The 110,145-nt window shown below is 38.0% G+C and overlaps 4 protein-coding genes and 1 long non-coding RNA gene across 5 annotated transcripts; 3 read left to right on the top strand and 2 right to left on the bottom strand.

Annotated features, from left to right (window-relative positions):
- The first annotated feature begins 26,607 nt into the window (after positions 1-26,607).
- On the top strand, positions 26,608-41,911 carry aif1l (allograft inflammatory factor 1-like). Its single transcript, XM_042394570.1, has 6 exons — positions 26,608-26,774; positions 26,948-27,009; positions 29,519-29,585; positions 33,035-33,076; positions 33,952-34,117; positions 40,025-41,911. The coding sequence occupies exons 1-6, from the start codon at positions 26,750-26,752 to the stop codon at positions 40,110-40,112; spliced, it is 450 nt and encodes a 149-aa protein (XP_042250504.1). The 5' UTR covers positions 26,608-26,749; the 3' UTR covers positions 40,113-41,911.
- Positions 41,912-43,269: 1,358 nt separating this feature from the next.
- Positions 43,270-45,129, bottom strand: LOC121885274. Its single transcript, XR_006092520.1, has 3 exons — positions 45,031-45,129; positions 43,985-44,040; positions 43,270-43,845 (listed from the first exon to the last, which is right to left on the bottom strand). It is a non-coding gene; the product is annotated as an uncharacterized LOC121885274 (long non-coding RNA).
- Positions 45,130-46,815: 1,686 nt separating this feature from the next.
- On the top strand, positions 46,816-58,376 carry prkaa1 (protein kinase, AMP-activated, alpha 1 catalytic subunit). Its single transcript, XM_042394569.1, has 9 exons — positions 46,816-47,023; positions 49,180-49,321; positions 52,200-52,293; positions 52,611-52,755; positions 53,328-53,415; positions 53,600-53,824; positions 53,955-54,471; positions 54,679-54,805; positions 55,451-58,376. Exons 1-9 carry the CDS (start codon positions 46,927-46,929, stop codon positions 55,732-55,734), a joined length of 1,719 nt encoding a protein of 572 aa, XP_042250503.1. The 5' UTR covers positions 46,816-46,926; the 3' UTR covers positions 55,735-58,376.
- Positions 58,377-59,099: 723 nt separating this feature from the next.
- On the top strand, positions 59,100-75,392 carry ttc33 (tetratricopeptide repeat domain 33). The gene is made up of 5 exons (XM_042396003.1): positions 59,100-59,216; positions 59,623-59,850; positions 65,587-65,668; positions 69,231-69,362; positions 72,746-75,392. The coding sequence occupies exons 2-5, from the start codon at positions 59,624-59,626 to the stop codon at positions 73,118-73,120; spliced, it is 816 nt and encodes a 271-aa protein (XP_042251937.1). The 5' UTR covers positions 59,100-59,216; position 59,623; the 3' UTR covers positions 73,121-75,392.
- A 5,529-nt stretch (positions 75,393-80,921) lies between these two features.
- On the bottom strand, positions 80,922-84,921 carry ptger4b (prostaglandin E receptor 4 (subtype EP4) b). The gene is made up of 2 exons (XM_042396027.1): positions 83,589-84,921; positions 80,922-82,624 (listed from the first exon to the last, which is right to left on the bottom strand). The coding sequence occupies exons 1-2, from the start codon at positions 84,375-84,377 to the stop codon at positions 82,049-82,051; spliced, it is 1,365 nt and encodes a 454-aa protein (XP_042251961.1). The 5' UTR covers positions 84,378-84,921; the 3' UTR covers positions 80,922-82,048.
- Positions 84,922-110,145: the final 25,224 nt, after the last annotated feature.

Here is a 110,145-nt window from a genome sequence, read left to right as displayed (position 1 = left end):
TTCAATATTTTATAACATTTGTAGTCAGCCATTTACCTTTTTTGACATATCAAATGCAGAAGTACCGTATGTTGTGCAAGGTCAAAGAAGCAGAGCAGTGTCTCTCTATTGAGCTCTCTATCAAGATAGTGAATTTTGTCATTTTGAGATTGGTAAAATACCCCATTAAAAATTACATAGAAGCACAGAAAAGAGCAGAGCATTCATGAAAATCCATGATGTTAACAAATGCAGCTCTAAGTTTAAGTAATTATCATGTCATTTTCAGTCAGTTTAGCAGCTAGGTAGAGGTGAGTGTCATTACAATATGAAAATGAACTCAAAATTTGAGGATAACCATCAAGTGGCGACATATTCAGAATATCTTACTTAATTACAATATTCATTGCAGTATTCTTCCTGGTTGGATGTAATTGCTATGCTCAGGTTTGTTTGATATCAGACGATCTCATTGTCTTTTTTTTTTTTTGGTAATTTCATGACCACAGGCTCTGGTGCAACAGCGGCAAAGAAGTGGCCTCAAAAGCAGTGCATCTACAAGCAATGAGTCATCATCTGCTCTCATCCACATTAAAAGCAGCTGGAGACACTGAAAACCTCATTACAATGTTTTCCACATGTGGTAAATGTCCAACAATGGTATTTACTCAGGATAGGTGTCGTTTCACAGTGCTCTCCTTCACTCATACATCAACATCACTTTATACAACTGAGTGGACGCACCGCCTGCTGGACTGTCATTGATCTTTGCTTTCAAATCTAAGAGTGAGTCAGTAGTCAGCAGCAGTATCACCAAAAGTGATTGTGGTTGTAGATATTTTGGATTTACAGAAATAACAAAGACATTCAGGAGAGTACAGTAGCATAGCCATTACAGCTGTACTGTGGTACAGTGTTTAAATAAATGTCTCAAGCAAAATGTAGTCACATTTTTTTACACCAGAACTGTTACTCTAGTTCTCACGAAAAGAGTTAAAAAGAAAGAAAAAAACATTAAACCAACCAAAGAACTCTCTGAAGCAAATATGTTCTTCACAGAGAATCACACAGATTTGACAAGTTTGCTGCTGTTAACTGAAAGTTCAAGAAGAGAGATGAGAGCATCAGAGAACCCCTTGCCGTATGATCTGACTTTTTTTTACACAGTTATAAAAGTACTTGACTCCCCGAAACCATCTTCCACCAGTAATATGTCTTTTAGAGTTGATCCCTGCTAACCTCAAATCCTACCCTTTTTTCTTTGATTAGCTCAGCTCTATCATACAATTGTAAACACCATATTGTAGTGCCTTTGCAGAACTTGAAAAAATATTTTTTGCATGACACTAATAGCAAATATAAGGCAAAATCTCCTGTCTGAACACAGAACAAAATGTATGTTGAAATAAGAGAAGCTGGAGAGGAAGAAGAATTTAAGGTTTAAAATGTGCAGGTCCTTGTAAAATTGATGTACCTTGTCTAATTTTTATTGAGAATACCTCTGTCACTGTCAATATAAAGGCGACACATGGTTGACTTGGTTTGTTTAAGAATGAAAGGTTGACAGCGTCCATATAAATATTTTATTATACGTCTAAGGCATATGCTCTCTGTCTTGATTTTTCAATGAGAGAGGTTTTGATAGGTTGTTTGCCTAAATGAATCAAACAGATACAGTATAAGCTACTCTCATTTAATACCATGACTAAAAGGCTTCCATCAACCTTCTTTTTGTTTGACAGAGAGGAAAAGGAAAGGAAACCATTCCTTCATAATTTAGCTATAGATTATCTGGTAATTGTATTGGGATGTTTATAGTGCCAATATGATTTAGTTATCTTGTCCCAGTTGACCGTTTGCCAGCTGACTCGTTTAAAACTAGAAGCCTATAAAAGGGGCCTTGAATACACACTTGATGACTAAACACATAATATTGTGCTAAGAGAATGAGGTTTGAAGCATCTCCCACACAGTTGTGAAATACTACACAGTGGATGCACTGCAGATTTATTTTTATTTTTTGACTACTACTTGACTACTGGAGTGTGGGACTTTTGTCTCCCCCTTCTGGCAGTGAGAGTAATTACAAAAACACTGTCAACACGTTCTTATCTCATAGGCTATGCTGTAGCCTACTATGTCACTACTGTTGTGGCTGTAAAATGGTGGATGAATCGGTCCAATAACATTTGGAAAGTCTAGAAGAGCTACACAATTCAACTGTTTTATCCCCACTTAAGTTAGCAGAGGGCTAACGGGAAGTCAGCCAGCTCGGTCAATGGAAGTCTCTGAGTGTGTATTCAAACAGCCAGCACGGGAATATCCCTCTGGACATGGGATTTAAAAACTCCATATACTGTGAAATACAAAGAGATTTATCTGGCCATTATAGGCTTAATCAGCATTGTGTGAACTTGCTGAATGTAACAGACATTCATTTATATGTAAAAGTTCTGCACTGCAAGTTTAACTTGTGACCCCATAAAAGGTAGTTAGCTAATGAATTGCTCCTTGGCCTTGGAAGTCAGGTACTGTAGGTAGTCAGCTAGTTAGATGGATATGATGCCGTTTGCAGCTTACATTAGAACAGATAAACACACAATTTTACTTACACTTACCAAGCCTAACTATTTAAGGTTGCCAAGTTATGATTGAACATTTGTTGTTTGGGGAGGGGTTTAGCAAATGGTCAAATAAGATATTTTAGTAAAATCAAGCAGCAACTTCCATGGCTTGAGGCTGATGCCAATGCAGAAGTACCTTAAAGTGCAATGCTACCGACAGTTGATAGATGCTGACTCCAATTGACTCCCATTCAAAAAGTGTCAAATTCTCTCTAGAAATACTAAGTCAATCATTTTTTTCAATGAGTCATTATGGTCTCAGTCACTAAATTCAAGCACTCTAATGTGTGCTGGTGGTCATTTTGGAAATTATTGCTTCATTAATAAGATTTAAAGACTTATAGTAGCTGTGATGTCTGCAGTGTAGGTGTTGATTGACAGCTGTGATTGACAGTTGGCTCCCCTGCTGCTCTCCCCCTGGCTCCGGGACTAAAAACTGTTAGCACAATTTAGCTAAAGTAGCTAACTTTAGCTCAAGTGTGCACTGCTTGGTGTTCCTTGTCAGCTAGGTCCTGGTTCCAAACGGAAAAGATGGTGCCAACCATAAGCAGCAACTCTGGGCTTCAAACTGGCTCCATTGTACACCAGTGGGAGACATCACACCTTTCTACGTCCATCTTTATACTCAGTCTATAGGTAAAATGCATCGATAAAAATGCTTCTCTTGAATCAATGTTTTTAGAACAATACTCCATTCCCTTCATTTTTATAGTCAAAGTTTTTCCATCATGTAGTTTGGTTCTTCCAAATAAGTTGTCAATGTGGGATCCGCTATGAGCAGATTAGTAACATGCTGTGGGCAGATTATGTTAAATTGGCTTGGGAGGACATAATTCATTTTGTTAAGAAGTTGTGTTGATCTAAGAAGAACTGTTGCTCAATGAGGAAAATGATTCAGTGAAAATAAGCCAAGAGCCAAACAGAATCTGGCAGTGAACCATAGATGCTGTTTGGCTGCTGGTGGGGGTTTAATTACCATCCGGTCCTTGACAACTATAGGATGCATCCACCTTCACATTTCCCCTCTTTGTGTGTCAAGGTGCATGCTGGCAGTCATATGTTGGATGTCATTCAGACGGCAACCATGTGCTGAAGATAGATTACAAAAATGAAAAACACTGATTGCACCATATTATTTTCCTCTATAGAAAAACATACGGTATCAATGTCAAATTAGCTGTTTTAAAATCAACAGAAAGCTAGTAAATCAACAAAAATAGCACAGAATGCAGAGGCCTGACATGGTCTGAGCAAGCAACACAAGTGCAAACATCAAAGATAGTTACTGACACACTCCCCACTGTGCCTCTCGTCCCACTTCACAGCTAGTCCTCAAATGAGTTAAGGAAAGGAGACTGAATACGTTAGTGCCCCCCCAAAAATATCTTCACTTTTCAACCCCAAACCCTGCCACCTTGCCACATGTGCTGTCATAAAAATAGAATTCAAGAGCTGCTGTCTTCCTCATCTCTTTTATTTGCTTTGGTATGAAGTATTCACGCCGTGGCTTTGAATGTGAGCATGCTGTAAGTACGCTGTATAGATTAAACAGGCTCATAACAAGGGGGGAAATAAATGTCAGATGACTCATAAATATGTCAAAGACCACAAGATCAAACAACCATGCACAAATAACTGCAGAGGGATTTGTACTGTATCTGTGACTCACCTTTTGAAATCATGTAAACATATGCAAATATGTGTTTTTCGCTTGTCACCAATACATTGTGATTTGTATATAAATACAAAAATACATTTTAAACATGGTGTCAGGTAAATTTCCGATTCTTGCAGTTCCTTTTCTACTCATGAGACTGTTTTACTGTCATAAAAATATTACAATATGCTATATGTTCTACTATAATTACTGTACAACATCTGTACCGTGCTAGAAAACCACCCACCTTAATTTTCGTCTGCTGCACACAATCTGTGTCAAACTATGTCTATACATGTGCTCTTTGAACCAAAGCAAAGTGATTCAGAAAAAGGTCACATCAAACACGTGACCGTTGTTGAGATAAATAATAGTTAATTCAGTGTATTCAAGTTGTCCCATTAATGATTGTTTTAATGAAGGAGAAGCCTAGCTGCGGCGTGACAGGCCTGCAAACAGATCTGCAAGTGGAATCACTCAAGTTAAAACTATAAAGAAAAAGGTTTTGCATGATGAAATAATTTTAACCTCATTTACAATCACACTCTGTCGCCTCAAGTCCTGTTGCATTTACCCATTGAAGAAGAACATACTGTGGGTCCTGTTGGGAATTGTCAAGCCTTAAGAGAACCCAAATGCACTATGAAAGCTGATGTGCGTCTTCAATGGAGAGAGAACAAGTTAAAAAGAAGTGGCATATGAAAGAGGATTTATATTAGCATATTAAAGGCAAATACAAATATTTAGTGGTAAATAAGTAACATATGGTGCCAAAATGATTACAAGGGGTTGTCCTAAAAACAGATCTTACAGGTGGATGATTGATGGGAAAGCTGTTTTTGGCTCAACTTATACATTAATTGATTTTTTTTGCCACTTGAGGGCAGCACAGCAAGCTATAAACACAACAATGACATATGTTTGCCTTATAAAATGTATATGGCAATTGTGCTATCAGACATTTGCCTATTTACACATCCAGTAGAGACATTAACATTCATTCGGCGCCATGTTTCTCAACATGCGGCAAATTAGGTCAATAGTCTGTCTCCTTTTAGCTCTGTTTTGGTCCCCACCAACTCATGAGAGAAATATTTGGTTCTTAAATTGCTAAATTCTCCACTATGTCCACCAGGTAGTCACTAACATTGTCTGTCTGGTGCAGGGTAGTTTACGGTGGGTTTATGAAAAGAGCTGCTTGCTTTGTCTGGAAACGATGCCGGTGGTAGCGGAGAGTCAACCGAAGCAGTAGTTGCAGGCTGTAAAACCAAAATAATGAGCTGAAAGATGTTAAAATGCTCTGTAAAGCTGAGGGAACTGTAGATTACACATAGTAATTTGATCCATTGTTAATATGAAAATATTGATTAATGCAGCTTTAAGATTAGCTATTCAAAACAAATAAATAATAAGTACATAACGGACATGAAACATTTCAAAAAGCTAATGGCACAGGGATAACAGTTATTAGGGAGAAGGAAATTTAAGAAAAGTAGAAAAGTATTCTTCCTCTTACCTTCCTCCAACTATTATAAAGTGGTGTTTTGAAAAGATAAGTATTCTTCAAAAATGAACCAGAATATGAAACATTGTGAGAAAATCTTCAAAATGCAAGTGGGTGGAGATGAGATACACAGATTGGATGCACTTGAAGCAATTACATGAAATTTTATTTCAGGGTTTTGCTACCTATTCTGGCCTGAGAACATTTCTGGAGCTGTCAAGTTGTCATGTGTATCAGATACTGGCAGCCTTTTTGTGCTATTCCTGGCTAGGCTCAGGCTGAACAATATGTGATAATTATCCCCTGATACAGGTCTAGTGGAATTATGATCATAGAGCGGATAATGAGGCAAAGGTATAGACACATCTGGCCTTGATGTTTACTTCTGTATTACATATTTATAACTGCTCTTTGTGTCTTAACTTATATTTTGTCATTTAACTTTAATCAATCTAAATGGAATTTATTTTTAGCCCTGTAGGGTTACTTCACAAAGTGTAAGGGATATTATAGATGTCACTAGGAGAAAAGGATTTCTTCTCTTTTGTAAAAGCAGTCATGCAAATATAATTGCACTTGGGAGAGACTCACTTGCGTGATAGTGACTTGAAGTCTGGGAAATCTCAGAGGTGGCACAGCTTTTTTTAGTCAAGGTTCAGCCCACTCTGTTGGAGTTTCTGTGACCTGAAATGAATTTATCTGCTTAGGAATGCTGACACACAGTTGTAAGCTAATTACAATATTCATCATTTGTCATGTTTATGGGTCATTCGTTAAATAAGACACTATTTAGGTTGCAAACTGTATATGTTGTCTACAGATATTACTACCTGAATATTAAATTTGTGTTCCACCGTGTTAAGATCTGCAAAAAGTCACTTTGATAATTATTAATGATTGAAAACATGTGTGCATCACTATATCCTTTAAGCAGTGAATGCCTGGGCACTGTCACATTGTGGAAAGAAAGGTGAAACTACATTAAATGACATTTTATTAAAGTTTGTGTGTGCTCATAGCTAAATTTAGTTATCAGCAGTAGCTCGGCACCTTAAATTGCTGTTTTGTTTGGTTTTGGATATTCTCATATTCTGGTTTTTCTGGTTCATCCCATGCTTACTTGAGCAGATAGTAGGTTCCATTTTAGGTGAGGCTGTGAGGGTAAAATGTCAGTCACTAGTCTGTAGTGAAGGAGGAAGAGGCAGCTTGCCTGGAGAAGCCTCTTGCCTCATTTGTTTTCATTTCACTTTCAAGTTGTTTTTATTGAACTTCCTTGGGTTTGTTTTCTGCCTCTATTCCCTTATGATTTTTCTTAATAAAATCACACTTTTTGGCAAGCAATCCTAGCTACAGTTGATGCATTGCTCATCATTCCTAAGTTTTTTGGTGCCAAGTAACATCTACCAAGCTTAATTTGAAATGTCAGTGCTACTATTGTGTAACAAACAATTTCCTCAAAATGAAGAAGAAGCTCTATAGTCTCGCCCTAAATTTGAGTGTGCTTTTGAATTATATTATTTCATACTACATTGACAACATCCAGTAAAAAGGTATCTTTATGAATAATAATGTAAACATGGCGAGACATGGGAACTTTTTTTTTCTTTTTTATTTGACTGGTTTCCAGTGAATGCAGGCCAGGATCAGAGATATGCTCCCTCACAGTGCCGATCAGGAGCCTGGTGGTTATTAAATTGAACTGCACAGGGCTGACTAATTGACTCCTGTGTAAAACGAGCTGCAAAATCCGAGAAGGGGAAGAAATGAAAGCTTTCAGGAGATTTCTGACCAAGAGAAATGACTTTAATTTTGCCATTGCTACTTACAACAGTGTTCATTGGCAAATGTTAAGATTAAATCAACGATGACACATGGATTTGTTGTAATGTGTTTGTGCATTTGTGCACAGAGGCCCAACAGTTAGGTGCAGTCTTAAGGGTCTTAAGGGGGATGTATCATGCACATATCCTGGTCTATACTTATATTCTAAGACTCTACTGAAGTATCTTTGCATGATTTACATTTTCAAAAATACAAGACATCTGACATTATAACAGTATAAAAATAACTGAAAATCACAAAAACCATGAAATGTCCCATTTTAGGAGTACTTACATTACGAGGACCTTCGTCATATCTGGCTGGAGGAACATTTTTGCCTTTTAGAATTGAATTTTCTGAAAGTATCATTCTGTTTCAAATAAGAGTATGGCCAATTATTAGCAGTGATGAGGAAAGTTAGGTTTTTGGAGAGTAGAACTCAATGGGAGCATATACGAAATAACCCCTTTCCTAAAAATGAGCCTTGTAGTGCTCTACCGGACAAAGAGTAACGGAGAAAAGTTTCCAGTTCTAACAGAAAATTATCTGTCTTATAATGGAAGGCCAACCATGACACATGCTTGTGGCACTGCAGGAGAGAAGTATCTTGCTAAGTCAAAAGTGGAAGAAAATGGTACAGTTACCAAAAATCCACAGACATCAGCAGGTCATTAGACACCCTGAGGAGAGCTCACTCATTTCTTTATTTCTGGCTGGGCCATGACTGAAATTTGTCTACAATATTATCTTTTGTTTAAGGGTTAAATCTTTTCTCACTTATGCGTATTGATATATAGCAATGCAGATAGTTTTGTTTCTGGGTCATAAAAAATTCCTACCATCTTTAAGTAGGCTTAGCAAAACATCCCAAGCACAGGTGTGGTAATGCAAAATATGATGGAGTAGCATTCAGTTCAGGGAGTCCCCAAATATCTCCAGTATGCCTTGTAAATTGGCAATGGTGGAGTCAAACAAAAATAGACTTTGGAATGTCTGTTGAAAGAGGAAAGAACCTGAGAGAGACAGAAGAAATGAAAACTGAGGCAGAGTTCTTTTTCTCCTAGACAGGTAAGAGCAGTTTACGTTATCTAGCGTTTATTAGCTGGACTATTGCTGTCAGAGGAACTTGTATAGTCTCTAACTCCAATTCATACTTCTCGGCCCATGTAGAGATGTCAAGGTGTGAGCCTTAAAAAGACAAAAGCCCAACTGGTTCATTATGTGTTTTACACAGCTAACAGGTATATTTATAGCCATGCTTCTGTGCAATTGAGGACTTTTTGTATGTTTCCTTCTTTATTTCATTTTGTAAATACCATACACTGCATGAAGAAAAATAGACATAATCTTCCATCAGCTCTGTTTATGTTAATCATCAATCAACAATCTGCAATCAACTTTTATCATTCAAATTTAGCAATGCCTTCATCATTGTTATTACAATATTATACAAATATGTTATTTTGTGAAATGGATTGCATGTGCATTCAAAACCTAACATTCTTACATGCTGTAGACCTCTGTTTTGTCCAAAAACTATTAAAAATATGCAATGAGCCACACTGCTGCAATGGGAGACTTGTTCTTTCGCCATGAAGAGTTTTGTGCATGGTAGTTTGTTTAGAGATGGCTTCAGAGAAAAATAACAACAATCACATTTTCAGTGTCAGGAGAGTAGTTCTGTGTAAGGCAGACACCACTGCGCATGCTGTTTACAAAGCTTCACTAGCTTGTTCTTTCTAAACACAGTCGGTAGCTGTTTTCAATGACTTTGTTCTAATTGCCCAACACCAAATGACTAACAGACAAAGTTAGCAAACAGCTGGTGAGCATAGTGGAGCATTTAGCAGCTAAAGAGCCAGATGTCTTTCTCAGAAGTTGGTGGAGAGCAAAACAGAGCTATAAGTAGAGTTAAAATTTGACTTACATTCACCAGAAACATGATTCAAACTAGAAAAGTGCACTCAGTAGAGTGCAGAGCTCCGCCAGGTGTGTATGTTTTCGTATACAGATGTATGCAAAGTTTTCAATAAAGTGTTTTGTATAGTATAATCTCAGTTGTCTTTAAGATGCATAGAATAGTGTAATGGTATTGTAAATGAGTGTCCTGGGTTCGCTTAAACTCCTAAACTTAAACTTCTCAATTTAAACATTGTTATTTAGTTAGAACATTTTGTTATTTATTTAGAATATTTTTTGTAGCACACCACACAAAACCAAGAGTTAAATGTCATTCAGTTGTCTCTTCTGGCTCCCTTACAGTCAAGATGGCAGTGAAGCTTACAAAAACGGGGATTTATTCATCTCGTATTGTGCCTAACTTTGGTAGATCATAATACATCAGGTATGGAATTAATCTGCAGATCCTCCAATTCAAGATGAGACCAAATTTTTCTATGGATGTCATTTTTTGAGCCACGACAAAGGCCAAAATGTTTCCTGCAACAGACTAGGTAAGCCTTATTTTTAGCTCAGCCAATTGCTGGAAATACCTTTTGCTATGTCGTAACGCATAGGGTTAGGGTTGGCAAGGACTGCTGAAATGATGAAAGCTTTACACTTAACATACAGTCACATATGTGAGCATATAGTCATAAAGATTTATATTGTAATGTCACAGTTTTAAAGTCCTCCACAAGGTCTACAACCCTCTTGTACTGTACAAAACACAACAAATGCACAATATGGATATCGGTTGGTATATTTCATTATGCAGTTGGAATAATGTAAGCTTCGACTTTGCCTTCCTCTCTCCCACTCTGCTGTGCCCTGACACAACACTCTCTCCAGCTGCTTGGGCACGCCAGGAAAATAAAGAAAAGATACGCATGAGGTGAATAAAAAGCGTAATACCCACTTCAAACACCACTTCCCACTAATCCCTACGTGCTCTCAACCTTCACACAGTCAAAGTATACTGCTGACACCTGGACACTGACACTACCCACTCAGCCAGGCTTTCTGCAACAGACTTCACCACTGAGGAGTAGCAACAGAGTGGAAAAGGAGGAGATTATTCACCAAGGAAAAAAGAGACAAGACACTGCATCTCTCTGCACTTTTGCCAACCTTCTCCACAGATAGAGTACAAGTTGCTTTATGAAACAAGTCTCCCGTCCAATCAGGTAGCATTGATGCCTACGATCATCACCTGCTGATATGGTCAACAAAGGATCCACTGCTACTGTATGTGGTCTATATAGATGCACAATCACATGGGCGATGACACGTGACTGTAAGTGTCCCTGTCATCTCTCCATATCTCTGCTTTCAGGTGAAAACCTTGAAACATCAAAATCATTTCAAATAATTCAATCAAATCATAAAAGCTGCCTTTGTTTTTAGCTTGATAAAAATTCTTTTTGATGTTACTTAATTAGTTCTGAAAATGTTTCATGAGACCAAGATGTTCACATTTACAAACATGCGGAGGAATAGTGTTGAAACATGCACATTAAGTGTCTGCAGATTGGACTAATAACTATAGTTTGTTCTTTTAGAGAACAATGTGTACAGAAAATTACAAACCAACACGGACAGCTCACCACAGAACTGTTTCATATAACACGCTTTACAACAAATACGATTGCACCTTGTTCCTAATTTTATATTACCAGTACTATTATTACTATGGGAATGGTAGAAGAAGTATCAAACACTGTTTTATTTTACATTGCATTATGTTATTTATATCACTGTATAAGAATGCTTTATCACTATATTACTACAATACTGTTTAAATTGTATATTATATTATATGCTTTATCCATTTCATTGTCTTCTCTATCTTTTTATTATACACATATATATGTATTTCATAGCATCACATTATTACTGGGTAGGGTATGTATATTACATATACTGCACATATACATACATTACACATTATCATACATTATACATTATTATTACAATTCACAAGTCTTTTTAGTGTAATCTCTCTAAATATTTAATTCCTTATTTATTTTTTTATTTATTTCATTAACATAACTCTTAAAGGAGTCATAATATGCGTTTTATGATTTTCTGTTATTTTTAATAACAATTTCGGATGTCTATGTTAAATTCTAAAACTTGAGGTGAATGTATGTAAAAAAGTGAAGTTACCTCTACTTCCCCATCGAACTGATGTCAGATTGTTTGTGCACGTTTGTGCGGCCGTCTGTAGCCTTTGTTACTAAGGTTGTTCTAGTGGTTGTTTGCGTTGTTAGCTGGTATATTTTGGCTCGCATTTGGGCTCGAACATGTACAGATGTATTTGAGAAGTTGATATTTCAAGTAAAGAACAGGATAAAGAATCGAAATCTGAAAACTATTGTTCGTTTATATAGCCTCTGGAGCCAAGGGGCAGCTTCCAAAAGCTGGCCAATCAGAGTGGGCTCATCGGGAGGATGGACAGACAGGAGTTAAAACTGCCTGTTTTAGACAGAGGCTGAACTGAGGGGCTGCATAAAGGGCCAGTATAAGATAAATAATGAGTTTTTTAAACTATAAATCATGGAAAGACATTCCAGTAGAGCCCCAGAATAAAAAATATAGACATGGAAATGTGCATGTTATGTCCTCTTTAATGCTTTCTTACCTCCCAGCGTGCCTCTGTGCTGCTCCTATAACATGTGAATTTGCCCACCGGGAAACAATAAAGTCTTATCTTATCTTAAAGAAATGAATACCACAATGGATGATAATAAGCCGCAACTGAAGCGGAATTAAGATGTGCATGTAGTGCTGACACCATGCTATACTGAATACTGCCTTGGTCAATTAAGCAGTGTTTGCTTGATGCACAGGACCACAGACTTTCCTGAAGTGCACTTGCTTGTGCAGAGAAGTGTGTGTGCAATGGCCTCTCGAAGCTATCACATACCCTTTTATGAATAGCTTGAAAAGATATTAACTTGTAAATGAAGAGAAGACTATGTCTCTTCAACCCCGCTGGACCCACCAGTGAACCATTAGGACAACCTCATGGATCACCTGAGACCTGAGGATTCTAGCTGCAAGCTTTGAGCAGTCTGCAGTGTCCTGATTTATCTTCACTCCATTGATTTGTTACTTTTGACTGACTTATCATGAATGAGGTGGTTGAATAGATAGAGGCATTTCTGTGGAATAGTGATGTTTGACATTGTGGTCCAGTGTTTCTCTAGTTTTAAAGACCCTCTTGGGTAAGGTTTTGCAGACAGCAAACAGGTGGCAGCAGCTTATGGGACCTTGTCTCAGTCAAGGTCCTCCCCCCTCAAGAGCACATTCACTATCCATTTTCTTTCTTTTATGGGAACTTTAATTGTTTGCTGATTATTTTATTATTTCTATATTTGTATGATGACAGGGTCAAAAAGTTCTGAACAAAATTCATTGAGAACCAAATTTTCCACTGAGAATAAATTGATACTGAGACAAGAAACCAACAGTGACTCTAGTTGGAGCTCTTATTCAGACTTCTTAGCACTATGCTTGTTGATATTGTACAATGACATCTCAAAGTGCAATACTCTTACAAAGCAACCACATACACACAGACATTTACACATACGCAGTCTTACAAAGAATAAGAACAAGCCGTAGGGCTTTGCTGTCATCCTTGACTTTTTCTGTTTCTAATGCATTGGACAGTCATTGTATTCTGTGCCTTACATACTGTACTTTTAAAGAGAATTGTCGAATAAATTCACACAAACACATACAAGGTCAACTTTTGCAAAGATGTAGATTATTCCAGCCCACTCCTGGACAGCACATTACAATGGTTACATTAACAAAGAGAGTATAGTCAAGGTCACAAATTGGACAAATGCTTTAATCATGACTCACAATTAAGGACAAAATGTAATACAGAAAATGTTTTAAATTTTTGTGTGTGCGTGTCTACAATGATGCAGATTTAGCGCTCGTGTCCTGTTTAGCTAGCAGGGGTCAGCAAGGTACAAGCCCAGGTAAGCCCATCATTCCCTAGCCAGGCTCCAAGAAATGTGCTTATTCTGGGCACGATTCTCTCAGATTTTACTGGCTCCTCATCTGATATCAGTTTGCCTCGGGTGTCCCTAACAGGAGCTCATGTTCCTGAAAACATCACTTGCCTGGTCACTGAGGCACACACACACATGCTCCACCATTATGATAAGGTTGCAGTTCAAGGAGCAGCTGAACAAAAAGGTGGTTTATTTACAAGTGACGGTAAGAAGGATCATGACTGACCTCAATTAAGGGCATCGGCTGCAGTAAAATAGACTTTGTATGGGACCATGGAGGTACAGAGAAAGCTGAAACTCTCAATTTACAGGTCAAACTTAAGTCTGACACTCACCTAGTGTCACGAGCTTTGGGAAGTGACCAAAAGATTGCGTACGCAAGCAGATAAAATTAGATTCTTCCAGAGGGTGGCTGATTTCCCTATGTGTCTAAAGGATTAAGGATTCAGTCATACAAGAGGGCCTTGGGGTCCAGCTGCTGCTTCTTCATGGTGGTCCTCATTTATCAATATGTTCATAATTGTGTGTGTAAGTGTAATCTTATCAACTAACAATTGCCTTGTATTTATCAAATATTTGGTCTTGTTTCCATCATACCCGTGTGCATAGAACACAAAGACATTTCCCATATGGGAAATCCTGTCAAAGAGACAGAAAAATGAGTTCTCTGAGGCAGAGATGGAGACATAATAAATGATGTTGAACCAGAATAAACAATTATTATTTAGTAGCTGACATAATGGGGTTTTCAGGGCTTCCCTGCTGTTGCCGTTGTTATCTGGACATAAATTTAAAAAATAATAATAATATTAATGGATGGATTGATCCAGAATTGAGAGGTTACATATGAATGTGATGGCGCATTTGCCAGCTAATAAAAACAAGGAGAAAAGAATCATTAAGATAATCATTATTTCACGCTGTTATATAATTACATGATCCAATTAAGGATAAAGTTAATGAATATTGATAACACCGTTTAATAACCAATTATACGACAGTGTTTATCAGTTAATTGTAATCTAATTTTTAAAAAACAGCAATGCCTATTTGTTGATTTCAGTAATGTTAACTCATAGTGAATGATTTAATGAACATTATGAAGATAATTATCAATAATGTGCTATTAAGTCAATTAAGTCTTAATAAGTCAATTAAGTCAAAGTTTTCTCTGTTCAGTCTTTTTTACATTTTGATAGATTTGAGTTGTGATTTCAGCTAACGTTTTAGCTGTATTTTTTGACTTTTATCTTTGTAAGCTCATCAGCACAGCATGAAACTGACTGAACTATGTCATACTGACTGTATATGCTTATGAGACTGTTAACTGACTACTGCAGCATTAGCTGGACTTTATACTCCTTATGATTAACTCTAGTTTTGTGATGCCAGTAGTATTTAGCCCAGCAGCAACCTCAGGGGCTGAAAAATGAAGCCAATACAGAAGTTCCAAAAACTGCAGTTCCTCGAATGGCCACTTGAGGCTGGCTCTGTTGGTTAGGTAATATAACCATGGCATAACCCCACATTCACATAGTATAGGTGTAGCCATAGCTGTTGCTATTTCAGTGTGTTTTCAGTTCATAAAAGTTCATCGTAACATTTTGGTCGCCAAAAAAGTCTTGTTCAAGGTTTGGCTGTACTAAAAGACCCTCTAAGGACTCAGATGTTCAGTTTTTTCCTGTAAGTATATTTTGTTTTTATGCTTTTAAGCCTGTTTATTGCTAGCGAAAATTAGCATTAGTATTAGCATTATCACAGTTAACCATACAATGTAAATGCACCGCGCTAACCAAGCTGGTAGCTAGCATAAGGGTCAGCTCCACCCTCTCGTCCAAATATGGTCACTTCTGGCTCCAAAAGTCCAACCAATAAGTGACTTAATGGTGGCTGTGTCCATTATTTTTTACTGTCTATGTATTCAGCATGCAACATTCAGCATACATAATATAAATTAATCTACCAGGGTACCAAATATGATAGATATAAGAGGATGAAGCTTGGGTGAGTACTGTATGTACTGTACTGTAATCATGAGAGCAGTTGTAATCTAATAACAGCCAAACAAGAGATTCAGAGTTATGGCATCCCAGTATCAAACCTATTCACATATATCTCAATGACAATATCAGTATTAATATTATTTTCACATAAAGTTGATTTATATTGCATGCCCTTTAATGACCAAAAGGCTCCTAACTATTGTCGGAAACCTTTAATATTTGCTATTTTTTTGCAACTGCTTTTCTCACCTCCTGCTTTTGAAATAAAATACTGTATGCAGTATAAACATGTCCCCACTGTCAGAGAGGCAACAGCCGTGTGAATCAATACTGCCCTCGTGTGGCCTGTTTGACTGTCAATACCAAAGAAGAAACACACAAATCAAGGGTCACTGAGACTTGATTTGCTTGGTTGGGGTGTTTTATGTATGCTCTGGTGATGGTATAATTGAGATATTAGCAAAGTGTTCACAGTTTAATCTTTCAAGATCCCCTCCAGTCATGTTTTAATATAAAAGTCTTCTCCTTAAAATAACAATTTGTGTCTGATATGACTTTTCCACAAAAAAGTTACGTTGTTAAAAATCCTTAAAACAGCATCTCCTCCTTCTCTCTTATTAAAAATCCAGAATCTATGAATATGCAAATATTTTTCATCTCAAAAGTTTAATTGCTGGATGCAAGTCGTCTTGTGCACTGGAGGCTTCGCTTCAGGTTTTCACATCACACTTGTGCAAGCTGCATACTGACTCCAAACCAGTTGTGATGTCACAAATCATGCTTGTAGGAATACAGTTTAAACTCAGATTTTCGGTGAGCACAGAGAAACTTTTCACTTTCAGTAGATAAATGTGAAAACAGCCTTTCAGCATAAAACTTTAATGAAACTATTGTCTTACCTAAATTGTTTAATGGCCTTGTTTTGGTTTCAATGGTGTCAATTCACCCGTCTTGGTCTAAAGGATATAATGTATAGCATCTACTGTCCTGTCCCCATCCCCCTCTCTGCTACCCAGCTATTGTGTCACCTCATCATAACTTTTTGAAATCCATACTGCCCTTCCTTTCCATTCACAACTAATTTTCTCCACCAGATTCCTTCCACTCACTTTCTAGCTTCCGATGAAACCTTTTCTCGCTTCATTTCCCTGCAGCCATTCATCCCTCGTCTCTGTCCACAAAGGACTACGTCTCCTACTTTGAGAAGAAGTTTGACACCCTCACAGGATGCAATTACCCTTTAACCCTTGACCTAATTCACTTACAACCTCTTTTTTATCCAGTGTTTCTGAATTACATTTTTTTTCTCATTTGCTTTGGCACATTTCTCCAAGCTCATATGTGCAGCGAAACACAAAAGTTAACCTGCAGAAGGCTGTAACTCACCCAAAACCTTTAATTCATGTTTCAAAATTAAGTTATTATGTCAATGAATAAGTCATTGCCACCAAAATGACATGTTCTTTTAACATTATGTAAAACCAGGGTGGTCAGAATGTTTAGATGTTTGTGTTCCTCATCTCCTAATTTCCAAACAGTCTTGTCCTACATGTTTTCACTGACACTGAATGCCTGCTGCTACCAAACTGTAGTTATTTTTCTGAAGCTAACTGACTGCTATTGTGTATCAAAGTGAATACTGTTCAGATGCTGATTTCAAGAGTACAAGGTTTCACATTCAACTTTGTAAAGCAAAAGAACACTTAGATTTGCATGTAATGAGAGGAAAAACAGTTTTATTTTCCTTCAGTGGTCACACACACAGTAAAATACACACAGTAAAATATGGTAAACAGAAAAAAATACTGAAAACTGAAGCGAAACATAGGCTTACTATATGCAGTGGTCCTGCAACCATCCTCTGCAAACCTCTGCTGTTATGTCATCACCAGCAGTATCCATTGTAGCAAGCAAAGACATTTGACTTTGTGGTCGATGATCATATACTTTACACCTCCACTTAACACCTCCGTTGCTCCCGTCCAATGTTCATCTGAGCAGGCTCTTCCATGTTCAAAAATTGTAGTAACTCTGTTGCCCTCAAGCTCTATCAATGTGTTTTACACTCATGACACCTTACACCTGTAATCTAACTGGACGGCACATGCCATTGGTTGATCCAAGATGTGAGAAACTCCCCATTCATAAGTGAAGTTCAAGTTTCACCTGACAACAAATTTATCAATTTAGCAGACTTTATGATCACTCCATATCAATGCAATTTATGAAACATGGGCTCGGCTGATTTTGATAATTAGGCTACACGGACTATTCTGCATGTGATGACTTACACAATGAAAGAATTCTAACATATTATTAAGAGTAAAACTATTCAACTGGGAAGAAACATAATCTATTTTAAATACAAAGACATCCAATAATATAATAACCAATAATTCAAATTGTAGACATGTCATTTGCCTAAATGTGCTAAAATATTTGCAAATGGTAACAAAGAATGAGAAATACTCTTTCTTTTGTTTACAAGACACAAAATATTGTGAAAAATTTGATTGAATTGAGCCAAAGTTAACTGAGAAAAACTAACATCTTCTGTGCAGGTGCCTAAAACTCATTTCTACCAACATACCTGCTGCTTGCCCTCCTAACCTCATCCCGCCCACCCTCTGTCAGATCATCAAGTCTGATTGTCTCAAACCTGCAGGATATCAAACTGCAGACAAGTATTTCACCCTCTATTTTGTGTGCATGTGAAGGTACCAACACAAAACAAATTTCTCATTATTTCTTGCACAAATACCTGTCAGATCCAATATGTCTGTTTACAAAACTGAAGCACCAGTCTGGTCTCTGATGTCACTTCACACTGCTGGAGTTCTTTCATTCTCCACGGCCCTCATGCTCAGTTACCTTTGACACTTTGAACCACCAGATGTTCACTGCTGACCCGGGGATCTCAGGGCACTGACAGAACAACAACACGGGGCATGTAAAGTGCATTAGTTGTGGAACTTGTCTCATACTGTGAACCGTGAACTGGATTAGTGAAAAAACTACAGTGATAATGTTGGCGTTGGCTGATAGAACATCTGATGTGGGGTGCATATTTAAACACAGGATCCAAAAGGACAGTTTATTAATTGCAATCAAAGTTGAATGAATGGTTGCATGGATGATGAATGGCAGATTATTTTTTTTCTATACAAAGCAAATATCACAAAGAAAATATTACAAATCAGATCAATAGTAGTAAACAAAGAACTGAATAAATAAAGTAAATTAGTTTCTCATTCTAACATACAGTACATCATTATTACTTCCACAATCTTTCAGTTCTCCTCTGGCTTCACTGAGCATAAGAATCTAATATAATACAATACAAGACAATTAGTTAAACATTCAAACGAATCCATGGAATATTAACCGAATAGAATTAAATTATAAAAGTGAAAAGCCTGTATTTAAACTTGCATTTTGTCTTTCTTTGTTCGACACACAACAATGGTTTGGTGGGAAAGAGACTCACTGGCTTACAGGGTTGAGTTTTATCATTTCTGTCTAATCAGGAGTGAGATGAGGTGGTTTGAGGTAAAACTAGACCTGGAGACTTATGATTTAACAAATCAAACATTATTCTGTAGTTTTTTTTAGTGTTGGCGAATCTCATGAAAAGACCAATAATGTTATAGTCCATCTTTCAGCACTTTCCAACTTCCCCACCCTGTCTGTGGCACTCACCCAAGCCCATATATTCCAGATGCTGATGTAAGATTTTTTTTATTTAAAATCAGGTCACAACACCGTTTCTTTCTTCTTTTTTAAGGCTCATAAATTTCAGTCGGGCACAGAAGTTTTCAGTAAACACTATTTAAACAGGATAAAACAGTGTATTCATCAGGGACTATTTTCAGCTGCAGATTAATACTCTTTTGTGGCACTATTACAGCAGGGAGGTGTATGTGAGATTGACCCAAAATCATCTACAGCATCCATATTCATTGTAATATACTGTAGAAACAAGGTGTTGCTCATTGATGTGTTTCTAATAGTTTTTGGACAACAATGGTATTACATATCAGACTTTGAGTACAGAGAAAATACTTAAAAGAATCAATTATTTCTTGTATTTGGTCTTTTCATGGGCTTTGTTGCCATAAAAAAATATAGAGTTTGACAGCTTTATCTTTTAATATACATACCTTCTGACCGCTGACTGAGATGGCACTTTGTGAATCTCTTTGCATGGATGTCACCTTTTAGAACCTTTTTCCAAATGATACATGATGTTAATAAAGGCTATTTTTGGTTTATTGTAATGATAAATAAATTGCTTTGTATGTGCACCACTTGCTTTATACATTGTATTAAGATATTAAGTATGATACCGGATTTAGTATTTGGACCAGCAGGGGTGTACAAGCCTAATCATTTATTTTTGTTGTTTAAATCCATCTCTACCAATCATATCTTCCCCAGGATATACAGCACAGCAAAGCAACCTATTGACAAATCTTTTCAGCTGTCTTGACTCTATTGATCAAAAGCCTGTGTCAAGATTATTCATCTTTGAATTGTTTGAATTGTATCATATCTGTCTTATTTTCATGACACATGACGCGACATGTGGTCTATTAGTGAGTTTTTTACCAACACAATTATGCTTTTGACGCTCTTGTAGCACATTTTAGCTTCCTTTGTTGTGATATGTCCCTTGTCACACAGTTTTGACAAAGCAGTTTAATTATGCAGAAGATGAATCACATATTTGCTCATCACAGGGCTAATTCATTTATTTAATGGCCACAGTGGTTGATGAGTGGTTAGTACTGTTGTCTCACAGCAAGAAATGTCCTGAGTTTCTCTCCAGATGCTCCCTTTTCCACACATTAATCAGAAAATCTCTAGCTGTGAAAAAACTTTTTTTATTACTTTGAATACTCCTTGAATTAATATCACTTTGAATTTCATCCAGCTGATGTTATGAAGCCTTTTTGGTCTGCTGAGCTGGAAAGTCTCTAAGGCTTCTAAAATTAAATGGTGAAAAATGAGAACATTTAATGCAACCTCAAAGTTTCAGCTACAGAGTGAATGCTCTTATTTTGTGACTCTAGAAAAAGTTCAGTCTTTACTTAAATACACTCTGACTTGTTATTTAAACCATGACTTGATTACGATTATTTGTTCTTGACCCAAATTTGTCAGCAACGAGCTAGCAAATATCTTTCTCATGATCCAGTAGTCTCATTTAGATCAATCTGTCTTGCTCAGAGAGTTTATAATAGCATGGAGTCACTAGTCAAACTATCAGCAACATGTACTAAAAACATTCAGATAGAAAACCTGCAGAGTAGGCCACCCATATATGGCCTGAAAATCACCGGGAGGGAAACATATTATAATCTGAAAGTGCTTTGCAGTCTGTTCAGTTTAGTACCAGACTGTGGTCTTGCCAAGGTCATAATTTATTCAAAACCAAGCAGCCCTATGATCTAGCACTGGATTAATGAATGTAAAAAAAAAACAGTAGATGTAAGCTCCCGGAGTAGCTTCAGATGCTGAGTCTCGTAGATTAATATGGTGCAGTCTAATCTCTTTAGTTGTTATAAAAGAAGACCATTTCATGTAAATCAGAAAATTGTCTCCTGTAATAAAACTCAAGGCACTGTGGTAAACTGAATAAACTAGCTTTAAAATATATGTCCATAAAACACTCAAAACACTTTTTGTCATTGATCTAAATGTGGTGTTTGGTTGTGCAGCCCCATTGACAAGAGATACAACTTGTTTTCTGACAGATGATGTGAATAAAAAATATCTCCATAATCACATACAGTACAGACATGACTTCTGACTGTGCAGTACTTTTTTCTGTTTTCTAAAGGCAGGTCTGTTCCTGCAAAGTCATATTTCAAATAAATGAAATTCTGTACTGATTCATGATAAAGACCTTGCCCTTGGCTCTTATTTTTATTCTGTATGTGCATTCACAGAAGCAAATGATTTACAAAAAAAAAAAAACTTTTTCGCTGCATTTGAATCCAACTGATGCTGTTAAATTTTGTTAGTGATGTTGGTATGTGTAATACTTCTCTTGATTGGACATATGTAAATTAATACCATCTAATAAATCAGGTGAGGCCGTGTCTCTCCAAAATGTTTCACCTTAAAAAATAAACACGTATGCCTTCAAACTGTGAATTAGCAGCGACAAGTCAAGCTAATCAGAAAAAAAGGACTAATAGTGCAGAATAGCCCACAGTTACACTCTGAAAGGCCTTCACAATGCCTACATTATTAAACAATTAATGAACATGACAGCCCAAAAGACATTGGAAGTGAAAGAACCATTAGGAAAAAATGAATCCAATGAACCTTGGAGGGGCCCACACAGAGAGGAGTCCCCTTACTAGACTTGTCAAGTGTGCAGTGGTTGTTAAATGGCTCTGGAAATAGCTTAAAGATCCCCTCCAGACATGTATAAAGATGTACAAAAATACTCTGCTTGGAATAAAAATGTGTGTCTGATGTGGTTTTTCCAGAACAAAAAAGTATTATCACCACGTTAAAAATCCTTAAAATAGCATCTACTCCTTCTCCCTCATTAAAAAATTAAAAAATCTATGAATATATAAATATTTCTCATTTCAAAAGTTTAACTGCTGGACCCAAGATGTCTCCTACTTCACTGTAAAGTCCATTTTCAGTGTATGTACACTGGAGGCTTCAAGTTCCCACATCACACTTGTGTAAGTTGCATACTGGGCCAGGATTGGCTCCCGTAACTAGTTGTGATGTCACAAATCCTGCTTGTAGGCCCAGCCCTTCAAACTGGATTGTCAATGAGTGCAGAGAAACTTTCCATCTTTAGCAAATGAATGTGAAAACAGCCTCCTAGTGTCAAACTCTGCGCATATATCATTCCGCACAGTGAAGCTCAAACATCCAGCTGTAGGAACAAAAAGAAAAACACATTCGAGAGGGACTTTAAGTAGTGAACAAAGACTACTTTGCTACATTTCCATAAATATCCGAAACAGGACCATCTGTAAGTTAACTGAACAATCACAGCCAATAACACTCATGTGGTTCCGTGTATCTGTGAAACTGTCTATTGTGATAATGTGTAATATATTGTAGATAGTTATTTTCCTTTTGTTGCCTTTGTTGTACAGTGTGTGTGCTGTTTTGTGTGTGTGTTGTATGTGCTACTTTTTCCACAGTGTTAAAGTTTCTATGAACTGTCCTACGAGTTCTTTACATCAACATTTCATTTACACAACAGATGTCTTTTGTAAACACATATCTGTGTTTCAACAAGACTTTTAAAATGTGCACATTGTTCCTGTAGAACTATTACAAATGCTAGTTAGTGATTTTTCTGACTACAGTGTCATTTGGTCCATATACCTCCTCGAAATGTTAACCTATAAGTCTGTTTGCAAATCTGAGGCTGTGCTGTAGGAATTTGCTGGATATTAATTCAATCATAACCAAGTGCAATAATTAATTTTCTGTGCTTGTTTGATGCCCCAGGATCAGTCAAAGTGCAGTAAAGAATTGAGGCTGGAATAGTTTTTAATTAAATTATATGAATACAACAAACTGTATAACTGAAACAGAGTAACCAAGCATGGAAAGTTGGCTACATATACCATATTATTCTAATTATGTGTTTAAATGGTTATTATTATATGTTTTACAGTGTACACACATATACAAATCAGTGGCTCAAAAGGAAATGGACACCATATCATCTCAGTGAGTATCTAAAAATGTATTATTATCAGCACCTAAACAAATAAAATGATTAGTTCTTACATCTTTAATCAGCTTTGTTGAATTAAAGAGAAAATAATTCAACAGCCCTCCAAAAAAAAAAAACTAAAACAATATGAGCATAATCTTTATAACTCTTTGCTAACTACATCTTATTGCTCAGCAGTACTTATACAGGTCGATGTTGCACACATTTCACCAAAGAAAGAAATATGATGAACTACATGATTAATTCCAGTCACTATGTAAATAAATTTGGAGGCTTTTACAATAAGTGACCACAAGAGGTTGTCAAACTACCCTAAATGATACCAACACATATGTGATTACATTTTCAAGGGTAAATGCTCCAATAACAACTTGGTGAGTAGTTAGAAAGTTGATATGGTGTTTATATTACTGAGGATGGAGCAGGAGGAGAAAAGAACCTTATAAGCCTCATACTTTATTAGATTATAGATTAATATATTATGTTTTCCCAATCTGAATCAGATACAGTGTGTTAATTTACATGAATTGGTGCAAAACTATGGATTTTGTTTTGTTTGAGTTTGTTTATATTTGTATATTATGTTTATATTTTTTTATTTAGATTAGGCTATGTGTGTGTATCTATTTAAATTCCATTGATAAATATTTCCTGGGACACCACATGTAGGCTGCTGAAATTTTGCATGAGGTCAGATCCTGGTGTGTATATCAGAATTTTTGATTTGTTGATGAATGTGTCTAAATAATCCAATGAGGAATGACTCATGTAAATGACAGACACGAAAATAAAGTTATTCATTCAATCATTCATATCCTTATCATTATTATATGTTGATATGATGTGATAATGCATTTAATATATCTGGGCATAAATGTAGGTACATAAATACATCTGTATCATACTAGAAATAAGTAAGACATATGATACATCTGCAATTTAGTAAAAAAAAATATTCTAAATACAAAATGATGTATAACTTGAAAAAATGTTTTAGTTGACTCTGTAACTATATATCATGTGCTATAATTTCATAGGATAATTTAACCATGTTGTTTCCAGTTTATTGCATTTCATCACAATCACCATTATAGCCAAAAAAATATATAGAGATCTTTGAAAACAAAGAATGAAATTGAACAACTTTCCACACTGTTAGAACTCATCTAAACTTACCTTAAAAAATATATTTTTGCTGTGATAAATACGGTTTAATTGTATTGTGGCACACTGCTAATCATCATGAAAACACACTGTAATGGAGAATACAAGTTTCTATTTTGTGATATTAAAAGACTCTGTTGTTATTGCTGTATTGTAGCTGGATCTTTTTTGGATGTATTTATACTTCAGTGCACTCTATAGCAGAGATTTCTTTATCATGTTTTGTCTGTGAACAGGCAGGTGGATTTTTATTGGTCATGAAATAATGTTAAATTGCTTTGGAAATTCGCTCCATTCAGAAAACAAAATACATCCCCAAACTGTTTTTTTTCTTCTGTACAAGCCAAAATGGGTCTTTATGAGGCTGACATGAAGTGACCACAACACATTTAGAGACACAAAGCCTCCACTGCAGCAGGGAGGTAATGATTCAGACCAAAGCCGACAAAGAAATAATTATTTTCCAATACTACTCGATTCAAAAAACAGCTTCTTTCCTGTAGCAGTCAGAACTCTTAACACCCCTTGCCATACGATCCCATACACTGATCTGTATGCTCTGTAAGCACTTAACTGATCAATTACCTCTGACACTGTTGCGTGGCATAATAAATTATCTAAACTGTCTTTGAACAAAAGGAAAATGAATGAGCCACATGCAACGTGATGATTTCAGTTTTGTTGTCAATCACAATGCTTACCAGATGTTTGCTGCTTGGACTGATACGTTGAAAATGTCTTTAATGTTTTGAAATGTATTTCTTTACACTGAAATGCCTTTACTTCATTGAAATTAGCTGCTGTTGGAGGGTCATTTCACATCTCTGACAGTGTTACACTGTATTTGGTGACCTATCAGATTCTGTGACCTGCAGTGTTGGAGGAAGTACTCTAGTCCTTCACTTAAGTAAAAGTATCAAGACCACAATGTAAAAAATACTTCTTTAGAAGGAAGAAAAACTGCATTTAAAATCCTACTTAAGTAAAAGTATAGAAGTTTTACCAGCTAAATTTACTTAAAGTACTACATTTTTTTGCAAAATTAGTATTTTTACTTTAGTACTTTAAGTAGGTAGTAGTAGTTTTAAATGCAGGATTTTTACTTGTAACGGCGTATTTTTACATTGTGGTATTGTTACTTTTGGATCTGAGCACTTCCAACACCGCAGGTCACAGAATCTGATGGGTCACCAAATACGGTGTAACACCGGTATTGTCTGGGTCACACCCTCATTATGTGCAGTTTCCTCACACGCCACATGATGGTAAGCGCGAGTCAAGCGTCCCACTTTACTCCAAGAGCATCTTTGACTGATGGATGAGATGCGTCTCCACAATGAAACCGGAAATTGAATGATCTAGACTTCAAAATAAGATCTTTTGACGTTCTTTATGCTTCTACTTTGTTATGGTTACATTTGTCTGCCTTTGTCTTTGATTGAGCCGTGTTAAAGAGTGATTTCTGTTTCTATGTGACAGACAATAAAGTTTCTTGAATATTGAATCTCCTTAAATAGAGATGTACTGATATAACCGATACTGATATTGGTCTAATATTAACAAATAAATACATAGATATAAATTTACTGAATTGTTATTTATCAAAATAATGGTATCCAATACCAGATCAGCCCATTGTCACCGATACCCGATCCAGCTTTTTGAGTTGGTATCAGACTGAAATCTGATCAGTATTGGTATCAGTGCATCTTTAGTTGTTTCAACTTTAAATTGTGTCGTTTTAACTTTGAATTGTGTTGCTTTCTGTACAGCACCTTAAATCTACCTCTGTGTGTGAAACGTGCTTTATAAATAAAACTGCTTTGACTTGCCAAAAACACACAAAAGTGTAAAAAACACTATCTAGTCATACATCATAAAAACATATTAGTATAGTATATAGTTCAAGTCAAATATCATTACTCCATACAGTAGCGCTGGTCTGACCTCTGAAAATCCTTCTTATTTGTGTCAACTTCAATGACCAGCATTAAAAAGAGCTTCTGGCTATTATTATTATTTACATTTACTTACATAAACACACACTATATAGTCAAAGCATAGAAGCATTTTATTTGTGTAAAGAGGGTCAATACCTCGTTTATTTTGAAAGACCTGACCGGATTTGCTACCCCTAATCACGTCTGGCTTGACACCGGTGCCGACACCGCCGAGTGGCCCACTGAGCCCAACCTCTGAAACGGACAGAAGAGCAGTATTACCCGGACGGTCGCGGTAGCCTTCTGGCGCGGATATTTTTCTTTTTTCTGGATCCTAAACATCACAAATAAATCGCGGGATGCCTTCAAATAAAAACGTCCAAGGTAAAAAATGTATAGATAAATAAATACGTTAGCGGACTGCCTTGTTTATTTCCCGGGCGCTAGCTAAAGCCTCTTTACAATAGAGCATCAGCAGGCCGACCGGGTAACCGTTAAAGATAAGCCTATATTAACCAGCTGGTTTGTGAAATTTTCTTTCTTTTTTTTTTAAACAGGAGGGAAAGCCTTTGGACTGTTAAAGGAGCAGCAGCGGCAGAAATTGGAAGAAATAAACAAGGTACACATGTTCCCTTTATTTGCTGTCTCTAACGGCACCTCACGGGATTTGAATGTAAGGAGCACGCACACACTTGACTTGGCATTGGCCTTGTTCTTGAACGTGAGGCCACATTGATAATTCAGATTTAACTGCTCCACTAGCGCTGTGAATAATGAATTCCCCCCCCAAATGCCACACTCGGTTCAGTGTAGTTGACCATAGCGACGCTGTTAATGCATTTTATTGATTTTTGTTCTCCCCCCTGTGGTCTCGTGGGCACTTGTTGAATGGTTTGCATGCTGTCACATACATCTTTCTGTGTGTGTATGAGTATTTCACCCTGACCTGATCATATTCACCACGAGTAAAAATGCATTTGAAGCCTTTGCCATCCCATATTTTCTGTGCACGCCGAGCTGCATGTGTTTAGACAGGGGGGGAACAGGTGTCTGAATGAGCTCTTTGTCTGACATTAGGCCTTGTTCAGTCAGATAACTCTGCAGTAGTTCCCACAGATTAACTAGATGTCTGTATAATCTCTGTTTCCCTCCTTTATTACTCTGCTGGCTGCCTGCCTGCTTGTCATCGGCTCCCCGCTGATGCCACATGAAAACCAGGTCGCGGCAAGAGGGCAGCCGGGAGCGCCTGTGACATTTCTGTGCACAGTTGCAAACACTCCCTTCTCCCCCCACAGTGATTCATGCAGTGTTTTGATATCCTTCATTTGTTCATTAGAGAAATGGGAAGAGATCAGACCCCAGATTCCTAAGCGGCTAGTTCTAATAATAACCGTACTGTGATTAAATCCAGTCCAGACATTTATTCTATTGTTGCATTATATTAATATGGGTGCATTTGCGTGAGTGGATCCTGTGGGAATAAAACCTCAAATACCATCACTGTTATGTACTGTATAAAGGGTAGCTCCTTCTGTGAAAATCTCATCTGATAAAAACTTGGGAGCTGGTATGATTAGTTGAATAATTTATTAGTCAGTTGGCAGAAAGTTAATCTGTGAATAATGTGATAATAAGTGAATTGTTTCATTGGTTTAGAGCTGCAACAATTAGATGATTGGTCAACAGAACAATTCAATCAATCGTTTAAGTCCTTTTTTAAAGCAAAAAATGCCATACATTTGCTGGTTTTAGCTTCTAAAATGTGATGACTTAATGGTTTTCTTTGTCATACATGATTCTCTCTGGATTTTTACTGACAAAACCAGATGTTTTAAAATGTCACATTTGACTCTGGGGAAATTATTACGGCTATTATTCACTATCTTCAGAAATTCTATAGACAAAACGGTTCATCAATTAACCAGATTGTCTGCTTTAAGAACAGCGAGGTGCAGACCGGTTTGAGCTTCAATGTAAGGCCGTCAAAATTATTATTTTTGGCTATAGCTGAATAAAGCAGGGTGTGCTGCTGGAAAGGAGTTGCGCTATGTGTTTTAATTTTGATGATGGATTAACCCAAAAAATCTGCAGATTAATCGATAACATAAATATTCTTGAGTTGCAGCCTACATTGATGTTGTAATGTTTTCAAGCAAAAATACCCCCCAAAAAATCATTGGTTGCTGCTTCTCAAATGTGAATATTTTACTGGTTTTCTTTATCTTCTGTATATGAAATTGAATACCTTTTGGTTTTGGTCTGCTGGTTTGGACAAAGCAAGAGTTTTTGAGATGCCTGCATGTTCTCAGAGTAATTATGGTGGACATTTTTCAGTTTTTTTCTGATATTTCATGGACCAAACAGTTAAATTATTACTATTGCTAATTCTGTTGCAGCCCTAAAATATTTAGGAAATCTAAGTATCTTGCTGGAGGAGATTTGCTCTGTCTTTGACCTTTCTGTGGCAAAACATTCTTTGCAGATACTGACAGAGCTTTCATACCTCATAATACTAGCACCATATTTGTTCAAAGGTACTTGCATTCTTGCGTGATACTGTGTGTTTGAGAACAGACATTCCTGTGTACGGAGGCTGTAGTGGTGATTCAGCACAGCTGAGTCAAGCCTCTCTGATAAACATCCAGTAGTGGTGTTTACCCTGTTCACCCTTAATTATAAACCTGACGGACACATAGAGGTCAAGGCAGATAACAACGGTACTTTCTGTCTCTCTCTTGGTCTCTCTTCTTTCCGTGAAGCTGACTCCCACATGGCAGATTGCGTCATTATAATTTCATTAAAGTGGCTCCCCTTTGGGCATTTTCCTACTCCTTTCCTTTTACACCCTTGTGAGGTGTCCCACTTAATGATTACAATGATAAGTAATGACAATCCCGGAGGAAGTACATCTTAAGATTGTGAGTCATCACGCTCAACTTGAAGACAGATTTGACAGGATACGATTAGATGAATGTACTTTGATTTGTGTGTGGGCTTCCTCCTTCTTATGTAGTGTATTGTGTTCAACTAAATGTAGATTGGCTGAAGAGTTTCAGTAAACCCTGTAAAACTTGTTTTTTTTTCTGATCACCTTTTGTTCACACCCCTCCTCTCTCCATCATTCCCAGGAATACTTGGAAGACCAGAAATACAGGGATGAAGAAGACCTGGCTGAAAAATTGGAAGGTTTCAAAAGTAAGCAAGTCCAGTCCTCCCTTTAATTCCTTAAGGATCTGCAAGCATGTGGCTGTCTTTTTGTGGGTGTGTTCCTGTTTTTTCTAGCTTTTGTCTTCGCCTCGATATTTGTTTATTTGTTGGCAGTCCGCACGCACACAAAACTCTGAAGTATTTTGTTTTTCTCTGTGGGAAAAGACAGACCGCTGTGATTTCTAAGAGGTTTGCAAGGCCGAGTCCTCAACGGCCTCAGAGGAATGTAGCGGGGCGTTTCTCTGCTTGTTGTTACAATATTCCAAACTTTCCTGGGTAAACTCATAGCTCATGGGAATAGAGAAAACACTGCCGCTAAGAGAATGAAATTGCTTGATTTAGCAAAGGACTCCTCCTCATTCCTTAGATATTACACATGTAGGCTATGCATTTGGTGCTTGTAGAGTTTTTTTTTTTCCTTTCTTTTAGCGTCTGTGAGTTTTCTATCTGCGCTTTTCCAGACAGAATAACATAAAGCTGTTTATTCTAACAGGCATACATATGTCTTGAAAAGAGAAACATGCTCCAGTGTCCTACTTACAATCTGTGCCTGCTGGAGGAAATGGAGCAGAAGTATATAAACAGAAAGGGGGCCCAACACCTAGGTCCTGAGAAGATAGCTATTTTTTTTTTCTCACTTTCTTTTTCCATCTGCTTCCATACTGTCCTAGTTTCCCAGAGGTCAGTGTCTAAACATGGTGCCTTTTAACCACCAACCAAATAGCATCAATTCAGCTGAAGACCAAACAATTCTTACACAAACTCTTCTTTAACACTGACGTAAAGGCTGCAGCAGGTGTATTAATCTAATGATATGTTTCTTATATGAGTTATTATAACACAGACGCTTGTCACCGTGTTTGTTACTAAAACAGTTTAAACTTTCACAGTTGTCATTAACGGAGGCACCTCATGACTACATTACGCTGTGTTAGAAACCATTTATTAAGTGTTTATATAGCTTATAAATCCAAAGTAAAGTGTTACCTCAGGTGCTAAGGTGCCAGTCAGACACCAGACTGAGGCTAGTTTCACCAGTTGGACACACCATCACCCAGTAGAGTTTGAATTGAGTTGTTAGTTTACAGACTGTAATGTCTGGCTGCACTTTTATCACCTGTTACCACCATCGATGGTACTATCACTAATTTCATGAGCGAAACCCTGAAGATATATCATAAAAATTAGTGTGATTTTATGCTTGTATATCGTGAATTTTATAGCACACACATTTACCACTCTAAAGCCCTTATATGTTGAATATTTACTGTTTTATGTCAGTGCCAAATCAGTGCTGACTGCAAAGTATAATAGCTGAAGAATGATTAGACCGTTGTTGTATGTATTCCTTTTTTTTGGTGTAATTAGTCCTGGTATTGTTGCCAGAAATGTGCAGCACAAAGGAGCAGCCTGAAACAGGAAGAGGATTATTTCACTCTTTCTGTGTCATATTTCATATAGTATGAACATTTGGGGGTTTTTTTTAATTAGCAGCTTGAGTTTGCATCCGGTTTAGGTGTTTTTAACTGAACAGGACTACAAAGCTTATTATGTATTAGTCAGTCTCAGGACAGATTGGGAGGAGAACGGAAATCAAGTTGTTTTTCAAACGAACAGAAGCCTGCATCGACCCTCCCATCTGCCCTTAGGGTCGGGTTTTTTTTTTAAAGATATGGGAAAATTCTTTCTTTATCTATTGGCCAAAGTGGCAGGGGAAGTCATTGTCCATTTCAGCTATTTTATCAGCATGGTTTGTTTTCCTTTTTGATAAGTCGAAAAGCCCCTTCAAATTAAAGCGGTTGGCGGCAACAAATTAAATCAAAATAATGTCAACAAACATCAAAAAGAAGCAAGAAAAAATAAAAGTTGAAGTGAAAATGACTCGCAGCTCGTAAGCTGATGGCAGCGTCAGTTCGTCACGTTAGTTTCTGAAGGAATGTAGGTTAGGAGGACAGACTAAATACTGCATGGTTGTTCAGTTCAAGCCACTTTCTGTGGCTGCAGATGATCAACAGACTGCTACAAGACAAGTGTCCCACTCAAGACCTGCTCTGTATGTGTGTGTGTGTGTGTGTGTGTGTGTGTGTGGAGGCCCACTCCTCAGAGTTTATGAACAGGGTTAGCATTGTCCTGTCCTACTCCCCATGGGTTCACACAGTTAACAAAGTTCCCTCTCTCTCTCCCTCCCGATGCACACACAGAGCGTCCATTGTGGGACAGAAATAGCAAGTGTAATCTGAATAAAGTGGTCTTCCACAGTCGAAAGAATGGCGAAATTTAGGGAGAAGCGGGAAAATGTCTTATCTGCTATCAGTTTTCATAGCAGCAGCAGCAACTTCAGTAGTATGTTAATAATGCACTTTTATCAGAGAAGGAGAGTAGAAAGTAGTAAAGATTTACTATTTAAATGCAAAGCTGTCTGTGGTTATAACACTGCCTACCACCATGACCAGATAAGATACTGCAGGAAAATTGTACCAGGGGGAATTTTCCAAAAATTCCCCCTGGTACAAATTGTCTCTAAAAGGAAAATCACATTATAATTGGCTTTGAATAATATGTATTTTCATATGTTTTGTATATGTTTGTTGTTTTGCATAAATAAAATTTAAAAAAAAAAAACTTCACACAGGGCCAGCTGTTTCCTCTTGCGTCTAGTCTTTATACTAAGCTAACAGTTTCCTGGCTCCGGTTTCATATTTCATGGACATCTAACTCTTCAAAGTACAGGAAAGAAATCCTGTAGGCATATTGCCCAAAATGTCAAAGAATTTCTAAAAGCTAAATGACTACCTGCACGTTCTTTACATTGCTCTTTGCCACTAAAAAAACCCTATTTGCGATATTATTGAGTTTCACGTACAAGATAATAGCAAATACTGCTGAAAGTTAATACCACAGAAAGTTAAGGAAGGTAAAAATAATGCAAAGTATGTTTTTAATTGTGATTTTTTTGGCACTCATCAGTGTTTTATCTGCATGTTACCAGACTAGAAGTGAGTGACAGTAGCGTAGTATGTAATATCTCAGCAACAGAAGTTTAACTCAGGTATCTTTGTTTTTCTTCCTTCCTTCTCGCTGTGTTTGACCTTAAAATCCTATTTCAATTTCTTGACCTTTTCCCTCTAATCTGTCTTGCATGGCAGCCCCGCTCAGCTGCCCTTTGCCTGTTTTCCGCTGACAGACATGCAAAAAAAACACACACACACACAAAGACACACCTGTCATTATCAGCTATTTGTGTCTGTCCTCATGCCAGGTCAGCTGTCTGCAGTGTGTAAGACAGTGAAATCACCATAAAGCTCGTGCTAACAGTTTTGCTGACATGTAAGATGCCAGCTGCAGGAAGATGTTGCATTACAGGATGTGTAGTGTGAGTCGAGAATGAAATAGCATTGCGAGTAACAATCTCTTGTGTGTGTGTGTTTGTTTCACAGATAAATATGCTGAGTTTGACCTGACTGACGAAGGAGAGATTGGTGAGTAGAAGTCACCACCAAAACACCAGCTGCACCCCCGAAAACAACTGTCAGTTGACCCAAGTGCAGTGGCGACACGAGGGAACAGTAATTAATACTGTGTGTGTGTATTGTCTGACCGGTGTGAGCATGAACAGGCTCATGTGTCGTGTTTGTGTCCTGTATGTAAAGTGAAACCATACTGTACACCGGTGTGAAAGGCCTTTGGTTCACGAGCAGCGAGGTGAGCTGTAGTGTAGGAGTCAGACGGCAGATATGGTTTCTGTCTGCAGGTCCTGAAAGAAGTTGTGAACAAGAAGTGTCCTATAATTTCAGTTTTTTTTTAGCCACATGAGCAGCATCGCTCTAGGAATGGCGATGTCAGTTTGACGTTTTAGTCCAGAGTGAGATATCTCAACAATTATTTGAGGGATTTCAATGATATTTGGCACATATATTCATGGTTCTAAGGACTTTGGTAATCCCCTGCCTTGAGCCACCAGCAGGTCAAAGTTTAAAGTTATCCAGTTAAATTCACACGAGACAGATTTTAAAAAGAAATCAAAGTCAAAACTGAAGCAGCAAAGGCAGAGACACCATGACTTTTAGTCTTTAGTACAAGTAAAGCTCCAATAACACTGGATTCTACATTTCCCATAATGCAACTCAATAGCTTCACTGATTAAACTCTCCCTGCCTCCTAAATGCTCACTTATATCAAAACCAACACATCCTGGTTTCACAGGCTTTACGTTTAAAGCTTTAAGTCTCAAGCCCAATCCAAGATGACCCTGATGACCTCATGAGAAATACAGACTTACACTCTGAATAGATAGAAAAAAAACATTCATATTTCCCCACGTAAGCAGTCATCTCATTGTCTTTCCTTGTCCCAGATCTGATGGGTCTGAAGAGGATGATGGAGAAGCTAGGGGTACCCAAGACCCACTTGGAGTTGAAAAAAATGATCGTGGAGGTGACTGGCGGCAGCAGCAGCAACACTATTGACTACAGGGACTTTGTCAAGATGATGTTGGGCAAGCGCTCAGCTGTGCTCAAACTGTAAGTAAACCTCTGTGAATGTGTTTATAAGACAATATAAACTGTTTTTTGGGTTTTTTTTTTAATCTCAGTTTTTTTGCTTGGGGTCAATTCACAATCTTAATTGATTTTTGTTTGCCTGCAAAATGCAGGCTTCAAACATAATATTTTTTAAGACAGTTGAGTAAGAAATATAAAAGACCTGCGCCCCTGCAAGGCTGTCATCATTATGCATAAAATACAAGTTATCCCACATAGCTATTGACTATCAGCACCAGATTCTTCAACTAAGTGCAGGAAATCCAGTTTCAGCACAGATAGAGCAGAATGGTCCGCTCACTAATTGATGTGCTGTTGTTTGTGTTTCTTGATTAGACATCAGCCCGATATCTGCGGGCTGCTGCTAGCTAGTGTAGAGACAAACTATACAATTTAGAATCTGGAAACTGTTCGGTCGACTCCCAGCGCTTCAACTCTTATAACCACAGAGGATACCTCGTCAACAAACATAAACCGAGAGCGCAGATCGGTGTGCAAAGTCATTTTTAGTCTGTCCTTCTCATAGATTCGGCTGTTAAATTCACTGTAAGATAGCCAGAGGCAGCTAGCCGCCTGAAGTTACAAGAGTCCTGTAAATTACATGTAGTGTAACTAATCACAGTTTGTAGCAGCTACCATCTATGTTACTTTTTGACTAAAAATAACATTTTTTGTGAATATTGTAATAACTCAATTTTACAATTTAGACATTTTACACATTGAGCTAAAACAAAAAATTAAATTAACTGAATTAATTTGAGATATCACTCAGCCCTTCTTTAAACCCTCTGCTGGTTCATTGTGTGTGTGTGTGTGTTCACATAATGGAGAGGGAGTATATGAATCGTGTGCTGTGTCAGCCAATTGTTTTATCCATCAGCAGGGGTTCTGGGATGACAAGCGCTGATGTCACTACCCACATGATGCATTAGTCGTTAATCTCCATGGCAACAAAACCCATCTATATAGCCTATCCATAGTCAACCCATCCTTATCCTTAGCTGGGATCATGTGCTTAGGTAACTGATTATAGGCTGATTAACCACTGACAGTCACGTAGGACTGACAAATACGCCGAAACTCATCATATTCTATGCCAAGAACTCATACAGGACAACTTGTTTCTTTCAAAATTACCTGGATATATTTTTAAAACAGGTTAGTGTAACCGATATAAGCCTTTTAAAGCAGCCTTGCACTGGGTCAGACTGCAAAAGCCAGAGTGTAGTGGCTGCTGCATGTCAGCTCTGCTGGAATAAGCTGGCTGGACCCTTTAGTAGACAAATCTCATAATCCCAAATACACCAAGCACAGGAAATGCATAACTTTTCCTCCTTTGCCCTCAACCATTTTTCGAAAGTGTATCCCATAATCCCACAGCCACTATTTATAAATGTCTCATTGCCTCCCCGCTTCACTCGTCCACTCGGTAGCACTCTAGTAAGAGAGCGGCCATATTCCTAAAAAGCGGATGTGTGTAATTGTTTTCAACTTTGCTGCATCAGGAGAATCGTACATCATTGCTCAATAACTGCAAAGGTCTACAACGCCTATTGTTTTTGTCTCTAGAGAGAGGAGAGGGGAGGGAGAGGTTGAGTGTACAAAACAGCTTTACAATAGCGTTATTCAAAGCATTTGGCAAAACAATTGATTTAGTTGCAAGTAGAGGACTATTTTGGAGGTCAGGGTCCACAATTGGGCTCAGACTGTGAAAGGCCTTCCACTGAAATGCAATAAACAGTGTGAAATGATATACAGTCAGTCGCTCTAGTTTGTTTATCCAAGGTTTGACTCTAATAGATGCAGATTTTTTATTTTATTCTTGACTAAAAGCCTTCCACACAGTGTGGATCTACTAACTATTATCTATGTGTGTGGGTGGGTATGTGTGTATTTTTGTCAATATAAATACAGATGTGATAAGTATTTGGTAAGAAAATTAAGGCAACCAATCACTTGATCTCTTAAACTCTTCTGTACATAGAGCAGATTAACCAAACATGGCAGTATCATAAATTGATTGATTTTAATGTATTCCAAATCACAAAAATGTAATTCACGTATTCACTATGAATCATTTCTTTAAAGAAAAACAGCGTATTTTACTTATTATTGGATTCGTCATTGAATCAGTAGCTGAAGGGTGACTCAGCGGTGACCTGACCGACTTCACCCAGCGTTTGAGTGCAGAGGAAGTTTGCAGAAAAAGGAAATGAGAGTGTTTGCCAGAGAGATATGCCAGAGTTTGAGATGCTGAGGGCTGGTTTCATCGCTGGGATCATTGCTCCTTATGGGCTTAGCGGGGCTTTGCGTAGATTTTCCAAAAAAGGAAATTAAAGACAGACATTCGCTGCGAATAGCTCCCGTCAGATCCCTCACTCTACTGTGTACAGTCTAAACCACTATTCCCCTCAGTCGCTTGGTTTCCTTTCATTCCTTTGCTTTCACTTAATGCTCGGCCAGTTCATACCCTGAATATGACCGCGGCTTCTTCAGCAGCTGAGTTTCCCTCCTCACTGACACATCATGATTGTAGTGTTTGTACTTCTTTTACAGTGTTTTAACCTTATGTCTTCCTGATTAGTGTGTTTATTATTTTATTACTTTATTACTTTATTATTCTTCTGCCATATGTCTTTTGCTTGACTACTACTTCTGCATACTTTCAGCTACAGAAACCATTCAAATATCAAAATGTTCAGCTCTTTAAGGACATTTATGCTAAGACTTTTTTAAATATTAAGCTTTTTTCAACATTTTTTTTATAAGTAAATAGATGTAATGTTCAAAATTTTCAAATGTTCACTCCAAAAAAACAGCTTCAGCTTATTTTTCATGCATTTTCAACTCTTTATCTATTAATTCATGCTCCATTCAAACCTTAAAATGTTCCACATCTTTCATACATGAGGAGTTTTATTCAACTTTTAAATCCAATTCATACTTTTTGAAAATATTCAACACTGCATGCACACACACGGTGTCATTTCCCATTTTCAAAATGAAAGCCCAAGATGGTAACTTTATCATAACAGGAAAGTCAGGATGAGCCAGACTTTTCAAAATAAAAGCTGCATACTTTCAGCTAGAGATTCCATTTAAGCTTTTAAACGGGTCACAAGACTTTCAGCTATTAAACTTTTATTCAGCTTTTCATAACTTGTACAGTTTTTTAAGTATCACATTTTAAGTTTTATGCTTTTTTTCAGTCCTCTTCTGAGTTTATAATGAATTGCTTCTGAGCTGGAGTTTGACATCTAACTTTCATGTTAATCTCTATTAAATGACCAGTCTGACCCTGGACTGAGACAACAGTTAACAGCAGTTGGTTGATTCTTAGCTGATGTGACATTCACTTGCAGTCACCATTTTATCCCTAAATGTAATTGGTTGAGCGGGTCCACCTTCTTGGACAGCTAGGTATGGTAACATCACTTAGACAAACCACATAGACCAATTTTATATGAAAAGTGCCCTGAGATAACTTCTGTTCTGATTTGGCACTATACAAATAAAACTGACTTGACTTGACTTGAATGTGTGCAAAATCTTACACAGAGCATTGTACTTGAATGCGTCTGAGCTCTGTCTTTTGTCTTCTTCCATCTTTGACATTAATTTGATAAAACACTGGTAATTTGTTATTTAACTGAGATCCTGCGGGTATTTTTATATTGTTTATTTTGATAAAATGTCAGTGTAGGCAAAGATATTGAATCCATTGAGATTAAATATTATTTCAACAAGCACAGTCTTACCTCATGGAACTTCTCATTTGTTTTCACCATTCTAATTGTATTAGATTACATTTTCACAGCATATGAGTTATTACATAAAAATGTTTGGTTCATGATTAAATGATGCTGACAGTGCCTTTATACCTAACGGCCTTTGCTCAACGACATTGTGTTATCTCTCTCCCTGTGTGTGGCCTGTGAACCTATTGATATGGACAAGTTCATGTATGTGTGTGTACTGATTAGTGTGAATGCTGTTCTTTTAAGCTTTATTATTCTTCTTCTGTATATTTTTTGCTTGACTACTACTTCTGCATACTTTCAGCTACAGAAACCATTCAAATAACAAAATGTTCAGCTCTTTAAGCACATTTATTAAGCACACACACACACACACACACAGATACCAATTATATTTTCAGATCTTTGTGTTTGTTTGTGTGTATGTGTGTGACAGAGTACACACATGTACATAAACTTGCGCCTATCAATACGTTCATAGGCCACACACAGGGATAGATAACACAATGGTTGAGCAAAGGCCATTACATTACATATAGAGGCATTGACAGTATCATTTGTAACACTGGTACAAAATAACAAAACTTCAAACAGCTAGGAAAATGACTTTCAATCCCTTACCCTCTACCACACTGATTGGCAGCATATTGGTCTCAACCATTCGGCACACCAACTGGGTGACAGCCTAATAAGAAAGTAACACCTGTATTGTTATTACAGATAGACCCTAGGATTAGAGACACACTGAGAGCAGGCTGAGCAGGCAGAGAGCGGGAGAGTTCCTGCCGAAAACAAGCACCAAGCACCCTGGGAGACATAAGAGCAGCTGCTCACTAACACCTACGTGTGTTTACAACAGAGAGCAGGAGGGAGGACAGATGTCTCACTCCGTTACTCTGCGTTGCGACACTGCTGCTGCTGCTCCTGTGAACGGTCACAGAGCAGACACTTCCAGTTTATAATTGTAGCGTTCATTGTCCAACTTAGTATTGATAACACGCTTAGTATTTTACAAATTTAGAATTTTTTTATTTGATGTACATGAGGGCTGATATGCGAAAATGAACTTAAATGGGCAAGTAATGTAATCGGTGTATGCCCAAACACCATGGAAGACCGACTATCACAGCAAGCATAATATTAACAGGAAACAAGGGATGGACCTAGTTTTTCAAAATGAAAGTGTTAATAGTTCAACTCTTTTCAGGGCTCAGATCTCAGCTGATGTTTTATCCTTATTCCAACAAAGACAATTAAAGGAAACCTCAATTCCCTCTCAGTCCACTTAAGCTCATTTAAGTCTTTGCTCTAAAACTCCCATTTGAACTTCTTTCATTGTTTAGTCTATATTTTTCATCCTCCATCCCAAAATATTCAACACAGCTGATTGAGATTTCCTAATTTAACCCACCCATTTCCCACTTTTCCAACTCATTTATACTCAATCAGCTGCCTCTTCATCCAAATTAAAGCCAGCAATCATCTTTACTACAGTACAGTAAGAGTAATTTGCTCTTACTGTAGTGTAGACATCAATATGACATAACTAAGACCAAATCTGAATATTGATATAATAATGTACGTCGTCAGTGAGTTTGCTGGGTCACACAGGGTGATATCAGCCTGTGTCACTACTACAGACATACAGTGCACCAAAGCAACCATGAAGTTTTCCTTAGTATTCAACCACAAACCATAAAAACCAACACATACATCCCATTCCGCCCCAGCAACCGCCCAGAGCACTATACCTGCCACATAACCTTCTGAAAGTGCCCTAGATGCCTGACCCTGAAGCAACACCTTAGCAACCACCTCGCAATGCTGCACCACTTATTTATTAGCAAAAACCTGGTTCAGCCAAGGTTAGCTCTGGCAGCAGGCATACTGTACTCAAATGTTTACGTAATTGAACTGTTCTTCTGTCTAATTCTCAAGAATTGTTTTAATTTTTTAATTTTTCAGTGCAATGACATAGATTCTGACCCCCTTCACCCATCATTTTGCACAGGCTGGACTCAGGCATTACACTATAATTATTTGTGTACTTTGTTTAGCTATTGCTTTCTATTTTTAAACATTGCCGATATATTTGACTTGCGTTTTTTCACGATTCCTCTCCTCTCCACAGAGTGTTAATCTTTGAGGACAAAGCCAACGGGTCTCCCTGCAAGCCAGATGGACCCCCTCCAAAGCGGGACATTGCTAGCCTGCCTTAAGTCAAAATGTCAGCCTCCAGACTGCTAGTGGAGTAGAGGGACCATCGGCGGCTGCTTGGAATTGAGCTGTTCTCTTAACATGTGGAGTGATGTATTAGTGTGGGACCAGTGATCGAGGATATTATTTTGTGATTTACAGTGCGTGCAAGGTATCTGTTATTTGGAAGACTGAGCCCACGACTGGCTAAATGATGTTTGACTGTGAATATTATTATTCATCTTTTTTCCTTAATTAAAATGTAGCATTGATAGTTGTACATGTAATCTGCTTGATAAATTAAATTCTGTAGTAAGTGTTTCATGGTTATACTTTAAGGGAAGATGCGTTCATTTTAACGGCGTGAAAGTAGGACGCTTTAGGAGAAGCACAAGGAAAAGAAGCAGTTTTTCCAACACATTTTTGCACTGTCCTCAGTGGTCTCGGCATGGATTCTTGCCAGGCTAATCTTGGTCAGCGTCTCACTTTTAGATCAGGTGCCAGAGATTACAGGCCCAGCCCATTTCCTCTGGGTCAAAGGCATCAGCCCTCAGAGCTCGAATACTGATCTGGAATCAGTAACTAGGCTATCATGACCACCTCATGATCTGAAAAACATTTTTTTCTGCATTTTGGATATTCATTCACATCAGCTGAGAGAAGAATAAGTGATCATGTTGACCGTGGGACTTTCAGTATCATTCATTGTGTGGCTTGATGACCATAAGCAAATTTGACTCAGTTTTAGATCTGTAAGGTTAAGCATATGTTCATTTTGGAAGGAGTGTGATTTACAGGCACACAAAAACTCTACAAGCATAACAAATGTACATAATATACTACATACAGTACAATCATATTCTTTCCAAGTGCCTCAACATGCAGATACTGTAGAGCTCAAACACACAGATTGAAAAAAAAAAAGGAGGGAGTGCACACAGGTGTTCAGTTCAAGCAGTCCTTTTAGCTTACTAATTCCAGAAATCCACAAAATCATGTTCTTTGGCATTTGGTAAGGTAGTTTTAATGATGTTTGTTGAATTTTATTGATATGGTGTGTATTATTGCTTTCCACAACATTCTGAGTGAGTGAGGTTCACAAGTGGTGGGTTTTTTAAAAAATGTAGTTTCTATGTATTTTCCCTTTTCTTACCATTATTTTTTATGTCACAGCACACAGAGTTTAACATGTTTATTGGGTGATTTGACTGTTGAGGTTACCGTGTATTTGTCATGTTATTAATTTCTTTTCTTGTCTTGGATTCATTTTTCTCCCCCCACATTTTTTTTTCATCAGCCAGCAATGTGTGTCTGTTAAACTGTCCTGTGAATTCTGTTATTTGTGCCTCAGAGTTTGTCTCCAGTTGAAATGTTCCTGTAACTCACACTATTTACTGTGAAATTCGTACTTGTCGTATTTTTAACTCACTTAACACATTTTAAACTATTCTGTTCTTCTGTTTCCAGTCTGATATTTTAGTGTTGTTTAACTATCAGTAAGATGCACATTTTTTGCAGACACCAAAGGAATTAAAATTCTTCTTACACTGGCCTGTTAAGTTTTGAAATGTTCATTGTGGTGATAGAGACCTCTTTTAAACTCTTGACACATTTTGAGTTTGGATGAAAAATGACAAACAAGCACACAAATAGATTTAACTATTTGAGTTTCATTGAAATAATGTTTTCATTCCATTTTGTTTTCCTCATTAACTTTTCATGTTGCATAATGTACGTGCGGCTGTATGCATTACATACTGTTGAGCAATAAAAATGTTTTCATGAAAAAGTAAATAGCTACTAGTGCAAACAATCCCTTAAATGGGTTTGGTTGTGTCTTATTTAAATATTCCGTTTCAGTGGGAGAGCTGTTGTTTGCGTGTGGCACAGTGTCAAGGATAATAAGCAACACTTTAACGAGCATGCTAACAGGCAGGTCCAGTAGGATTATAATAAGCACCTCTGTAATTAAAATGATAATCACTGTTCCATGCAATAAACTGCCAGGAGCTTACTGTATGTAGGCACAGTGGAAGAGGAGATGGAAGGTGCAGGGATCCTCATATAAGGGGTAAAACATCCAGACAGTAATGATGACACTGAGCTCGTGGCCCATGTCCAATTTTATCTACTCTGTTTTGCTTCTCTCCACTCTAGTATATTGGAAAACAGCAACATAAAATTTATTCTGCACATTTTGTATTTAATTTACTTCAGATCTCAATTGTAAGTTGTGTGTCATGCTGTGAAAGGAGGTCTCACTACATGATCAGTTACAGTGTGCTAGTTTAGGTTTCTCAGTATTATTCTTTACTGTACCGTCTCGCTCCATTCCCCCTCACTCATAAATTATTTTTATTTCTCTGTATGTCATCAGTCTGTCTGCTTCAGCTACATGTTCGGGAGATAAAGCATATACTCAGCTGTTTCCACTCATTGACCCACGTGTGATTTATTTTGATTAGTTATTGCTGAGTCCAAACCAGCAGGTCTGTGGCTGCAACTCTGCAGTGCATCCTAGGTCAGTACATCATCCTCCTGCTCTTTTGTTTAGACACTACCATCTACTGGTAGCTCAGAGTCAAGACATGAGACAGATATTTGGTAATAAGAGCGTGGTAGACTACTCAACCACCTACATTAGTAACCCAAACATCCTGAATTTAACAATAAAGATGACTTTTCAACAGAAAGAAAGATGTTTTGAGCTCAGTTTGCTCTAAATTTGCAGTGATGTAGCATTAAAGCAGAGCCTTGTTACTGAACCGTTGATGTAATAGACCAGCAGCAGGGATGTGAAGATAATTAAAGCTACATTTAAAATAATAAAGTTTTGAAAAAATGAGTATAATTGTTATAAAATATTCAAATGAAAAGATTGGCTCCCTCAGGGGCACCAGTGGATGTCTCACCAAGGGCACCAAAGTGTCCAAAGATAGCCCCGATCATCAGACAGTGATTAGTGTAATATGCACATAACCCGGGCAAATTGTTTAATGTTTAAATACAGTACTACATAGATAATACTATTATATAGTACACCTTGAGTCATTCCCAAAAACTGGTTTGTACTGCTGTAGTTCAAATGAAAATAACACATTCATCCTTTTTACAGAAGGCATGCAAATTAGTATTATTTAATTTAAAAGAAATGTTCAAAAACTGTTTTTGTTGCACAGTTATTTATCTCATCTTGAGGGTATTTCAGTGTATATATTTATCACACCTCCCCTCACTCTATATGATTTGAACTAGCTCTCATTTAGAATTAATATTTCCTCTAAACTGTGTGTGATTGTTTCATTGTTGCATTTAATCCTAACATGGACAAATAGTTAATTCCCAATTAGTCAAATGCTAAACCACAGAACTAATTTTGTACATTATGAACATCTATTAAAGTGGAGGCGTCATCCCTCATATCAATTTGCTACAGTGACTACAGCGATTGATATTTCAGCCCACTGGGGTCACCCCATTTAACCTTTGACCTACTTCCTATTGTAAATGCAAATAACATTGTCACCAGATATGTAGCTGTAAACATATAGTCCCTTTATCCCCACAAACCTTGTAAACACTGTCAATGAGCAGCTCTTCTCATCCTGACCAGCGCATTCTGCCATTCACAGCAAACAAGATGAACCGACTAGAATTACGCTTGAAAAGGGACAATTTTAACCTGCAACAGGCACAAACAACCACAAGGTGCCGCCACTGAGAAGACTTTAGTTGATCACGTTCGTAGGGATCTGACTGGAGAAGGTACAAGAAGAAGGAAAGAAAAAGAAACAAATTATTGAACAGACAGAATTACAGAACAAAACAGACTTAATAACCATCAGTCCTAAAATATTGACGTGATAAATAAGGGCAGAAACACAACTAAATATACCTGAGTATATGTGCTGCACTGTACTGATGTCAAACTTCAAGAGGACTTCTTGTAGCCTAAAATGGGTCAATCAGGTATAAAACTTTTAATTTAATCACTACTGTTGTATCCACTGTTCATTCCTACCAGACCACTCAAGGGAGTCATGGTAACTGTTCACCAGGCCTTTCTTTCTTTCTTCATTGACTGAGTGAAACGTGTTTGTTCAGCCTGTACTTTGGGTTTGACAAAAATGAAAATCTTTAAAGTTATTTAGGATATCCTTGGAGTTACATAAGGTTGTGCTTTGTTGTGCTTTGGGGTAATGAGTATCATTCGTCACAATGTATTCACATATTTGCTCATCCATTACTGTCAGCGAGCAGCTGTTCAGATCCTGACGGGCTAATTGTTATTCACAATGTGTCTCTCAGGTCATGAGATACAGTCAGAGTGGCCCTGATCAAAATTCACTGAGTAAGTCTTGGAAGTCTCAAGAAACAGCAAGGTCCAGCTGTCTTTGACTTCCTACTTTTGGAGATGCTCACAACTCACAAGGAGAACAACCCAGATCAGCACTGAATAATTACATGTCACATCTGCAGGCAAACACTTTAGGGTGTTCACATCTCTCTCACATGTCACAGAAGATTTGGGTTGTCAAATTGTGACTCAGCAAGACGGCACTAAACTGATGAAATTTTTTAACTATTTTCTGTATATCACATGGGGGGGTTACAGATATGTAGATCACACAAAATATGAAATGCCATCATGCAAACCTATTCTATTTGATCATAAAAGGTTATGCTGGATTCTGTCTTTGTTTCCTATTTATTCACCTTAACCAGAATTTCCTTTCTCACTTTCTGTTCACTCCCTTTTGCTTTTGCAAAAGAATAGTTTCTTACTACTGACTACAACAGAATAAAAGCTAAGCAGGGTAACATGACAAAATGGATGTACAACTGGGACTGCATTTCAAATTTTATCCACCAGTTTGCAGAATGGAGCAGTATATGGAAAAGTATTTACATAGTAACATAACACAGTATGATGAGACTTACCGACCAAGAAGCTAAGATTCACTAAGATTCATTTTTGAAATGTTTTGCCATTTCATTTGTAATTATCGTGGAGTTTGTAAAGCATAAATAATGTTTCACTTGTCATGTATCAACAGAGTTTGTCTCCTGCTCTTAAATGTAAACAAACACTTGTTGTAATTTGATAATTACAGTGAGTCATTCCACTGAACTCGCCTGACACATTCACATAGTTTTGTGACCAAAGCTGAAAGCAAATCCAACGATTAACCAAATCAAATAAAAGACAAGAAATTAGATTAATGAAATCAAATAAGAGAGAGAATAATGTTTCTGGTTTTGGCTGAATATCAGGTATTAATGTTGCATCAGCAATTAGTCCTGTAACATAATACATTACTCATTATCTAGGATATGAGTAATGAATCTAGGATAAAGGTCACCTGCTGAGGTTGCCTGGCTGTGTATCAGCTAACCGTATATTTAGCTATGCAAATAAACATTTTGCTTCTCATTCGGGCCTTGTTGAGACACATGCCTGGATCAGGTACCTACAATATTAGATAGACTTATACCAACAAGTTCTTCTCTGGTTTGGTTTGGTCTGGTTTGTTATCCTTTGCTATCCCATTAGTTCTGAAAAACAGATATGAGCCCCTTTGTTTGGGAAGAACTGCACACTTTACAGTAAATAGGAGGTTTGGTTATAAGTGGTGATTTTATAGGAGTAACATTCCAGTAAAGTTCAACATGATTTATAATAGTTTTGTCATTAGGCAGATGTGATGCAATACACTGCGGAAGATTATGATTTCTTCAACAGGGTGATTGTTTTATTTCATTTACTGAAAAACAAAAGCTTTTAGACGATGTTTGCATCTTCAGAAGTTTGCTTTAAATAGTGCACTGCCCATAACAGCAGATTTCTATCATATGGATCCTGGTAAACAGAAAGACACACATACAGTAAGCCTGTCAAATGTATGCTCATGTCAGTGGCATTCCAGTAACATAATGGGTTACAAGAAGAAATTTTCCTTTGATAATTATTGCACTGGAGATATATTTGAGACCACTTAAGCTTGGGAACAACCTATTCCTAATTAGTTTTGGGAAAGAGTGAAAACAATATTTTTGGCACTTGCTTATGATCTTTGGGTGTGGCACATATTTAAAAATAAGCCACATTGTGTGACCACAGAATCAGATTCTCATGAAACTCAGTTCACATTATGAATGGGTTAAACGTTGGGTGAGTCATATACATAAGTCTAACTCCCTGTTTGTCATTCAAACAGGATTTGACCAGTTACAGTCACATTTTGCAGGCTGTATATTAGACAAAGGTTGTACCTAAATGTACAAGGTCAGATTGACTGATAAGAATATGGCTCATACATGGCACTGCAGTACTGACTCAATCCACAGCTCTCATAGTGCTTGAACCTTGAATGCCTGAAAGCATTTGTCTCTTGTTATATATTTAGGACAATGTTTAGCTGTCTTTGTAAATAATTAATGTTACATTTGTGTTACATCTGTTCATGTTTGCTTCTGTCCTTTTTTCAGCATGCAAGTTTTGTTTTACTTACTTTTTTCTCATTAATAATCACGTGGATGTCTTATGCATATTTACCCTCCTTATTCACTATGCGACCTTGATTTTAAAAAAAATAACCATACCACACGTTTTTTAGACACAATAAACAAGTTGATAATGACTGATAGTTGGAATTTCCTGAGAGCATTTGAAAGCAACACAATACGTAGCCTACGTTTTTGACGAATCACGCAGGAGCCGGGGCGCCTCCCACACTCTGTGCGGGGCAGAGCCGCTAGAGTGGAGGCGCACACCGCGGAGCTCGGTCCATCTCTGCCCGCAGCTAGCTAACCCCGCAGCAAGGCCACTGCGGGAAGATGGCGACGGAAAAAACCAAACATGAAGGAAGAGTTAAAATAGGACATTACATTCTCGGAGACACACTCGGAGTGGGGACGTTTGGAAAGGTTAAAGGTACGTCTGGCTGTCTTGACGTTTGTGCATCCTGGCAACTGAAAGATGGTGGCAATGGAAGCTTTTAGCTTCGCTGCTAATTTAGCTTGCTATGAAAGCTAAACTTGTCGCAACCCAGGAAGGTATCACACTTGTTGTCTCGCTAGTTAGCTCAACTTGTTTGCGGCTAATGTGACATTTTGGGGATGTAGCTGCAGTTGCTAACGACAGCCATATAATGCAGTTTTAACACATTGGTTTCTCTTTAAGCTACATTTATCTGAGCTAGCGTCGGTTGCGTTGCGCGCTAGCCAGAGAGCCACAAGTCGCTTGTCAAGACAGACACCGGGAAGTAAACCCTGTTAGATGATGTTAGCTCTTGCTTGGGACATATTCATTTGAAGCGTGTAGTCATTCCTGATTCCTGTCATTTCTGTGTCTGTCTGTTTGAGTTTTGCAATAGGGCACTTATTTTTGGTTTCAACTCTTTTGAGTTGAATTTTCCATCCTGTTGAGAAACACTCATTCCTGTAGATGTGTGTGAGGGGAGGTGGTCAGTTGGGTAAACCCAGCCGAACCGACGCCCAGTGCTGTCAGTTCAGGGGGCGGTACGATCAGTAAGTGTGTCAGTATACAGCCATGTATTTATCGAGTCATTTTCTTAATAGCTATTGTATTCCAGAAAACGTCTATATCTACATGCTCACATTTCTTTTTTAGAACACATTATCAACTGATGTGATCTTTAAAAGGCTAAAACATCTTCTATATGCCGCTTTCTGTTTCATCCTGTAGAGCTTTTATTCTCCTAGGAACACATGATAAAGCCCGAACATACCCAAATGAGGAGAACCAGCCAGGCCCTCTCCAAAAACAGTCAGAACAACCACTAGCTTTGTTTACAGTCAGTTAATTCTCAGTGAGTCATCTCTCTAGTCTGCACTCAGTTTTTTTTGTTGTTGCTGAAAGGAAAGGGGACTACACTGCACTGGTGTTTCTGCTCTGTTAATATGGTCTTGATTACAGAAGACTTGGTTAATAGTTTACTACCTGCACAACTGGTAAATCAATAGGAGCTGTTTACTCCTGCTCCCACATGCAAGTGTGCTGTCTTCCCACCACATAATCAGATGTTAACGTTTATTCTCTCTGTGATAGATTAGTCCTGATATGTCTCAGCTATGTGTGTGTACTTCTCTCCTGGCTGCTGCTGTTGCGTATTGCTATTGTCGAATGAAATCCTCCATGCGATATCGTTTTTGTTATTTTTACTTCAACTGAACGATTACATCTTTGGGTTGAGATATATCTCAAACCTTCTCGGCTGGGAAACCGCTCCCAGAGTCTCTGGTTAAACCACATCCTTAAGATAAAAACAGGGTAGTTTAGGTTGTTTTTTATGATGTTAATAGTTCTGGGTCTTGAGTGTGAGGATGAAGCCACATCAAGGTTTTCGTGCTCTGCAGAAAACAGCCTGTTGTTACAGTTAAAGCTGTTGTAATCAATATAGTTATATTATCAATAGATCAAATGACTATGTGTATGTGAGACAGGTTGCTCATAGTTTTGAACACACACAGAGTTAGCACCTGACTCTGCTGTTCCCTTCAGCTCTATGGAAAGTTTGAGGGACTTTCAACAAATTGTTTTCAGGCCTGCAACTTTTTTGTTTTGGTGCATTCTCACCACTCTCACCAGCGTTGTTTCGAGATGCTGCAAGCAGCTGTTTCAAGCTCTGAGAGACCCTCTGTATGCTACCTGCCCAGCACCAAATGACTAACAGTAAAACTTAGCGACTAGCTGGTGAACATACTAGAGCTCTGGAGAGAAAAACAGCATTAAAAGTAGAGTGACTTCTTTTCATCAGATCTATATGAAAATGACTCCAAATGCATGCAAATGTTGCCCTGAATCTGATGTATATGCCAATAAGCAACTGTTTGCTAACATGTTCGCCCTATCAACTTTATATGGTAATAATATGTAAATGTTTTGTTCCATGGCCCCCAGAGTGGCCAAAACAATCTGTTAATGCTTATATTAATAATGATTTAACTAAGTCTTCACCTCATAGTGACAATTATCTTGTTTTCCCTTTTAATGGTGCTATTTATAATCTTTCTTATACCCTGGGTTCTAATCGATATTATTCCTGTGCTCTTCTGTTTATCCTTCAGTGGGCCAACATGAGCTGACCAAGCACCAAGTTGCGGTGAAGATCTTGAACAGGCAGAAGATCCGCAGTTTGGACGTGGTGGGAAAGATCCGCAGGGAGATCCAGAACCTCAAGCTTTTCAGGCACCCTCACATAATTAAACTGTAAGTCCTAGATTACACCCTACTCGCTGCTCCATAATCCCCCTGCCGCCACATTAATGCCACCCACGGAGCTATTTCTGGGCTTTAATGGTGTGTTTTAGAGTACATCCATCTAGGACGATGTCTGTCTGACCCAGACAGACTCTCCTCTCAGTCCTCTGCTCATTCTGCGTTATGGCCCGTTTATGTTTATCCTCTCTGCTGACGTTACCTTTTGATGTACAAAAGTGCTTTATCATCGTGATTGCTTATGCCTTGCCTTTTGACCTGTCCTTAAGTGATTGTAACCACTGCTAGCTTGAGGTAAACACTGTTGCTGAAAGTGTCACTGATTTAAAAATATAGTTAGAGAATTACAGAGGTACTTCCTCCTAAATGTCCACAGGCTGCAGCGAGGGCTCAAGGCCGCAGTTAAGGGGTCATTAAACTTACCAGGAGGTGTGGCTAATTGCCCAAAATACCAGCTCCATGTCATGCATGCACAAGAATGTAAACTCTTTTGTGTGTGTGTGAGGGAGAGACAGAGAGAGATCTGATCTTCGATAGGGTTCATAGATACTGAGTGCATAGCGTTGCCTGTCGGAGGATAATTTCAAGTGAAGCCAAATGGAATAAACAAGTAATATAACACAATACTGCTTCATGTGATATACAGGATGTTTGTAGCAATTGTGACACATGAAATGTTTTGTAATGGATAGACTAATGATGGTGGACTTGAGGATAAGACAGACAGAAAGTTTTCCTGCAATATCTTAACACTGTCACATTACCATTTTGTTCCTGTTTTTAAGTATATTCAAACTTGTGGATTTAGAGCTGCAGAGTTTACAATGTGGTTTCTGTGCAGCTGACATGAATTTCACTTGACCAGGTAGTTTGTTCTGCTGTTTGATGTGCAGTCTGACGGTCACAGGGAGAAATGTGGCTTATGAGCAAGTGTAGCTACAGTACTGGTGTAATAAAAATAGATATAATAGTGTGATGAATGCCAGTGTGGATTCTGGGATAGGGTTGGGTATCAACACTGGTGCCTGGGATTTGGTACCAGCACCCAATGGTACCTTTTTTCAGTACTTTATTCTCTCTGTAATAACAAAAATGTCATTTCAGTTGTAAAAAATAAGTCCTCCTTAACTTCTCAATTTCATCATTTTTATTTATTTAGAACATTCTGTTGTGTAAGATAAAATAAACAATGATATATAATAGATTAGTAATAAAAAATTAAAATAAGTTGTTAAGGCTACCTGTTGTAGATGTGCTGTTTGCTGAAAATGCACTAACAGCCTGTCGTCAGCAGCTCTTCATCAAGCACCTCACTGGGGCTGTTTCTGCTTGTACTGTTTCTTTCTGCAGTATTCTTAACTGATTGGCTGAACACATAGCTCCAGATATCTCAGGATCTGGTTGTGTCGACTTGTTTTTATTGAAGAGTAGCACCGCTAACGAAACTCCGCCGACCCAGCGATAAACACATTTCATTTCCTATAAGTTCTTAACAATAGTAGCCTTTTGTGAGTTTGTCAGTGGAAAGCTTATCATATGAAACAACAGGAAATGTTTTCATTAGCAGTAACCTAACATTGCTCCGATATGGCTGAAAGCGATCAGGAAACAGTAAAATAAGGCTGATATTTGAAACAGGAACACAGAAGAGAAATTTCAAGTGTGTCGGTAAACTAGGAGGGATTTTTCAAAAGGCTCATAGAAATCTTATCAAGATTAACTATATTATTGAATTCACAACACAGCCCGCTCTCAAGGTACTTAAATTTGGCACAGATTGATCTAACCTGAATAGGTACTCTGTAGTACCAATGTAATTCAGTCGGTACCCTTAGAAGTACTGAGTTTGGTACCCAACCCTATTCTGAGGTGTTAGAATTTCCCACAAAGCCTTTGGGCTGACAGGATAGGAGGTAACCAAGAACACATTTTCAGGCATTTGAAACGCTCAATCAAGTTGAAGTTAATGGCATTTTGGTATTGGCTATTTATAAAACTGTTGAGTCGATGTGGGAGACTCTTGACGGACCAACAGACACAGCTGATGGAGTCAGTAGGCTAGTTTCTGGAAGCCTTGTTAGCTTGTGAAGAAGTATGTAACACAACTGTCATTAAAAATGAGTCTAAGCTCTCTATAGCAAAGAGAACGATGCAGTAAAGCTGTCAATCAACCTGCCACATTTCTTAATTGTTTTATGTCTATTAAGTTTTAACAAATTGTGATTTTAACAACTCAAAAAATAATTAAATCAATGAAAAACATATTAAAGAATCCCTTCAAACATTTTCAATGTTATCACATGATTTTACTCATCCAGTTTCTGACATTTATTGTTTTAAAATCCCCCAAGAGGTATGTTTGTCTTTGCTGCTTTGCGAGTGAATTAGTTTATACTATTGTGGTTAGACAAAGTATACCCTTTTTCAGACTGACACAGTGATACATGTTTATCTGAATGGGTCAGTGCACATAAGTTGACTTTGCCTTCATGACCCTCCTCCTGGCCAGTGATGAAAGCGGGCTGGACATTGCCCAGCTTCCATGAACAGGCTTTGCTTGCAGGGATGGAATATTTTTTTAATGTTAATGACGTTTTAACAACATTTATGGCTACCGGACAACAATTGAAGGCAAGATATAAGGAGAGCATGCAAAAGATACAAGTATAAAGATGAGTATTTCCTCTAGTCTCTTCTGATGTTTCTACAATAGTTGATACCAAACCCCAGAGATTTAATAACAAACATTCCTATTTTCGTCCAAGCACAAATGATGAAATAATAAATTTTAATGTCTATATTTGAGCAGTTTAATGTCAGCTAAGTGTTGATGACCTACATGATTTTAATGTTTTGTTCATATCTGTAGGTATCAGGTTATTAGCACCCCTACAGATATCTTCATGGTGATGGAATATGTCTCAGGAGGAGAGCTCTTCGACTACATCTGCAAAAATGGAAAGGTAATACACTATGATATTGGAAAACGTCTTATAGTCTGGTCTAATGATGTCCCACATTTTCTCTCACATTTTCCTTGTATGTATATATGTAGCAGATGTTGTACATTTTATCATTAGTTAGGGGACAGAAGACAGAAGTGCATGATGTGCTTGGTGTTATCGCCAGCCTATGCTGCAGATATTCTTTGAACTGTGCGAATCAAAATCAACTGGAAAAGATATCAAAACACAACACGGAGCGCTGCTTAGTCAGCTGTGATGTGCTCACTGAGTCACAAGAAAAGATCACACCTCATGGATAATTTGTGCTTTGACAGTTGGATGAAAAGGAAAGTCGTCGGCTGTTCCAGCAGATCATTTCAGCGGTAGACTACTGCCACAGACACATGGTGGTGCACCGAGACCTCAAACCAGAAAATGTGCTGCTTGATGCTCACATGAATGCCAAGATTGCAGACTTTGGTAAGTACGCTTAAATCCTAAACCTGACATGACAAGAAGTGACAAGAACAACAAATAATTCACTTCAGAGGAACCCTGTGGAGTTTTTGACCAATAGTTGTGGTATGGTGTATGTTTTTATAAGTGGATCCTTGTTTTGATTGTATCGCATACGCAAGGAGGCACAAGCGTGAGGGCAACATGATATTCCACAGAGCAACAGTTGCTGACAGTGGTGCACCATAAAATGTAGTAACATGCCAGTGAAGGCAAGGAAGAAGAAGACTAATGGATTTAAACAATCCAGGATTCAAAATATTTACAAAAATAACTTTGCAACATGTTTGATAAGCCTCAAGGGATACACAGAATGTAAACATAGCTGTGTTTTTTGAAAAACCCATAAGCCTAAATCTTGTTAAACACATATACAGAATAGAATATTCAAACTCAGAATTGTACCTTAGGCTATTTAGATTCAGTGCAACATGTTGCTGTCTCTTTCATTTTGAATCCTCAGTGAATTATTTTATTTCCTTATTAAATCTCTTTATTCACATGTGTATGTTATATAACTGTAAAATTCTGTGCAGGTTTATCAAACATGATGTCTGATGGAGAGTTCCTACGAACGAGCTGTGGTTCTCCAAACTATGCTGCACCTGAGGTTATCTCAGGAAGGTAATGTTTTGTTTTATTTTTTTTACTATCATTAGAAGTTAACATCGACATAGAAGTGCTCTCCAACTGTGATGCTCCAAGGTGTTGCAGAATAAAGAAAACCTAGTAAAACGTTGCTTTTTGTGATCACAGGTTTTTTTCTGTTTACTTATTGTGTCTGTACCCACTTAACAACGGTCCTCAGGTTATATGCTGGTCCAGAGGTGGATATCTGGAGCAGCGGGGTCATTCTCTATGCCTTGTTGTGTGGGACACTTCCTTTCGATGACGACCATGTGCCAACACTCTTTAAGAAGATCTGTGATGGGATCTTTTTCACCCCGCAGTATCTGAACCCTTCAGTAATAAGCCTCCTGAAACACATGCTGCAGGTGGACCCCATGAAAAGAGCCACCATCAAAGAAATCAGGTAAACTGAACAGGCTAATTTACAAAGTCAAACTGTTACCTTCCAGTATTTTTTGTCTAAATTTTAGATTGTCTTTTTGAAGTCTTTTTTAAATTGTTGCACTCATGGTCTGTGGTTTGTTTTACTACAGAGAGGACGAATGGTTCAAACAGGACCTACCCAAGTACTTGTTCCCTGAGGACCCCTCCTACAGCAACAACATGATTGACGACGAGGCCCTGAAGGAGGTGTGTGAGAAGTTCGAGTGCACAGAGGAGGAGGTTCTGGCCTGCATATACAGTCGCAACCACCAGGATCCATTGGCTGTTGCCTACCATCTCATCATCGACAATCGTCGCATCATGAATGAAGCCAAGGACTTCTACCTGGCGTCCAGCCCTCCCGACTCTTTTCTAGACGACCAGCACCTAACCTCATCCGGTGCAGCTGTGGGCATTATGAAGCCCCACCCTGAGCGCGTACCCTTCCTCGTGGCGGAGACTCCTCCCAGGCCTCGCCACACTCTGGACGAGTTAAACCCCCAGAAGTCCAAGCACCAGGGCGTTAGAAGGGCCAAGTGGCACCTGGGTATCCGCAGCCAGAGCAGACCCAATGACATCATGTCGGAAGTGTGCCGTGCCATGAAACAGCTGGATTATGAGTGGAAGGTAAGGAAGAAAGTACATGAGAGCGATATATTGGAGAAAAAAGTACTTAAATGTACTTAAAGTACAGTATTTAAAGTGCAAGTATTTAAATAGTAATTTAAGTTAAGAGCCTGTTATTTAATGATAAATAACATTTTGTTATATCAGAGTACCTCCACAGAGGTGGTTTTATATACTTAGTTTCTTCACCTTTCATATTTTTTCCAGGTTGTGAATCCATATTATTTACGTGTAAGAAGGAAGAACCCGATCACCGGGATGCAAACCAAGATGAGCCTTCAACTCTACCAGGTGGACAGTAGGACCTACCTCCTTGACTTTCGTAGCATAGACGGTAAGTTTAAACTAAACAGTTCTGTGTCAAGTACATAATAACACACCCCATTAACAGTGTGTAAATATATGTAACATTTTGCATGGTATTTGTATTGTGCTCCTGCGCAGCTAATAATGTTTGCTGTATATTTCTTTTCTCAAAAGACCAGAGTAAAAAAAAACAACTATTGGTCAGAAAAGAAACTGTAGTTGTGGTGTTCTTGAATGTTTTATCAGCTAAACTGGTCACATACTTATTCCACACAATTTATTAAGTTTATAACCTTTACAGGAGTGCATTCTGTCCTTTAGTGAACTGCCTCAGCGTAGACTTGATAAATTCTTTGACCAGAGTTGAGGGTGTGGGCTCTTGCACTGTGTAGATGTACAGCAGCGCCTCAAAGGAAAATATGAGATAAGAGTGTTGTTGTGGGTTATTTACGTAGCACAGGCATGCTGTGTAAAGGCTCCGAGGCTCAATTTTGACCTCAGGCCGCTTCAAAGTCAGTCAGTGTTTGTGTTCAGTTGCAGTTGTAACTGAAGGCTCTAAGGAACGGTAAAGCTGATTGCTCAAAAGTTCAAAGCCAAGTGTTGAAATTATGGATATTAATCTGGAATTAAATAATTTTTGTTTGTATGTGAATATGTCTTTTGTGTTATTCAGATGATATGTTGGAGACAAAATCTGGAACTGCTACCCCTCTCCGCTCTGGATCTGTGGGCAACTACCGCACCACAATTAAGAACGATGTAGATGGTGCAGACGCTCCAGCTACGTCTAGCACTGTGCAACCCCCCAAGGCCGCAGAAGGCTCATTAGCTTCATCGTTGACCTCATCCATCGACTCAACGGGAGGGGCGGACAACGCGTCCGTCCCTCGACCAGGAAGCCACACCATCGAGTTCTTTGAGATGTGCGCAAATCTTATTAAACTACTTGCACGATAGCTTGCAAAACAATCGCTAGCCTTTTTTCCTCTCCGAGTGTCTTTATAGCAATAAGCATGCAACCGATTCATGGCTCAATTCATCCCGGTTGAGGATGAAGTGATTGTTCCATGGCACTGATGCAGGTTGGTCGTTCCCCAAGCTGAAGGGATGTATACTGAGCTGGCAGGAGATGTAAGGGGTTATTGAGAAAGATGAATGGCAAGCTACTTAATAGCAAGGACAGAACAACATTTAGGAGAGGGTTTTACAATTTCCTGATCAATTTCATAGCAAATGTCCACATCCCACCTATACGTATATGCGCAAGTGATTACACTGAATTTTCTGTACTGTAGCCAGTGAGCACTGCTTTCCAGTACAGAGAACAAGATCAAGTTTTTGCCTGCAGAGAAGGACGCCACAAGTTGAGTGTTTGGTATTTTGGGGTGGCAGTCGTATAGGATGCAGGAAGCACTTTTGCACAAGTTTCTTTTATTTCCTGCTGCTCTTGTTTTTCTCTCAGTGGGGATCAGAAAAGCGGTGCAGATGTATCGGGACACTGCACTGGCTATAACCGGGGTTGTCATGCCCATTCCGCTCATTGGACTCTGAAGAAGTGCAATGACCCCTGTATTTCTGTCTTGTCAGGGACAAAAGAATGCTTCATCAGATTTATGTTTGGTTTTCTTTTTTTTTTTTTTTTGTGAATTTGAGTTGTCAGAGACTAAATTTTCATGGTTTTGTCCTTGTTGTAAAAATCTGGTTGAATTTGTCTGTCCCCTACATTTTTATATAAAGACATGAATATATTTATCAGTGCGTTAAGTGGACAGAGTGTTGGTTCTATTGGAAATAGAATTGTTTTTCTTTTCTTTCTTGCATTAAGATGTATTGCTGGATGGTATATATTTTCCTTTTTTACTGTCTCGTTTTTAAATCAATATCACAGTTTTGTTTCCTTCAATCACAGTTATTCTGATACTTGATTGTCTTTCAAGATTAATATAGTCATGGAAAATACCTCTTACCATTGAAGAGGTATTTGCCACGACAGTCGGAATCTAGAAATATATCATTTTCAGTGTCACATATTAAAATGACAACTTGATTTTGACTTTTTTTTGTTGTATTTTCTCTATTTCTTGTTTTATTAGCAGATTAATGATTAGGATATGAATATGATTACTGAGTGAAATGCCTTTTTCCTACATTCAATTCTTAAATGCCAATCCATCAGAAGTGTATAGGCCTCAGGGCTCAATTTGAAAATGAGTAATAGCGATTACATGCAGTGCATGGACAATGTATTGGCAGGAGAATACATCCAAAATATTGCCGTTTTTGGGTATGTTTTTTTTTTTTGACTGCCCACACATTCCCTTGAAGGTTGACCTTGAAAAAAAGGTTTACATACTGTTTGTTTAAACCTGAAACAGACTTGTGAGCTCGGAATTATAAAGTCCTGCTGGGTAGATTACAATTCTGATAAAAGGAAAAACATCAGACAAACATCATAAGATCATCAATGTGTGGCTGGTTTTATATTTGATTAAAAACAGTCAGGCAGAACCTTATACTTGTGAGCTCGCAAAGTGTTAAAGATAAGTCTTTAATCATAAGTATGATGCGTCTTCCTCCATTTCTGGTCCAGAGTCTTAATGTTTTACAGTAAGTGGTGTCTGTTGTTTGGCTGCCTTATCATTATCAGTACTGTTAATCAGTTTTTATGTCAGTAAAAGTCAGAAATCAGTGCTGGTTGAAATTATTGGCACCTTTTGCAATTTTAAGGGTTCAAGTCCACAAATTATTGTTAGTGTTGCTAATTCACAATTAATGCTTGTTTAAAAAAAATTACATTGGCATTACAAAATTCTCAACTGCAAAACTTAAAATAAACATCTGATTATGTTCTTGCCAAACTATTGTAAACCTCAGTAACTGCTACCATCTTTCAAATATGGTAATAGGAAAAACAACTGAGCCAGGATTGAAATACCTTTGGATGTTTTCATTGTAATATCATTTTTTTTTTTTTTTTTTACTTTCATTGAGAGGTGTCAGCAGTTGCTGAAGTCTGGGTTTCCAGGGTTTAGCTCTCCACAGCTTTAAACATCTAAAATATCTTGTTTGTATAAATGATTTTACATTTCAGAGGAATAATACAACAGAAATCTTACAGAGTGACAATAATTGTGATCATCTTGTTTCTCTTGCTGTCCTGCTAGGCAGGTTTGGACCGAACTCTTTAGTTGATATTTGACCTTTATGTCTCAGTTTTAAACTAGAGTTTATAAAATATAGTGATCATAGTTAATGAATATACTATGGTCTTTAAAGATATTGTAAAACTAAACATTTTTAGTTCTGAAGGGAAGTTGCAAGTTCTGATTACAAAACTTCTCATGGATTACATGGTGGGTTTTGTGGGTAAGATGAATGTGTGAAAACATGACCTTTTGACAGCTTATGGAGTAGTGTCCTAGTGGACTGTTAACAGTTAAATTCTGTCAATCTGTTTGAACTGCTTCAAATAAATATTGTTCTATTTTTGTTTGGTGTGTAAAGGGACCCTACCAGATTGATCAGTGTAAATCTGAATGGACAGTGTTGAAAATCATTTGTATACACAACTGCCTAATAAACTGCTAAATTGCACACAATTCTGCTGAAGCTTCTCTGTATGTTTCTAGTTTTTTGACAGCTTTGAGGAAAAATTTAGGTTTGTTATCTTGAAATGTATTACCAGTGGAGCAAAAAACAATGCTAAGAAAACTGAATGTTACTTATTACTTTGCTTTTGTGCATTTGTTTACTTGTAAACAAATGAACAAATGTCCACCTGCAAGAAGAAAGGTTTGTACACCTCTATCATAAGTCTGAAACAGATCACAATAGGATAGACTTTATTTATCATACATTCACATATACATTTACATTGAAATCACAATCAAGTCTTGTGACAGGAAAATTTAGGAAAGGGACTGAAAATTAAATTAAAAGTAATATATATGTATATATAGTATACAAATAAATACGTTAAAATAAAGGCAATTCGATGCTTCCAAAAATGCAATTATAATAATTAATTGTACATATATTCTTTGTTTAGAAAAGAATTGAAAAAATGTGAATTTATGAAGGAAAAGAGAATATTTGTAATTTTTTGGGGGGAAAAAAACACTTAATCATAAAAAACTCTCCCATTATAGTCATCACATTAGCATTGGTGTAAGCATCAAGGTGATGACGTACATTTTAGTTACGACATTTCCAAAAATAACCCCCAAAAAACTTCTTTTTTTTAATTATATATATATAATACTCTGGGGTGATTTTAGAGGCCATGTTCTCAACTTTTAAAATGCGGTTCGTGTTTCTTTAAGAGATAATGTAAACATCTCTACTGCTTCCGGTTTACACACCGAAGGGTCACCAAAAATGGCTAACCGTTAGCTTCTGTTAGCTTGCCTAGTTTCGCATACGGAAAGCTACTGAAGTCTGTGCGTATATCTTGTCATCTGAGCGTGTTTCGCTGCCTTAAAATAACAGTGCAAAACATTATTGCCAAAATCAGATTAAATGCAGTTTTATTTTGGATTTGATCGAAAGTGTTAGCTACCCTAGCTAACGTTAGCTAGCGTTGTTGTGACAAGGTTGTTTTGTTTACTAACTAGCTAGTTATAGTTTCTGTACTTAAAGGAAAGATACACCTAACTATAGCAGCTGTGTTCAAACTTAGCCGTCTATACCGATGGGTATTTGAATATGTGATAGTAACATTCTGCTTGAACCAGTTTTCTGACATTTAATATATTGTTATATATCACGTTTCTAGTGAGATGGGGCTCATACAGCATACAGTCTGTAACCGTCCACATCATCCACCTCCCTCCTTTTTCTCTACAGGATGGCCTCATTTGGTTGGAAGAGGAAAGTTGGCGAGAAAGTGTCAAAGTCAGCGGTGCAGCAGTTTGAGGCTGAGGCGGAGAAAGCTCCAGATGATGGAGGAAGTCAGGACGAGGAAGTGGACTGGCTGCACGCCATCAAACGCCGGCGGGAGGTCCTGCTGGAGGACTGTGCAGCCAAGAGCACGAGGCTGAAGGATGAGGGTGCACTGTTGGCTGAGCAAGGCAGGTGAGGGAAGGTGTGAAAGGCAGTCCTTTGTGTGTGCATATCATGGTAGTGACAGCTTGGAAAATAACACACAGAGACATGTCAACACATTACATTGTTAAACAGCTTGTACACAGTAATTCTACATTACACCCTTGGTTCTGTGTGTGTGTGTGTGTGTGTGTGTGTGTGTGTGTGTGTGTTAGGCTGCAACTAATGATGATTTTGATCATTTATTAATTTGCAGATTATTTTCTTAATTGATTTGTACATAAAATGTTTTAAAAAAAACCTTCCACATGTCTTCACTTTGCTTGTTTTGTCTTTGTAACATGCTTGCTGTACTGATATATCCTGGACCAATACTGGCTCAGCTATTGGTTGACTCTGACTGCCATTACTGAACAAACAGGCTTTATACTTGTGCTCTTTGAAAGATGTTCTTCCAGCAAGTAGGCTCACAACTTGAATCTTACTTTATGATACTGAGGGTGTCCTGTCTGTTTGTGTGCTGCTGGGTTTTTCATGTGGACTACTGACACATTGTCCAGTATGGATGCAAGTAACAATTACTTTCATTGTTGAGTAATTTTCTGTATTAATCATTTGGTCTATAAAATGTCAGAAAAAAAGTGAAAAATATGGCCGTCACAATTCCCCAAAGTTATATGACATATTCAAGAGTGTTGTTTTATTAGACCAAAAATCCAAAATCCCAAAATATTCCCTTTATTACCATATATGACATACAAAAGCATCAGTTGGTCGTATTGGAGAAGCTGGAACCAATGAAATTTTGGCATCTTTGCTGTAGAAATGACACGGTTAATTGATTATCAAAATAGTTGCCTTTATTAATCAAGTAAATGTTTCGACTCTACTGTCCAGAGAAAGATTCAATGTCTAAATACAAGCAATGATGAAATTTGCTGTGAGAAAGAAAGGAAAGAATGAGGTTAACAACACTTGTCTCTCCTCTCCTATTTAATTCCAGATTTAGATTTATATTATCTACAGAATAGATTAAAGGAACACAACTTTGCCAATACTCAGAGACATGTGCTATTAGACATTCACCAGAAGAGGGCACCATTGTACAGAGCACACAGACCCATTCAACACAGCTTATAGCTCACTACTGACTTACTGATCAAGATGAACAATCAAGAAATAATGCATTTCAAATGCACAATCAACTTAGATCAATCAGAGCTTGTGGTTTTCTATTTATTGATTTAGTGGCTTTTCTATGGAAGTGTAAGATTTGGCACACGTACTAACATGCTCTTGTACAGATTTGCATTTTAAAAGGCAAAGAGTGTTCTTCCTGTCAGGATGAGACCTGTCAAGCAAAAGTCATTTTTGTGGGTAAAGCTGGTTTTATTGCAAAAATCATTGCATGGCGAATGTATGACATTATTGTTTTTTTATTTTTTTTAAATAGACACAGATGTCAGGAAACCATAAAGGCCTCATTCAGTATCTGTTACCTGATATTTCTTCCATTGCACTTGACCTTTTTAGCCAAATCACAATCACTTTGTGAAAACCCCCTCGTCCAGGGGATGTAATATTGTTGCCCTTATTGACTGTTCATAATTGTATTTGTGAGGAGGAAGTGGATTTTGCCGGGGAAATGATGTCTTGCTGCTACATAATGGCTGTTCAGAGGTTTGGTGTCTGGTCAGGCATGTCAGCCAGGAGCTTTTTTTTTTCTCCCCTAACAACATCTACCTCTGATGTCAGTCTGTCATTACCGAGGCTTGGATGCTCCTGATGTAATTGAAGAGCTCCTCTAGTATCCGTTTATGACTTGAATCTCCTCTTGAGCCACATAGTGCTCTGATAGGTTTTGTTTTTCTACTTCTTTTTTTATTGTCAGCAAATAATGTCTTATGTAAATTTACAAGTGTCACAATTCACAGTTAGGTACAATTTCCTGTACTGCCACAATTACCTAAATCTTACGAACCACATTTAGTATTTAGCAGAAGTTGGCAGTGTAATTTTTTTTTTTTACCTCACTTGAGATTTTACCTCTTTAACAGTGCAGAAGAGTTCTATAAACTCTTTACAGACACATGCATCTTCACACACTAGCACACCAAAATATTTTCTGTAATTAAGTAAGACAGCTATTACTGCCATACAGAGTAGAATCTTAAGGATGACAGACTGCCCTGTTGTTGTATATGCATGAATGGACTGGGTGACACTTTTATTCATTGTATATGGAATAGAAAATACCCATTGACAGACTGATAAATGAATGGTTGAATATACAAATAGAACAAACATATAAGATGCTTAATTTATAGGTTGCATATTCATTTGTAAATGTAGGTTTATTCTGGGCTCCTACTTATTGCCCCCCCAATATTTTGGCACAACAGGCATTTGTTTGATACAGTTAGCATTTTGAGTAGGTTGAACCAAAGGTTATCAACAATTCTTTTCCTCTCTATCAGCTTGGCAACCTTCCAAAGTGATAGAACAATGGCATTTTCTTTGGAAATTTCTCCAAAATATCCATTTAATTCAGTTCCTTAGAAACACTAAGGTGACACATACACTTGGCCACACAGCTGTAGAATTATGTCTTATTTTACATCTTTAATTGCAAGTTGTTCTTGGGAAGAGGTAGTTTTGGGAAGAAGTGACATGTTTCATCATCTAAATACTCATAGTTTGCCAATTTGTCAGGCTTTCAGCGTCTGTGCTGAGTCAGTTTTTTCAGACTAAAACCGAGCTGTTTCAACACTCTTTTTCATTACAAGATCGCGTGTTTTCTAACGTTTTTTCCAACAGTCTCTCTGTACGTCTCTGTCCTTTCTTTGACTGATGTATAGAATTGTAAGGAGTCATTTTTAGCTCTCAGACTTCATGTGATGTGGTACATATTGCTTAATATTCCTCACATGATATTGCAGTGTCCTTTGCCTCACTTGTTGGTAAAATGTCCACACTGCCTTAGTTCCATTTCCTCACTCCCCTAACTGTTGAATAGCAGCGGCATACTGTATGTTTGCTCAGGCTCGATCCTGCTTCTGGCTGTAATCCAAAACGATTTTAATAACTGATCCATTTTAATGGTTTTAATTGCTGTGGGATTTTTCAGGATATCCGTCTCCATAAAACTATAAAAAAAAAAAAAAAAAAAAAGATGTGGACATGACAGATATGTTTGCTAAACCTGGGATTTCACCTCATAATCTTTCCAAGCCTTTGTCTGATCGGGCAATTGAAATGATTCTTGAGTCAACATTGACTTAACAAGGAGACGGTTTTTAGAGTGAGCAGGAACATATTCATGTGTCCATTCAGTTTGTTGAAAAAATAAATATCTTCTTGTCAAAAATCTAAACAATTGTCAACTCTCATAGACAAATATATGCAAAACAAATCAGTAGACTACAGGGGTGACAGCTGCTTAGAGTGAAGCTGCAGTGACGATTAGTTTGGCTTCTGCTCGAATGTATGCAAATTCTGTTTATTTTCTCTGTGTATGCCTGAAAAGGAGCCAGTAGCTAATCTCTGTGCCTCATTTGTTCAGATAAGAGGTTACAGGCTTTGCCGGGAAGATTTTGTAACTGATCTATTCACCTTGCTGGACCTGTCTTTGTTTGTTCAACCTGCTGTTGCCCTTGTGCAACTAGACAGGTATTGAGGTGTACGTTTGCAGCTATATAGCTTTGAGAAGCTCATGGAGCACATTAGGCCTCAAGCAAGAAACACTCCTACGAACAGACTCATTCTTAGGAAGCATGTACTTCTTTTTAAGAAAATTTGTTGCATTCATTAATATTCTTGAACTTAGATTTTTCTCTCAGGTATGAACTAAATTTACGAGTGGTCCAGACTTGTCGTACAAGTCATGAATAGATAGTCTCCGCCTTTCTTCACATAAGGAGAAACACTTGTTTGATTTAGAATTATATAGTCTTAATCTGATTGAATTAGGAGTTTAAATTTGATACCAAAGTCAACTTATAAATTATGTAACTAAAACAAACAATGTAATATCCTGTTCACCATATGATATAATGATATTATCACCATCATCATCATCATGGTTTGCTAATTTATGGAGAGGTTTTTTAGATTTTAGGATTTTTCATTGGCATATATTGGCGCAGCAACAATGCTAACTGAAAATTAGCATTAGCATTATCTCAGCTAACCATAGACCGTAAATGGACAGTGCTAACCAAGCTAGAAGCCAGCTGCTAGTGTTAGGGTCAGTTCCACCCTCTCATCCAAATATGGTCACTTCTGGCTCCAAAAATCCAAGATTGTGACTGTCAAAATGCAAACTCAAGGCTTCAGAACAGGAAGCCACAAACCATCGGGTGACATCAATGCGGCTACATCCATTATTTTTTTTACAGTTTATGGTTTTTACTCTCTGGGAACATTTTTGTGAATGAAACTGCAGAACAGGTTGCCTTACATAACAATTTTAGGGCGTGGATTATACTAATGATCAAATCTCACGAACACATACCTCCCAATGAACAGGTAGCATTCATCAGGCTGAAACGAGCAATTTATGACAAGTTTGGGCAGTTAAGAGAGTTTCTTGAATCCAACTTGGAACATGTACACTCGTACGAGCAAACCTCTGAAAAACACAGTTTTAAGATAAGAATACGAAACTGTTCTTTGTGCTTGGAGCCATTTTTCCTTTTTCTATTAGCAGAACAAAGATCAATCATGTTTAGCTTTGTATTTGAGTGAAAATAAGCAGTAACTAAAATTAACAAAGTTAAGAAACTAATTTTAATAAAATTCTATTTGTCTCCACTTTTCAGAAAATCTATGTAAGAACACAAGTGACTTCTCTAACAAGCAACAAGTGAAATGAAAATGGCTTCATGATCTCCACTGAACAAACATGTGGCCCTATGTTAGGTTACATAACATTTATCAAATCTCGGAACGGAGACAATGAAACTGAGTGTCTAGTTTCACAGTTTTATGTGACTCTTTCTGTATCAGTCGGAATTGAACCTCAGCTAGCGTCAATACAAAGCCATTTTTAACCAGATGTTGTGTAACATATCTGTGTTGGGTGTCAATAGTTGAGCTTTGGGTAACTTTGATATCGTAATCGACAAACATTGATGCATATTTAATTCAGATGTTGCTGCGTTAAAGGTGCAATATACAACATTCAGCCTCAGTAGATGTTGCAGTAGAGCACCAGCATCTCAGAACAAAACAAATGCACACATTGTTTACTTATTAAAGCACTAACATGCCGCGTGGCCAGACCGGCTTCCAAAACAACGAACAGAGAAGCTCGGATAACAACACACACAGAGGGAGTGTGACTTCATTCTCTGCTCAGGTCGCCATTACTCCACTATCCACTATATCTTTACATAGTAAATAGTTGTTTGCTGACATTTAGTGGGGCTGAATGTCATATGTACCTTTAACAGCAACTACTCTTCCTGGGGTTCATTTTATAATAAAATACATATGGTCAATGTTTGTACTTACACTACATACTGTACAGTAAACAATATAGTTACAACATTGCCATTTGCTTCCAGCAATAAAATTATGTGAAAACTATACAAAGGCCTGTATAAAACGTCAAAAATAGAACAATTTAAATTGGTTTGATGAGTAAAAACAGAACCACAATGATAATGTCAGTGCATTTAAACACAATGCATCAGGCCTGTCTTTTAAGAATAACATTTACCTTAACTTCTGAAGACCTTATTTTTGGATGTGTGTTTTTTTTAGGCACTGGGAGGCCATCAAGAAGTGGGACGAGGCCATTCAGCTGACACCAGACAACCCGTTACTGTATGAGATGAAGTCTCAGGTATATTATAAGCCTATATTTTACTATTTATTCATTTTCTCAACACATTTATAATATAATCTGCTCTTGCTCTTTAAGCAGCCAGACTTGTGGTGATGTGGTCAAAATTGCTTCTAACCGCTATGTTTCTGCTATTTCATGGTACAGTACAAAGTGTGTCTAAAATGTGATGTAATCCAACGGCTACTTTCAGAGTTTGGGGTTGTTGTTTTGCATTTGAGTTGGACGATATATCTAACGGGGGGGGGGGGGGGGATTTCGAGATATACCGAGGAAATTATAGCCAACATACAATAATCAGTCACGTGCAGCGACTTGTTTTGCAGCTTCAAAATAACAGTGCAGGCATTCCATTCCTGTCTTTAGGTTTGGAAATGCGACTGACCGCCAGCATGCTATCTATTCATTCCTGCTTGTGTCCAGTGTGTGTATGTGATTATTTATCAGCCATCACGGGCCCTCTTTCAGCTGTCACTTTGGTATGCTTTTAAGTCAGATAAGTGATATCAGCATGGCAGTGACACAGCTGAAACTCGTCAGCTTGTTTTCTCTGTTTTCCTGTTCCTCTCTCTTGTTCCTTTCACTTCCTCTTCCTCTAGGTTTGTGTTTTTGTGTCTTTTTTAATGTTTTTAACTCTGCCCTCATTTCAACTCTCCTGATCTTCTTAAATACTGTAAGCATCTTTGATAAAATTGTTCCCATATTCTGAATTTGGGAAAAGTGGAGAAGCCACAGGAGGTGGACACAGCCCTTCAACATTATCTCTTATTACTTGAACTAACACAATAAAATCTCTTCTTATAGCCCTAACCATTCACATCACATGCCGTATTGTATGCCTAATATAATAGTATCCATTATAGGATATTTGAGAAGGAAATCATTAGAGGACCAGGCCTGGAAAACACCACCACAGAAAGCTTTACAATGCCATGTTGAGTTGAAGCATGAGATAAGCACAGACTTCTGTTTTTACTTAGAGTCAGTTTCAATGTGTGTGACTACGCATGTATAGCACATCTAACCTATTAGTGTCCGTTATCAATGTCGATATTTACATTTATGAGTCTGGAAATAGAACGAGCCTCATCAGAATCCCATTACTGGGCCAGATGACGAAGGTGGTTACACTGATGCTCGCCGTTTACTTCCCCTCATCACTTTTGTGGAAAAAAAAGGTGATGGATAAGGATTTTTCCGTAGCAGCTCCTTGGCTCTGGATTAGCCTGCCGGAGGCCATTAGACTGACTGAGTCTGTTGATGCTTTTAAGAGGGACCATAAGATCCACTTTTATTCTCTAGCTTTTAATTGTCTTTAACCTGTTTTTATTTCTATCTGATTCCTTGGGTTTCCTTGCTTTATTTCCACAACATCTGTTACGCACATATGTCTTTATGCTTGTATGCGTACACATATGTCTGTGTTTGTGAAGCAGTTAAACCTGTTTGCTTTTTAAAGTGCCATATAAATGAAATAAACTTGAAACTTGAAACTTCCTTCCTCGTATTTAACTCAATCAGCTTGTGCCCGATACATCCAGCCCCCCGTCTGTCTGTCACAGCAGACTATAGTGAGCTCTGGAGGAAACTAGCTCTATTTGTAACACTGTCACCACGTCTTCCTGGCTTTATGAGTTATTTCAACCTAACGGGAATCTCACTGATTGTGAGAAATGACCCTTTGTGGTCGTTAAAACTGCTGTAGATTTTCCCAAAGTGACAAAGTCGTGAGGTCAGTTGTGCTCTTGCAAATGTTAATTGGGGCTTTGAGGTTAATTGGGCTCTTCCATTAAACTTTTCTCGCCATTTTTCATTGTGATGTCTCCCTTCAGTATGAACCAAAGTGCTCTGTGCATGTTAATAGTTTTACAGACATTTATGGGTGTTAGTGGGTTATCATTGGACATGCCTGTGTATCAAACACAGGTATTAAGGCAATAATAAAGCGTCTACCATGATGCTGGACAGGGTTTGGTTGCAGTGTGCCCATGTGAATTCAATTTATTAAGCATTGGTGCTATTTTTGTATCCTTTTTTCATGTTTAAGTGTTATTGATGAAGACACTGAACGTTTAAAGGAGACATATGCTTTTTGTGATTTTCTGTCATTTATACACTGTTATGATGTTGGATGTCTATGTTAAACACGGCCAAAGTTCCAAAACTCAAGGTGAATGTATGTAAAAATGTTGCGTCAAGTCAAAGAATGTCAAGTCTAAAGCCTTTCAGCATGCTCTGGACACTTCGTTTGTAAGATTACTTCTACTTCCACATCAAACTGACTTCAGATTGTTCTGTAGCCTTTGTTGCTAAAGTTGTTCCATGGGTTATTCGCATTGTCCACTCACATTTTTCAGATTGGATTTTGGCTCGAACGTGTACGGATGTATTTTAGTAGTTTACATTTCTAGTGAAAAATGAGAAAAAGAAGTGAAATCCGGCTATTACTGTTTGTTTACTTAGCCTCCGGAGCCGCTGGAAGTTGGCCGAGACGCAGCTTCCAGAAGCTGTGTCTTACAAGAATATGTGATTAACTAGATTCCTAACCTCTGATGTCACACTTCAATCCCAGCAGAGAGCAAAGTAGACTTGATTTACACAAACCTGCATTTGTATAAACGTGAGATTTTTCTAACAAACATTGGAGCGATACAAGACATTTTAGGGACGTCTGTCACAGCTGCAACGTCAAGCTGAAAATAACACCGTACTGGACGATAAAAAACTTCTAAACGATAAAAGTCATGAATAACTCTTGAATAACTTTTTTGATGCAAATTATTTCACTGATATGAAAATTCATATACAATGATATCAGCTCCTCGACAGCTGGTTTCTTACATGACAGCAAATTTCAACCATATCCCTATAAAACTGCAGCATTTATCTGCTTAGTGTCTGAATAAAAGATGATTCATCAGACTCTGCCGGATCTGGCAGGGTTGAAGAGGTTAATGAGCGCAATGCTGTTAAATGTGTGCGTACATAAATGAACAATGAAGTAATTTACAGAAAATAATCTTCCGAATATGACTGTGTTGTTGTGCTGTCCTACAATATGCACTTAGCATGAATGAGTCAAATCACTGTGGCAGAGTTATTTTCATTTTCAGGATGAATCTGTAGATTCCTGTTTAAACAGTGAAAAATTCCCTCAAAATTCCCCAAAGTACAAGGTGTAATGGCTTCTTTAACAGTGCAGAACCCAAAGATATTCCTTTTTTTTCTGTTGATTGACTTATTGATTTATCAACTAATTGTTCAGCGCTACATATCACATAGAATTGATAAGAACTGAAAAATACTGACAAATATTGTTTGTTTTTCTTATATATGTTACATCTGAAATGAGTAGATATCTCACCTCTGTCAGTTGTTTTGCCTTGGCAGATAAAATATAAAGGATTAAATGCTATTCTTCCATTATAGGTACATTACATCACCCTTATGTAATAATGTTCTTTATTTTGCAAATACTTTGTTCATATTAGGAATCACTGAAGATGACTCCATGCTCGCTATAAACACATTTAGTTTTTAACCGTGTCTTGTGTCTCCACAGGTGTTGACCATTCTGCAGGAAGTGTTCCCAGCTGTGAAAGCGGCAGAGATGGCAGTGAAGTTCCGTCCTCTTTGGTGGGAGGGCTGGCAGACTCTGGGCCGCGCCCAGCTCAACCTGGGAGAGGTGGACCTGGTGAGTATGAATGGCAAATAGACTCCAAATTCAAAGTAATTAGAATACGGTCTGCTCGTAAACGCTCTTGAATGCAGCACTGTAAACAAACTCGAGTGCTAGATGGAGGAATTTGTGAGTCACAGTGGGAAGAGACATGATCAGAGGGGGAAAAAAAAACATCATAGAACATTGTTTATTAATTACAGATGACGGTGAATTGCAGTGGCTGCGGCGGTGCTCGCTGTGGTGATTAAAATCAAATGCGTTGCTTGGTTGTAGTCAAAAAGGCGCCATTTTGCCTGTGCTAACAAACTCGAACTTCAAGCTGGCTCATGGGTGATACTAAATGTAAAGACTGTTACCAACATTCACTCAGTTGCATAACGACTCATAGCTTCTTACTCACTGAGTGACTAATGATCTGGAATGTTCATATTTTCACTTGAATGTTTGATTTTGCAATTGGATACACTTGTTTTCGTAGGTGTCCATAAATCAGTTCGGGTTTTGACGAGCCGTTGAGATCTGTCAGTTTTTTTTCTGTTCGCTACTTTTTGCAAACTCCCTCTGTGCCTCTTTCAAAGCACGCCCAGGTGCCTCGGGCCTGGACGATTGCTTAAATTGCCCCAGAACATGCCGGGACCTGTGGGGTGTACGAAACCCGCAGATCACAGTTACACCGTTGACCCATTTAGAGCCAAGCAAACAGGGCTGAACTCAGAAACCCCTCAGCTAATGGCACTGTGTGCAGCTTCTACATGTCCTAGAGCGAGAGACCTGTCCTACGGCACCAAAAAACAACAATGGGAAGTGTTGACAGTTACCTCAACTAAAACTATGTCAAATATAGACACACCTCCTTGTATAATGAAGCTATTGGGAAGGAAGAGAAAAAAAGATCTATTTATAGCGAGGCATGTACAGTCGAGTTTTAGGGCTTTGTATGCATCAACATGTTCGAGTAGTGCCTGATTTTGCAAATGTGAGCAATTCCCCATTTTCTCCTCTCTTCAGTTATTTTCCTTCTCTTCTTTAATCTCCACTCCTGTCTTGTCTCACTCCAGTAAAATGTGGAAAGTACCCAAATAAAATAGATAGCTTCTGAATTCGATTTTTGTTTTTCTTTTCTTGTAATGTTTTGAAAATGTTAGAAACTGCCATTGACAGCGTCACAGCAGGGCAGCGCTATCACCATTAATCTTCTCATTATTATTATTATTATTATTATTATTATTATAAAGTTCTTTAGGCCACAGTTTTCCAAGAGAAGTCGTTAATCTGCCATTAGCCTGTTGAAGGATACTTTTGTTCGGACTCAAGTCTGTTCAAGATGAAACTTGATATGTTGTTTTGGGCGCAGACAGTTCCATTTGTCAAAAATCTATTACGGTACATCTTTTCAGCTGACTTTTTCAGTTGAAGCTCACAGTGCAGGTTTTTACAGGTCGGAAACATTTACTGCTGAGTTCTAAACTGTTTGCTTGATTCCCATTAAGAGGTTAATGGATGGAAAAGAAGACTAGAAACAGATCTACAACTATTTTTTTTAACTACCAACTATATTTATTTTTACTTTCATAAAGAAATTCCCTTAAACAGTATATATGTCAAATTACTTACTTAAAATTATCCTTTTTTTGCCGTGTATTAACATTTTGTTAAAGCTATTCTTGTTTAGAACCAAGAGGAGACGAAAGCGTTCAACACCGGAGTGTGTTTTTGTTTTGATGCATCAGTGACACCTTAACCACATGTTGGCCACAGGTTTCACAACAGGCATGCATTTCTGTATTACTTACAACAGGTGCACTTTCTGGAAAGCTGCCGTTTTCTCATGAGAATGTGAACTCAGCAGAGATGAGTCGTCTCATCTATACGTAGCATGTGTAGCAGTGCTCCAGCAATGTAGTGTTGCACTTCATAAAGTTGCAAGGCTTGTGAGAGGTAGATTAAAAAAAGAACGGTCAAAATGAAGCTGATTCTTTATACCTAGTATATTTTATGCTCCAAAAACACAGAATCTTACACTTCTAACAACTAACAATGCTCCTTAACAGCCTCATAAGACATACGGCTGTTTTTACAAGCTTGAATTGTACTCATCTTGACTAGTAAACTAACTTATCCCTTATCTGTAAAACTGGTGGAGTGCTCCTTTAAATTAACTTAAAGCTCCCCTGTAGACATGTTTTAAGAAATATAAAAAAATGCTCTGCTTTGAATAATAATTTATGTCTGATATGTTTTTTCCACAAAAAAAGTTCAGTTACCTCGTTAAAATCCTTAAAATGACATCTACTCTGTCTACCTCATTAAAAATTCAGATCTATGATCTATGAATACGCAAATATGTTTCATTTCAAACATTTAACTGCTGTATGCAAGATGCCTCCTACTTCTCCTACCTCCTACAGTTCATTCTCAGTGTATGTGCACTGGAGGTTTCAAATTTCCACATTGCACTTGTGTAAGTTGAATACTGGACGAATCGAATGCTTCACATACTTTAAACTCAGATTTAAGGTGAGTCCAGAGAAAGTTTCCTCTTCAGCAGATGATTGTGAAAACACACTCTGCACCATACTGTGCGCTGTGCATTCTGCCCAGTGAAGCTCAAGCATTCAACTCAAGTAACAATAAGCAAAACACATTTTTGAGTGGAAGAGGACTTTCAAATCCAGTGTTCATTGAGTTACATTTGCCTATTTTGTCTTCACTAACAAGACAATTGTGAACTCGTTTTCACTTTTACTTTGCTTCTTTACCATATTAACATGGACCTTGCATCACATAACTAGTTTTTAACCACTCCACTTTTGAATATGTTTGACAGGTTTCGGTTATCTGTCAGCATTGATTTATGAGCTCATCTGTCACCGAAAGAAGCGTGTAAGGCTTCACCATTTCACAAGTGACAAATCGTCACAGCTTCAGATTGACATTAGGTCCTGTAACTTATAGGAGGCCGTTTGTAGTTCAGTTCGATGGAACAATAATTTCCACATCAACCTACAAATGCACAGTCAGCTAAGAGATATTGATGTCTTCGTAATGACGCTATAAATCCGCCTACATACAGCATGACCGTATGGTGCTTGTTTATGGACATGCTTATGATGCATCCACCCATCCGTTCGCTGCACTGATAGAAGCGGTACACCATTCATCTGTGAGAATTACAGTGAACCACAAATAGGCTTGAAAGAATTCGGGTCTCAATTTGTTTGAGATCGTAAACAATGACAGCTTGAGTAAGTGCTCCTTTTTTTCACTTTCAAAAAAAAAAAACAGTTCAGGACAACCAAACCTGATGTTTTGTCTTCTGATTCTTTTTCATATCTTTACATTTTGGTGTTACTTTACATTTTAATCCTAAACTGCTGTCTGAACTGTCCCTGCAGGCTGTGCGGTCCTTCCAGGTGGCAATCCACCTGTGTCCATCAGAGCGCACCCTGTGGCAGGAAGACCTGGTGTGGGCATCGAGGTTGCAAAAGCAGTATTTGGCAAACAAGGAGAAGATTCGCAATGAGGAGGAGACCAAAAAACAGATCCTTAATGCCCCGGAGCTTGAGCAGGACTATGACTTTGAGTCTGATGAGGTGCTGGCCGCCTGCGTTGCGATTGCCGAGCGAGAGACACGGTATGAGGAGCTGAAGAGGACCGCTGTGGTCATGGACGCTGAGGGAAATATAAAAAATGTACTCACCGGGGAAGAAGGATCAGAGGACACAGGGACACCATCAAGTGAGCAGTTGGTCAAAGCGAGAGGACTTTGAACTGGTCTCAGTTGAATTTATTGTCCTGGTTCTATTTTTTAGGACTGAATGGTCACAATCAGATGAAGCCAACATGAGAATTGACAAATCCTAATGAAGTGCAACAGATTAAAAGAACGTTTTAGTTGTATTCATGTTTTACGTTTCTATCCATATAATGTTAATTTACAGAACATGCAAAACCTTATGCATGCATTAAAGGGATAGTTCGCATTTTTTGAAGTGGGGTTGTAGGAGGTACTTATCTAGGTATGCTTGCCGTGTGCTGTATTACGCTGCAAATAAAAAAGAGTGCTGCTGTGGTGTAATACAGTGTCTGGCATGTGTAGGAATATGGAAATTCTACGGTTGAGAAGATGTAGTGTCAAAGGAAAGGGCCGTCTGACGGCAAGGTAAAGCGGTGAAAATATTCTAAATATAGCGTACACTTAAACTGATATTGGTGAGCCTTTATTTTGCTGGCTAAAATACGTTTTACTGCTGGCCCCATCCACAGCATTACATTGCTTAGCTCCCGTGCCAGTACCCTTGCCTGCCTCTCCAAACTGGGAGCGTGCTGACCCAAAATCTACTGCAGGTAATACACTGACTATGGATAAGTACCTCATACAACCCAACTTCAAAAAACACTAATTATCCCTTTAACTTAACATGCCCAAAGATTAAAGATATCTTAAAATCTGTTCTGGATCATTAAGTCACATTCAATAGCTTTGGAATCACATTTAACAAAGCAACATCAGGACACTAATGTGAAGCTATAAACTTTGACATCTAGTTGTAGTTGTGTTTCATGTGGACAAGTGTTTTCCACTGACACAATAACACTTTAATTGTTAGTGTTCTCTGTGGTCACATTACAATCTGCTTTCCGGCATTCCTCCCACTTGATAGACCCCATAGGTTGAGAAATAAATAATAATAAAAACATTTTACACAGTGCTTGGTTGAAATTGGCAGCGTTTTCAATTGGAGTCACTTGAAAATTTGAACACAGTTTATCCAATAAAACTTCAAATAAAGAAAAACAAAGAAAAGGAAAATAGCAAATATGTGAAAACATGATTAAAGTATTGGAAAGCAATCCACGCTGATGTAAAACAGTAGTTCCCCGTGTTAGCCAGAAAATCCTGGGAAAATCAAAGCAAGTGAATAAACTGTGAATAAAAATGTGTGATAGGTCTCTGTGTTTCCAGCACTTTTCTTTCTTAGGGGACTTTTTATGTCCAGAGGATGAGTTGTGGAATATTTCTTTACTGAGGTGTTTCAAGGATGAGCCTCCCAAAACCCCAATGTGTTACCATCATAATCCTAAGAAACTGAGTCAGTATAAATGTATTTACATAGCACTTAGAGAAAAGTCACAAATTGCTTAACGATGAAAGCATTTAAATGAAAAGTCATTGTGATCAAATTGCATCAAATTTGTAAAATTAGAGGAAATATTGGAACTAAATACGAGGCTTCAAACCAACACTAATACACATTCATATTAAAGTAGATACATGTGTGCTGCAGCTTCCAGCCAATTTAGACAGATGACATTTGTTGTGTCTTTAGAGTAATAATCTATTTAAAACTATGACTTGAGTGAATCTAGAATGTATCAACACGCAGAACAATATTGGAGCAGAAATGACTAAATTAAATAAATAAATCACTCTTAGTTTCGTAATCAAGAGCTACAGCACACTGAAATTCTGTAAAATTGAACGTGTATTTTCTAAATGTATCTGGAAAGAAATGTGTTTCGTACAACTTTGAGCGGGTGCTACAGAGACAAACCACATTATTTAATTGCAGTAACAAAGAACATGAAGTATGCAGAAGACAGTAAACCACAATCTGCCGATTGCTCTGTGTTTCCTTTCCACTGGCTTCAGTTATTGCAGAGAGTTGTGATTTCTTAAGAAATTCCCCAGTAATACCTCATAATAACCACATCAGTCAAAGCAAAAACTTTACTGTAAGATCTTGATTAAGTTTAATTTATAGTGCGGGAAACATTCTGTTTTGTTTGAGTAATAACAATGATTACTAATGGTCTACAGTTTTGGATGATAATTATGAATGAATATTAAACTTTATTTCCTGCCCTTTATTAGAAAAATAAGATGTAGTGATTTCACAGGGGATGCTGGATTAGATGACGCAGTATGTGCCCTCTCATTTAGATTAAATGCTGTCTGCTTTAATGTCTGTAATGTATGTGCTTGGAACAAAGGTGACAACATTTGCTACAGTGAAAATAAAGGTATTAATTGTGGTTACAGATTTTTGTATAATTCATTGTTATATCACTATGCACAGCAAAGTTACTGTTGCGAAGGGAAACTGCAGCACAAAGGTTTCTGTGTGTTCTAAAGGCCAAAAGACAACATTCATGTTAATGGGAAAGAAGATAAAATGTCTTATCTTGACTGCTCAAGTAGTTGGTGCTCCTCAGCTTTGTAGGGCAGCATAAATATAGAATATGGAATTAAGTGTCTATAAAAGGGCATCGAAGTCCCAAGATAATGCAGCTTCTCTGTGAAGTTGAATATGGATATAACAGGAACATAAATTTGTCTGCAAGGTGCATACCAAGCTGTTGAAATAATATGACATCAAAACTACATATTTTTTTAAATGTCACAACATTCTTGTCAGAGGTGCAGACAGCTGCTATAAAGCAAACTGAAACATAATCGTGCAAGACAGAACTCATACAGAAAGCTGTTTTAAAAATAAGTCTATATGGTAAATGGCAAAGACACAGAGAACAACTTTCTATAAATTGACCTAAATTAAATACACAAATACAATAAAGCACGATTACATAAGTATTCACACCCTTGCCTATGACACACCTAGATAATTGCCAGTGCAGCTGTTGTTTTTAGAAGTTGCATAATAAGATAAATCGAAGTCACCTGTCTCACAAAAACTGCAACGTGAAGACAGAGAAACATTCAAATCCAAATGTGAGACAAGCTTTCTGAAAAGAACCAATCTGGAAAAATATGCAAGAAAACCCATTTAATGTTATTTGTTATTGTTTATTTTGCAACCACCTCAATTTTTTTTTTAAATCAAGATATAATTCCCCTGCCCCTGCAGCCCAAAAAGCATTTTCACGATGGACCGCCATTATAATCTTTTATAATGGTGGATGTCTGTTGACAGGACACCTCACACTGCAAAGAAGTTAATTATTATGATTATTATGTTTTATGAACTTTTAAACCATGAAGGTTTTATAATTGTAAAACGTTCTTAGAGCCGAGAAAAGTGATTTTAAAATTCTTGAGCGGGAATCTGCAGGCGTGCAGAAGCAAACCCAGAAGCTAGAAAATTTTTGGGCTTATTATGTGCCAGATGATAAATTTCTATTCGATTGAATAGGTGCCATCTTTGTGTCCGGTATCCAGTTCCTATAACACATCCTCTACTTAGGCACAGCAATATTTTGAGCTAAATGCTAACATCAGCATGCTAACATGCTCACAACAACATCAGCATGTTTAGCAGTTAATGTTTATGATGTGCTACCTCTTGGTTTAACATCTTAGCATGCTAACATTTGCTAATTAGTCCTAAACACAAATTACAGGTGAGGCTGAAGGGAATGTCATTAGTTTTGCAGGTATTTGGTCATTATGCAAAGTTTTGGACAAATTAATATTTTTACCTGATGATGGCGCTAGCTTAAAATCAGAGGATTACCAGAGTCATCACAATTCATCCTGATGGGAACATGAATGTCTGAACCAAATTTTGTGGAAATCCATCCAATAGTTGCCAATATTTTTCTCTCAAAACCACAGAGCGACATTGCCATCCCCTGAGTCACGCTACTAGTGTGGAAACACAGGTTAAATGGGCCAGAAAACAGGATGTTAAAGTAATCATATCTTGATTAAACAAAGAACTCAACAATAAACTGAACAGCGTGGATGTCCTGTAAAAAAGGGCCAAAGTAATCTCCATATACTCAGGGGACTGAGGTCACTTGGAGTGACAAGGACACTGTTAGGAATATTTTATGACACTGTGGTGGCATCAGCAATCTTCTAAGCAGTGGTCTGCTGGGGGAGTGGAAGTACGGAGAAGGACAGAAAAAGACTTAGGCCTGGAAAGTCCTCTGGATTCCATAGAGGAGGTGGGTGGGAGGAGGATGTTAGTCAAGCTGACGCCAATCGGCAACACCCCTCATCATCCCCTGCATGAGACTGTGAGGGCCTTACTGCTACACCCATAGTGCACGAAGGAGCACTATGCAGTTCCTTCATACCGACAGCAGAACAGTAGCGTACTGTAACACTGTTGTTGTCTCTGTCTCCATCACCCACCACTTATAACATCACAGCTTCTTAGCACAATATGTATCAGGCAATATATCTTATTTATTCATTCATAATTTTGTCATTTATTTATCATCACATTTATCTTGAGCAATAAGACTTTATATCGTTTTCTCTTTTTGTCCAGTGCAATAGCTTATTTTAGTACAAATGCTACATACCATGTGTGTATTACCACTGCAGGTCATATCTCTGGTATGTGATAGGTGTATACAGTGCATGTAGTTTTTATAGTTTTTATTTATCACTCACTCACTCTTTTCCTTCTAATTGTGACCTGCTGTAACAAGTAAATCTCTCCTGTGGGGATCAATAAAGTTTAATCATTCAAGACCTCCATTGAGTTTTAGAATAATTTTGTGATGCTGTAAAGCTGGGAAATGCTATCTTTATTATATGGACTATTTGCTGCATGTTACAGACTGCCCAACGTTGAAGGGAAACTTGGTTAGACACAACAACAAACAGACTGGATCAAGTGAAAGGTAAAGAAAAATGTTTTATTTCTCTGTATGGTCCTTTCCATAATGTTGTCAGACACTTAAAACAATCTGAGCCTGTCAGTGGCAAAAACTAGCACTTTTAGTGAACGTACATTGATGGGGTGCTATTGCCCTGTCAGATTACATTGCAGCCCATTTTGCAGCTGCCTGCTGAAGTGCTTTCACTCAATACTGGACCAATTTAAAAAACTTAGTCACTTAGACACAAAAAGATTGGAAAATAGGGTCCAGGTTGAAAAATCCTGAAGTTTCCCTTTAATCCTAAATCTATCTCTGTATTAGGGATGTGCAGAGGGCCCAGTATTTGTATTTGTATCTGTATTTGTTGAGGCAGCAAAATTATTTGTATTTGTATTAGAATAAAAGTTGAAAGATGCTTTAAAAATCCTGTTTTTGTTTCTATTTTAATTTTAGAAAATTAAAGTGTTACAATAAGTGTTTATGAAGTGTTCCCTTGGGAGCACTTCGCGTGTGTCAGTAGCTCAACTTTATCTCTGGGGAACACCCCCAACTCTGGGACTGATGTCCAAATAATGAAATGTGCGTCATGTAGCAGGTGGATGTGACTCCCCTCGTTGAGACCTGCTGATAGACATAACAGTGGAGCAAAGGACAGAGAGTGAGATAGCGATGTAACTGACCTGCACGCTGGTATTTGACTTTTTTTTTTTTCCTTCCCAAAAACCAATAATTGTTAAAATATTTGTATGAAACAAATATTCGTAAAAAACCCACTATTTGTGCTTTGCCGAATAACATATTTGTATTCGGGCACACCCCTACTTTCTATCTCTCATCCCCAGATTCTCTGCAAATGCTCTACACTTTTATATCCATCATCTCCTGGATGCCTCATTGCTCTTAACTCCATGGCTGTATAAAAAGGCCACAACTTGAACGCTCCTGTTTTATGAGTGGCATCGTCTAATAGCCAATTGTTTTCACAGGCTCCTTGTGGCAGGGGTTCAAATGTCTAAAACAGCCTGTCACTGTCACATACACTGTAGTGTATTACTTTAGTTGATGAGGTGAGGAAACGGGGGACAAGTTTCCGAGAAGAATCATTTTTCCTTTCGCCCTACATTTAAATCCTATCACAACTGTTTTGTCAATCACTATTTCCTCTCTAGAGGCTGTATAACTTTAACAGATTTCTCAGTCTGAGGTCACGGCTTTTTTAATGGGATATTGTTCTCACAGGGAGGTTTCTGCTGCTCTCTGAAGGCTTTGGAAACCGGCCACATTGGCCCTGGAAGTCTTCAGGGGTGAAGAAACCATCCGTCTACAGGTGAGAGGTTCCATGCCATCTGAACTGGCTACTGGTTAAACATGTGTTTTAGCCATCAGCACTGTGGAGATGAAAGGGATAAAAGGTGACCTGTATTTTCTCAGTAGCTAAATGGCACTGACAGTGACATGCTGGCAAAAGAAATTGTTATTTTAGAAAATTGACTTGAAAACAGGCTTGAATTTCAGTAAGGATCTGTTTTAGCAATCTCTACATCTGTTTTTACATAGAAATGAATTACACCCTAATAATTAGTGTTTCTGTGAGAGGTTTTGCAGAAATTCTTTGCACGTCACTCTCCTTCAGGTTAAGTTGTTTTGATTGATAAAGATGTGTCTTCCTTCCATTAACCTCAAGTGATTTATATCCATTTAATTTTCCATCATCAAGATGTTCTGATCAATATTACACATACAACAAATATTCAGGGAGATGGCTACATTCAAGTTAAATAGATTTTGCTGACCCCACCCACCATAGTTTCGAGTCACACGCAGATTATTTTCTTGAATAATTGCCTATAAAATATCACAATACAGTGAAAAATGTCCATCACATTTTCTGAAGCTTGAGGTGATGTCTTCAAATAATTTGTTTGTTTAACCTTAATCCTACCAACTGGGGAACCTGCAGACCCCAGAGGTATATTTTCTGACTTTGTCCATCAATTTATTCCTAATGTCTTCATATCATTGTTTTCTGTTTCTGTTTTAATTAGTGCTTTTTTAAAAATACCAATGTATTGAGGTTTTGGGGGACCCCAGTCAAAAACACCCAATTCAGTTTATGCAGTTTTAATAGATGGAACTATTTATTGAGTTCATGTTTACCATGGATCCCAATTTAAAGTATCACACACTATTGGAGGGGTAGAGGCACTCTGTCAGTCATTTTGAAGGCTTTGTAGAAAGATTGTACTTTGGAAAAAAGCTGCAATTTGTATTAAAGAAAAGTATATATTTTCGTTTTACACAATATGCAAATTAACTGTTACTTTCCTAAAATAATAATGTTTTGGGGTTTTTTTTCCAGATGACATTAATTACATAACTAATAAAGCTTTGAGATGAAATAAGTTAACATTTTGCTATGATGGATGTTTCTTACAGTAGTTTATTCTTGGGGTCCCAAGGGACCCCAGATGGTAGTCCTTGAATGTAAAATATGTTGGTAGGATGAGAGTTAAACCAACAGTCCAGAACCCCAAATATTCAATTTACAGAAATAAAAAGTAGCAAATCCTCACATTTGAGAAGCTGAAAACCAGTGAATGTTTGTCATTTTTGCTTGAAAAATATTTTAAACGATCAGTAGTTGCCGATGAAATTTGTCAACCAATTAATCAACTAATCGTCTCAGCTCTAAATATATCCTTTGTATATCTCTCCTCCTTCTTTACAGCACAGTCTATATATTTTATTTACAGTGTTTTTTAGCTTAATATCATGTAGTAATTTTTGCACAGAAGGAAGGCTGTGGATCAGTATGAACAGGAGGAACAATTACAGCAAGAAAAAACCTGTTTCAATGTATATTTTGGCACCTGAGGACAAACTTAAAAAATTGTGAACCCCTCCTTTAATCTCTACAATGCAGAAGTTCACTTCACTGTGATACTAAACCTGGGTATTAACTCTTTCACTTGACAAAAAGAGACAAACTGTTAATTTATGTGAATATTTTCCAACTTTTATTTTCAGTTTATTCATGATTTTGGTACAACATGCAGTTTGCTCACAAGAGAGTAAACCTTTTGTGTTAAATGAGTCTGGCTGTTGCAACAACAACAAAAAAGAACTTTAACTTTGTAATATGAACACGTTTTGATATTTAGATACATCTTTATAGAAACAATAGCACTGATACTGTGTTAAACCAGGATATCTATTTCAGGAACAGACAAATCCCCTAAACTCAGTGATGTCTTATTTGCATTCTTGATTCTCCTATAAAATCTGATTAGATTAGAGGCATTGCACATTAAGGTAAAATCAGATTGTGTTGGATTAATCCTTACAAAGTAGTGGGGTAAATTGACAAAATTAACAAGTTTATATTAAGGCGTTACTTTAGGAGGCCTCCTAACATCCTCCAGGGTTTGTACTGTAGAGAAACCACAATATAGCTGCCTTTTATTATGAAATGCAGGGGATGGTATGACTCTGGCTTTGATGTTAGAGCTGCTCTGTCAACCAGCATGACCAAATTACTTGCAAATGTTGCTATGTACCAAAATAAAAATAAAAAAAAGAAAACTATGAACATTTTCATCTTGTACCGATTTAAAATGGCTCCACACTATCTGATTCCTTCTCACAGAGAAGACAATAGCATACATTTTCATACTTAAAATAAATAAACATCATGGAACACTGTTCACATTTTTTAACATTAATTCTTTACTGCCATTGCGCAGATTTTCATAATGCTACAAAACAAACATCAGCCTACTAACAGCCTCGCAGTGGTTTTTGAATTTGAAAAGTGCGACAAAAGGAGCTCCTCTATAATGTCATGTTGTTCTTTATGGTGTTGTGGATATAACTGCTGTGATTGTACTGAAGTGTGTTTAGTGATATGGTGTTTGTGGTCAGCTACAATTGAGGAGTAATACATTGATCATGGATATTTAGTCCAGTAATATCTGTCCACTATGTCACATAGATATCTACAGATTGATGGATAATTATTCAGTCTTCAGACGCTTTTCCATTATCGTCTTTGCAGTGCCGTCATTAGTTCCTATCTTCTGTTCTGAGACAGTCCAATTACAGTGATGGATGATTTTCAGTGGTTATATGCACTTCTCCTGTATGTTTGCGGTCTCATCTGTGAAGGTTACTTGTAGTGCCGGGTTGGAGCACATTGGAAGTTCTTTCAGTGGCCGGCCAGGCGCTGTGTCCTCTAAATCAGTCTGTGGAAGCCCCGTCTGAGGTCCTTCCACCTCCTGGGGGCCCTGTAATTTCTGTTCAGCTGGTGGACTGGAGCTGCCCTGTGCCCCTTCTTTAAATGACCCCAGTCTCCCACTGTTTCCCCCGGAAGGGTACAGAAAGGTCTGCGAGGTGTTAACCATCTCCTGCAGCTCACGTGACACCAGCGACGGGGAATCCCGAGACAGGATGGAGGAGGAGAGGTGGCCGTCAGCACAGCGGAACTGCCCGCCGTTCCTCCGTCCCCGCCTTCCCATTTTGCAGAACAGAAACTTGATTTTTTCCATCAGCTTGAGGACCACCGTCTTTCTGAGAAGGATGTAGATCCAAGGGTCAAGGATAGGGTTGACGGAGGCCATGCGGATGGCCAGCAGGTCTTCATGCAACTCAGATTTCTTAAATGTCTCGTCTCTGAAGAGTTGGTTCATGAAGATCCTCAACTGACAGCATAGGAGAGAAAACAGAAGTGGTTGATTATTAATCACGGATGCATTAAGAAGTGAAATAAACATCCATAAATTGATTGTTTATGAAGTAAAAGAAACATGGAACAACTTTTCAAATGCAAAAACAATTTGAGTGAGTGTTTTTACAAGTAAAATAACTGTTTATTTCACATATTCTTACATGGTTGGCATGTGCTGGTCAACTCTAAATACACTCTTGGCCAAATTAAACATCTGTGCAACCACAGCCGTGCAGAGATGGCAAGAGGCCAATAACAATAGAGTTACATTTCTCACCATCATTCATCACAAATGAGCCTTTGGCTTTTGGGCTCCCCCAGAGTCTAATCAACAGCCATCCTTTCAGTGCGCCAGAATCACAAAAGGCTTGATGTTTATTGATATTTTAATGAGTAATAGAAGTGGGGTTATTAATTCAATCATTAACAGATGCAGGAATTTGTGTTTGTCATTCTGCAGTGAGTAAGCAAGAATATGGCAGAAATAAGCAAACTGTTTGGACTGTTTGCAAACACATGAGAGTTGACATTTTAAACCACAGATGTTCCTACGTGTGTGAGCATCACTTGCCCCCTCAGTAAGATGCGTCAAAGATCTAACAATGGAACACAAAGTTCAGTTTCGAAGAACTTTGAAAGAGAGGTTGCACCTGCAGCGTGCACACAAATGCAAAGGTGATATAGGCTATTATTGTTTACCATCTGCCAGTTTGTGTTATTTAATGTTTTATGTAACCTTATTTAAATAAGTTTCTTTTATACAAGTGCAGAATCTTTTTATTTTATTTATTAAATTAGATTTCACTTTATTATTTTAAAGACATTTAATTATATTCTCCAAATCTGCATTTTCGTTCTCTGAGTGACTCAACACTTATCTGTTCTTCCTTAGGCGTAAACAACCTATTGCGCACATACGTAGTTTCCCCAAAACTCACCACTAAAGGTATGGAGCAGATGAGAACCACAGCGGAGGTGGCTATAAGCAGGATGACCATCTGGATCTCTGCTCCAGCCAAACGTCCGAAACTCCGTCTGCGCCTGAGCTCCGCGATGCGCCGCTGGCCTGTGCCCAAAGACGTTCGTCGAATGAAGCGCTTGTGCATCAGGATCAGAGCCCCGCACACCATCACGTTGCATATGACAGTGGCCAACACAATGACTGAGTTCACACCTGCGTACATCAAGTTAAAAGTGGCGACTGTTGTTTGATTGTTCTGCCAGTCGATGAAACACCAGGTTCTCGAAACTTGCAGCTTCACCTGGCCGAACCCCATGATGGGCAGCGCGCAAAACACCATGTTGGTAATGTAAATGGCCAAAAGAGCCAGCGCGGCAAGTTTTTGGTTGACATATTCGTTATAGAAATATGCATGGTTTATTGCCAAGTATCTCTCCACTGACATGGCAAACACAATGCTGAGCTGGACCAAGAAGAAGAAGAGCAGGATGAATCCAGAGTACTGGCACAGCGGGTCTCCTCCCGGCCAGGAGCCCTTCATGTAAGTGGCAATGGTGACCGGGCTGGCCAGCAGGGTGCCCAGGAGGTCTGTCACTGCCAGGCCGCACACAAGTGTATAAAAAGTCGTCTCCTTTTGTTCCTTTCGTGATATCCGCAGAACCACTATGGCGATGACATTTCCCACCACCCCAAAAATGAACATTATCACCGGGATGGTGATGTTGTGAATTTGCCCGGTGGTCATACCTGCAGGGAGTTCTCTCATTGCTTCACACTAAGCAAAAGCTTTCCTCTCACTTTCGAAGTAGTGACACTTTCCATTAAATTGCGTTCTCCAGCTTCTCCGACATTAGGCAAATCCATCATCTCCATAAACGTCTCTTTTACGCACAGAATTCAAACTCCATATTCCAAACTTCAGTGTCTGATGAAAACACGAGGAATCCACAAATAAAATTACTTCAGAAGCTTTGTGTTGGCAAAAGATGCTCCCCAAGACTGCGAGCGGCGCCTCACGTTGTTACCTCACTCACAACTGACAGGGAAGTTTCTTTCTTGAGCCACTGAAGGCAGCTCCTCCTCTGCATATCATTTAACCAGTGGGCTGTTAGAGAAATAGGCGCCGTGTGTGCAGTCAGGTAACGCATGCAGAAAGAGAGGGGGAACACGCGCCACACGTCGCATATGTGTTTCAGTTCTTCATTGTCAATGTATCTCAACGCACGTGCTGGTTTAAATAAAAATGAGTTAATTTATTAAGAAGTCTGCATGTGTAAACGAGGCTGTAAAATGTGGAAAAAACAGACAGACAAACACAGAGACCACAGCTGTTACCACATGACCTGCGCATTGCAATATGATTCTCACTTGAAGCATTAAGATCGAGAATTAATAAACTATTCGTTTTGGAAATCATACTGACGAAACAAGACTGCGGGCATCTCTTCAAAAATGTCCAATCAGCAGAAAAACTGAAATGATAGTGATTCACTGTGAGTTGTCCAGAGATTCTTCTGCTCTGAAAACAGACTTTGTTGGTGTATCATACAAAAAGTAGCAAGTGCATTTAAGTACTGCAATTACTATTGCTATTATATATGCTATTTTACAGCAATAGTCACTTGGTACTGTGTGTGCAAAGGTGGTGCAGTTCCTTTACTTTAAGTAAAAATACTCCATTGCAAGTAAAAGTCCTGCAAGTTTTACTTAAGAACAGAAGTTTTATCAGCAAAATGTATTTAAAATATACAAAGTCAAGTAATATTTCACCAGAATAGCCCCTTTCTGAGTGTTATATTATTGTATACATATTATTGGAGCATTATTAACATTTAGTCAGTATTTTGATGTTGCTTAAGTTGAGAAGGAGCTCATTTTTTCCTACATTATACTGTACACTGCTGGGTATTTAATAGGTAATTTAATCTGTAACAATGCAATGTATTTCATTAGCACATCATAGGTTTTGTATGTGAAATATTGATCTGCAAAGTTCTTACAAATAAATGTGATGGAGTTCAATATTTCCCTTTCAAATGAAATGGAGCAGAATTAGTATCAGGAAATGGCACTCAAGTAAAATACGTCAAAAGTGCACCACCACTGTCAAGAGTAAGATTTTATGTACAAAGAATATGACTCATTGTTACAGACCAGAGGTTTTCAAAGTGGGAAGTGGGCCTCCACAGGGGCCTCCAAACAGTTTCAGGAGAGGCTCAGTGAATGCAAGTGAAAAATATTAAATAAGTTATCAAAAGGAGATCACGTAGAATAGCTTAAATGTGTGTGATTTGGTTAAAGAGATAGTTCAGAGATACAGTAGTTTGCAGGAATTTTACTGCTTTTCCCACTTTCCCAGAGTCAGAAACAAATAAATGCCTTCAGACAGAGCTTTTTTTATGTATTTAGTGTAGTCTGAAGTTTGTCAAACAACAATATCAGACTATCTTGGCTCAATTGTTGAGTGTCTTTAGGATCAAATAACATAATCTAACTAAGCAAGTAAACTAAGGGGGCAAGGGAGGAAGAGGTTGTTTGAGGGGGTGTTTGAGGGGGTGCCTTTTTCCAAGCTGTAAGAGGAGGCCCAAAGTCTCAGCCTATTGAAAACCCCTATAAAGACCAAACTTCTTGTCAGTATATAAAGGAGCCTTGTTCAAATAAGCTGCACCTAAAATGCTGCTTACATGTTAATGCATCAACACTGAAAAACACACACAATAAAAGGAGACATTCTGCATGAAAACATTTTAATCTTATCACTTCTGTACCTTTATTTTTTTACTTAAGTAAAATGTTAAATGCAGCATGTTCACTTGTAATGGAGCATTTCTACATTGCACAACTCTTAGTTGCTGATTCACAGAGTCATGCTGACATATAGTGTGATCCTTAGCAAAGGATATTGATGAAATAGAAGCAAATATCAGCCACCTATGTACATTATTATTTACTTCTCACACTCAGTTCACAAAAGTCAGAAACCTAAACACACAACTGCATCATCTACATGCACTTTCAACTTTTAGTAAAAGCACCTTATCACTACTGTTGCTCATCCTATAAACTTTCCACTGAGTCACTTCAAGACTTCGTAAAATTGCAAACCAAAACCTCAATGAATTAAACTATAAAAATCAAATAATTTATTGAAGACAGTTTTAAAATGTAGCTAAAAGGAAATAGTAAAAAAAAAAGATTAAGTGGTGTAAAAACACTTTCTTTTAACACTGAGATTTTTTAATTTGTCAGCATTCTGTTTTACTTGGGGGCAGTCGGATTGTGTCCCCGAAAGCAGCTGCGACTGATAAATATATAAATGTTTGTTAGGACACAATCAGGAAGTTGACAGTGTGTTCACTGAATCAAACAGGGAGTGACTCACTAATTTATTCTGTTATTTATGGTCTATAAACAAATTGTTTTAGAGCAGGATGTTATTGTTGGTACACTTTTACAAAGTGGTGGAGTGATCTGTGGTGCATGCTGAAAACGTGTCATATACTCCGCTAAACACTGACGAAACCTAGAGTTACCACTTCCTCTGACCTCAGGGTGAGGTTTCTCTCCGTCTCACAAAGAGGAAAAGAACATTCGTGGTATGAAGGGTGAGGGTGAAGAGTAAATAAGTCAGCTACACTGTGATTTGAAAAAAAATAATGTATGGTTGCACTAATATAGCATTTGCCTCTGCTGCTATGACCAACAATAAACATAACTTATGTTGCCATTGAAATTAAGCTAATAGCAAACACATGGAGACAATATATCATGTATATAGAATATTAATATGAATCCTGTAAAAGTGTTAAACCTGAATTAATTATATTTTTGACATTAAAATTAAATCAAATGCCTCTGTGTAATGTGGACAGGTTGCTTATATTGCAGCACAAGACAAAAGTGCAAAGCTGGCACTGTGGCCTCTGCACTGAGAAAAGGGTGTTACTGTGTTTGTAATGAAAAGAAAACCGCATAAGACTTCACCATATTTTATTTGCAGAGTTTCGAACAGGAGTTAGGCCAGTCTGTTGCACAGAAGTAGCGTATTAAAACTTTTGAAACTTAAAGACATAATCCATATATGTACAAAAAAGGTATTAAAAGTGAAAACACAGGATTAGAACCTGCGAGCACTCTCAAACTGATTGGATGGTCTTAATGCAGGAAGACATTATAAATACTAAATCAATCAAACTGATCAAAACACTATATTAAAAGACCAGTGTGTAGGCCACTAAATTCTAAACACTGCACCTTTAAACTGATCATATATCAGAAGTCATTGCATGAGAAACACTGTGCATTACAAGCATCTTAAAATTATATAATATTATATCATACCTGTAACAGACTTGATGCCGGTGTTGCAAATCTCTTTCCAGTGTAAACTGCTGCATCACTACTGGCTTTGATAGAAATACTTCAGTAACGTCAAACATTGCTTTTTTATTGTAATTATGACAATAATTAATCAGTAAGATTTGATGTAAAAACCATATTTTATTTCTTGTAGACTATCTGTTACCACCAAACTAAGCTGAATGGAAATGCTTTTTTTTTAGTCAGCCCTGAACACACTTATAACTTTTTTTTCTCTCCACTCGTCATCTTCAACTTTATCAGGTTTTCCACTGAGAGATGACTGACAACCTGCATGTGAGAGTCCCTGTAAGTCATGCCCTTATCATAATCTTTAAGATAATCTTTGTTGAACTATTAGTATGAACACGCATTCGCAACATGTGTAATTTCTTTCTGTTTAAGTCAAACATGGTTTTCACAAGATCACAGGAAGTGAAAATGTTTTGTCTTCTTTGAGCTGTGCTTATGATTGTGTGAATGTCACCTCTAATTTAACACGTCGTGATGCAATGTAAAGTACAAGTGGTGCGTTTCATACTATTATGGCTCGATTTTATGACAAAATGTGGCATCCCTGCGGCTTATTTACACATCCAGCAGATACAGAGTAAGATTTGTGTTCATTTGAAGTTGTGTTTGTGTCTACCTGATTAATGTAAGCTGAACCTTTTAGCTCTGTTGTGGTTTCCACCAACCACTGGGGGGAAACATCTGGCTCTTTAGCTGCTAAATATGCCCTTCATTTCCTTCCTTTGGGTATTTGCCGGAGGAAGACCTGTAGTTGGTCGAAACATTGCTAAATAGAATTAAAGGTATTTTTGATTTAGTGTTTGGGTACTCTTTGCTTTGTAATTCAATTGATTTTGTATCCAGCACCTATCCCACTGAGGTTTTGTTGATGTACACACCACTACTCTAATATACTCAAAAATTCAACCAGATTCTTCAATGTGAATATTTGATAGCTTTCCATGATAGTAAACTTAACATCTTTGGGTTTTTGACAGGTGGTCAGACAAAAAATGTCATCTGAATATGTTAACTTGGGCTTCATGGAGTAATGAATGACATTTTTTTACTATTTTCTGACATTTTATACACTGTGCAATAAATCAATTATTGAAGAAAATCATTATTAGATCTTTTGATAATAAAAATAATTGTTTGAAGGTTGCAGCTTTATAGTACTCCTATGATGGAATAATACTACCTTGCCCTCAGTTTGCTGTGTGCAATTTGATGAAACACAGCTTCACAACAAATGAGCACAACATAAACTAAAACAATGAAAGTCTTAGAACTAGATTTTGACACAGTCAAAGAGTCCCTCTTCACCGCAAAATGGAGGATGGAAAACTTGTCAAAGTTGATATTGTACATCAGTGGTTAAATTTCTAACAAATTTGTGATTAATCAAATTATGTAGACCCAAATTATGTTTTTGAGTACACACAGGGCCACTTTTTAGAGCGCAAATAGATCCGCTCTGCTTGATAATGGCAGTTTCTTGGGTTGTATTCACTTTTTCCCCACAGGGAAGCTGCTACCTTACTCCCTAAACAAAATGGCCAATCAGGTATCACTCTGGTTTACACTTGATGTGGCTTTGGCACAATGATAGACTGGCAACACATCATTTAACTGTTGAGGCACGATGTCCTGGAAGCTGAGAGTGATGGTAAACGCCTAAGGGTACAAAACATTAGTGCAAAACAAGAACAATGATGTAAGCTCAGGGACATGTCTGCTGTGGCTCTTTCACAAATGAGTTAAATATTTGAGGTTGGGGGAAAATCTTTATGGTCTGAAGGCATAGACAGCTCACAGTTACACTTGCTAGTGTTTGGTCTGTATATTACCAGCTGAGGGAAGGGGCTTGAGCATTGCTTGTGGATAGTTGCAGAACATCTTGTAGGTGGATGCAGTAATATACAATTAGATAACCACTCTATGTAGCAAGCTGACACAAAACAAGAGGAAAGATGAAAGAAGAAAGAGGTCAGCAGGCACCTGAGAGGAAGGAAGTGTGAACCAGTACAACAATATAGATGTGTTTCCAGTACGCTACACTGCACCTGCAGACTAAGAATTTCGACAACAGATTTAATGAACCAAGTAATCTCTGAAAAGATATTGAAAGTCACTGTTAATAAATATACTATTTATTTTTCTAAGTGGTCATATAGTATCTGTAAATCTGCACAATCTGTTTACTTTTCTTGTGTGACAAAATGGCTTCAAAGCAATGAAACACAATCTTCAAACATAAAAACAAATAGAGTTGATGAGGACCACATGAGTCACCTTTATGGTCAGTTTCCAGTAACTGGACATCCCAGTGGAGTAGAATGATCCCCTCCCAGACATTAATGAAGGCCTGTGCAGATGACCTTAAGACCTTTCAGTGGTATCATTGGGATTTCCTTTTCTTCAGAATTTCAGTAAAATCTGGTCCATGGTTCTGTACATCACTGGAGCCACACTAAATTTCTAACACCTGACCATACAATTATGTGGCAGTCAGAAGAACATTTATTTCAATATTTTCACATGTCAGACTTGAAGCAAATATATTGCAATTGCTCAACTTGACAAGTGTGGATGCCTGTAAACATAGAGAATGTAGGGAATGGGTAGCTCAGTGGTTCAGTGGTTAGCACTGTTGCCTCACAGCAAGAAGGTCCTGGGTTTAAACTGTGGTTGTCCAAGGTCCTTTCTGTATGGTGTTTGTGTGGGTTTCCACCAGGTGCTCTGGTTTCCTCCCACCATCAAAGACATGTAAGTTAGGGTTAATACTATTGTCAGTGCCCCTGACCACTGGCACGTAAAACTGGAGTTGGCCCCGGGCACTGCACTGCAGCTACCCACTACACCTAGTGTATAGGAGGGGTTAAATGCAGAAGACAAATTTCATTTCAATTCATGTGAGTGCTGAGAAATGACAGTGAAGAAACCTTAAATGCTTCCTCTCAAAGAGGAATACACTAGCAAGAAGTCCTGTCCCAGCCTGGGAAAACCAGAGACATATTTTAGCTCCCCAGGGATGTATAAGCAGCAAGCCTACCACCCCTCCTCCCCACCTCCACCACTCGCACCATTTCAGCTCAGGTCCACTTTGTGGAGTTGGGTCATGTGACAAAACCACAGATTCTCTGGTAGAGCAGTATCCCCCAGGGAACTAATGAAAATACCATTTGCCATTTCGAAATTTATTGGCTGCTGAAGTGCACTTGCATCTCAATCCTGTAAGACCACACATAGATTCCCTGAAAAATATTTATTAACTGATTAAAAATGTGCATGTGCTGTTTTTGAGTGTGACTATAACATAATATAATGACTATAACTCTGTTTCTCTCCTACAAGTGCAGATCTGTATTTTGTTGTTTATTTTACTGTTGCGGTTTATGACTATGCATGTTTTGCTCTCACACGGTGTTCATTGCCAATAGTTTGAGAGGCCTATTAAAACTTGAAGATCCTCTTTGTTCTAAATAAGGGAACAGATCACTGAAAGGCAAGTCCCGATATGTCCGCACTCCTCTGTCAATTCTTGCAATTCTTCAGTCAAACTCAACAATACTAATTATTCATGAAAACCAGACTACACAACTCTGACATTGCCAAGAGGCCAGTGCCATAAATGGTTGCGTCTGTGTTTATGTGTTTGCTCCAGAGAAAGTCCAGCTAATCACTCATCCCACACAACTTCCCATGTAGTTAGTCAGGAGTGAACCCCCCTGGAGAGTCAGGTTACTTCCCCGGTTCTGCTAAAAAAAGTAGAGGTTAAAGTTGGAAGTCTCAGGACGAGGATGTAGTCTGGATTTAACCCCAATAAACATTCCAAAAATTATATCAGCAGTGAGATTACTTCCTGTGAAAGAGAATCCATAAACACTGAGGGATGACAAAAAAAGTGTATGCAGCCTGCTCGCCCCAGAGCGCTGATATTAAACCAGTGGTTTAAGGAAAGGAAGAGTTTGTCCTCATAGTTAAATATTTAATGAAATGGTCTGAGACGGGATGTGCTCCCCAGTTACAAACTCATCCACCACCACTGCACATAAACAGCACATATTTTCCTGAATTTTTTTTATTATTTTATATTTTTAGTTCAGTTAGTTTATTCAGTTTACTTGTCAGTGCAGATAGTGCACATTATGCACAATAAACATTACTGTAAATATGACAGAATTAGCCAGGAGGCTAGTTTTCATGGATGTTTAATTGATTATGCAACTACAATTTTTGAAACTTTTTGAAGAGCCTTTATTGCAGGTCATTCATCTGTATTAACCTTAAAAATACTTTGAAATAAGAGTTTTTGTCCTGTGTGAAAGACTGCTGTAGCATGTCTTAATTTGATCTTATCATGAGACATCAACTTATTGATGGGTTTGCACACTAAATGTATTGAGGATACTATCAGATCAGATTTCTCAACTGAAATACTGAGGTGGTCGTAGCAACACATGACTACATGCAGTATGTGTTGTGAATATAAATGTTTACCTTAATACAATAAAGAGCTACATAGACAACTGTGTCATCTGCAAATAGATTCACATTCGCTCAGGCCACATATCAGTGTTGTCATTACAGCTTGTTTGTTTTTTTGTTTTTTGTTTTTTTTTTACAATTGTTAACACAGATTTCTCAATACTGAATTCAATTTTTCAAAACTCTTAACAAAGTCAGCACAACAGAGGGCAGTGGTGGACTAAACTTTGGATCACTTTTCATTGCTTCAACACAAAACGCATTCAACAACCACGTATTTCAAAATTCATGTTCTCTCACTCAAAGTCAATCACCACCAAAACTCTGTGCATTTACAGTCCGTTTTTCACATACTTACATACTATTGTCCAAACTGTTAAACTTGCGTTCATAGACCTTACATAAAACAGGATGTGATGTTGAAAACAACCAATGACTATTCCCCTCTATCTTCTTGAGCAATAACAGAAATATGCAGTAGATCTCAGAATGAAGCATAGATATAAGACAATAATATGAGATAATAGGATGGGACAATACGTTTTTAATTTCTGTTTTGTCCACAGAATTAAAAAGTTACCCAAGTCAGTCAGATATGATGCTATTTGCATATTTAAAGGAATAGTTGTATTTTTGGGGAAAGACAAGGAGATCCATACTACACTCGGCTGTACACTAAATATGAAGCTAGAGCCAGGAGACAATTAGCTTAACAACAAAGACTGGAAACAGGAGGAAACACTTATCCTGGATCTGTTCAAAGTTTAAAAATCCACCTGCCAGCAACTCTGATGATCACTAGGCAAGGCAAGGCAAGTTTATTTGTGTAGCACATTTCAACAACAAGGCAATTCAAAGTGCTTTATATAAAACATAAAAGACATTAAAACAGAATGTAAAAGCAACAGAAGGCAATATAAAAAGTAATTTAAATACAATTAAAAAGTGGAAATAAAAATAAGCTAAAATAGAATACGACAGATAAAACAGGAGAGTAAAAGTTACAGTGCAGCGTAAGATAATAATCAAAAACCTCATGATTTTAAAAAAGGCAATGGCAAACAGAAAATCCTCCAGCCTTGATTTAAAAGAACTGAGGGTTGCAGCAGACCTGCAGTTCTCTTGGAGTTTGTCCCAGATATGTGGAGCATAAAAACTGAATGCTGCCTCTCCATGTTTAGTTTTGACTTTGGGAACAGAGAGCAGACCTTTCCCAGACGATCTGAGAGGTCCGGATGGTTCATAACGTAGCAGAAATATATTTTGACCCTAAATCCTTCAGTGCTTTATGAACCAACAGCAGTATTTTAAAATCAATTCTTTGACAGAGAGGAAGCCAGTTTCTTGGTCTTGGTGAGGACTCGAGCAGCAACGTTCTGAATCAACTCTAGCTGTCCGATTTATTTTTTAGGGAGACCTGTAAAGACACCGTTAAAGTAGTCATGTCTACTGAAGACAAATACATGGACAAGATTTTCCAAATCCTGCTGAGACATAAGTCCTTTAATTCTTGATATATTCTTTAGCTGATGGTAGGCTGACTTTGTAATTGTCTTAATGTGGCTGTTGAAATTCAGGTCCTGTGTCCATGACTAAACCAAGATTTCTGGCTTGGTTTGTGGTTTTTAACATTATCGATTGAAGCTGAGTGCTGACTTTTAATCATTCTTCCCTTGCTCCAAAACAATTATTTCAGTTTTATCTTTGTTAAATTGAAGAAAATTCTGGCACATCTAATTGTTCATTTGTTCAATGCACTTACTCAGTGCTTGTACTGGCCCATAGTCCCCTGGTGATATGGTTATGTAAATTTGTGTGTCAACTGCATAATTATGGTAACAAATTTTGTTGTTTTCCATAATCTGAGCTGGTGGGAGCATGTAGATGTTGAACAGAAGAGGCCCCAGAACTGAGCCTTGGGGAACACTCAGATGTGTAATTACCTATAGACACAAAGTAGTCCCTGTCCTTTAAGTAGGATTCAAACCAGTTTAGTACTGTGCCAGAAAGTCCCCCCAGTTTTCCAGTTTTTACTAAGACTGAAATACTGCTACTGTCTGTGTTTAGGTGGATGTCATTGAGGACCTTAACAGTAGCAGTCTCATTGCTGTGGTGTGGTATAATTACTGACTGGAAGACATCAACCCTGTTGTTTAGTGCCAAGAAGTTGTTCAACAGCTTTTTCAATTATTTTACTTAAAAATGGGAGGTTTCATTTGTTCATTAGTGAAGTGTCTAGATTGTTCTTCTTTAAGAGTGGCTTGATGACAGAAGTACTCAGAGCTTGTGGAAAGACACCTGAGAGAAGAGACATGTTAACAATTTGTGGAAGATCTGAAGCCATGCAATTAGAAACATTTTTGAAAAAGCCTGTTGGCAGAATTTCAAGGCAGCAGGAGTTTTTCAGATGTTGTATAATGTCTTCTAAGTTTTTGTGGTTGATACGATCATTGTGTCATACTACTTGAATTGATTTTAAGTAGACACAGGGACAACACATATCTTGTACCTGATATGGAGGCACTGTCTACTTTACTGAATTTTATCAGTGAAGAAGGGGGCAAATAGATGGCAGGCCCTGATGGATAGAAGTTCAGAGGCTACTGACACAGGGGGGTTTGTTAGCCTGTTGACAGCAAAAGTCATGAGAATGTCAGAGAAGAAGGACCTCCTTGCAAAGTCTCTCTTTATAGATGCAATGATGAACCTGGAGATTTGTTTTTCACCACCTGCATTCAGCTTTTCGACACTCTCTTTTTTCTATTCTGACCAGCGTGGCATTTCTCCATCTTCCCTTACCACAGACAACTTTCATCTTAGTGGGCGCAATGGCATCAGTAACTATTTCAATTTTAGAAGTGAAACTCTCTACAAGCTCATTTACTGAGACCCAAGAGACGGTGGATGTGGAAGAGAATGCCTGAATAAATGTTTCACTGGTGTTTTCAGTGATGTACTGTGTTGTGATTAGCTGTTTGAACATTTGTGTGCACAGAGATAGGACTCTCAAAGAAAACACAGGAATGATCAGAGAGCAACATCAGTCACCACAACCTTAGAAATGTTCAGACCTTTGGAGATGATTAAGTCCAGGGTGTGCCCCTTATTGTGTGTGTGGGCTCCATCTCATGCTGAGTCAGTCAATAGTTATCAAGAACACAACACAGGTCTTTTGTCCCTCTGTCCTGGGGGTTGTCAACATGGATGTTCAAATCAAGAACAATAATTATACAGTCAAAGTCAATATAGATTATAGACAATGGTTCAGAGAAGTCATCAAAAAAAGTTGCACAATATTTAGGTAGCCTGTAGATATTTAGAAATATAGCTCTGGATGAAGAATTCAACTGGAGAGCCACATATGGAGGGAATCATTAAACAAAATGGCAACTCCAACTCTAGTTTCACTGATAAAACTGAAGTTGGAAGTTGTTGACTCAACTACAAAAGCTGCACTGTTGACTTGGTCTAACCAAGTTTCAGTTAAAAACATAAAATTAAGATTGTGCTTGGGTAGGGTGGGGTGTAAGTTTGGTCCAAGCAGTGACCAAACTTCATTTGGTCCATGAACTCCTAGAGGAGGGAGGAGGGAGAAAGGGTGATTGGAGAGGATGGTGTCCTGGATGGGGTTTGGGGGATGAAGAAGGTGAATCCTCACAGGCACTTGTTGGTGAGGGGGGTGGACACTCTTCCTTTTGGCTCTGATAACTCATGTTTGAAGCTCTCTTCAGGCAGGGGCTGAAGTGGCTGTCTTTCACAAGGTTTCTGCCACGTTGTGTAATGTCTTCTTCTTCTTCTTGATTCCTCTGTCTCTTGTCCTTGGCAGAGGGAACAGATAGTTGACATAGGAAGTTTAATAGGTCAGAGAGGAACAAGTTTGCTCCTGACTTATTAAGGCATCTTTCTCAAAAAGATGTCTGCGGTCCCAGAGGGTTTGAAATTGTCAATAAAGTGCAGTGAATGGACAGCACATGCAGTTGAAAGCTATGTGTTCAGTGCCAACTATCTGCTGAATCTCTCAACTCCTCTTCTGACTGGTGGTAGAGGACCACTGATAAACACCTCAGCATTCAAAGAGCTGAGTGTGTTCAACAGATCACCAAAGTCTCATTTCAGTGCTTCAGACTGTTGTTTCACAACATCATTGGCCCCTATGTGCATGAGGATGTTTTTCACAGTTGGATGCCCAGTAATGATATTCAGGATTTTTTTCTGTCATGTTAGAGACCATATCTTTGGGAGCGCAGAATATTTTGGTGTTCTCACTGCAAATGCTCCTTACATCTTTTACAGCAAATTCATCCACAATCAGAGTTTGAGGCCCAGTCATTAGCTTTCCTTGTATCCCTTTAATTTCTGTGTTACTCTCAGTTCTTAACCTGCTGTGTGAAGATGAGAGGTTATTCTGGTCATCAAACAGAGATCCAGGGTCCTGCAACAGTGGAGCAAATCTATTCTCCAGTTGCACACTTGGTTGTTGTGGAGGTTTGTTGCTAGTACTCCCTTTCACAGCTGTCCATGGCTGTGTCCTACTGTGAACAGGGCTTGAAGAGGCGCTCTGCCTGGATGATAATGCGGGCCAGCCAGTTGCATCACAAATCTCATTACATTGGGCTCTGCCTGTTATTAGTCCGCCCATTTTCCAGGGAAATGATTTAGTCTTAGGCTTTGCTCCAAGAGGAAAGCTTCCAGCATTGTGGAAGACCCCTCTCACCCCTCACACTTGCTTTTTGTCCTTCTGTCATCCGGCAGGAGGTTCAGAAGCATCCGTACACGGACTACCAGGCTGTGCAACAGCTTTTTCCCCCAGGCTGTCAGACCGCTTAACTTACTGCTGCCCCCATCCATTCATCTAGCTTGGTCCCCACCCTACCCCCTAACACAACACTAGTGCTCTTATTTAAACCAAGCGAACACTGCCACATCCATTTTTAGCTATTTACTTATATTTTTATTATATTTATTAATTCAATTTGCAGCCATTTGCACAGTGTACTAATGCACTTTTACATTTATCCACTATTGATTGTTCTTGTCGTATTGATATGCGTCTTCTCTTTTTGCTATAAATTGTTGATGTGTCGTGTTTATTCTCAATCCAAATGTCAATTTGTAGGTCTTTTGAGAGAAATGCAATTTCATCCTACTGTATACCTTTGCTGTGTAGAGTTGGGATGATAAACTTGAACTTGAACTTGAAGAGAGTTCCAGGGAGGACTATCACTTATAGTGTCATTATGAGGTGCATAGCCCTCTTGTTTCTTCTTAGTGGTGTTGGTGCTACTTAGCCATGTATTAGCATGATCTTGTCCACTGTTTTGAGTCCATGCTAAAGTGGTGTTGTTCTCACATAGTCCATCCACTTCCACGCTCACTTAAAACTGCAATCCTCTGTGGAAGTTTGTGGAAGCCGTCCATGGATAAGGGGGGCATCTTGCTGCTATTTAACTTTAGCTAAGTACCATGTTTCCAGCCACTGCAGCACAGGCTTGTGCTGTCGGTAGGCCACGCTCACGTAATAATGAGGAGGTCATAAAAATGTCGAAATATGGCAATAGTCTACTATAGCTTCAAAAAATTACAGTCCCAGTGATTTATCCAGAAAGTATCCAGTAACCGCTGCTCATATTTTCTCACAGAAGAAAAACAAGAACATCAGCAGAAAAATGCAGGCAGTCGAGTGCAAGCAGCAAAAGCATCTGCACTGTTAAGTAATACTTTTTATCTTGTTTGTTTAATCCGTACAAAACCGAAGTGTAAAAATGACAAATTTAACTTTTACGAGTTATGCATTAGAACTATTTCTGTGACTTCCTGGAATCAACGCTGGTTGCCTAGCAACCTGACAACAATGAGAAGACTTTACCGCACAAACATGTAGAGTGGTATCGATCTTCTCATCTAACTTCTGGCAAGAAAGTGTATTTTCCAAAATATCGAGCTATTCATGTGAGCAAAATATGGTCGCAAGGATCACTTGAGACACAGATGAAATAATAATGCCACACCCTTTGAACTTCCCATTTTGTCAACAGAAAACAAAAAATTAAATGAAAGGTTAATAATTAACCAGTAGAAGTCTGATAACAAAACAACATCTACAGCTCGGTCTAAGGAAACTCCAGGAAAAAACTTTGTGATATTAATGTTTAACCATTTTTGGACTGAAGAATGTCCTCCTTAAGTCTGTTATTTCACTAATAATCTACTAAAGGAGCTGTACTTAGAATCACAAACACACTGTACATTGTAAAAGTTACTTTTGAGTACATTTTCATAGTTGTTATTCTTCCCAATGAAAAAGGAATAAGAGATTACAAAAGAAAAAACATCAAATTAAACCAAAACTGTCGACTATAAGGTTTTAGTCTCTGAAAATTTGTAGTTTTCTTCAAAATCTAGAAGTAAGATTACCCACTTTCTCTCCAAAAACTACACCTATACTAAAAATCTCCAAAATTACAGAAACAGGAACAATTAGTTACTCAAACCCCTGATCAGATGTAACTAACTGAACCATGACTCATCGCCCAATGCGTTGTTCATGGAACACACAGTCTGTTCTGTACTATCTTGACCACACATGTTTAAAACAGAGACCACAAAGTTTTATCTTTGCCTGCTGTGAAACTTTCTGTGTGTGTATGTGTGTGAGTGTGTGTGTTTATTAAAGATAAGACCGAGCTCTCTCTCTGTAGGCCAGCTGAACTGTCATACATCTGACCTGCCACTTGTTTTCTTAGACAAAGGGGATACTTCCGGACTTTCGGGATGACATGGAAATATTTTTCTGGTATCTTTTCTGTGTGTGTGTGTGTGTATGTGTGTACTTCCCTGCTTTTCCTCGCTTTTAAACATTGTTTTTAATCTGCCCCCAAACTTTTCCCTCTCAATCAGTACATTCATAAAGAACCTCAGACACTTATGGCTATAATTATACTCATCAGCTCAACACTCAGGTGCGGTTTTAACATAAGCTTTAGAGGAACAAGTCCCAACACTTGCAAACTATTTCCCTCCGGCGGCTCGAAGAGCAAACATCAAGTACTTCACGTCCCACAGCTTTTGCAGTATTTTTGTATGTGTGAGACAAGAGGAGAGAGATGAGATACATTATATAATTATGAAATTAGGATGCCGAAACTTTTCATACACCTTTCATCTTATACGCACACACAGCTAACAGTAACTTCACCTAGGTTCACCCACAACCCACCAGGCCTCAGGAGACACCAACTATGTGAACAGCTGACCTTGTCTGACCCAGCTGTTTACACTGCTGAAAAAGATGCATGCATGGCACACTGCATGTTTTAGTGATGTTTTCGAGTGATGAAGCATATTGCTTTGAGAAAACACTCGAGAGGAAATCCACCCTAAAACAGACTTTACATGTTATTTTTATACTATAGTACAGTCTCTCCTTGAAGAACAAAGCTGACAAATTTCTAAATCTCATGTGCAGAGCCAAACCAACAATGAATTCATCCTACTTACAGTATTGTGTGTATTCAACGCCTGATATATCTTATTCCTGTGTGCTGTAGATCTCAGTTGTTGTCCAAAAAAATATTAAAAAATACATCAATGAACCCCACCTTTGCACTGGGTGCCGTGAAGAGTTTTAGGCATCGTAGTCTGTTAAGAAATGGTTAAATTGTAAATTTCTCAAAGAATTTTAGCACAAAGTGGTTGTAATATGTAGTACAACAAGCTTCTCAACAAACTACCATGCAACAGTTACAGTGTTGTATATTTAAAATATAACAGTTGTTTAGATAATGTTACATTAAATGTTAAAAGTTCTGATTCTAGAAGTGTTACATCACAGAACTACGACAGAATAATAATTGGAATAGGAAGAAAGTTTCAACTTAGACCGTCATTACTTCAGTCATTGCATGTCGAGATGAGCCTCTAGAACTCAGTGTAGTGACAATCTCAATACTCAGATGGAGGTGCCGACCAACCATCCCAAAACAATTTTTACCCACCCAATTGTTGCCCAATCTGGCAACATTAGTCATGGTCACTCTTGCTTGCATTTGTGCCCCACTTATCTCCACCAGTGATGATGTCACACACAAATCCTGAAGCTGGATTGTACAGGACACAATGACAGTACCGTTTTGATTTTAATGAGAAGTCCTACATCCAATTTAACAACCATCTATAAAATCTATCTGTAAGAAATAGACTATTTACTGTAAAATGACCAATCAAAAATTCACCTGATGACGTAACACTTCATTCCCAGCTCACTGATTAGACCGACAGAATATAAATTACATTTTAAGGTGTATTCCTCCTCTGAGTTGAGCAATAGATGTTATTTCTGTGACAGAGTGAAAGATTTACTTACCTGTGTTTCATATCAGAATTTAATGAGACAATTATTAGTCTTCAGCAGCGGGTGCTGGCATACTACAGTGCCACACCTGTCCTCTTCTGCATTCCTTGACAATAAATGCGCTTCACTGATCTACATACCACTTGTGTGTATGCATGTGTGTAACTGTGAGCATGTCTGCACACTTTTTGCGTTTCATGATAGTTTTGCTTCATTTGATTTGGTTAAGATAAACATTGAGATCTTCAACAAGTGCATGCACATGCACATCTGCACGTACTCTCACTCTCTCTCTAACTACTGTAGAAGTGTTTTCTTATTGGTGCTTTCCACCATTTTATCCCCCGGGCATCCTACAAGATTCAAAACAAAATATAATGCTACCTACAGGGACACAAAGGAATCTTTGTCCAAATAAACTGGCACTCAGACTCATCTGTATGCCAGCTATACCTTGGAATATAATCACTTTAATTTAAGATTGTTCCCCTTGGTTTCCTCAGGCACTTATCTTTTCACACATTCATCAACTTGCAAATAAAAATAAGCCTTTTATCAGCAGACAAGCTGTATAAAAGCAATAACATCAATCTAGGCCACTTTATTTGGCTGTTTTATTCTGTTTTGTTTTGGGGATTGTAATGGTTTCTGTGAAATGAGTGTGGACTGTGGTTACCTTCTTCAGTAAGTAGATGTACTCAAGCAAATCAAAGAAGGAATGATGAGTCATACCCACTAAAAAAAAGAGAAGCCATACTACTGTATATGAGTCCACAAACTAGATTTTACATATGTTTAAGCTCTTGTTGTTAGTCATTGATTGTCAAGTTAATGTCCAATTATTATCTTAACAAAACAAAGAAATGTTTGTCAAAATTGTCAGAATTTTGGCACTTATTTAAATATAAAATCTAAACCAAAGCCAAAGATGGGGCTTGGCTTATATGTATATTTTTTGGTATTTTTTTGTTAAAAAGCTGCAGCGATATGACATTACATCACCCTAACAAGCAGATATTTATACTGCAGAGACTGTGGCCTGATGGTGACACTAAAGGTCACGCCAAATCACAACAGAATTTATCTCGGGGCATTTTTCACATATCGCAGGTGTAGACCATACTATTTATTTTATCGCTATGAGCAAGCACTTGGCGGCAAAGGAAAAACTCCCCTTTTACGGGAAGAAACCTCAAGCGAAACTGGGTTCTAGTCGGATGGCCATCTGCCTTAACTGGTTGGGTTGAGAGAGAAACAAAGAAGGGGAGAGTGGAGAGAGAGACACAGAGAAGCACAGCAACAACAATAATAACATTAAAAGTAATAATAACAATAGAAATATTGAAAAGAAATATGACTAATAATAATAATAGCAGGTGTGGGTGTCAAGCAGGACAAGGGCATCACGGGGTCCGCAGCCACGGTCCACGGAAGCCCGCAATTCATAACCAGGGAGTCTGTGACCATGATCCGTAGAAACCTGTGGGATGAGCAAACATAGAAACTCTGGGGGAGATGCCAAGTTACTATCATGCATCAGTGGTACATGAATGTGTACAGATGGAGGGGGGGAGGAGGAGAGAGGAGCTCAATGCATCATGGGAAGTTCCCTGGCAGTCTAGGCTGGGCAGCATAGGCAATTAGTTTTTAAAATATAATAATAAAGGGGAAACTTTAACACTTGGCACTGGATCATAGTTGCAGTTTTACTCCTGAAAACATTGATAATGTGTCACACAGCAAGTGAGGGACAAAACACTGAGAATGTAAAACACGAATGAGTTTCTCCAACAACCTGGGACAATAAAAGGTATTTCTAACACTAAAAAAGATTGAACACAAAGGATGCAGGTTCACTTTAACAAAATGAATGATATCGCCTGCCTTTGTGTCTATATTGTTACATTATTTGTTATTTTATTTTACATATAAAGTCACTTTTTTCTGAACTTTAAGATTTGTATTATCTAAACCTGCATTAATAAATTTTCAAGCCAAGCGGGGAAAGTGACACAACACTGACATGTAATCTTCTTGTTGATTTGGCTAACTTGTTAGCAAACAGTTGCCTTTGACACATTCGGCAAAGGCAACATGTGAAGACATGTCCCTGGTCACGTCTTAGCGAAAGTAAACCCAATATTCACTCTCCTTTTAGCTTTGTACCTTTGTGCACTCCACTAACTTCTGAGAGAAATATCTGTCTCTTTAGCTGGTAAATGCTCCACTACGTTGACCAGCTAGTTGCTAACTTTATTTGTCTGCTGTTTGTTGCTGTGCAGGTAGTGTACACTTGGTTTATCTGAACTTTTTGGCTGAAAACAGCTGCCTGCTGCGGTTGAAAAATGATGCAAGAGTGTTATGTAAAGTTGTGGGCCATAAAACCAAAACAATGAGCTGAAAGATGGTAAAACGCTCTGAGGGGAACTACAGATTCAGCTGATAATTCTCTGTGGGTTCATCACTTTTTATATTACAGGTAGTGATTTTTCCATTGTTGAATAAAAATATTGATTAGTGCAGCTTACAGTATTCAACACTATTTTTTATCACATTGATGTATAACATCTAAAAATTGAACATGTACTGTATATTTGTAATATCTGTGCTTATTAGTGCATTTCAAGTCATTTTACTTATTAGAAAAACTGGATTGCATATAATATATTAACTCCTAATCCACAAAATTTAGTTTTAATACGTTTGAATTATATTTCATAATAATGCTAAAACATGTTAAGTATGATTGGAAACCAGTGGAACATGATGGATGTGTGTGTGTGTGTGTGTGTGTGTGTGTGTGTGTGTGTGTGTGTGCGTGTGTCTAAGGACAGGATATGTTTGCATAGCCTACTGAGTTTTGCCCTGTCTGGTTATAGAAGTTGTATTTATTGGAACGAGGAGGAAAGTTCTGTGGCTTTCTACAACTCTCTGACCTCATATCCTGACGTGCAGGTATTATTCCTGACCATCTGTCACAGACTGCGGTCCTCTGGACAGATATTCATCTTTGACACCACATCATATGAAAGGAAAAGGATATAGAACAGTATTATATGAGGGATGTGAGGGGATCCTACATGTCATGTTATTTTCCAGTTGTATTGTATTCCTGCTTGAATGCCAGTTACAACAGCTTCCAAAAGTAGAATATGAAATGCAAATCTCACTGAATAAATGATTGATTTCATTGGAACTAATCTGGTCACAACACAAAATAAAACCAACACTTTTTAAACCTTTGATTCACTCATTTAACGACTCAAATCTTTCTGCAGATGAAATATGATGACATCATGCCGCTAAACAGAGATGATCCATGATGCATTATTCAGTTTTGTTGCACAGTCCGTCAAATCTGTGGCCATTATCAATGAAATGTGAGAGGGAAAAGAGCCAGAGAGGAGGAGATGGATCGAGAAGTTGGAGTGAAAATTCGGGAAAGCAAAAGACAAATCACTCTCTGCTTACATTTGTCAGAATTTTACTGAGCTTTGCAGGAAAAGACACCAAAATAATTTACTTTGTGCCAAAGAGAAACATGACTCAGAGAGCGTGGTGCTTTGATGTTCCATACAAAGTCAGAATCCTGTGGTGTTTCATACACTATCACACACGATCTCAAGTGGTGGTTTGTGAGATTCTTGTCTTTTTTATTTCTTATTTTGGTGACACGTTTTGTGAATGGCGGCCATTATGTGGTCTGTTGCGCTCAAGAGAGGCACTGGTCTAACAGCGAAAAAAATGTAAATTGATAAAACACACTTCAAAAAATGTCTACATGTTACAACTTTTACTTCCTCTTATGAGGTTTGCAGATAAGCTATTGCTCCATACTAGAAAGTCATGTTCGTCACTGGAAAGAGATTTTCCCACGGCTTTAAAGAGTTCAACAGAATCGAGATTACAGTGCAGAGCAGCATGCATTCATACATCATAGTATGAGCAAATATTTTCCATAAAAAACAGAGGTAGTAAAACCAGTTTTACATTTATAAAATGCAGTAAAACAACAAAGTTGGTGGGACAAAATAAGGTGAATAAAAAGAAGTGGTTAGAGAACACCCGCAGTGTGTGAAATATAGATCACTACATCATATAAGGCAGATGTGTGTGTGTGTGTGTGTGTGTGTGTGTGTGTGTGTGTATATTTTTGTGTGTCTTTTCAGAGTGGCAGGGAGCATTCAACAGTGATGAAATATTTGCTGAGAAAAACAAAGCACTTCCTGTTTGAGGTGGACAGCTTGCAAAGGCGGCTTCCTGAGTGTCAGAGCAGCTTGTCCAGGCTGAGCTCGAACTGACAGGATCAGAAAATGGAGGGAAAGGTCGAGCAGAATGTCATCCATCTTCATCACGGATCTCCAAGGCGTTGTTACAAAAACAAGCAGTGGATTCATAAAAACAAAGGCAGAGTCTGGTTTTGCCTCAGTGAAAGTGGACTGTGTGATTGGCATCTATGTGTGTCCAGGAGCTGGCGGCTGAACAGTGTGCCTTCACGGTCTGACAAGAAGGTCTGACATGCTTTCAAAACACTGTCCTCCCTTTCTCAGTTGGGATTGCAACATTATCATAGAGCTTATTTTTCAAATTTTTAGTTTTTAAGCAAATCTGCATACAGCTGTATGTACAATTTATGTGATGAATCACGAATGAAACTGTGGTACTTGGCTGACCTCCGGTCATCTCATGTTGAAATGAATGTCCCACCTGCTTGTTTTCACACTCTCATATAGTCTGTTGGCGTTACCCGTAACTCCGTAAGACATGTTGTCACAAGCTGATAACAGCATAAGTATGGCAAGTATCAATAATGCCATTTAAGCCTTTGTAAAATTTTATTAATCATATAATCTTTTTCTCTTGCACAACTTTATGGCATCTCCATTGTATTTTCAAATGTTTTCACTTGTCAAACACAGGTGTAACTAATGACCTGAGTTCTGGTATTGTGCATGTTGGCTAACATCTAACTATAACAGAGACATTGTTAATGTTATTGTTACCCCTGTACTTTTTCTGCTATGACAAGTCAATACGTTCACAGAGTAAACGGCTCTCTATCAGCCAATCAAGCTTTATTTGTGCAGGGCCTTTCATACAGGTTCAATTCAGCGTGCTTTACAGATGACTGACAAGCCGATAATAAAGACAGAACAAATGTAAACAGTAAAACAGACAAATGCACGCAAGAAATAAAAATGATGAAAATGTAATAAAACCAATAAAATAACAAAAAACAATAACTAGATAAGACAAATAAAAGGCAAATACAGGTGCACAAATGTTACGGGGAAAAATTCCAACACACCATATCAGTGCATTTTAAATACCTTGATGATCTTAAGTCATTAAAAGTTGTAAAAAATGTTAAGAAAACATATAATTAGCCCTCTGTGATGTTCACACATGTTGATGGGAAAGTGTACATTTTAAGGCAGCAGGCAGATATGCATCTCTAAGCAGTTACATCCCAGTTTACAATGTTATTTTACTTTTTTAGCTTTGTTTAATATTTAAAGGACCAGTGTGTAGAATTTAATGGCATCTAGTGGAACAGACTTGGCAGAAATGGAATATAATATTCATAGTATGTTTTAATTAGTGTTTAATCCCATGAAAATAATAATCGTTGTGTTTTTGTTACCGTAGTATGAGCCCTTTATATCTACATAGGGAGCAAGTCCTCTTCCACGGATCCCGCCATGTTGCACCGCCATGTTTCGACAGTAGCCCAGAACGGACAAACATAACAATGGCTCTAGAGAGGGCCTATCATGTTCATTCACGGCCACTGTGGGTTCTCCTACATGCTTGGAAGAGGAAGGCAAGAGGGGTGGGGGGGGGGGGTATTCAGTTGGTCGCAGTCTACAACCTCACCACTAGATGCCACTAAATCTTAAATACTGTTCCTTTAAAGTCAAAGGTTCCTTTAAGCATAATTCAGTTTCAATGAATAAATGTGGGAATGTTGTCAAAAAACAAAAACCTTAGAACAAAAGTCAAGTTAAAGTAACAAAAAAAGGTTAGACCTATGTTACCCTCACATATGTGGTTGACAAAACAGTGTGAATTTGAGTCAGTAGGTATTATGTGCTGAGATATTTAACAAAGAGTAACTATGTACATAATTCAGTTGATAAATACAAACTAACACTCAGAATTATGTGCATATTAATAATTGCAGAAAATGATTGTTCTGTGGATGTTTTGGTAGTTTCTACTCTAGTATCTCTGGCATCACTTTGTCTCCTCACTCAACTCCCCACGACTCCTTAATTAGTGCAGGTGAATCTAATCATCTGCTGATTGGAGCCACTGGCAACAATCTTCTGTAACTTGTCCTTTGTTTTCTCTTGTGGCTGCTGATATCTGCACTTGTCACTTATCTTTCACCTCATCCAGTGTTGTGACTCAACAGCCGAACAGATTACCGTAACAAAACCAGCTCGTACTTAAGAATCTTTTTAAGTCACAAATGAATTCGATATTTTCCAGACAAAACAAACTTGAAATGTTATGACAGTTTCAGAGGATTCTCACCACGTTACTTGTTGAGATTTTAGGGTAATAGCAACAGTCAAATGTTATGGTATATCTATCAATATTTCACAATTAACTTCCCGTAAACTACTTACTACACTTTCCCAATTCATCAGTCGTCCCTGCTGAGCTTTAAAAGTTACTGAGGCACATCTTGCCAAATTTTCTTGGCGTTAGATTTACTCTCCTTTCATTTTCACCCTGTGTGCTGCCTTGTTCAACTCAAGTCTGCTTGTGTTAAGATCAACTTGTCTGTCTGTTTCATTTGCACAACAAGTGATGGTTTACTCTTTACTTTTTCCACATGGCTGCGACTGATTACTGTTGTGTCTTTAGACTCTTCGCAGACCGTCACACAAGTTAAACCCACAGTGCGGATTAATCTAAATGGGTCGATGTACGTCATCCGGCTTGGCTGACCTGGGTCATGATCGTGCTAAGGGAAACTTAAACATCATTAGATACTGAAACATAGAGTAATATAATGTGATTTAGCAGTAATTTGTATGAAATAATTGCAGTCTTAATGATATCTTTTTTGTCTGGTCTTGATATGAGGACAGTTTGTTGTTGTAAAGGAAAATCGGAAAATCATTGATTCATTTTTCATCCATTTTTCATTTCAAGCAGTGGTCAACACAGTGACTGACTGCACCCACAGAGGTCAAAGTTCAACACGACGCACCGCAAACATCCGCGCAGAGCTGTCACAACGCACCACATGCAGAACAATGGCGAGGCGCATGCAAAAGCTATTTTTCTGTGATAATGTGACACGCCTATAGGTTAAACCCTCATGCATAGTGATGATAAGAGATTATGAAAGCTTTAACTCCTACAAATCTGAATTCTTCTGACAGGTTTACCCTACAGTACATGCATACAGACTTCAGAAAAAAATCCTAAAATATGAGCTCTTGGGTTTCTTTAAATGCAATCATTGGCATCCATATACTGTCAGTGGTCACATTAACCAGGACATGATCACCAACAGCTGGCCTGTCTGGTCTGTATCTGTCAACAAAATGCTTTCTTTGTAAGATTCATGTTACGCCATGTTCTGACATTATTGACAGTGTGTTTGCACAGGTGTTTCATGTATGTCATTGGTCAAACTGCCAAATACACCCCGATCGTCACTTCAGAAGAGTAAATGCCAGCTTGCAAACTTTCTCGTGGCCTACTTTCTTTATCACCAGTAAATCCTACGAGAGAGACTGTGGACCCTGCCACAACTTTAATTTCCTGGCAGCTCAGAGATGCGGTACATTCCAGGGCAGTGAGACATATTTGTGTGGCTTGGGAATATGTTTTTAACCAAATTTCTTATTATGATTGATAGTACAATGACATAATTCATACGCAGGGTTATGTACCGCTAAATCAAGTGTCTGTGTCCTAAAATTCATGCACGTCACAATGTTGAGTTTGTGCAGAAGCTGATATTCCTGCTTTTTTTCAGTTATAATATGTGCCAGCTCATTCCTCTCCTAATTCATAAGATTGTTAACTTCTGTGCTATCACACTTTTTTTTTAAAATCCCAGAGCCATCACCAATGAGCTACTGCACCATACAATGGAAACATAGACTTGAAGTCATAACATATGAATTCTTGTTCGCAAAATCTCAACAAAATCACACATAAGAAAGAAAAATATTTGACACACAAAAATTAGCGACTGTAGTATTTCGAAACAGAATAACAGACTTTTTACTGGAATCTATACAGTATGATAATCTTTATCTTTATCAGAGGCCATTAGTCATTTCTACATTGGCTTTAGCTTTCAGCAAGAGTGCTGGGTACTTAGTCTAACAACTCTGACCCCTCCTTTATTCAACATTGTGTATACCAAACCACCAGCTAATAATCACAATAAAGTTGCATTAAGTCCACAATGGCTATTCACCATATCACCACAAATCAGATAAGCAGCAGATTTAGCAACAGTGCACAAAGCACACAATGATCTGGGTCACACACACAATGACCTGATCTGAGTTGTGAACATAGCTCTTGCCCATGACTTCAACAGGATCATGTCAGTTTAGGTAATTCAAGAGCTTGACGTCATTATTAAAGGCCCCCCTCACTATGCTTTTCATGAAAAACAAACAAGCACTTGAACAGAAACTGACTGTGATTTTATAAAGTGTAAAAGGCTCAGGACATACTGTTTCCATCAGCATGTGTGATTTTTCATATTCATCCCTTTCTGTGTTTTTGTAATTCACTTACTGTTGATAAAACCCAGATGAATACTATGTGTACTGACTCCTCTCAATGATTAAAGCAAATTTTTTTTTGAGTGGATTAATTAAAGTATATCTTGCACTCAGAGTCAGACAGTTCCTGTGGTTAATATCTTCATACAGGCTACAGCTTGGGCACGTAAATTAATAACTTAGGCCATTTTCTCTTTACATCTGGCTACACGAGAGAAGAAAAGACAACATTTCTAGACAAGTTAACATATGGATTATTTTGGAATCTATTTACCGGAAAATGTGATTATATATAAAATCAACATGAGGAAGCTTAAATCTGTATCTACACCAGGCATATTGATACCTGGTTTACTCTCACTCCATAAATGGTTGTTTTCATGTGTGTAATGAAATATCCTGCTATCTCAACATGGTCCCTGTTATGGAATTTTCCATTTTTAGGGGTTACAGGTTGGAATGCCATTGGGTCAAGACGACACCTTGAGCTCACGCTGTACTTCTTAATCTCTCCTCAAGACATCAGTTGTCTGTGATGTTTTGGTGAAAGCAGA

The sequence above is a fragment of the Thunnus maccoyii genome, chromosome 19 (genome assembly GCF_910596095.1).
Source record: "Thunnus maccoyii chromosome 19, fThuMac1.1, whole genome shotgun sequence".
Lineage (NCBI taxonomy): Eukaryota > Metazoa > Chordata > Actinopteri > Scombriformes > Scombridae > Thunnus > Thunnus maccoyii.
The sequence above is the reverse complement of the archived record's forward strand: the minus strand, read 5'-3'. Positions and strand labels throughout refer to the sequence as shown.

Bases quoted from the DNA above. Each gene is read 5' to 3' on its own strand.
- aif1l (XM_042394570.1), top strand. From the start codon at position 26,750: ATGCCTTCAAATAAAAACGTCCAAG. The intron at 26,775-26,947 runs GTAAAAAATGTA...TTTTTTAAACAG, and splicing joins TTCAAATAAAAACGTCCAAG to GAGGGAAAGCCTTTGGACTG. The intron at 27,010-29,518 runs GTACACATGTTC...CATCATTCCCAG, and splicing joins AATTGGAAGAAATAAACAAG to GAATACTTGGAAGACCAGAA.
- prkaa1 (XM_042394569.1), top strand. From the start codon at position 46,927: ATGGCGACGGAAAAAACCAAACATGAAGGAAGAGTTAAAATAGGACAT. The intron at 47,024-49,179 runs GTACGTCTGGCT...TTTATCCTTCAG, and splicing joins GACGTTTGGAAAGGTTAAAG to TGGGCCAACATGAGCTGACC. The intron at 52,294-52,610 runs GTAATACACTAT...GTGCTTTGACAG, and splicing joins ACATCTGCAAAAATGGAAAG to TTGGATGAAAAGGAAAGTCG.
- ttc33 (XM_042396003.1), top strand. From the start codon at position 59,624: ATGGCCTCATTTGGTTGGAAGAGGAAAGTTGGCGAGAAAGTGTCAAAG. The intron at 59,851-65,586 runs GTGAGGGAAGGT...TGTTTTTTTTAG, and splicing joins CTGTTGGCTGAGCAAGGCAG to GCACTGGGAGGCCATCAAGA. The intron at 65,669-69,230 runs GTATATTATAAG...GTGTCTCCACAG, and splicing joins TGTATGAGATGAAGTCTCAG to GTGTTGACCATTCTGCAGGA.
- ptger4b (XM_042396027.1), bottom strand. From the start codon at position 84,377: ATGAGAGAACTCCCTGCAGGTATGACCACCGGGCAAATTCACAACATC. The intron at 82,625-83,588 runs GTGAGTTTTGGG...CTATGCTGTCAG, and splicing joins TCTGCTCCATACCTTTAGTG to TTGAGGATCTTCATGAACCA.